Source organism: Ischnura elegans, chromosome 11 (assembly GCF_921293095.1).
Source record: "Ischnura elegans chromosome 11, ioIscEleg1.1, whole genome shotgun sequence".
NCBI classification, from domain to species: Eukaryota; Metazoa; Arthropoda; class Insecta; order Odonata; family Coenagrionidae; genus Ischnura; species Ischnura elegans.
Genome location: NC_060256.1, coordinates 88055087 through 88199265, shown reverse-complemented (window position 1 = coordinate 88199265; position 144179 = coordinate 88055087). Strand labels below are relative to the sequence as shown.

At 40.1% G+C, this 144179-nt stretch overlaps 1 protein-coding gene and 1 non-coding gene across 2 annotated transcripts; one reads left to right on the top strand and one right to left on the bottom strand.

Moving 5' to 3' along the window:
* Positions 1-33772: 33772 nt before the first annotated feature.
* LOC124167660 lies at positions 33773-112169 on the bottom strand. The gene is made up of 3 exons (XM_046545645.1): positions 111997-112169; positions 40306-40764; positions 33773-34250 (listed from the first exon to the last, which is right to left on the bottom strand). Exons 1-3 carry the CDS (start codon positions 112167-112169, stop codon positions 33773-33775), a joined length of 1110 nt encoding a protein of 369 aa, XP_046401601.1.
* Trnav-gac lies at positions 101905-101977 on the top strand. Its single transcript has one exon. It is a non-coding gene; the product is annotated as a tRNA-Val (tRNA).
* Positions 112170-144179: the final 32010 nt, after the last annotated feature.

Below are 144179 nucleotides of genomic sequence, written 5' to 3'. Positions count from 1 at the left end.
TTGTGGTGGTGGATTTATTAACTAAAATGAGCTGCATAATTCATGTGGCATTATACATTGCACATATCCCCTAAACATATCCCTATAATGATGTAGTAATGATTATATGGCGGGAGATTGGAATGCTGTTCAAATTTCCCTCGTTCCAGTACTATAGAAAATAATGAAACTCCATCTCCTAACTGCGGCGAAAGTGACGCAATTCAATTCATATGCAATACTTTTGAATTCGACGGTACGACTCCAACCCAGGATATCAACGCTACGTCATACATCCAACCGATTCAGGCGTGATTTAGTGGAAGTTCTACTCATTAAAATGAAATTTAATTGCACTTTTCCATAGTATTTAAATGCGTACGACGCATTTATCCGAACAGAGCCATCATCAGATACACGGCATTACAGTACATCACATTTATACATTTTAGAGGTAGGACATGACAAGTTTGAGGAAGGGGTGGGAAACACGCTTAGAGTGGGGAGAGAGTTATAAAACACACAACCAAGAAGATGCGGAAAAACAGTCGTAGGAAAGGACACTGGTTACAGATTTAGAAGAGCGTCACCGGAAAAAACAGGGGAAACAGGAAAGCCGAAGGGGAGAAGAATAGAATAGTTATAGGGTGGTGAAAAATAATTTCTCGAAATTTTAACCCTGGGTAGCTGATGGCAATGGGAAAGAAACCCTTGGGTCGGGTTTACAGGATACACTCCTGGAGCAGGGACTATAAGCGATTAGCTTTTCTCCTCTGCCACAAGAAGGGGAAGGACGGGAAGGAACAAGGAAAGGAGGCGCCGCCGCGATGAGAGCCCGACGACGCCTCCAGGGGTAGGACGGGGAAGAAGGGGAGGGGACGAGGAATCCTGCACCGTCACAAAGGCGGGCAGGTCCTACCATCAGCGAAACCAAGCATACGCAATTAATGTTCTAACGACCTTGGAGGATTATTCTAAGAGGAAGAATAATCCAACGATCAAATCGTTAGATGGTAGCTGATGGCAGTACGATCCAACATTACTGATGTTGTTTAGGTCGAGAACGCACCATTTTGAAACTACAGAAACTTTGAGCCAAGCGCTCCCATTGGCCGCGAGTTTCCCCTGTTGCCGGATGCTCTGGACAACTCATGACTTGGAATGCTTTGGCTGCCGGAGATTGCGATGTTTCAAAGGAATCCGGCAACAGGGCAAAATGGCGGCCAATTGGAACGCTCGATCAAGAGTCTCTGTTTTTAAAAAAATGTGTGTTTTCTACCTAAACATTATTAGTGAATTTGGTTCCTATTGACATCAGCTATACTGTGTTAAAATTTCGTGAAACAATTTTTCTCCACCCTGGTATGGTATGGTATTTGAAGGAGACGACCGACAGCTTAGGTCATTTGCGCCACGAGGGAAGGGTCGGGAAGGAAGGGTGGAGAGAAACCCGGCGTCGGCATTAGCCTGCTCTTAACAAAAGGCGCCAAGGGGACCACGGCTTAACGTCCCATCCGACGGACGGAGTGTTGCGCTTGAAATGTTCTCCCCACAACATTCAAGCAGGGGCCGTCTCTGAAAATTCTCTGCTACTGCCGGGATTTGAACCCGAGTCCACAGGATGGGAAGCCAACACTCTAACCACCACACCAACCCGATCCCCTTTCTCCACCCTGTATAGAGGTAAAAGTACATGTAATTTAATGTAGACGTTCAGGACATCAAAACGAACGCAAGAACTCACGAGCACTGTAAATAGCATTATCCTCACATTCGAATAGTTCATTTTCTCATTTTGAACATACGGTATTTAGCCATGTCCAGAGGTCCTGGTCTGATCCAAGTCTCTCGTCTCGTATTGAGTTTAGTGGTGGCTCTTAAGGTTACCGCGGTTTTCGGGAGTGATGGAGGCACTCTTTTAAGTGCAGCCCGCGTTCCCATAACAACAGCAGAATCCGTCCCTCGCAGCCAATAACAGCACCTCCTCCCTCGTTGCTCTTCCATTATAAGTAGGCTGAAACACTACCGCCGAGTGGGTGGGAGGGGGAAGTGTCCCATCCGTGTTTGTCGAGGCTTTCGGAGAAAACTAGCGACGAATGGTGGAGGGGGATGCTTCATCCCCCCACCATCCCTCATCCTTTTCCCTCATACTTTCCCACAGCAGCGGTCCCTCGTCCTCCGCTAATGGCCTCCCATTTCATTTATTCAGGCCTTTCAGTGCCTTCATCCGAGCGTCCGTCCTCGGCCACTCAGTGTCCGGCTGCGCTCAGGACACCAAAGATCCGTGTGAACACTTCTGGCACCCGTATAATGGTCGATTCAGATGGATCAGTTATTATCCGAATGCGTTTGCGACAACGCGACTTCGGTTGAAAAGGTGTCCTTTATTCCACGTATTCGGTGCATATTAGACCCCACGTACGTATCAAATCAATGGTTTGCGAGTTCACTTCGTAGAATGGTGACATAATAGATTCATTAATAAACGTTTTCGTATTTCACGCAGTATTTTTTTAAAAAAGTACCGTTTTCAAAAGGCAACGGAACCCGATAATGATCACAAAAGGTCGAAACTGGAAAAGTTCTCAATTAATACTGTGTGGAAGATAACAACGTTTATTTTTAAATCTGCCAACCTGCGTTCAAAGTATTGATATCCTGGGTAAGGTACGTACTTAGGAGTACCTTGGCTAATACCAGGGTCGTGGTATTGACACTAAGTGCTGAGGAAATATTTCGAGCGCTTTCGGATTATTTTGGATGCGATTGGTATACCTCAGGATTGCATTTATACATCTGCTAGGCACCGTGCAAACCACCACCAGGGTCTGTGACACGGATTGATACCACACCAGGCATGCAACACTCATCCAAGTCTTCATCTACATCTACATACCGCCGCCTGTAAGCCGCCGAAAAGACTTGAGGCAGAGGGTGTAAGGACACCAGCCATTTGCACATAAAAAGGCAATGCTCTAACGAAATGACGAATGACATTTATTAAAGTCCTTAATTTGGTCCTTAGTTCGTGGGAAAAAGGAATTCGCATATCCATCCATTCGGCAAAATATCTCTCTTAATGTATCGCTTCTGTTGGACCTGGAAATATAGTGGAGCCTTAATATTATGTTCTCCGTGTCGCTCTTTAAGATATCCATTTTCAGTTGTTCAAGCAATCTAAGCCTAGCGCGCTGCCCCCGAGTCTCCAGCGGCTCCCAGCCTAATTTGCTTTACATCTGGGTAACACTGTCTGTACGCCCGTAGCAGTTTTTGATGAAACGCGCTCTAAAAAAAAGAAGTGCTCTAACGAGGTTGGGACAAGCGTTTATTAAAGTCCTTTATTGTTCGGGGGAAAAACGAATTCCCATATCTATCCGTTCGGCAAAAAATCTCTCTTACTTTATCGCTTCTGTCGGACCTGGAAATATAGTGTGGCTCTAAGATTATGTTCTCTGTGTCGCTATTAAAGATATCCATTCTTAATTGTTCAAGCAATCTAAGCCTAGCGCGCAGCCTCCGAGTCTCCAACGGCTCCCAGCCTAATTCGCTTAACATCTGGGTAACACTGTCTGTACGCCCGTAGCGGTTTTTGACGAAACGCGCAGCCTTCCTTTGTATTTTATTCAGTTCGGATTAAGCCTTTCTGGACCGGATCCCATACGCTCGCTGCATATTCAAGGTGCGGTCGGACGAGTGCGAAATAGCACCTTTCTTTTACTTTCTCATCCGAAAATCTTCCCACAATTCGCTTGACGAATCCTAATCTCTTCAGGGCTATGCCGCAAATATTCTTTATATGTGTTCCCCACGTGAGGTTCGAGGTTATCGCAACTTCTAGGTACTTCACTTCGTCTGTTGCCTTTATGTTAATACCATCCACAGCATAAACATGGTTAAAATTGGACGGACTCTGCGAAAAACGCACCGACATGCATTTGCTCAGATTAAGTTCGAGTTCCCTCACTCTTTAATCAGACACGCGCTCGTTCACCGTAAACAGGCCAACTACTCACAATCAGTGCAACGACACAGGGTCAGTCCAGAAACTATGATAGTGCTAAGGACACGAACATTCTAACATGCAAATAGAACTGCTAATATACTGCATAAATATATTTTATGTGTAATTATAGCCTTCCTTCAGTTATTTCATTAGTTACTTAACTACGAGTTCCCAAAGATGTACATGTTCGAGTCCATTGACAATGAGTGATAACATGTGATATTATGGATATGCTTATCGTGATAAGGTTACAGTTTAATTCCATGCCAGTGACTTAGCCAGAAATTTAAAAACAGAGTACCAAGTAGAGGGTTTCAAACTAATTTTAACATTTTCATGATCGGAAAAACTTCATTTCAGAAAGAAATATTTTGTTAACTAATGGTTTTCCATTATTTTGTTTTATTCCCCTCCTCGATACGCCATTGTTCCATGCAATAACTAATCCTGGGCAATAATAATATAAATAAGTGTGTATTCATAGGGAATAATGTAAAATAGATTATTAGAGGACATACCTTGTGTAAAAGTCAGTAATCAAAACTTCAGAATATTCCAGGCGTTGAAAAATATGGAGAAACAAACGTATGAAAAACCTATGGATGTTGACCTCCATTCATATTGGGAAAAAAATCCACTCCAGAATAACTCCCGCACAAGTAGGAGAGCGAGATAAATCTGCGAAAACCTACAGAGAAAGAGTTAATCCAAACATGGATGTATACATACTCAGAAAAATTTCACAGAGCACTAGAGAAAAAATTAAAATCAACAGCCTAGTGTTCGTTGGTTGTTAAATGTTTCGTTGTAGCGCTTGGGGAAGTTTTATGTGTAGTGTCCTTCTGAAGGAGGCGAGTGAAGATGATGTACGTAGCGGTAAGTCAAGTTTGTTCACTCGCGGAACGCGGTCACAATGATTGGTTCATTGTATATATCTTTCCGGTGGTGAATTAATGTGAGTTTTTCATTTCCTCTCGTATATGAGCCGTGTGTGGTGTACAAAGTATTTGAAATTCGTAATTGAAGAACGCCCGTGTACTTATTGTAAAATTTGATAGAGGAGACTAATGGTATGCAGCAGGCGTCGTAAACTACGTTGGGAAATCTGCATTTACTTTAACATACCACCCCGCCTCAATAGGCGTGTGGCGGGGGGTGCTAGGTCCTCAGCCGTTAGCAAATAAAAAGGAAACGATCTTACAAAATTCCACCTAGCGTTTTTGAAAGACCTTTGTCGTTCGGGATAAAATTACATTACCTATCCTTTCAGCAAAATATCTCTCTAATTTTAAGTAAACCGGGACTAGCCACGGTGATAACTTTTTCGGGAGTCACCCGCAATGCGTACTTGTTCCATTACCCCATTGTGCGAAAAATCCACAGAGAAAAAAAGAATTCGCCTTGACCGGGATACGAACCCGGGTTCGAATGAACTGCTTGTGGCATCATATGCTCTGCAGTCCAGCAACACCTTGTCCGGTAGTGTCCACAAATATTCACAGGGAAGAATGACGCCTCGGTAGCTTAACTGGCTAAAGCACTCGGGCGGAAGTCGAATCCCGGTTAAGGCGAATGATTTTTTTCTCTGTGCATTTTTCACACCATATCTCTTGAAATTTATCGCTTCTGTGTGACCTGGAAATATATTTGGGCTCTAATATAATGTTCTCCGTGTCGCTCTTTAAGATTTCTATTCTCAATCGCTCAAGCAATCTAAGCTCCAACTCATCATAATTCGTTTTACATCTGTGTAAGGCTTTCGGTACGACCGTAGCAGTTTTTGAGGCAGATTTATGTGTGTTGGTGACGTCACCAGTAAGGTAACTCAATTACTATTTACTTCCTTTATTTATTCATTTCCTGCACGATTAAAAATAAAAAACAAAGTTAATTCCTGTGGGAGTTTTTGACGCATCGGGCGGTAATAATACCTTTGCAGCGGGACTGATTCGTCCTCTTAAGGTAATCTAACGAACGAGTCAACTTGATGCGTAAAATGACCCGAATTAGTCGTTTTCGCGCTCGTAGGTTCTCATCAATTTGCTTCCCGAGGATTTGCGCGGCGACCTTAAGACGCCAGGCCGGCAAACACACACACAACTGCTCCCGGAGGCAGAAGTGACCGTCGTCAATATCTCTCTCTCCACCCCCAAGGGGCTGCTAGCATCCCCCCCACTCACTTCGATCGAAAGGCAAACAACAGCCCCCACCCACTGCCATTTTCAGAACTGACGTTGACAGCCAGCCAGACAAGAGTGTTGACGAAGATGGAGCGGAGCTGAGCGCGCATGCGCATAGAAGTATATCCATGATGAACCCCGCTCACGCTAGGAGGGCCTTCCCAAGGCTGTTGTGGTGGGGGTGGAGGGTATATTCCTATCTCCACGTAAGGGGTGGCCGAAAGACTTGGATGGCCCTGGCTGAGCGAGTGGTTAGGAAACAAAGGTCTTGGAGGTACTTCGTCTCACTTCCCCTCGTGTTGCCTTCGTATTTTTCCCTATGAATGGTTTAATCCCATGCGGAAATGCGACCTCACATCTTGACCAGCTGACAGTTATCAGAGCAGTTAGATGCCTAGAAGTTCAGAATTTAGCCATTAAGGATTGGGAAGTTGACAATTACAAGTCCACATAATGATAATTGTGTTGAAAGCCGAAGCGAAGAGGATATTTCTCAAAAAGAGGAGTCTTCTTACTCAAGAAAATATTACGACATATATCTGGAGCATGCTTCCTTATGACGCGTCTGGTCCATCCAGTGCTAACAAATAAGAGCGCTTTTTATTGCGTAACGTACAACATGCTTCGACCGCTAGGTCATTCTCAAGTACTCTGGGATATTGTCCGTTTCTAGAGCAGTATTTTTTCTTCTTGGATGAGAGGAATAATTAAAGCTACAGAAACTGACAATATTCTAGTGTACATGAGAAAGACATAAAGTTCTAAACGCGTCGTACGGTACGCCATAAACATGTGGATAAGTCCTATCTCCTCTTCGTCAACCCAGGATATCCTTCCACTATATCTCGCTTGCCTCAGTTATTTTAAGAAATATGTCCATATCAAAGTAAAATAATATTAACATCTCCACACTAAATATTTATTGCTCACGACCGGCCATGGCTTACAATTAGACGTATGAACATGTTGATTGATTGAGTTACGTTTCTTGAAGAAATAAACAGCGAATACCAATAATGCTATGGAGAACTTTGAATTTGAGACTATGTATCTGAAGCTAATGGGAATAGTAGGCTTGCTAATGTTTCACACTTGATTCCATACAATAGTATGTTTCTATCATCACCCTTATCAAATAATGACATTGGGTATAATAATTTAGGAGGAGGAGATCCTTTCGAGGTGAGATTAATTCATTATATATTGTATTCTGTGCGAATTCATTGACATCATATTAAGTCAACAATCCTAAGATTGGTTTGACGTTGTCATCCATTCCTCTCCCCTATCAGTTGGCCTTTTAACGGTTACGTAATTATTCACTTTTACATCCTTTATAATCTGTCCTGTGTAACTAATTCTGGGCCGTACCTTGCCCTTCTGCCCTTCCACCTGTCCTTCTACGATTGCCTTCATTGGGCCATCACGTATCACGATGTGGCCAACTAGATTGTCCCGTATGCTCCTTAAAGTTTTTAACTTAAGAAATCTGATTTTAATGGACGCGGAGAGACAACAATCCTAGTGGCGGATTTGAAGATCATCTAGCATAAATAGTTTCGGAAACGTAAAGAAGAAAATTGGAGTACAATACTACTAGGAGTATTAATTTTAATGAAATGACAACGAGATTAGACAAAGCGAAAAAAATACGTTCAATAATCATAAAAGCAAACATTAATTCCATTCAAAGACCGCTGCCTGCAGAAGATGTTAATCGGAATATAAAAGGAGTCATGTGAAGTAGTAGTAAACATTTTTGTTTAAAGGCTGCATTGACATCTGAGGTCTTTTTGCAACACACCATAGTCATTTAAAGGTAGCAAAATTAAGCATAGTTGATTTTTCTGCAAGAATATGCATTTGTCAACAATATATAGACGGAATAAAACTTATCGATGTAGACCCAATCGTCTGTTGACAACAAAAGCCATTTCGTTTTCGTAAAGGGTCCCTCCGAAACAGTGGCGCAGCGAGGGGGATTTTGGGGGATAAACCCCCCCCAGAGCTCCGAGAAATATTTAAGTTTAATCCATTTTACTTAATTGGATTATGATTACTAATGGAATAGTGTTAAGATTAATCAAATATCCCTCAGAAACCCGTAAAACTCGCCATTTTGAACCATTAATCTTAAAACTTTTTCTAGAGGAGGGCCCCCGCTTACCCTGGCGGGTATGCAATATTCGGGTACCCCCATTCCCCTAAGTATTACCTAGTTGCGCTTAAAACCCCCCAGCCTTAATTCTTAACTGCGCCCCTCCTCCGAAACAGTACATCATTCTATCCAACCAGCATATAATATCTGTATCGATCGGCTGTTTTTTATGTCGACCAAATGGTCGAATTCCATGGTAGCACTATAGGTACTATTGGAGCTGTCCGTTCCATTCTCTCCAGTAATCTTCTCTCATCTCTTCGTGTTTCTCGATGTATATATTAATCCCATGAGGAAGTTCGACCTCACGCTTCGACCAGTTGACAATTACAGTTAAGCTGAATGCATTAGAAATAAAGATAAAAATGATGGCTTTATTTGGACGGATTGGTGTCAGAATTTTACCATTAAGGGTGCTAAAGATTAGGTTGTTGACAGTTACCAGTTACGTTGGTTGGGAATGAATGGCAACCAATAAATTTGTATCCATCGAGGAAAAGTTGCTTTCCTACAACTTGGTAGTAATAAAAATGTTCCCCTCCTTCAGTTTCAATTTTTTCATACAAATTAGAGTTGTTTCAGTTTGTTATTCAATAGAAATCATTTTGCCTCTTCTCTGCATAAATATGCTGATCTGCGATAAAACGAAGGAAAGTATTTAGCCTCAAAAAAACATATTTGATACTGACAATGAGATTTCCCTCCGAGTGAAATTTTTGTTATTCGTTGTTTTATGTCTACGCAGTTCCTTATTATTTATGAAAGTGATATTTTTTATATGATTTGGAACGCGAATTTTTAATTCTTATAATTTATTATATTGAGAAAGAGCATAGACATATATCGGTTTCATATAATTTGCTATCATTCGTGTAGCTAGGAAGTAGACTTCAACGACAAGCTTCTGAAATATATGAAAACGTAACAAAGTAATTATTAATAAATTAATTTTAGTATTTTATCGATGATTACTTAATTATTATATTTCAGGACTATTTACTCTATATATATAGGCATTTCACGAGACTAACTATCATTTGAGCGTAAGAAATTGGAACTACTCCAAATTCTATTCGAGAATCCAGACGGGTGAGACGAAACTATTGGCCAAATTCGGAAGTGGAGCTCCAAGGGTAATAAGCAATTACCTGCGAAAACCACGTCGACAAACCATTGGCATCATTGGGTATTTTCTGATTTCTCTAATTATTCTGTTGATATTAAGCTATCATAACGTCCTAAGTAATGCAATGTATGCATTTGTATTTATATATAATGCCTATTAACTGCCATTCTTTGCTAAAATTCATCTTTCACTGTGAGATGGTTTGCAAGTTTAATACGTTTGAGGTAACCATCGTGTTACACTTTTTATTTTCTACCCTGCTAAAAAAATAGCGTTTTTTTATCGGAGTTAACATTAATAGTCATTAGGACCTTTTGAGTAAACGTCGTGAGCTTATAGCGGATATTTCAGTTATAATTCATTGCTCCCCGAATCTTAATCGTTTTTCATTTTTCGTTGCCTCTAGGTATCGAAATACCTCCTCAATACCAAGAAAAATCTTCCCGAACGTTATCTACTTTTTGGTTCTGGCTCGAAGATTCATCCAATTGCAGTAATGTTATCATCGCAACACTGTTCTTGATACATCGCCACTATGGCAAGTTACGTCAGTGCCACGAATATTACAGAAGACGATCCTGAAGTAGATCTAAGTGCGTTTCAATCCACCGGGGTTTGTAAAATGTGAAATGTTAAAAAAAAGTTTTGAATGTGTTTACAAAAGTCGCCACTCGAGTCGCTGACGGACAAAGTGATCCGAGTTTCGCGGAGAAATAAGGTATAATTAGGGGTGTTAACTGAAATTTATGTGCGCGATAAATGCGATGTATCAAATTAATAAAATTTCAATGCCATTACTCGCAATTACAAAGATTAAACTGCAATATATTTGGTGCCTTCCATTCATCGATACACGTGGTCGATACAAGTCGACTTGCGTCGCGGTTTTCGTGTTCCGTTCTATGTTTGTCGCCGACTGTTGTGACGCAATTCAACAAACGATTGCTCTTAGGAATTTGAGAGTTATAACGAGTTTCCATGAGTCGACGCGTGAGTCGCATGAATGGAAAGCATCCATTGGAGAAAAGTGGATCGCATTGCACTCATCACCGCGCCGCGGACATATTTGAAAGCCGATTAAAATGTGAACGAAGTGGCGGCAGAAATCAGCCTTCTATGGCATGGAATTTGGCCTCATCTATGCAGTCCCAATTTTCAGGGCCTTCAGCTCTGACTTCGGTGATGATAGGCTAATGGAGATATACATTTTAAATATTATGCACCTGATAATCACTTCATCATTTTTTCGGCCGATTTTTGAATCGAAAATAAAAACAGTTTTTGAAAATGAAAGGCTTAAAATATTTGGGCATTGATTTTGAAAAAAAAAATAATTATATCGGCAACAAAAGCGAACGGATGAAAGAGTTTACGAGATTTACGCAAAAAAATAAAAAAAGGATCCATTATCAATTAACGGATGATATGCTTAATTTCACTCTTCGTGAATAATTTACGATTTTTAGAGATGCAAAAATTCGATGAACATTCCGTGGAAAAATCCGCGAGAACATGTTATAATAATGCGTTTATCAATTATTCACAATGCTAAACTTTTATTTTTTTAAATCCGATATAGGTTTATTGGTTCCAAATTATGCACATAAAGAGATTAAAAATATTAAGTTGCTGTCACACAAAATGGTTTCCAGAGCATTATTGGTGAGGCAAAAAATTAAACTGCTGAAGCTTTTGACTCAAATCTTCCGGCAAAGGTATAGTTTTATCGAATCGCCAATTTTAGTCGGATATTCACCAAAATTAGAATATACAAACTATTTAATATTCTAAACAATCCTAGGGGTGGGCGAAAGTGCTTCGAGTACAAATAAAAAATTATTAATTCATTACTCATCTTGGTGTCGGATGGGTAACTTAAACGTTGCAGGAGCCATCATAGATGAGAAAAGACGATCGAAAACAAACTGTTGCTAAGGTTTGGGTATAGACGGAGCATGATGTGTCTTGTAAAGGATGCAAAGTTTCCTCTCTACATTTTGTAAAATCCAAGTGAATTAATGACTTCATCCGAGTTTACGGTCGGAGGACCGGCTTCTTTCTTATTAATGTGTCGATTGACTCCGACAGACGGCATAGGCTAAATTATATGGGCGGGTCGGATTATGCCATGGTGGGTCGAGGCATAGTTTTTGTACTTAAAACATTAATTCGTCCCTCGAAATTATATCAAAATCCTGTGATACGAACTAATTTGTTCACCTGAGCAACAGTTTAGTTTTCGATCGTCTTTTCTCATCTATGATGGCTCCTGCAACTTATAAGTTATACTTACAACTTATAAGTTGCAGGAGCCATCATAGATGCAACTTATCCGACACCAAGATAAGTAATGAGTTAGTAAATTTTTATTTTCACGCGAAGCGCTTTCGCCCACCCCTAGGATTGTTTCGAATGTGAAATAAATTATGTATACTAATTTTGGTGAAGATCCGACGAACATTGGTGGTTCGATAAAACTATACCGTCACCAATCTTTCTGATTGGTACATTTGGTAGTATTTGTCCATCAAACACCTTGTTGTATAGTTTACGTTCTAATGTTTTTCTGTGATATACTAGTTCCATCCTATGTTCGCTAAACTGTCAACCAATTAGTGAAAGCCTTCAATACCGGTTCGACGATTTGGCACGAGGAACCGTGCGAAGCAATGATTTTTGGAAGCTGAAGTTTTCATCAGCTGATCGCGCCAACGCTACATAGTTTTCCTTGATTTCTTGAGAAGACAAGACTGCTCTATCGAAATGTAGCGCTTTTTTCTTTATAATTATTTTGAGGAGATAACTTGCGTTCTTGCGTCGCCTCTAAATTACCGCTCAAGGAATCATCAACGTTTACGTAAATACCCTGAAAGCCGCCTAAACACGTGTGTGGGAGTGTTAGCACATAAACCATCAAAAAAATCCTTTCTATTTGGAATATAGGGGAGAGTTGCCTAAATCGCACCGCTTCCCAAATCGCACCACCATCCTACAAACCAATGTATTAGATATAATTACAATCTAATGGCTGCATTTGGAACTTCCTGCGTCACAAAGCACACCTGTTTTCAATTGTGATCACCAGTTTAGGGACAAGTCAGGTGCGTATGTATTAAAAAAAAGAAGTGTCTCTTCTGCGATTTCTTTCGTCTTTTTACAAGAATATTTAAATTAAATAAGTTGTATTTGCATATTTTTAGCTGCAGATTATATTTTAAAAGTATATTGCGTTCCATTTAGTGCTATTAACAGTTCAATACTTCAGAAATGATTTCATATAAAATGGCGGTCGCTCCCAAATCGCACCACGTCTGTCTACACCTGTGCGATGTAAGTAGTCTTAAAAATGCTGCCGTGAAAAGACTATTCCAAAGAATCAACTATTCTAAAAAAGACTTGTAAATTTTGTTTCAATTATTGCATAATTTTTATCAAGAAAAAAACTACGTCTATCATTACAGTCAAATATATGACTTATTTAACTTTTTTCGTTCCTTATGTTACGGGTATTTTAATGCACATGTCTGCTCTGTAAGGGATCTAAAAATAACCTTAAATAACTTGCCTCTCTGCCTCTCATTGTCGTTGAAACATCATTTCCTACTTTTGGCCTCCAGTGGTGCGATTTGGGAAACCAGTTGCTTGAATCGCACCGTTTGCAGAGGTTTGAAATTGAATTTTTATACATGTGTTCAACTTGGAATTGACAATCCCCAAAAATTGTGAGAGAATTAGACATTCCTCCAGCAGCATTAAAATCTTATATTGCGTCACTTATTTTTAGTTAATTCGTTTTTTTCCTAAATTGGTGCGATTTTGGCAACCTTCCTCTATCCTCGTTGCAGAAAAATTTTCACGAAATTTTAAACCCAGGAAACGCATATACGAAGTCCAGGCCTAGCATTTATGAAATCCTTAGCTACTTGGGGAAGGAACGAATTCATATACCAGGTTGTGGTGTTTTTACACATTTGTAGTGCAGACCACAGCATGTGTGCCAACATCACTGATTTTTTCAAAACATACTTCCGTTATTTCACTAAGGCAGAGATTTTTAATTGATTAGCTGTTGATTATTAATCATTTATAATTAGATAGAAATTGTGTGGATATCCTTTTGCGCTGGTCCCCTGTGACTCACAATGAAGACTTGAAACGGTGACAACTTGTTCGGTTGACGCTGGGCGAAATTTTACCTAGATGAAGATGACTTAGAAGTGTCACTGGTGACATATGTGACCGAGTAAAGGGCGACTCGGGTTCGAATCCCGGATAATCTATATGATTTTTAATTGGAGTTCAACCTTGCCGAAAAAATACCTTGAATGTATCTTAAAATGAGACTTAAGTAAAGAACGAGTAGCTGGCACCCTCCCCAGTAAAGAGGCGTACCCATAATATGTATCATGTGACGAGGAAAATTGTAGCACCTATTTGCCCGGGTGGAAACATTAGGCACTCATCGAAATGAAATACAGTGCAGTAAAATATTTTTAACTTTACTGAAGAATAAAAAGTCACTGAGCTTCCTTTGAATAATTTTCTTGAGATCCAAGAGCACAGCAATAGTGTAGTAATCGCTAATTGTATGCTAGCCACGTGTCACAATACCGCGTTACCATTGAGACGTTTTAGGAATGTTGGAGCCAATGAAGTGACGTCCCCCGCCCTCTACTAATTCATATAGGAAGGAAAAGCGTTACAGTCAGTTGCACATATTTGGGACGGATTTAATGTTCTAGCATAAATAAAAATACTGTTGGAAATAACCAAAAACTGTAAATGTGAACCTATACTCTGAAGAGCCCATGTACTTTGAAAATAAGGAATTGTTAACCCAAAATTATTTTTTTGCATTTTCAAAAGTTAGGTATACCTCCCCTTACTTGGGACACCTTTGTTTTCTAATGCCTGTACCACGCTGAAACTAAAATACTGTAACTTGGGACACTGAGGCAGTTTTTTATTTATATGTTACAGTAACAAAACTTTCCCGCAAAAAAATAACTTAAGAAAAAATCTAATAGATCAACACTACTCTTTGAAGAAAATATAATTATGCAACAATGGATACCACTATGAGACACACACACACATTTACACTGTCTCACACTGTTTTGCGAAATGGTAGCCAATCAGAAAAAGTAAAAAAAGTTCCCTATCGTCCCAAGTTGGATCCCTGTCCAAAGTATAGGCCAAAAATTAATAAGTATATCCCTGTAGATCATTATGGTGAAGCAATAGCAATATCACTTGTTTTTACGAAGTGCTCCCCACTAAATTGTGAATGATTAATCTTTATTTTCGTATTGTGTATAGTGGGAAACTGGAAAATACTATGGCAATAATGTTCCATGACTGAAACGCTTTTTCCTCTCACGGTATCCTCGTCGGTATGTTACCAGAGATACTTATATGAATTTTGGATGAGGTTGATTGAATCAATCCAATTGAGCTGAAATCGATGCAATAGCAATTAAGCCATGGCAAACTGTTTAAGTAACAAAAGATATTCGGTAAATAATGAATTGAATGAAAGGTATCGCGCATGGGCTTTGTATTGTGGCGTATAATACTGCATTAATAATTCTTAAATATTTAATTTATAAAACGTCATTTGTTCCATAATACGGCGATAAATCGAAAAAAAAATATTGGTGATTATATTATGTCTCCGTCATTATATTTTTTTCAAATAAACATGAAAATTTTAGAAATCAAATTTACTTGTGAAAGGAATTAAGTGTAAATATAAATTATGCCAAAATTAAGAGATTAATAAACACGCCTTTTTACTGATTTGCATGCAAATGAGTGCGCTTAAGCACACAATAATTACCTTAAATCTTTTATTGAATCCTCCTGCACGAATCTCTTTGGTTGTTTTCCAATGGTTTTGTGAAAAGAGACTGTAACCATAGTTACTTTTTGAAATTGTAATTGGTAACTGATTACAAATTTAAAAAAGTATCTGATTCAATCTACCCTTTCATTATTTGAAATTTGGTTCTTTGTAGTAAAGCCTTCATTTTATTTTAACGTTGATTAGATGGACTTTTTTCAGTTATAAACCGTAACTATATTCTCGCTAGGGACTAGGTGAGCGGATTGGAGAGTCGATGAATGCGTCATCAGAATGGTTGTGTGTCATGCTTTACTTGAGACGTGAACTCACCTTCGCGACTCCACTTACATTGCACATTATCCAAGCATGGAAGATTCCTCAAAGGGAAACTTCTTAAAGTGCAAGGGACTCTTCAGGGATAAGGTAAGATGATCCAATTCACGATGCATTACATAGCGTATCAGTGAAACTTCTAGCAGGATATATTCCCGAAGATTTACAGCGTCCTATAAATTTATGAGCTCACATTTCTAACGTCAAATTATTACAAATATGCTGCTCAGTGGTTTGTTATCCTAATCAGTCTATTAGTCTATTTTAGGGCATTTTTAAATTTACGTATTCCAAAACTATGCTTTCCCTGAAAATTCTATCCTTTTTCGTGCAGGTTTTGTTAGATGCTGTCACTGTGTAGCCACATGCCCACGAGTCATTCTGTGAAAACTGTTTGATGAGTGCATTACCGAAATATTTTAAAAGATTACTTAAGGCGAAAATAGGAGAAAAACGCATAAATATCTTCAAAAATAGCAAGCAGAAATTTATCTGGGCGAAAATGTGTTAAGATTCATTTAATGTATTTTTTAACTGTGGACATAAGGCGGATTTAGTAATAGTGCACGCGGTAAACGTGCTACCAAGGTGGAAGAACGTCATGCAGCCGAGTAAAATTGAATAAATTGATGTGGAACAGGTTATGAAAAAGTAATGGCGTGATTGAAGCTTAGATTCTACAGAACGGACTAGGGCATCCTCTATGTACTCCCCTCGGGGGAATTGATGGTCGTGATTCGCGAGGAATAAAAAAAGTTGACGAACGCGGGTCGAAAATGGATCAAAAGCGGCCCGAGGGAAGGGGGGGGGGTGAGTGAGCGTGTGCGCCTGTTTGCATTTCGCGACTGCGCTGTTTTTCGCTCGCCATTATTCGGGCGCGCGCTTGCCGAGCGGAGGGTGAGGGGATGGGGGTGGTTGGATTGGATGCGAAACGGGAGGGAGGGGTGGCTCTGCCCCGAAGGGGGTTGGCCACTGATGAATCAATCCGTTTCGCTCAATTAGCATCCCTCATCCCATTCGCCTCCTACCCCCGTGGCCGCTAGGCGTCGCTAAGCTCATTCAGGGAGAACAGTGAAATACAGCCAGCGAGGAAAGTAGACCTGTCCTTCCCAGCAGTCATTATTATTCAAGTAACCTAACCCTTTGCTCAATTATTTGGGAAGCATACCCGGGGGGGGGGGCAGATACAGCAGTAAAGACAGAAAAAAGGAGAGAATTGCGCTGTCAAATGAGGTGTTCATGAAAAGGATGGAACTGATGAGAGGATCGTTATGTAAATGTAAAATGTAAAAGAAAGTGAAGAGTCTGATCTGGAGTGCAGCGCTTTACGGTGAGGGAATACCGTCTCTGAGGACGTTATAGAAGAGACTATAAGAGAATGGAGAAGATGATTTGGATTGAGAGGAAGAAGATGGGTGTATTTATAGACATAATTGTCGAGCATGGCAAACTTCTATCTTCTTCTTCTTCTGCAGAAGGAGGAGACGGATGATATAGATGGATCAAGAGACCCTGTTTAAAGGCCGTTTTACACGGTACACGGAATCGCGCAATCTGACGTATGTGCGAAGGCGCAATCAAAATTTCGTCGCGTAAAGCGGTGAACTGCTAGCCTCTGTTATAATTTCGTTCATGCATTCGCGCAATTCCACGCCATTTTAGAAATAAATTATAAATAAATGCAGCTCTAACCTGCGCAATTCCGTGCCCCGTGTAAAACGGCTTTTAGAGAAGGACGTAAAGTAGGCGAAGGAGGGGAAGGAAGAGAGATGATTTTTTTCCTGGAAAGGCATATTGGGTGAGCTTTTAGTTCATATTATTTCTAAGAAATAGACGCTCATGTATTATCATTTCAAAGTTTTAGTTATTTCATTTGCTTTTTGCAAATTGAAGTAAAAAATGTGACATTATTCTACATCTACATCTACATATTACCCCGCAAGCCGCCTAAAAGGCGTGTGGCAGGGGGTGTTAGCAAACCAGCCGTTTAGAGCTAAAGAGAAATGAAGTGCTCTAACGAGATTGGGACTAGCGTTTATTAAAGTCCTTTATGGTTCGGGGGGAAAACGAATTCCCATATTTATCCGTACGGCAAAACATCTCTCTTAATTTATCGCTTCTATCGGACCTGGAAATATAGTGTGGCTCTAATATTATGTTCTCTGTGTCGCTCTTAAAGATATCCATTCTCAATTGTTCAAACAATCTAACCCTAGCGCGCAGCCTCCGAGTCTTCAACGGCTCCCAACCTAATTCGCTTAACATCTGGGTAACACTCTCTGTCTAACATTATTAAGAATGGTATATTCAGTGAGATATTCAGGGTGTAGTAAAATGTAATGAAATTTTAATCCTGGATAGCTAATGCCATTGAGAACCAAAATTATTGTACAGAAACTTTGAGCCAAGCGCTACGATTGGCCCCGAGTTTTCCCTGCTGCCAGACACTTTGGACAACTCATGACTTCCAATGCTTAGCTTGCATTTGCCTTTATCGGTAGCAACCGGTAACAGGGCAAACTCGTGGCCAGTCACGCGCTTGGCATTAAGTTTCTGTAGTTTAAAAATGGTGCGTTTTTTACCCAAACACCATTTGTAATATTGATTACTAAAGGAATCAGCTATCAGGAGTTAAAATTTAGTGAGACAATTTTTCTCCACTCTGTATAGGACGAAATTAAGTATGAATTATTGTCAATTTAGGGATAATTCGTTGAACGGAGCGGAGATATTCCCTGGATTGGCAAAATCTTTCAAGTAAACCTGACTGAACCAGTCGAATACTTTGATAATTAATATGCATCGTTTAAGATTTGGCTCACATCGTACACTAGGTTTATTATGACCGTCTCTTTCACCTCCAACATTGAATCTCCTTTAACGTCTTTGGAATAAATAGAAATATTTGTCCTTATTCCATTTTTAAATTTTCTCCCTTGATTTTGCAAAAAATACCTTCAGTAATGTGAATTTATTTACATTGAAGTCATCTCCAACATTTTTATAAGTGATTAAGTTTCATTAATTTACGGACTGAGTCGCTTCCTTTTTACTATAATACAGGGAAAATTTATCTTCATCCTGCTTTCTTCTGGGTTGCCAAGTTTTTTGCTCCGCGAATTTTCTCATTTTATTCTCGCTAATTTTGTTACTGTGTGTTGCTCTTTTGCGACAGAGGAAAAAAAAATGAGGGCCGACAATTAGGAAAATTCAACCCTGATATTTTTAAACTAATGCTTTTACAAACTCGCGCGTTGCCTCGAAATTGCTTATGTTATGTCTTTTTAAAGATGATTTCATCATTAAAATTGCTCGATTAATTACATCAGGGATGTAATCAATTATTTGAGTTAACCGAATTCAGGGAAAATTACATTATTGGTAAATTTCAGCTTAATATCATTCAGCTTCAACAATTGTCAACTTTCATACTAAATGGTGAAATAGTTTTATAGTGCACAAAAGTTTCCGATGCACGAAAGTTCTTTTCCATCGTATTATTTGGGAAAATGTCATCATATCCTCAAAGTGTTGACTTATTACCAATATGGATTCTTGATATTGTAAAGCTCCATTCAATCAGTCACTTCTAAATTAATATCGCAGAACAGTATTAATCACGGATACATGACCATTCCATCAGGGCGCATTTGATGTATTTGGTGTTTCCAGTGGTGCACCCAAGCCGCCAGTTCACATAAACTTCGAATTTCTAGCGCATATGTTTGTGTTGATGGTATTTAGTGGGTTCGTGTAAAAAAAATTAAGATTATAAAAAAATTGCGTAAAACATATTCACGTTAATTAAATGCCGTTTCATAAAATTTTATAAACTTACATTTGATTGAAACAACACAAATTTTAATTTGTACACTATTTAATTCCAAAACTCTACAACCGACTTAGGTTTCAACATATAGTGTCAATTTCAAGGTGGAAAAATCTAATTTATACCAAATAAAGCAAGAAACAACTTTATGTGTTACATTTGATTATTGGTGATTGATTATTTCTTCCCAATATATTTCAATAATTCTGTGAATCCAAACGAATGATTATTTTTTATTTTGAGTTTTTTTTTGTTTTTAGAGGAATTCGCAAATGCTTTTACATACTAAACATAATTTGTCATATTTTTTCTTTGTCCACTCTTTCTCGAAGATTAAAAATCATTCACTTACCTAAGGCTAGAAGGAGGCTTAGACGTAGGACGTAGAAAAGTGATTTGCTGAGATAGTGTATATGTGGTTGTGATTCTTGGGTCGCAGTCCCAAATGTCTGGTCTCCAGCGCCCTCTTTGTTTATTTCCCGCCCTCCTCGCTCAAGAATGCAGCCTCCAATCACTCGCTTCATTTCCGCCAGAGAGCGTGATAATAATTCCGTGCGCCCAATTTCGTCGTCACATCCGCCGCACGCCCCTGATCAATGTCCCTCGCGGTTACACCTCCCCCGCCCCCCAAATCGAAGAGGCTCAAAAAAATACGCGGATAAAACAAAAACAAATGAAGCTTGAAGGTAAGAGAGAGAGAGAAAAAATGCGAATCGTCGCCCGCAGGGTTTTATTACGCGGCGACCGGCGTCCGAGCAGAGGAAATTTCCTGGCGAATTCGACCCTCCGCCGGACTAATTTTTTTTTGCGGAACCCTGCGTGCTTTGACGCAACAATGGATTAATCACTCAGGCCGTTGCCGTGTTGTCAAATTGGCCCGCGGGCTGTGTGACGCGACGGGGACCCCTCGCACTGAGGCCCCCCCCTGAGGGGCTTGCTGACGCTCGGCAGGGTTTTTGGCGGCACGTCGTCATAGTCATCACGTGCCCCTTTTGACTCTCGGCGACAAACAAGTGAATTGCGGGCCGCGGACACAAAAGGCGCTCTTCCCGTCGCTGCGTTAATTCTCGCCGGCATGAAGTAGTCATAAGCGAGGCCGAGCGCTGCTGTGCACGGCTGTACGACCGCCGCGCGTGTTTTCCCAGAAGGGTTGATGCCGGGCGCGATAGAAAATGAGAATCAGCCGGGAAATGTGAGGGAGGAATAAGAAAAAAAGAGCATCGTTTGGGAGCGATGGTGGCGCCACAGTATTTTTGTACTACTTCACTGGAACCATAGATGTTCGGGGATGAAAAGAACTCCCATACCTATACCTGTTCGGGGTAATACAAATTACCATGCCTATGCGTTAGGTAAAATATCTATTTTAATTTATCGTTTTTGTCGGACCAGTAAATGTAGGGAAGTTCTAATGTGATGTCCTCCGTGTCGATCTCAAAGATATGAGTTTTCAATTGCGCAAACAGGCATGCAAGCAATACTGGGAAAATGTTATTACCCCAAGTTTACACTTGCGATTCCTTGAATAAGTGCCGTCCAAATGATAAGGACATGTTGATTTTCGTTGGACATTTATTTCAAAGATTTAGATATGTATCGAAAAAAGCATTCATCGTGAACTTGTTATTTTTTAAGTAAATAGCTTTTAATCATTGTAGTAGAGCAATGCTATTTTGCAAAGGGAATAGAAAGGCCAGAAAGAAACTGTTATGCAAGCTTAACTTTGCTATTGGAATAGAAAAGACTATTAGATTTTTGTGTCATCGAATTTTAAAATACCATTTGATTTGTAGTATTTATTACGGTACTCCTCAGACTTAGGTCCTTTTAATATCGAGGGAATGACGTAATTAATAGATTTTTCTCCTCTTTGGGGCGATATAGAGTATAGATTCCGATTTCGAGGTATTTTTTAATGGTACCGCACCCTTCTGTCCTGTCGCCATGTACGTGCACATTATATTCCTACTAGTCATCTTTTTCTTTTTCTCCTGAAATTTTTTGTTTTGTAGCTGCGTTTGAACATTTAGTTTTTTATCGTCATGTAGATGAACCACTAGGCTTACAAATCCATTTATATTGTAAGTTCTTTTCGGGAAATGCTGCGTTGGAAACATTTGCAATGAAACAAAATAATTTTTGTATCATAAAAGAAAATTGTTTTCAACGCAAAATTTCCCGGAAGGAACTTACAATATGGATAAAAGAAGCTGCGGAAATCACCAAAGAAAAATCTATTTATAATAAGTTTATCGAGGATTTTTTATTCAGGATGTTTCAATTGTACAGAACCAGGAAAGGTACGTTACTGGAGATTTTTATTTCCTACTGGAGGTCTCATACCTATCGCCGTGACAACTCTGAACATAAAAAAGGAACCTGCCCACCTCTGATAAATTGATGTGATTGATTTTACAAAAGAAACTTTTTTGGTTTATTTCCGCTTCAGCATGAAAACCGTGTCTGTACTTTAGTCAACCCCCACCCTGCGTATCTCCCAGGATGCATCGGGATTGGTCGTGGGGAGGGGTACGGGAGAAGTGTGCAGCGCAGCGCGATCGTCCATTGTCCGAGAGCGTTGCAATTTCCCTCCACCCGCGGCGCCCCAGTCGCGAGCGTGGCTACGTGTGTACCTATGCATTCAGTGGACACACACTCTCACGGGGTGGAGGGCACTTGCGTTATATTCACCCCCACTCCCCCGACGCGCCCCTCTGACTTCCACACCCCCACCCCTACGTACGACGTTAAAGATTATTTTCCCCCTCCCCCAGGGTACGCCGGTACGTACTCTTAACCCCCACTTCGGGCTTGACCGCATTTACATTTCTGTGTCGGTCTCCAATAGCGAAAAAAAATCGATTCTTGTTAACCATTCTTGTTACGCCGGTTAGCCGTACCCGGATCGACCAGAACCCGGGATTTACGGGCTGCCTTTAATGCTTTCGAGGAAAGATTAATTCATTATATATTGTATTCAGTGCGACTTCATTGTCATCATGATAAGTCAACAATCCTAAGATTGGTTTGACGCAGCCTTCCATTCCTCTCCCAAATCAGTTGGCCTTTTCACAGCTACGAAATTATTCACTTTTACGTCCTTTATAACCTGACCTATCCATCCACGATTGCCTTCATCGGGCCATCATTTATCACGATGTGGCCAACTAAGTTGTCCCGTATGCTCCTTAAAGCTTTTAGTGGGTTTCTATTTTCTCCCTCTCTTTCTAGCACTCATTCTGGCTCTTCCTTTTTACTCACACAGTCGATCCTTTTCGTCTTCATGATTCTTCGGCAGCACCACATTGCAAATGCTTCCACTCTTGACTTCTCTGCTGCTGTCAACTTCCGAGTCTCGCTAGAGAAACATGCCCCATATGAATTCCGCAAGAAATGTACCGCCATGCATTTGCTCAGATTAAGTTCGAGTCCCCACTCTTGGCTCCATAAATGAACGTTGTTTAAGTCCGATGATAGAATTTCATAGTCAGAGTGATCACTAATTTCGCGATAGATGACAGCGTCGTCAGCAAATAAACGTATTTTACTGCTAATTCGGGAGCAGAGATCATTAATGTATATAATGAACAACAGGGGGCCGATTACGGTTCCTTGTGGAACACCTGATGTAACTTTTACATCATCAGAGCTAATTCCGTCAAGAACTACTTTTTGTTTACGATCACTGAGGAAGTCGCGTATCCAGTTTACAACTGTTTCGTTTAATCCGCATGACTGTAATTTGTATAAAAGTTTGTTGTGAGGTACAGTGTCGAAAGCTTTCTTGAAATCTGGAAATAATGCGTTAACTTGTCTTTTCGATTTACCAGATTTTATAGCGTAAACAGTTTCGCTGGTATTGAAAATGGCTTCTTCAGGTCGATGACCTTGTGATCGATGACGCACGGTGAATATCCCGTAAACGCTTCTGCTGAATCTTCACCACACCGCGAAATCCAATACAATTATTCCTTAACCCTCCGAAAGTCGCGTCATATATTAGAATGCTATTTGTCGCGCGGAGTCTCATAGACACCATTTTAAAATGGTTAAACAAAATGCATGAAAGTAGAAATAACTTTTTAGCTACAATAAATCATTCATTGAATACTTAACCAGTTGCGCTGCAATGACGAGTCTAGCTCGTCACGAACTTTGAACGCCTAACCGCGCAATGACGAGTGTATCTCGTCATCGGATTTTCTTAATTTTATCACCATTTTGAGGAAAACATAATTATTTTGAAAGCTTAAAAAATAGGTGATTATTAAGACATGTTTCCCTGAGCTCTGTGCCTCATGCATGCATTGGTAAACTCAGGCGATGTAAAACTCCTATCTACACGTATAGAAACTAGGTCCCTTTGACGTCACGTGGATAGGCATAGCATGGGCGCCAATCTGGCCTTTTTCAAATGCGGTTAAAATTGACCATTGGCGTTCGTCTAAACTGGGATTTCTAAAACCAAATAATTTGTACATTATGAATACACTAATGGTGGGTAACGAATCGCAACCAATGCCTTTCGTTTTCTTTGATGGAGGAAACTACCCTATTTTTTTGTCGTCTTCATGTTTCTGGCTTTTATTTATTGCTTATGATGCGTATTCGGTTAAAATATGATTTAAAATATTCACACAGAGTTGGAGTTATACCACCTGTCTACTTTAAGAGTCCAACATATGTCAAATTGACGGTTAATGCGTTTATATATTACTTGTATCGATACCGCTCGATTTATTCAGGAAATCACTACTCTCTATTGCGTCAGGCCATTTTGGTATTTTAGTTACAACTTTTATACATTTAACATTCCTTATTACCCTTCGAATGGAAATTAGCATCATATCTGCCACACAGACTGGCTTGTGGTAGGCTAGGGCAGAGGAAATAGGACCGACGTGACCGCTGTTCATTTTAATTTTTTTATTGTTAAATGATTTGTGAAAAATACTCAGTTGTACTGATAAATAAAGAGAAAGGTTATGGTGAATGAATTTATCAATGAATTTTAACGTAAAGTAAGACATATTTAACATAATTATTACTATTAAATATGAGGAATGATGGTCCTTCTAGGTAGTCATACGACTCCGGTCCTTCTAGTGTTAGCACAGAATTCTATCTTCTTGCGTATAGTGATAAAAGCTTACCTATAGATGGTGCTAAAGTCCAGACTGGGATTGCGTCCTGTACGGGTCGGTCGAAGGCTTACGAGGGTTGGACGGCGTGTCGGGTGGTGTATAGTGTAGTGTGGGGGGTGGAGGAGGGGGGTGTCGGGGTGGGTGGGTGGGAGGGGGATGGTGTCTAGCAACGTCCATCAATACGCTCCGTTCAAACAATGGGTATTAATAATGAGGCAGCCAGCCATCCCCGGCGGAATGGACGTCCGTGTGGTGCGGCACGGCACCCACTGCACCCTCCTCCCCCACCCGCACCCCTCCTCTCCCCCTGTCCACCCACCCCTGCTGCAAAGCGCGGGGCGACACATCGCTTCTATTGGCCAGCCGTGGTGGTGGCTGCACTCAATGAAAGATTCCGCTCGACTTCACCCACCAAACAGACGGCTGCTGCCTGAATGCTGGCTGCTGCGACCCCACACGGTTTTTCGAAAGGGCGTTTAGTGGTCCAGAGACCCCGAAAAATCCGACATTGACCAAAAAATGAACTTCTTTTACGAACGATTTGTCTAGGAAAGGAAAATATCCGCTACTCTAATTGAGGTGGTGCATGCTACTTTATTTTCCATACAGAGTTACGTACAGAAATAAGGTATATATAATAAACAAGATGTGCAAATTTAGTAGTGCATTTGATTTTCCACTCGATGTTAGTACAGAACGCAGACTCACTCGTATTCCTTGGCAACCAAGTTTTTATACATTTCTTTTGTCAATTTCTGTTACAAACTCCGATTAGAAAAAATCACTTGTACCCCCAATGGTGATGCTCCACCACCACTTCAATCATTGAGAGTAGACCTCAAAGTTAGCCACTAATCCAATGAAATACGTGAATTGTTGCCTTTCGTGTAAGGGTAAATAGAATGTAAACTACAATGAAAAAAATGCACTTAGTACCCCAAATATCAAAGCGGATGCATGACGCAAATTATGGGTCGTCGATAAGTTGATGATTCAATTTGAGGGTAAGAACCGGTTGCTGCGGACGTACAGAAGGCTTTGCCAAATGTTATAATGGAGTACTATTCAGACGTATCGTAGGAACTAAACAGTGGAAATCATTTCGCACGTATGCTTTTCACAAGAGCACTTGGATATCTTGTTCAGATTTTAATGATTCGTGATGCCAACTAGTAAAAACAGTCCGAAATCGTCACAAATACTTTATGTGAAAACAGGACACACTATGTTTCCCATGCCGGCGAGGCCAAATTTTTTGCCCAAAGTTATGTAATAATCCAGCGTGATATGTGAAAAATTTCCTAAATTTTTATGTAAAAAACTGCTTTATTGACGACAGATATAACTATTTGTTTTATTCACAAAAATTTATTAAAATTTGGTTAATTTGGAACCATGAGTATGATGCTGAACGAACATTATTTATTGAATAATTTTGTTGTTTAAATGATTTTAAATTACCAAGATTAGAGCAATCATTAAACAAGCATTGAAGAAAAGAGCCATTTTTGAAAAAGAAACCACAGTGGGTTACCGTATGATCTTGATAAATAATGATTCAACTGGTGCTGATTTTTTTATGCGGTTGGTGGGTAATTTTTTAAATATTCATTTTCTTTATTTGCTTTTCCTGACCTGCCACTCAATGAGCTTGTTCTGCTCGATTAAACCCACCAATTTGATGGACCGAATGCTTGCTCGGCCCTTAAACGTTGCGTTAGATTTTTCGAACGGGATCTGTCACTCGTCCGTCCTGCGTGGGCGATGGTCTAGTGGTCTAGAGCTGTAGTGAAGGCTGAGGTAGCCATTGAAGGGCCGAATGGTTTATTATTATATAATGTAAGATTGAAGGAAATCAAATTGGAAAGGAAAAATACTTTCCATTCCTTTGTACCCAAATCCTATAGTATCTCGGCGTTTAGATCAAAATTGCACAGACCTTTTATGCCTACGCTACGGTTTATTTGTGAACCATCTTCAGGGATTTAAATGAAGAACGAGTATACAATATTGTTGCATAACCAAAATTAAATGTTACAAACAATTTTTTTACCATAATATAATAAAAAAGGTAGACACAAGAGTAATAATAAGACAGCTGTAATAAAAGATCAGATACTGAGAATCGTAGTAAAATTTATTTCCATTAAATTAATCAAAATTGATGGTAATTAAGCTAGGTAATAACTAAGTTACTATCAATAAACAACCCTGTGCAAAAATAAGGTACGTCAAAATTCTTGTGTATTCCTCTTTTTGACTACATCATTGTAAAAAATATTGTTTGTAACCTTTAATTTTGTTTACGTATCAATATTGTACACTCGTTTTTCAATTAAAGCCCTGAAGATGGTTAACAAATAAACCAAAACGTCGCGTCGGCATAAAAGTTAAGCATCATTTTGACATAAACTCCAACATACTTATGATCATAAAAAATGGAGATGAAGACAAGGAAAAGGAAAACCCTAAATACGTAAATCACTTGTGTTTTTCTTTATCCTTTTCATGAGTTGATTGGGTGTTATAGAAATTTTGGAGTAATTATTACGGTAATCCACCGAGTAAAGTAGGTTTTTATGGATTGTTTACGAATTAGTCTGGTAGTCTTCCCTTCTTCATGAACTTCACTCTTTAATTCAACATACTCCCTTTCATGCTATCTAACATTCTTTGTCTCCTCCTACCTTTCCCTTGTTTACCTAAAATTCTACCCTCTAACACTGTTTTCAACATCCCCTCCCCGCTCAGTACTCGCTCAATCCATACCTCATGTCTCCTCCGCATCTTATCTAGAAGCTGCCTCCCCTCACCCACCGTGTCCAGCACTTCTCCAGCGTATGGAAGTTGGTAACTGAAAAAAAGTTCGACATAAAAATTCCCTCGGCACATTTTCGTGGCGTGAGGAATATATCTCAAAGATCATCCCCTTCTCTCACCCATAGATATCCCGGAGGGCCCTTGTGGGTTGACCCCGAGGGTCCGGACGGAACCCTAGTAATCCCCTAGTAGTTCTCCCGCTAACGGGATTAAGCAGTTTTCAACCTCTGGATGCTCCCTTCACGCCTCACCGGAATCCTTGCGGCCTTTTTGATACACGGGGGACACGGGGAGGAAGGAAAATCCGCGCGCCCTTGCGGTAGCATAACGAGACTTAACAAGATCGGGAGGGGATGCGCGCGGAATAAAGGAATCGGAGAAAGCGCGCCGTTGCCAAGGGATGAATGGGCTGAGGAGCTGGCCAAAGGAACAGACACTCCCTCCAACAATCCATCTCCGCAGATTCCGAAGGAAAGAGACGTGACATGTTCGCCCCTGCGTGAATCCTCGAGGAGAATACGTATACACACGCCCCTCGATTCTTTTTTTTGTTGAACCGGAGAAATATATTTTTTTTCTCCGCGGCCGCGCGAAACAGTCGAGATCTGCGATGCGGACGATGCTCACATGTTGGTCCGCTATCTGCGGTCTGTCTATCTGTCGGTATCCATTTCCTCCTCTCAAGAGTATAACTTTTTTTTTACTTTCTCAGATTTTTTTAAAACTAGGGTTTTACATCCTTCTTTGCCAAGATCTTTTTCGCCTCCTTATTTTTTTCGTTCGTAGAGATACGTATCCCGCAGGGGATGGTGTACGTAATCCTTAGCCTTCCTTTTTCTTTTATTTAAAACTCCTGAAGGGGCCGATCCATATTTTATTCAAGTGGGAGCCGCGATGCGGAGATTTCACTCGCTACGTTCCAAGGCTGCGGTCGGATTTTTTTTGGCATTGAGGATGCAGTGAATAGACCAGCAAATCTACAAAAAAAGATATCCGAAATTTCGACCAAATGGTTGGTTTCCGAACCAAATGTGGCGGCTTATCACTGAACTCTAAACAATGGAATGCTCATCCCCCCCTCCTCTCCTACTAAAGGAAAGGAATTGCGCATCTCGCCATCTTGTGAAGTATATCCATAAAAAATATGGAGTGTAGGTCGGCAGTTTGGTTGATAAAAAGGTCATTATTTTTTGCCGTCGTTTCTGACCGAGTAAGTCATGAGGAAGTCCGAAGAGGGGTACGAGAGAAGAGAAGCCTCATGAAAAACTTGATGAGAAGACGAAACAACCTTATTAGTCATAGCACGAATAGAAGGATCAACAACTTTGCTATTTCCACATAGTAATTTATTGAGACCGACCATGGGTTCGTTACAGAGTAACATTATCAAGGGGCCTTCAATAAAGCTGCCAGAGTAACATTATCAAGGTTTCACCTTCATAATATTACTCTGTAACAAAACCATGGTCGGTCTCAATAAATTATCATGTGGAAATAGCAAAGTTGTTGATCCTTCTATTCCTGCGATTATGGATTTCCACCAAGTTACGCCCGCTACTATTAATTATTTAATTTTATTAGTTATACCTTGAGACATGGTGGCCCAATGAAGGCAATCGTTGAGGGACTATTAGATGGCAAGAAAGGAGAAGGAAGATCTCGAATGAAATCTATGAACAGGTAGAGGAGGATGTGAAAGAAAAGAAATAAGTAGGTGTGAAAAAACTAGCTGATAGGAGAATTGAGTGGAGAGGTGCGACAAACAAATCTTATGATTATTGATGATGATAATGATAACAACATTTCGGAATTTAATGATTTTCGTCTCCACGGATTATTCATAGAAAGAATAATGTAAGGGCACAACTCCTAGGATTCATATCTTATTTGGCAAAACCGATATAATTTTATGGCGGATGATCGCAGGCTATCCCGGCGTATTGTATCGTGGAAGGTTACTCGAGATTTCACCGGGACAGATTCTCCAACACAGCTGATGTTTCGATGAACGAGACGTCCATCGTCATCTGTGCATCTCGTCGGGGCATCAGTAATTTCCTTACGACTCGTCATGGAAACGCCGGCCGTGATGGAGAACCTGACCCGGTGGAATTCCCGAGTAACCTTCCGCGATTTAAGTCGGATATTAATATCGTTAGAATTTTTTAAATGATTACATCATAATACTGCTACACATTATTTTGATGAATCCTCCAGCTCTTGCAGCAAGTGAAATAAAAAGTAATAATGAACGCAAGCACAATAATTGAACTTCGAATGAATAGGGTAGTTTCCTTCATCAAAGAAAACGAAAGGAATTGATTCCGATTCGTTACCCACCATTAGTGTATTCATAATATAAAAATTATTTGGTTTTAGATATCCCAGTTTAGACGAATGGCGACGGTCAATTTTAAACGCATTGGGCGCCTCAATCTATACGAGTAGATAGGAGTTTTACATCGTCTGAGATTACCAATGCATGCATGAGGCACAGAGTTCAGGGACACATCTCTTAATAATCAACTATTAAAACTGCCTATGGTTGGAAATTTCCTTCGTTTGATAAGGTATTGATAATCCTTATTTATGCCAAGCGCTACCTGCTAGCAGGGTACTCTGCTACCTTCTAGCATCCTGCATCGTATCAGCGCTCTAAGCCCCGCCCCAAGGTCACCTCACTTGCGGCAGCGGGAACCAGAACAACGTCGTTTTCCCAGCATTCATACTTAGCCGTCGCGTTTACGCGCGCTTGAAAAATTTCACTTTTCATTTAATCGCGAAAAATGGATATCGTTATTTAAAAATCTGAAAGCGTGAAATACGTACTCCAGGAGCAACCTTTCGATTTAGGCAATAGAAAAATAATAGGAAACCACCATATTCCCGAGTAACCTTCCGCGATTTAAGGTGGGTATTAATATCGTTAGAATTTGTTAAATGATTACATCATAATACTACTACACATTATTTTGATGAATCCTCCAACACTTGCAGCAAGTGAAATAAAAAGTAATAATGAACGCAAGCACAATAATTGAACTTCGAATGAATTCATCATAAATGTTAGCAAAGAGTAATGATTTGTTAATTACTCAAACTGACCACGTACACTCGATATTTTTAATGGATGTATAAGTCATGAGGTCGAGAAGGAATCCACTGCATCCTGAGAAGGACCTCGAGAATTGCGCTCCATTTAATGGCACGCGAAGCTACGCCACCTTGATTATTTTTTTGGCAGCTCATTTAATAAGGGCATAGTGGATGCAGGGAGAATAAGTTACATAGATCCCATGCGACAATTTCTCCACCTTAAATTTTGCTATTCTCACCTTTGACTTTTGCGCGTTTTAGTAGATATTTAAAATGCATGGTAGCATATTAGGTATTCGGCAAAACCTTCGGAATCAGGCTTCGACTGCTCCCGCCCACTCTGATTAGCAACCAGGATTCCATTTTAGAGTTCAGCGCAAAAGGAGCGCTATTATTCAATGAAAAATCGCAGAATAACCAGTAATTTACCCTTACGGAGTCCAGCGCAAGTGTAGAAGAGGCATTTGAGCGATATTATGAAGAAATTACGTGAGCAATAAGTTTCACTCATATTTAGTTGCTCTGAGGAATCCCATATAAGAATGGGGATGAAGACACAACATTTTGTTAGACATGCTGAAGAAGATATACCATTAGTTACCACTGTCCACTCATATAAAACTGATTAAAGTATGACCAATTGCTATAGCATTAAAATCTTGATTCTTCTGTTACTTAATTTGTTGATATCGTTAATTGATATGATATGAACCATCTAATGATAAGCTTTTCGTCGATTTGTACTTCTTTGTAGGCTTAAGGGTTTTACCCCGATCCCTATCGCAGCGAAAATTTCTCAGGGTAAAAATAATTCACAATGACCGAGATTCGCACCCTAATCTCCTGGAAACAGAGGAAGAAGATATTTTGGGATTACTAGTAGTAATCCTGCATTCCTCTTCCAGATCCTCCTTTGGTATGCAGTAGAAGAGAATGAGTGAAGAAGGGAATCCGTAATACGTACTTTTTTTCCAGTTATTGTTCATAAGTTATGAGTCGGTCATGAGCGGCCGACAGACGCAAACGAGATATTATGTGTGATCGATGAATGAACGGTGTCACTCCGACGTACGATACAATCTTTTTGGCCTTTCGCAACCGAATTCGGTTGACGATAATGCATATTCTTAGGCCCAGCGCACACGGTGTGACTATTTTACAACTACCGTTGCAAACCAGTTGCGCGCGCAACTGTTTTATGACCTCTACAATGTATTTGAGTGGGGAGGCGCACACGACGCGACTGGTTTTTGACGATCTCAAAACAGCCTGAAACCAGTCACATACAACCGTGGGCCCACGGTTGCAGTTGCGTTGCAGACTTCAGTTGCACGAAACCACGAGGTGTTTTGGTGGTATTTTGACGGCCGTATAGTTTCGATCTCAAAATGAATGATCAAGAAGTCGACATGAAGCTCGTTGGAGCAGTAGAGAAGCATGAAGTCCTGAACAAATACAAACTATCTAACGTCTTTGGTATTGATAATAGTTCACAGCGCCTTCTTCGCCTGACTCTGTGATAGTAAGCGCTGATGGTCAAGCCAAGGGCTAAAAAACAACACGTACCGCACTAAATAAACACTCCACTGATTGCACAAAAGACGAAACTGATTTACAACCAGCCCTTTGTCATTACGCCCGTGTGCGGACAGAAGTTTTGTTTCAGTTGCAAACTGGTTGCAAACGCAAGTGATTCCCAACTGTGGTTACAAAATAGTCGCTACGTGTGCGCTGGGCCTTAGTCGGTGTCGGTCGTTCGGGATCGAGAAAGGTTTCCAGCTGGCTCGCGAATGAAATTCAAAGCGTGCCTCTGCTTTTGGTGTTTTTTCCGGTAGTGGCATTCCATGACTAATCATGAAGTAATATTCAGAAGTCTTATAGGGACCTAACTATGATATTCATTTCGCACGTGAGCTTTTCATAGTCGGATGCCTCGTTCTGAGTATAATAATTCGTGTAGCCAGCTGGTAAAAACAGTCAGAATTCGTCAGAAATACTTTATGCCAAAAAAAGGACGCTAAATGTTTCCCATGGTGATGAGATCATATTTTTTATCCAGCGTTTGTTAATAAGTTAGTGAATTATGTGAATTATTTCCTTAACAAAGGGGTGAATGGGTGTTAATATGTCGTGGTGGCGAGTCGCGTCGTGATTAGGTTGGGGAGCACGTAAGAAATAAGTACAGATATATAGGGAGCGAACACAGTTTATTGCTGCTCAATGAAATAATTAGTATAGAGGGTGTGAACATACCAATCCAATCAAAGCGTAAGGCCTAACGGGGGGGTGTAGTGAAGGAGGGGGGTGGAAGTACTCACTCTGCGAGGGTGGTGGTGACCCAACTGGAGGTCTCCCGAGGAAGGGGATGGTGACCCGGCGATGAGGTCTCCCGAGGAAGGTAATGGTGACCCAGCGATGAGGTCTCCCGAGGAAGAGGATGGTGACCCGGCGATGAGGTCTCCCGAGGAAGGTAATGGTGCAGAGTCCGCGACCGGCAAGGGTGTATTGGCCGAAGGGAGCGCCTCGACGACCCAGCAAGGGGTTCTGCCGTGAGCGAGGAAAAGGCGTAGGCGGGAATGGCCCTGATGCGTCTTCGATGCTCGCTTAAATATTGTTTTTGCCGGGCATCAATGACGCAGGGAGTCGCCCGAAAACCGCTACTCGCGGTTCGTTGACCGGGGTATTCCCTAGGAGCAGGTGCACATGAGCGGGCGGGGAAAGACCAAAGGGGACAAAAGGCGAAGGCGACAAAGTGTCGGGGTATGTTCACCCAAATCCTTCAGGGGTGGACCCCGGCACGCGGGAAAGGCCCAAACGCAGAAGGCGTCGAACGGGATCGTGCCTCTGTGCCGGTCGCTGGGAAAGGGTGAAGGGAGGGGGTGAGCGCATGAGGGGGGTAGGTGGAGGTTCCCTCCCACATCACCCCCTTAGCAAATCAGGCAACGGGGGGGGGGGGGGGGGGGGGGGGGTATGACAATATAAGGAGCATTTAAGGGCACACATGAACGATAAATATTTTAAACAAATGTTTGCAATATAATAAGTGAGTTTACTAAGTGACATTAGAATTAAAATTTAAAAAAAAATTAAATCACAATTATACCACAGTATTTACAAACAAGAGAAATTAACACACTTTAAAACAAAAAAAATAATGTTCATAAGTTTTTGCGTATTGAGTAAGTTACTCTTTAATCACTGTTAGTTTTGGGTTTATTTTTTTAAATAAAAGTTCACTAAGCACAAAAACACTAATTGTTCACTGTTTAGCGGCAGCCCTCTTTCTCCTTTTGTTAAGTTCCCGCCGTCTCTTATTGTGTTGGCGGCGGGAAACCTTTCTTTTTTGGCCCTCCCTCACGCCTTCCATCTCTGCACCGCTCCAATCACTAGCACACAATTGGAGTGTGCACTCCATGGTGCAGTCGTTCGGAGATGGCGGCGGCTGGTGATGGTCGAAGCCATTTCCTGGCGTCGGCGGTCGCTCCGGGGTCGACGGGGGATCCAATACAGCGTCATCGTGGGATGGCTCCCACGTGTGCCATGATACGCAGCATGGAGTGGATTTCGTTAGCTCCATTTCCGGTAGGGCACCTGGTGTTGGGGGCCGCTCTGGGGTAGATGGGATAATCAGGCCGCAACCACAATCATTTGCCCCCCACACTGGCGGGGTAGGTCGCGGCGGTACCTCATCCTCGTCCTCCAGGTCCGATAAGGAGCTGCCAAATATCTCCATTAGCCTGGAAAGGCGTGGACGGGCAATTGGCTGTCGATCCATATCTAGAAAGAATATACAGTCTAAGTGCGTGGCCTTCGCCCAGGGAGAGGTCGAAGGTCATAGCGAGGGGTCTCCCTGGTTTCGGGCGGATGAGGAGAAGGGGTGGCGGATGATTTTTCCTCGGACTCAGGCATAGTTCTCGTTCCACTGAGTTCAGGAAAATAGGGAAGAGGTGGGGGAGTCTCGGAGTCTTCGAGGAATCTTGGAAGTGATGGCTGAGGGTCAGGGGGTAGGGGAAGAAGATTCCTGACGTGTGATATAAGACACCGTCCGTTTTGGACATTTTTAATATCGTAAGAGACCGGACTTCTAATTTTTATCACTTGGTATGGACCTATCCAGCGTGACGCCAACTTCCTACTGGTTCCATTAATAAAATTCATGTTTCGGAGGAGGACCATTTGTCCCACCATGAGTGATGGAAGAGTGAGTCCCTCATTGATCCTCTCTCGTTCACTCTCTAAATTTCTCCGACTGAGTTCTGCGGCCTGTTCGTGAGCCATCTGCAGCCTCCGCCGCAGTACGAGTTCATACGGAAGATCGTCGGCGTATGATATGCCGACAGGCTGGAGAACTGCTTCCCATGGCATATCCATTTCTCGTCCATAGAGTAAATATGAGGGGGTAAATCCCGTAATTCGATTTTTACTATTTCGGTAAACAAATAGGGCAAAATTTAAATGTTCGTCCCAATCTGTGTGATCCTGAGACACATAATGTGAAATAACGGAGGCAAAAGATTGATGCGCCCTTTCTAAGCGACCGTTGGCGGCTGGATTATAAGGAGAAGTACAGATTGCCTTAATGTTCAAAATTTTACATATATTTTTCATTAAATTGGAGGTGAAGTTTGCTCCGCGATCTGTCAGAAGAATTTTCGGCACTCCATGGCGGCAAATGACGGTTTCCACGAAGGCCCGTGCCACCGTCTCTGCCGATTGGTCAGGGATCGCGACTGCTTCCGGGTACCGCGTAAAATAATCTTGGCACGTTAAAATATACTTGTTTCCACGAGAGGACATCGGCATCGGCCCAACAATATCCAGCGCTATCTTCTCCATAGGAAGAGTTGCTTCCGTGACTGGCTGCACAGGTATTTTCTTTACTCCAGCCTTCCGTTTCTTACATGCCAAACAGTTTTTTACGTACTCACGCGTGTCGGAGTAGCATCCATCCCAAAAGAAATGACGTCTCACAATCTCTAGCGTTTTTTCCATTCCGAGATGACCCGCCAAAGGGTTGTCGTGGCAGCGTTTTAATACATATTTCCTCATTACCTTCGGTGCGGCGATCAGAAATCTTGCAGTCGGTGTATCAGGTTCGGCTTTATAGAGAATTCCATCGTCGTCATAGAATAAAGAGGGGTCGTGGTTTCTCGCCAATTCGTGATACGGTTGTAGGTCTGGACATGACGACTGAGCACGAAGTATCATTTCCCTGTCCCAGATTGGTTCGTGGGTGGCCGGCTCCTCGATGAGGTTTACTCCTGGAGTCATTCTTGAGAGAGCGTCTACGTGAGGCAGTTGTATCCCCGGTCTATGTTGGATATCGAATGTATATTCTGAGATCTCCATAATCCAACGCGCAAGACGGGGTTTCGGTTCCTTCAAGGTCAAAAGCCACCGGAGAGGGCGATGGTCGGAATACAGAGTGAAGGCACGCCCGAGAAGGTAAACGCGGAACTTTTTTATCATCTCGACGACTGCTAGACACTCTAGTTCCGTTGCCGAATACTTCTTTTCTTGATCACGTAATTGTCGGCTGGCACAGGCCACAGGGTGCTCTCCATCCTCAAATTCCTGGGAAAGAATTCCTCCCAATGCTCGCGTCGATGCATCCGTGCTGAGAATAAAAGCTCTGGAAAAATCAGGAAATCTCAGAAGCGGGTGAGTGGAGAGTGATCGGCGTAGACTCTCAAATGCCTTCTGCTGCTCTTCTCTCCAATTGAAATCATTTCCTTTTTTAATTAATTTGGTGAGATTGCTAGAGAGACTTGCAAAATTTGGTATAAACTTTCTATAATAACCAACCAATCCAAGGAAAGATTGCAATGTCTGTACGTTTGTAGGCACAGGAAAATTTCGGATGGCTTCTACTTTGCTTTCATCGGGCTGGATTCCGCCTGCAGATACCACATGCCCCAAAAAGTTGACTCGCTTATGGAAAAAATGGCACTTCTGAGGTTTGAGACGCAGATTTGCACTCCTGAGTCTGCCAAATACTTCTCGAAGACCGTTGATGTGCTCTTCTGGAGTTGAATCGTATCGGATAATGTCATCTAAATAACAGGCGCATCCCCTGTTAATTAGTCCTTTTAATACTTGAGTCATCAGGCGCATGAAGGTAGACGGAGCATTAGCAAGTCCGAAGCTCATGCGATTGCACTCATAATGGCCGGAAGGGGTGCTAAATGCGGTGTATTCTTTACTCTGGCTGTCCATTTCAACCTGCCAATACCCACTGCAGAGATCCATCGTAGAGAAAAATTTCGCTCCGCCCAGCTGGTCAAAAGTTTCTTCAATGTTTGGCAATGGAAAAACTTCCTTCTTCGTCACTCTATTTAGCGCACGGTAATCGATGCAGGGGCGGTATTTAACAGGAGCGCTTGGAGTGGAATTCCGTTTGACTAAAATAATTGGTGCCGCCCATGAGCTCGTAGAGGGCGATATGACGCCTTGAGCCAGCATACTATTAATTTCTTCCTCTAAGACAGGTCTGAGAGCGTGGGGGACGCGGTACGGTTGTTTCTTGATTGGCTGCGCGTCTCCGACGTCGATTACATGCTTCACTATATTTGTACATCCTAGGGGAATATTGCCATGAGTGAATATGTCCGAATATTCCAAAATGACACTTTTTAAAGGTTCAAGAACTTCTTCTGGTACATTTTCGAACTGAAATAGTGATAGTATTGAATCTTGCTTCGTTTCATTTGGCCATAATTCAGAGTCTTCTTGCATGTCGGCATTCACGGAGAGAACCAGATATTCGCCGTTTTCGCTACCAATTTCGTCGATTGAAATTTGTGTGCCACATGTCACGGTCTGCTCACAGTTAGAAATATTTCCAAGTAGAATATTTACTCCACCGTCATCAGCGACTTTAGCTAGGGATGGAATTACGAGAATATCTTCCTCCAATCCTTCCACTAATACCTCTTTCCCGGCTAATTCGTGATTCCAAGCCGTTGTTAGCATAAACGTATAGGGAGGAATTTTTAATCGTTTTTTAATGTTTGCCTTTTGAGAAATTACTGCATTTTCCATCATTGCACACGCATTGTCGGTTACGGCTGAATAGTTCTCTGCACTGTGATTTTCTTCGACGGACACGTTGGAGTTGACTGATCTCTTTTTACCTTTGCTAGATTCTTCCCCTATTTCCACATTTTCTTCCACACTAAAGATTGCGGTATCCCCTGTAAAATCGTCAGCTTCAAAGGTATTCCTGACTGGTGTCTTCAACGGTCCTTTTCTCTCAATAGCCAATCCTCCGTTTGCAGCAAGATCGTCCTGTACTTGCCTCTCGGCAATAAAGATAGCGGTTCGCCCTACTTTATCGTCAACACTCAAAACATTCCCAATAGAAGTCTCTGACGGTATGGCCCTGCCGTCGCCTATCTTTACATTCTTTCCAGGTATATCTTGCGCTTGCCTCTCAGCTGGGGGGATGACTATTTCTTCTAATTTATTGTCAGCACTTAACGTATTCACATGGTAAATCTCGGTTTGCACGGCCAAATCATCATGTTTTTCTCGTTCATCTTCTCGAGTTCCTGTACTATCTTCATGCAGTGACTCTTTTTGTTCATTTCTTGAAAACAGTTGATCTGATTTTTCTCCTGATTCAGTCTCCAAAATGTGATCTAAGCCCTCAGGCAATTCATCAAACTTAATTAAATCTTCGTATGATACTGAAGTACTCTGAGGTTTCAATGGCATTGGTAGTAGTGTGTTATTTTCTCGGAGGTCAAATTCCGGCGACTTAGAGGACATTAAATCCGTATTTACGGTGGGGGTCATATGCGAAATATGAGTGCTAGTGCCTTGCAGAGCCGAATCATCGAAGGAAATTAAATCTATTTCCCTTGACGAAACGGTCTTTTGACGGAGCGTGACTTCATGTCCTGAGGTTACTTTAATACTGCGACGGTCTAAGCATATCTGACTTCCATAGCGTGTCATGAAATCCAATCCAATGATTCCGTCGTAAGTAGTCTCGCCCAAATCTACAATCAAAGCGTCATGGGAATAACAGGTATTGTCAATCAAAAACGGAACGTAACTTTGCCCTGTGACTTTTAATGAGTGACCAGAGGCGCTCTTGATTGGGCGATGATAAGGTAAAACTTCAAGGGCATAGAATGGAAAAACTTTTTGATGCACAATCGTTACTGCTGCGCCTGTGTCTACTAAAAATTCGCAGGATCTTCCAAAAATATTGATTGTCAGAGTCATGCCCGCTGCAGGTAGAACTGCCAATATTAACTCATCCCCGACCCCGCGGCCGGGGTTGGTCCATTTCCCTGGGCGCTCAATGCCTGTTTAGAGGGGCAATCTAAGGGGCGGTGACCGGATTTCTTGCAGAGGCCGCAACAGACTAGAGCACACTCTCTTGATAAATGCGTGCTTTCTCCACAATTGAAGCAGCGTCGCGTTCTTGAGCGGCAATTCCGAGAGAAATGCCCTTCGCGCCCGCAGGAATAGCAACTGCGACTGAGATTTACTCTTTCTCCGGTCATAGTAGGCTCAACACGAGGACGAGGTGGTGCCGAAGTGCAGTAGGCTTGTGAATTGCCATCACTGCGGATGCGGTTTACTTGTAGGAGGTGGTGGGAGTGCAAATATCCAGAAGGGACTCCGTTGGAAGAGTTTCCATACATGGCGTTCACCGAAGCGTCACGTTGATGTAGAGGCGGATAATGGGAATCCAAGGGCTTCGCTGCATAATTTCGAACATTAAATTCTTCATTCAGGGCAAAATCTTCGGCTTCTAACATATTTTTAGGATTTCTCACTTGTACGAAACGACCTATCTCCTCACGTAAGCCTAGCATAAACTGCATAAGGAGCCTGTTTTCCAACATTGCCGTGGCTCCCTCTGATACAGGATTTGCAATTGATTCCCTTAGCTGCCTTGAAATTTTTCTTAGGCGTGTCGCGAAACTTGAAACGGACTCTAGAGGCTGCTGAACACAATTGGAAAACATTCGTTCTAAGGAGAGTGGCGAGATACGACATGCAAATCTTCGTTTGAGAAATGTGGAGAAATTTTCAAAGCTTTCAACTACATGAGGGTTGGCTGATACATATTCAGCGGCAGAACCACTCAAACGCAAGCGAGCAATGCAGAGCGTTTGCTGTTCAGTCCAAGCACTCAAATGACTAGTTATTTTCAATCCTTCTAAAAAGGTGTCTACGGAGATGCTATCGTCACCACTAAAATTGGGTATGAAATACACTTGACTGCCTAAGGCATTATTTGGAATAGGTAAACGTGTTGATGCAAGTGAATCCACATTGCTTTCGGTGGTAGGTGGATTAATTGAATTAATCATTGGCTCGAAGTCAATAAAGTTTGTTAAGGGTTGACGAACACTAGATGAATATGGGAAAAGAGCGGATGACGAGTCTTGGATAAACGGATTCATGATGAGAAACAATAGTAATTACAACGATTAATTTATACTTATACACTGGAATCCAGGAAGAGATGCACACCTCACATTGAGCAACAAAACTATTGTTATAAAAAGTTCGACTCCCATTCACAAAAAAAATTCACAAATTTCGTACTTTCATTCGTAATTCACACCTGACACCAAATGTCGTGGTGGCGAGTCGCGTCGTGATTAGGTTGGGGAGCACGTAAGAAATAAGTACAGATATATAGGGAGCGAACACAGTTTATTGCTGCTCAATGAAATAATTAGTATAGAGGGTGTGAACATACCAATCCAATCAAAGCGTAAGGCCTAACGGGGGGGTGTAGTGAAGGAGGGGGGTGGAAGTACTCACTCTGCGAGGGTGGTGGTGACCCAACTGGAGGTCTCCCGAGGAAGGGGATGGTGACCCGGCGATGAGGTCTCCCGAGGAAGGTAATGGTGACCCAGCGATGAGGTCTCCCGAGGAAGAGGATGGTGACCCGGCGATGAGGTCTCCCGAGGAAGGTAATGGTGCAGAGTCCGCGACCGGCAAGGGTGTATTGGCCGAAGGGAGCGCCTCGACGACCCAGCAAGGGGTTCTGCCGTGAGCGAGGAAAAGGCGTAGGCGGGAATGGCCCTGATGCGTCTTCGATGCTCGCTTAAATATTGTTTTTGCCGGGCATCAATGACGCAGGGAGTCGCCCGAAAACCGCTACTCGCGGTTCGTTGACCGGGGTATTCCCTAGGAGCAGGTGCACATGAGCGGGCGGGGAAAGACCAAAGGGGACAAAAGGCGAAGGCGACAAAGTGTCGGGGTATGTTCACCCAAATCCTTCAGGGGTGGACCCCGGCACGCGGGAAAGGCCCAAACGCAGAAGGCGTCGAACGGGATCGTGCCTCTGTGCCGGTCGCTGGGAAAGGGTGAAGGGAGGGGGTGAGCGCATGAGGGGGGTAGGTGGAGGTTCCCTCCCACAAATATACAATGGAAAAAAACCTTGAGTTCCTAAAATCTGAAAGCATGACGCAAATAATTGATCATTAAACTTGGCTGGTAATTAAAATTGGGCTAAGCACCTCTTGCTGCGATAAAGCGTTAAAGAGACGTTAATTCGATTAGGCTGCGAGCCGCTAGAGACTCGGATTCTACGCGCTACTATGATTGAAATTTTCCGAATAGATAGGTGAAATCTACACGCCTATTTTGGCGGCTCTTGGGGCAGTAAGTAGACGTTGAAGTCCTTTTTTGTTCCATTTTAGCGATATTTATCAATTTAAGCGATTCCCACATTCTATGTGAAGCCGTCAGTAGGTGATCAATTGAGATGGAGTTGCGCTAGCCAATCGAAGGGAAGAACGGTTCATCTTAGGCATTCTTTTCACCATCAATTAATAAGGTGAGTCTAAAGCTCATTCCAATCAACGCCATTTGCACAGGATTAACACGAATCCAGGCCCTGTTTTAGTCAAATATGGCTGTTTTTTTCTGGCACAATAGGGTGGTTTCCTATTATTTTTTTATTACCTAAATCGAAAGATTATTACTCCTGGAGTACGCATTTCACGCTCTTGGATTTTAGAATGACGATATATAGTTTTCGCGATCAAACGAAAAGTGAAAATTTTCAAGCGCGCGAAAACGCGACGGCTAAGTAGAAATGATGGGAAAAGTCCGTGTGACGTATTTCTGGTTCCCGCTGCCGCCCTGTGAGGTGACCTTGAGGCGAGGCTTGAGCACTGATACGACGCAGGCTGCTAGCAGGTAGCAGAGTACACTGCTTGCAGGTCCTCTTGGCTCTTGGCTTAAATGAGGATTATTAATACCCTATCAAACAAAGGGAACTTTCCGAAAATAGGCAATACTAATAGGTGATTATTAAGAGATGTTTCCCTGAGCTCTTTGCCTCATGCATGCATTGGTAATATTAGACGATGTTAAACTCCTGACTACTCGTATAGCATCTGGGCCCCTGTGACGTCACGTGGAATGGCATCGCATGGCCACCAATCTGGCCGTTTTCAAATGAGGTTAAAATTGACCATTGCCATTCGTTTAAACTGGGATTTCTAAAACGAAATAATTTTTATATTATGAAAAACCTAATGGCGGGTAACGAATAGCAATCAATGCCTTTCGTTTTCTTTGATGAAGGAAACTACCCTATTGTTATAATACTCTACCAACTTAAGCTTGTAGAATCAAGGTCATTCAGTGGTTTCTTCTATTGCTGATTTTCTTGAGTAATAATGGTTACTGCATCATGTTAGGTACTTAAGTCAATAACGTGTACTTTGTGAACAAGTTTCGGAGTTTTACTCATCTCTTACAGATTTTTTCATTTTTAATTTGAAATACAGTGGAAACTCGATGAGAAGCGTCTTAAGGGAAAGAGGGTAGCAATCGTGTTCTCAAGGTAATTTAGCCTATCAGTCGTGTTATCGAGGTTAATGGAATTAATAAATCCCTTAATAAAGTATTCTATTGTCTAGAGCAGTAGTTCCCAACTGGTGGTGCACGTACCTCTTGGGGGTACGCAATGAACCACTCGGGGATACACCGAAAAAAATCGTTAATGGCTGACGCCTGGAACTACGTGTCTCTTAGCCAGGATATATGTACACATATTGTATGGGGTATTTAAAACAAAGTTTCTTTATAGCTAAAAGTGTAACCTACCCGTAGTGAAATTCTGTAATAAAATGTGCACGTAACATTTTTTGTGGTACAATATTAGTTTTGTATATATAGAGGGGTGCGGGAGGCAAAAAAGGTTGGGAACCGCTTCTCTATAGTCATAAAAGTCGTGTTATCGAGGTTAACTTCTCAAAGCGGCTTGTTATAGGGGTTCTGAGTTACGTTTTTGAAATGGAAAAAATATGTGTCATTGAGGCTGTTTGCAAACCTAATAATAGTCGCGTCATAGAGGTTAATTTAACATTATGCGTTACGGGAGTTTCATGATAAGATTTGAAGATTGCTCTTGTAACTGAAGTTTTCGTGTTATTGCAGGTCGTGAAAGCGAGTTTCTACCGTACGATTACTTTTTTTCGCAATCGGAAGAAAAAAATCAGTTACCGTTTCGGTGACGGAAAAGACGGCCCACAGCGAAAAGGAAGTTTAAAGAGGTCGTGTGCTAATGAGGAAATGAGTTCCTTTACTGTAACGTATTTTTTCTTCAGAGGTAGTCTTTTCCTCTGCTTTCCACTGCTTGTTTATGTAAGATCGAAATCGTATGGCAGCGGTGGCGATGTCGGAACCTTCAACTGTTCGTCCAGTTTCTCCTTTTCTCACGGGGATAACGCGCAAATATCAACCGAAAGGGAAAGGACGGAATTAGCATGACCAGCCAAGGGTGACATAGGTGGAAAAGCGAAACACCGGACTCCCTCCCTTGCGGAGAGCAAACAAGTGAAGCGAGCAAATGAAGACGTATTCCTACGTCTATGGCTGACCTTCTATGCCCGAGTGGGACGCGCTCTTCAGCCTCAAGGGATAATGAAATGGATCGCGAAACGCCAGGGTCTCCGGGAAGGGTGCGGTTAGGATTCGAGGAAAGAATAGGAGGTCGTCTGTTGTCCATGTGTCGCTCCGTTGTTGTTGTTGTTGTACCGTGGGGACTGCTTAAGCGTGTAATTGGGGAACAATGTGGGTAATGGGCGAGCATCTCCAGTGTCGTTTGGATGTCGCCATGGTTCGCTCAATTGAGGGTGCCTTTCGGACCCTGAGTGCTTTCAAATATGCCGACGCGTCAGGGGTGGCAGAGTCTTCGGAAACAGCTGCAGGTACCTCTAGGTGGATTATCATGACAGTTTTTCAATAACAATAATATTAACTCCTCGCCAAAGTTAAAAATCAAACGTTAACTTCAGTTTACGAGCGTGATGCGCCCGCTACCAGCGGGCTTCCCCCGCTCTTCTCAATGCAGGTCTACAGAGGGATAGGCGCGTTTCTAATTTTAAAATGTAGAAAAAGGCAGGGTCTTATGTACAAATTTAATTGGAATGTTCATGTTCAAATTGAGGTCAGAGGTCCTCTTTAAACACTACGTAGGAAGTAATTACACTATCCTCTGTTAATACTTGTATGTTGAAAGCGCGTTATATTGTAAAAAATTTAATGTTGAAAGCGCGTCATATTGCAAAAAATATAATAATATGTATCTGAAACTAAATTGGTATCAATTAAATATCCTGAAATAAAGGTTCGCTCTGCACCATGGAGTAAGATGCGGATTCTTTTCACAACATTGGACGCAATTTATTGCCCAATTTGGAATTCAGAACAGGGTCTATTTTCTCGCGGCCAATCTCCAATCAGAAGTCAGTTATGTTGACTTCTAGTAGCCAAAACAAGAAGCTCTATGCGAAAAACATCCGGTTTGGCTGTAAAGCATTGATTTTGTTCCAAAATTTCGCTTGAAGTTTCTAAAATGTGGACGAAAGAAGTTTTCTCACTATTGATTGAAGCGTACAAACCACACGAATGCTTATTCCACGAATAATACAAAAAAGAGGATCTTCAAGTCGGCCTCTTAATGTGCTGTCACCCACCATGCATTTAAATGGGTTTACTTAAGTCGCCGCTCGTGTTGCTAGCGGACAAATTGATCCGGGTTACACGGGAAAGTAAGGTATAATTAGGGGTATTAACCGAAAGGGCATAGCCGGATAAGAAGGTGAAAAGTCCCCCCTCCCGGATCTTTCCCGTACTTGGGGTATGCGATTTGGGATCAAATAGGACAAACCTCCCCATATTTCCAGCCCGCTATGTGCCCACCAGGGCCGGCTAGATCGAAAATACGATTTGCACTCTTTTTTAAATATCTCGGTCAAAAATACATATTTTTTAATGCGGTTTTCGGCATTTGAAACCTTATTTAATGGCACATGTTTTCAATTTTTTTCAAGAACTTCGGGCGGGGAAAGAAGATATGGCGTCGATTTGAAAATTTCTAATGCAAGTTTTCATAAAATTTTCTTGAGAGGGCCAAAAAGAAAAAACGTTTTCTGGAAGTGATTTTTAATACCCTTCGACTGGCGTATTGGAAATACAACTTTTAGGTGGTGGAACATCGCGAAAAATGCGATTGAAAATATGCGATTTTGGCCATTTGGCTCTATGCTCTGACCCTCCATAACACCCATTTTTAGTTATTATAGTATTGTACCGATTAAGGTGCTCACCACAGAGACAGAATTGTATTGATACTGGTTCCAAAAACGCCTTCAGGGCCCTTGAAAACGCCCGAGTAAGCTAAAAAGAATTTCCCTGCTTCCAACCCCCTCCGTCATTCCTTTCAATGAGAATTTATTGAACTTCCTCAATGTCCTTATCAGATGTAAATTCATTGAAATTACCTCACCTATGCTAAGCTATGTGGATATCATTATAACTTTATGATAGCTGTTTGCTGAAATGAAAAAAAAATATGGGTTTCAACTTTTTCCCAGTCGGCATACAAATAAAAAAAATCTGGTGAACAGTAACTAGCCGAAAAGATGAATTTTCACCATACAATTTTATATTGACTCGAGGATGTAAATGAAAATCGCTCTTGAAAGGTTATTCGTCATCCTCTAAATATTCATTGATGCATGTTATTACGTTGTCCGTCAAAACAAATGCTAGTTAAAATCTTATTTAATATTACTTAATAAAATCAAGGTCTTGCGATTTAATCTTGGTACTGCCCGTAGGATAAATAATAAATTGTTGCTGCTATATGAGCGCAACACCCTATTCTTCTATTCCATTACCACAGTCACAGAAATATCTCAATATGCTGCCCCATACGATGCCAATCGCTGTAATTATATTCTAAATAAAAATTATAGTTCCTTATATTTTAATGATATTTTTCCTTAATAATAACAATACCTACCCGTCTTAATTTAGCCCCGAAATCACAATTTATTCAATTCTTTAGTCGTTAACTGAGCTCACATGCCTTTCAGCGTCGGCATCAGCACGCTTAACTCTAAATCATCTTCTAAATATGACACAACATCCCGAAGTCCTCTATCCAGAATCAAAATGTCACCTTTTTTCATGAAATTAATCTGGATATGCCGATTTCAAGATTGATTTTAGAGAATCGGCATCATTTTGATTGGCCAAAAAGGGTCCAGGCATAACAATCACAACGCATCAAGGGTAAAAATAGGGAATGGTTTACAAAGAGGAGCTAGTACTGTTCATGTTTCCGGTTTGGAGCTTAAAAAGAAAAACTATCAGCCCTTGAGTGACTGACCTAATATTCGAATATCTCGCCGACGTTAACACACTAAGTAACTGTGTTACTTGGTCCCATGACAAACCAGTAAAAGTTCGCGGACAATCAGTTCTCTAGAAAAAGGAAGTCACTAAGTTTCGCCGTCAAACTGCGGTTAGATAAATATTCGACTTTGTCCACAAATAGACGAATTTTAGAAACATGCAAGGAAATACTTATGCAGTAGATACGGAAAGTGGGAATTTCATAGGTAAAAACCGCTTATCATGTAGATAACCTTTACAGACCACATTTTTGAAAGAAATGATCAACCTCCACCCCCTTCAATCTAGCTTATACGGGAACAGGATGGAGGTAATTTGTAGCGGTATATCCACAAATGAAACAACACTTGCGTGTAGATACAACGCGGGGAAAACTCAAATCGAGCTCATTTTCTTAATCTGAATTCTTACATTCCGGCAGTTTTCGGAGGCCCTTAAGCCATTTTCGGCACCAGTATCAATACAATTCCCTCCCTGTGGTGAGCACTTTAATCGGTACAATACTATAATAACTAAAAATGGGTGTTATGGAGGGTCAGAGCATAGAGCCAAATGGCCAAAATCGCATATTTTCAATCGCATTTTTCGCGATGTTCCACCACCTAAAAGTTGTAATTCCAATACGCCAGTCGAAAGGTATTAAAAATCACTTCCAGAAAACGTTTTTTCTTTTTGGCCCTCTCAAGAAAATTTTATGAAAACTTGCAATAGAAATTTTCAAATCGACGCCATATCTTCTTTCCCCGCCCGAAGTTCTTGAAAAAAATTGAAAACATGTGCCATTAAATAAGGTTTCAAATGCCGAAAACCGCATTAAAAAATATGTATTTTTGACCGAGATATTTAAAAAAGAGTGCAAATCGTATTTTCGATCTAGCCGGCCCTGGTGGGCACATAGCGGGCTGGAAATATGGGGAGGTTTGTCCTATTTGATCCCAAATCGCATACCCCAAGTACGGGAAAGATCCGGGAGGGGGGACTTTTCACCTTCTTATCCGGCTATGCCCTTTATACACATGATGATGGTGCGATGAATCAAATTCGTTACTTTCCAATGCATCCTTGCATTTCCAAACACCATCCTGCAAAATTTTGGAAAAAAGTGGATCGCATTGCACTCGTCACCGCTCCACGGACATTTTTGAAAACCAATTAAAATGCGACCGAAGTGGCAACAGAAATCAGCCTTATGTGGGATGGAATTCGGCCTCCTGTAAGCAGTCTCCTTGGCTCATACAAAGTAAAATCATCGAAGTACAATGGCGTCCTCTAGCGGGACATTAGAACACTACTTCGGCCAATATTGGTGTAAATGTTGATACGTGTCATACTGTACGTAACGCCCAATATTTTAAACAATATTGCGCGCCGATTTATTGGCCAATAAATTGGGAAGTGTCACACGGGCTTAAGCAGTCCTGGGTAGTACGAGATGCCAGGACAGCGGGAGGGAGGGCCTCTCTTATATGACACGCCGACGTCGCACGGCACAATAGAGACGTCTCCCGTTGACCGCAGTGCATTCGGGCGGAAAAGGGGTTTTGTCGTGTTCGAAGGGTGTCGCTCCTCCACGGGGGGTTGAACAGAGAAAGCCCCCGCTCCAAGCCGTCCCTGTTCCCCTACGGATCAGTAGGCGGTCCGCCAAAGAGGCCGCTGAAGTCAATCGGGCGCGCGCTGGACCACGCGTCCAAACAGTTTGTGAAGAAAGGCACTTCGGGAGAGAAAACTGATCGTATCTCCATGTCACGTCGCGTCGATTGAATCGCATTGCGTGTACATCTTAATGCAACAACGAAAGCCGCCACAATAGGGTAGTTTCCTTCATCAAAGAAAACGAAAGGCAATGATTGCGATTCCTTACCCAACATTAGTGTATTCCTATTGTACAAATTATTTGGTTTTAGAAATACCGGTTTAGACGAATGGCAATGGTCAATTTTTATCCTCATTTGAAAAAGGCCAGATTGGCGCCCATGCGATTCCACTCCACGTGACGTCACAGGGTCATAGTTTCTATACGAGTATATGGGAGCTCTACATCGTCTGAGATTACTAATGCATGCATGAGGCACAGAGCTCAGGGAAACATGTCTTGATAATCACACATTAAAAATACCAAAGTTCGGAAAGTTTCCTTCGTTTGATAGGGGAATAATAATCCTTATTTAAGCCAAGCGCTACCAGCTCGCAAGGTGCTCAGCTACCTGCTGGCATCCTGTGTCGTATCAGCGCTCAAAGCCTCACCCCAAGGTCACCTCACTTGCGGCAGCGGGAACCAGAACGACGTCACACGGAGTTTTCCCAGCATTCATACTTAGCCGTCGTGTTTTCGCGCGCTTGAAAATTTTCACTTTTCATTTAATCGCGAAATATAGATATCGTCATTTCAAAATCTAAAAGCGTGAAATGCGTACTCCAGGAGTAATAATCTTTCGATTTAGGCAATAAAAAATAATAGGAAACCACCCTATTGTCCTATGTGGTTATAATAGTGGTGTTGTGCAGTGGCGCAGCGAGGGTGGGGTTTAGGGTTTAAAAAGCCCCCCAGAGCTCAGAGAAATTTTTAAGTTTAATCCATTTTACTTATTTGGATAGTATTACTTGTAGAATAGTTTTAAGATTAATCTAATATTCCCCAGAAAGCCGCAAAACTCGCCATTTTGAACCATTATTCTTACATTTTTTCTGGAGGAGGCCTCAGGCAACCACTTCTTTCCCTAGTGGGTATGCAATACTCCCACACCCGTAAGTACTACTTGCTCCTAAAATCCCCCCTAGCCTTAATACTAAGCTGCGCCCCTGGTGTTAGGGGCACTAGCCGTCAACATGAAGTTGAATGCATTTTATAGGAATTTAAGTGTGCTATGTTGTGATTTTGGCCTACGTAATTTTGATGCCGTGTTATTTTTGATACTTCTGATATTCCGCCGAAAATACAAATTCAGTTAATTTCAGCAACAAAGTTTCGGCCTCGGTAGCGGAGGGTAAATTATTCGTATGCTAATCCGAAGGTCACGGGTTCGATTCCCGCATAGGTAAGTTACCTCTCTCCAGAACATGGGTATTCGTACTTGAACAGTTGTTAGCTGTTGATATCCTCGATGCAAAGACTATTGCGAGGTCTATTTAGGGTGTGCGGAAATTAAAATTTAAATGAAAAATACTTGCCCCCATTTTTTTGGTAGCTCGGTTGATTGGATGATGGCTGAACCACTTGTACGAGCCGTATGTAAGGAATTTATGTGCTTAAGGAGAATAAACGGATGGTGTAACCGCATCCCTTAGATTAAATCGCGTCGCGGGTGCATCTGCATCTAATTGTGACACCGCAAGCTGCCTCAATAGGTGTATATGATTTGGGGTGTTAGCGCACTACCAGTCAAACTGAAATTAATGCATATCATAGATATTGAAGTGTTCTCTGTAATAAATGTGGCGTAGCGCGTAGGTAAATTCGTTTTCTTATGGCCTTTGATATTCCGCCGAAAAAACAATTTCTTGCCCCAAGTTGTTCGGTTGGGTAGTTTCCTCCATCAAAGAAAACGAAATGCATTGATTGCTATTCGTTACTCACCATTAGCGTTTTCATAATATACAATTTATTTGGTTTTAGAAATCCCAGTGTAGACGAATGGCAATGATGAATTTTAACCTCATTTGAAAAAGGCCAGATTGGCGCCCATGCGATGCCACTCCACGTGACGTCACAGGACCTAGTTTCTAAACGAGGAGATAGTAGTTTTACATCGTCTGAGATTACCAATACATGCATGAGTCACAGAGCTCAGGAAAACATCTCTTAATAATCACTTATTAAAATTGTCTAAGGTCGGAAAGTTTCCTTCGTTTGATAAGGTAGTAATTATCCATGTTTAAGCTAAGCGCTACCTGCTAGCAGGGTACTCTGCTACCTGCTAGCAGCCTGCGTCGTATCAGCGCTCAAGCGTCGCCTCAAGGTAACCGCACAGGCGGCAGCGGGAACCAGTAATACGTCACACGGACTTTTCCCATCATTCTCACTTAGCCGTCGCGTTTTCGCGCGCTTGAAATTTTTCACTTTTCTTTTAATCGCGAAAAATAGGTATCGTCATTCGAAAATCTAAGAGCGTGAAATGCGTACTCAAGGAGTAATAATCTTTCGATTTAGGCAATTAAAAAAATAGGAAACCACCCTATTGAACGCGTGCCTAACTACGCACCCGAACCGTTGATGAAGAAAGGCGTATTCTTCGGGAGAGAAAACTGTGGGTATCACCGCATCTCGTCGATTCCATGTATCTTCATCTGAATACCACTGTATCGACATCAAAATACTACATTCAAGCGGCCTCTGTATGCTTAATTGGCGGCCATGTAGCCTCTATTGGTCATAATTCCTTGATTCATTAGAGGCGTCTTTCTTTTTTGGTTTTCTTTCTGGATATTTCTTGGGTTTCATTTCCATGAATCAACCGAAGTATTTTCTTAATGCCTCTTTTCTGTTGTAACTATTTTATGCAGCAGTTTCTTACGGACATAATTAATTAATTGAATACGTTTGGCCGATCCCTAAAGTATTTCAGTATGTTATAAAATCATAGAACAGAAAGTGGTAGTAAAAACTTTTATCCGCCTCATAAAAGGTATTTCACTAACTTAGGAAGACACAGTATGGTGGATAATATCATATTATTTCACTAGTAAACGTACTAAAAATATTTTAGTCTTATTTTTTATGCAGACACCCTTGTATTTTTTTGCAATGATATTTGAATAAATTAACTGAAATATATTCTTATCTATAATTATGTGTCATTCAGAATGGACCTCAGGGAGAGAAATAAACATCCCAGTAATTGAAGGGAGGCGAAATGTGTTAATCCTTTTATTTAGGCTTTTATCTTGTAGAGTAAAATAAAATAATATACGAAAGTAATCCATTCAATTTTCTTTAGATATAATTCCAGTTTTTTCGTTATTAATTCTGTTCATCGATTGTATTTGAAGTCATTGTTGCTTGCAAACGAATTCAGTGTGCCTCGTAGTTAGTTAGGGCTGCTTTGTTGACATATTCCTCCTCGCGATACTCACTAGGGTTTGGGCAGTTTCGGATTTAACGCTGTATCTTCGAATGCACTTCATCTATGACCCAACGTCCGTGCTATCCGCCTACCTGCTTCACCTATAAGCGCACGAGTGTTCACGGGCTCAGAGGCGATAACGGTCCCAAAACACGGCTTTAGAGTCGGGCGGAATCAATATATCATCCTTGTCTGCCCGCGAAGAAGAACTCGCACGTTTGCGCTCCTATCAACTGATCGGCTTGTGCTCACATGATATACATCGTCACCCGCTTAGTGCAAACAGGAGACACCGCGTCGGAGAGCGCTGACGTCGCGTCGACCAGGGAACGCCAGGTGGCGGACTGAGGTACTTGCGGCGCTGCGGGCGGTAGGTACTCCATAGCCCTTTGATCATGCAAGCAGTAGATGCATTGGTTACGCAAAATATTGGTCTCAATAGCTAGCCTTTTCACGTTGAGTAAAGCTACGCACTCATCGGTGACCAAATCTTACAGCTTGATCTCTAGATTTGGCTGAGAAATATGTACCATTAATAAGATAAAATACACAGAAAATCGGTATTATTCAACATAAACGAATAACAAGTGCTATAAAAATGCTTAAAAAAAACAGAGCAATATATGCCTTGTATACGTAATAGCTAGGAAACCGCTGGTGCCACGTGTACACTAGTGACAAAATCTTGAGACTTGATATCTAGGTCCTGTGTCGAGATATCGTGTTCTGAGATGTCGAGTATCTCAGAGCTATGCCCATTGAAGACTAGTCTCAACCTTTGAGAGACTCCGAGACTCGAGTTTCGGCGATTTTCCTCATACAATTTGTCCCCTTAAGGTAAATTAGTGAAAATTACGCCACTATTAGTATTCTGAAACCTGATAAAAGTCTCAGAGGAACGATATCTTTTTGAAGTCTGAGACTTAGTCTCGAGAGTTGGGAAGTATGCGCGTCCACTGGCAACAATTGACGTCTCCGAGACTTATCGCACGCTGACTCCGACACAGGTCTCAATTTCATGTTCACTTGTGACTCAGTCTTCAGACCTTTTGTCTAAATGCACGGTATCTGTAGGCCGGGAACAGCTGCGTCGCACATGCAAGTCAGCTTGCATCATCTCCTATCAGCCACGGAAATTCCGCAGCGACGGAAATTTTGTGAAGAAAAAAAATAATTTGCTCTGACCGAGAATCTACCCAGATCTTTCGAATATGCGCCAGATTCTCTACCTCTTCCACGACCAACGAGGCGAATCTTTTTTCTATGCATTTTTGTCGGCTTGAACTGCGGCGCTATCCGCACAATCATTTCGCTGCCCCGTGGAAATGTAGCTGCATGAAACGTCTTCTCCTCTGAAGCCAGCATAACTCCACTGAGGAATTGTATAGCCCTTCGATCACGCAAGCAGTAGATGCATTAGTTACGCAAAATATTGGTTTCTGAGCCTTTTCACGTTGAGTAAAGCTATGTGCCCATAGGTGGCCAAATCTCAGAACTTGATCTCTAGATTTGTTTGAGAAATATGTACATACGGTGAGGCCCTGATATGATTATCTCCGTGTCGCTCTCAAAGATATATACATTTTAATGACTTACGCAATCTAAGCCTTGCGCGGACCTGTAGGGACCGAGTCTCTACAAGTCCCTGCCTAATTCGTTTAAAATCTGTGTCCATAGTGTGTACTTGCGTCGGATACTATAAAGGTATGTCGCTGGCTTGTCCGCGGCTAATTTTTGGTATTTGAAGTGCTATTTGGTGTTTGGTATTTGAAGCAACTGCCGCAATTTCGGGTGATCCGGTTTCGAATCCCGAACAAGGCAAATTCTCAGTGGAATTTTCGCACTTATACATCTAAATCTATCTACCTACCCGAAAACCACTTCAAAAGGTGTAAGGCGGTGGTTGTTAGGACACCATCCGCTAACAAAAAATTAAACACACGTGCGAAGGCCCGGCTAGCATTTAAGTCTTTTATTGTAAAATGGAAAAACGATTTCTCATACACATCGGTTCATAAAAATATCTCCCTGAATTTATTGCCTGTCGGTAGCTCTCCAAGATATAAAAATTTTTAATCACTAATTGCGCTTAGGATCCGAGTCTCAAGCGGGTCCCTGCCTAATTCATTTAAAATCTGTCTCCTTTATGTGTACTTGCGGCGGATACTATAAAGGTATGTCTCTGGCTTGTACGCGGCCAATTCTTTTAATGGCATTTCTCGTCAGAGCACCAAAAGTAGAAAAGTTGACTATATCAACGCTATTTCAGTAGGTGTCGCCTGACTCCATCCAAGTGATGACAAGCGCCTATTCATTCATATACGTACGACGAATGTTCTGCACAAATAGCAACCGTGTTACGTCATTGATCAGGGTTGATTTTGGGACTAAATTCCTCTCCGCGAGTAAATTATGCGATGACGCCTATTTGTTTGCGCACACGTGTTGGATTACGGACACCAGGTGGTAGTGGTGGTGGACCGAGGCACTTTCGGCGCTGCGGGCGTCAGATACTCTATCGCCAATTCAAAACAATCGCCGTCGTCCAAGCGCGCGATTTCGCTCCCTTTGGATCTTGCCGTAGCCTCCAAGATGCAAGTACATGCCGGAACACTAGCTCCCCCATTTTTAACTAGGCGGGCTACGCAAAGTGCGGGAAATGATATTCCTATAGCTGACTTAAATAAAGTTTAATATTTATAAATTGTCGCTTGACTCACTTTACCCGCCAATTCAATTTTATTAATAGCAGTCTTTATACACGAGGCAAATCATTAATATTATCAATGACGGAATTTACGTAATTATTACCAGAAAACAATTAAAAGTTAAGTATATATTACGGTATTCGTATGGCAGAATTCGAGTGATATAGAAATTACATAGTTGCACGGCTTACTGTATGGGCCATTTCTCATTCGTTTTAAACATCAATGCGTAATTGTATCTCAGGAAAAAATAGCCACGGAAATGGCAAATGAAAATATTTCGATCGACGTGTTTCTTAGAACGACGTACAAATATGGTAAAAACGCTTCATGAGCCATCAATCTATCATGAACCATAGCGATTATTTATTAACTATTGTATCAAAATTTACGGTGCTAACCAAATAGTATCAGCCGAAAGAACGTTATTTAAGAAAACTTTCATTGTACCCCTATACAGACTTATTCAAACATTTGTCCTTCTAACGTCAAACGGATTACAATCGTAATTCGGATATTCCGGCCTGTGTATCTCGGAGTCTACGAATCTCGCTGCCAGGCCAGTTGAAATGTCGTGTCCTCGAATTCTCCTCAGGAGAGGCTGTTGGATTCTATGCGGAGCATTATTTCGGGGGGGGGGGGTGCATAGTAGGGGTATCGTGCGGGGATCACGTGGGGATGCACGGGATGAGTGTCCCAAGTCCCTATTGGTACCCCTGATTTATTGTTCCCGTCCGAGTTTGAAGCAATATGAGAGATCAAGGGGATTATAACGCGGACAGGCCCCAAATCAGAGCCTTGTGGTACTCACCGTATTCCCTGGCCGAACGTCTGGCTAAGCAAACAGAGAGTTACGGTTAGTTAGGGAACTGGAATACTTTATGTCAATCGGGATGTGCTCCTTCTGAGCCATGCTTCTGTGCTATAATGATCTAGCTGCTCTACGTATCGAGTAAAATACACTCACTGAATAGATGTCCATGCTGAAAATTAGTAAATCATATTAGATGAAAGATTTCAGGCTTTCTCCACGTTGACTAGGATGTATTCTTTGAGGATGCTTGATATGAATTCTAGTGGAACGGCGGTCAATGTGGATTGTCAGACCCGGTGTAATACCCGAGAAGATTTCATCTAAAACATACCGGACCATATAAATGGACCTCAGTTTTATTTTAAACGGAAGAGGTACAACTCATATGTGTTGAAGGTAAAATATCTCGCCTTCGGTTTGATTTGATTGGGTACCGCACCAATATTAGGTTAGTATCTTCATAATACGTAATTGTCTTCATAAAGGTTAGAATTAACCATTACCTTATCATGTGTTCAGGATCGAGCGAAACAGCAATGAGAGAAAAAAACTTAGCTTTTTGATGTTAGAATGATGATTATAAGAGAACAGCCGACTTCCTTGATTGGTTTTATTTTATAGAGAGTTGATATAGGGTTAATCTGGTGGATGCGGAACAGAATGTAAATTAAAACGTAGTAGAAAATTTCCAAATGTTTACGTATCATATTTCCCAGCAAAAAAATAAACTTGTTTGTGAAAAATGCAAGTATTGATTCACAAATGACAAAACGACTTCGTTTACTTCCACGGATTTATTTGTTTGGTACAACATGTTTCAACCTCAAGAGGCCATCTTCAAGTACAAAAATATTTTAGCATGACGTGTAAATTTATACCCAGAAGGTACTTGAGAAGGTTGGAGGGGGGAAAGTGGGTGTCAGGAAGGGGGGAACTTTTTTTGTACTTGAAAATGTCCTCTTGAGGTTGAAACATGTTGCACCAAAAAAATAAATCCGTGGTAGAAAACGAAGTCGTTCTGTCATTTGTGAACTTCAACTTCCACAATGTTGAGTCGGACACTATTGAAAGTATCAAGTATTGATTTATACAATGGTATTATTTCTTCGATTTTCCTTAGGCGTTACTAATTTAAAACAATTCAACAATGACATCTTCAGAGTATAAAGATATAGCTACTGTTAACGTTGAAGTGCATCATAATCATTAGTCAACGAGCATTATACTGGTTTGACGCAGCTCTTCATTCCTCTCTCGTATCCGCTAGCCTTTTTATAGCGACGTATTTCTTATCTTTTGCATTCTTTATAACCTGTGGGATGTAACTCATTCAGGTCCGTCCCTTGCCCTTCTTACTTTCCTTTTTTTCCTTCTACGGTTGTTTTTATCAGGTCATGATGCCTCATGCGATAGCCAACTAAATCGCTCCGTCTTCTTCAGGTTTTTAGGACACTTTTACTTACTCTTGTCGGCACTTACTCATTGCTCGATAAATAGATTTTATCTTCATAATTCTTCGGTGACACCACATTTCCAGCACTTCCTTGTCTACATAAGGTGTGAAGTGTATACTCAATCGAAAAATTTCGCTCCTGAGTTTAATCTTGCTTGAGTCCATTCCAGAGATAGAGATAAAATTTTCCAAATTGATATACAGATTAATTCCAAGTAGGCTTCCGCGGAGATTATGATGATATCTGGTGATTTTCCGGGTACTGGAACGTTGGCGAAATATTGTCCTACAAAATGGATAAACGCGGAAGAATACCCGGAAAAATCACCAGATATACAGATTAATGTTGAAAAACAACTACTTTATTAATCCTGTAAATTTTAAGATGGTAGTGTCAAATTAGAACTATATCGAAACTTTATCTAGAGAGTGTTCACTCAGGAGATATTTTCCAGTTCCATGACACCTGTCATATGATATTGTATGAATAATTTCTCTCCCGCAATATTACGATTTCCTTGTACGAATGTATGTGCGATGATGATGATGATGTTTTGCGACTTCAGGCTGAATAGCGTTCGTCCATCCAGGTATCTTGCATTTGAGTAGATTTAGGTAGTAATTGAGTCATTACAAATTAATATTGCTAACTTTTATATCCCTCTTGAGAGGCGGCACATGTGTTTCCGTAAGTCCTCAGTACATTTTTGGCTTTAACGCCTATCATACTGGAGATAGGCTGCGTTTACTTAGTTACAGATTTTTACTGTCTTGAAACTTTTCTCCTTCGCTTGAAGACTGTTATTTAGGATAACAAAAAATATCCCATTCGATACTTCACTGATAAATTCTTCCATTTAAAAGCAAATTAAAATTTTCTGTTTTATACCTTTTCTTTTTTTCTAAATAACTACTACCTTCTAATCTAAGGCGAAATTCCTATTCGGAGGCTTTATCTTGAAGCACACGTCAGAACATCTAATATGAATAATAGTAGTAGATATTTAATTGATATAATATGATATTTTTTATTAAATAATAATATTTTTTCATTGACACAAAAAATATAAATTGTTCATGCATATAAAATAATAGGAATCCGTGGTTCACCGCTAATTCGTTAAGGGTTGGTCAGTAGATGATATCATTTAAATACATAAAATAAATGTACACAATTAATTTGTAGATAGATAAGTTTTTCAATGCCTGATTGGCATTTTTAGTGGCATAATTCTTGAGCATAAAAAAATGTATGAATTGGGAATCACACACGCACCTGAGCCTAAATCTGTGGAGGAAAACCTCCGATCACGCCACCATTCCACTCACGGAAGACATGCATCAATATCAACATGTATCAGATCAGATCAAACTCCCCATCAATTTTTCGTTCTTTATTCGTGTTATTTTTTTAATAATCCGACGGCCAATCAAAAAAAAAACATAAGCGGATGGTACGGAGGCATAACTGTCGCGGAATGATCTCGGAATGAAAGATATATAAAAAAAACTAGAGGAATATGAATGGATCGTGGGCGACCAAATACATGGAAAGGCGACGCGCAGTGAGGAGGATTCATTGGCCAATCGGAGCATTTCGGATCGGGAATGAAGGGAATCTGTGACGGGAGCCAATCAGGCGTGACCACACCGGTCCAGCGAGCGGTCCGCGTCCTTCCTCGTCGCGTCTGATTTATCGCCGCACCTGTTTCACGGCGCGGATTGGAAAGGGGACTTGCATTAGAGTTTGTGCACACAGCAAAAGGGAAAGAGTGAATGGGGGAGGTGTGTGTGGCTGTAAGGGTGATGCGAATATTCCTCCGTGATTTACCAGGGATCAGGGAAAAGTTTATTGTTGTCACATACTTTTTTCATCCGCCGTAATTGAATCGTTTTCAGTGAGGTAAAAAAAGGGATTAGCGTCACTTTTTACGGCATTAAAAAAACATCTCTTTTCCTTTCATAAATTATGTGTATAAATGTGTATGTAAATAAGTCTTCTAAAAATCTCAAGGAGAGGGCAGGGTAACCTAGTTGGCCACATTATGAGGTATTCTGAGGCATGATTCCTTAACCCTTAACCGGTGACGTGCGGTCTGAGAGACCGCTGCGTTTCTAAAATTATGAATATTTTCAAAATTGCTATTTCAAAATATCTATTATCCTCGTGAGCGTATTAATTTTGTATGAGAAGGACAAGAAAAAAAGTACTCATAAAATTTAACGTTCTTGTTTTTTATTTCTGAAAATTGGCAACTGAATTTTAGTAGCGGTCTGTGAGACCCCACGTAATTAAATTAGAAAAACCAATGAACGTAATGCTGGTGGAAATAATTCAAAAAGTTGCTAGAAACAATTCCTAGTGACTTTTCAAGAATAATAGTAATTAATAAATTTTGAGGAAAATATTTTAGTTGTATAACGTGGATAATTAAGTACTTAGTTAAAGAAAGTACGATAATAATAACAACTCAAGCGTTTTTGATATCAGTTTTTTGATCCTGTTTCAAATAAAAAATTTTACTGAAAAGGTTGGCTCGTATTGGGAATGCCTAATATTAAATATAAGTTTTAAAATAGTTGAGAAGTCAAACAAACATTAAACTAAGCAATAAAAATGACTTTGCAACGTTTTATGAATTTTTGTTTTATTGCGATCTCCCAGACCTCACGTCACCGGTAGTGTAACAAGAATTGCACGTCACTGGTTAAGCTTTAAGGACAATTTCTCTTTAGCTTTGTTTGTCGGGTGTAATTCGGCTTCGTAGGTATCAAAAATCTTTCGTCTCTTCCTGATTTTGTTTTCCTAGCTGTACCTTTGTCCTAGCCTCCATTATTTTTCTGCACATTAATATCTCAGTCTTCCAGTTGATCTTCAGCGGATAGGTTAAAGAGAAGTCTTCTAAAAACCTTAAGGATGATACGGGACAACTAAGTTGGCCATGTAAAAAGGCATGGTGGCCTGATGGTAAAACACCCATCGAAATACAGGTGGAAGGGAAGAAGGGTAATGGACATCACTGATGAGTTACATATGACAGGTTATGAAGGATCTTAAAGAGAAGAAATATGCCCCTACAAAAAGGCTTGTGCATAAGAGAAAGGGATGGAGAACTGTATCTCTTGAGAAGTCATCTTAAAATGTATGAGTAATGTGACTAATTGGGCATAATTAATTTTTCATAAAAAAAAAACAAAATTCAAGTAGATGAGACAGAGTACTGCGTTTGCTTATTTCCACGGATTTTTTAATGCTTTTTCAACTATTTCAACCTATTTCAACCTACACTTCTTCTCTTTCTGTACTTTATAATTGAATAATTCTTATCTAAATATATATTTTCCTTTGTTGACGTAATCTAGAAATAATTTACCGATTTTATTTGTGCGCTTATTGAGAGAGTGAATGGGTTTCGGTCGAGTATTACATTTTTTAATTAATTGCTCTGGAGGGGGAGAAATCGAGATTGGAAGCTTTCGAAATGCGTTGTTTAAAAAGAATGCTGAAGATAAGATAGATAGATAGTGTGAATAATCCGGAAATTCCAAGAACAGTTGGTGAGAAGTCTTACAACTTGGGTAAAAGATGAAACAGTTTACTCGGCCATGTAATGAGGCACGGTGGTATAGTGAGTATTATCGTTATAGGACATGTGGAAGGGAAGAACGTCAGAAGTAAGCCACGGATAAAGCGCACGAAGCAATTGATGAAGATATAAAGCAGAAAAATTATCATCATCATCATTAGTCAATAATCCTGAGATGTTTTTGACGCAGCTCTCCATTCTTCTCTCCTATCCGCTAACCTTTTCATAGCGACCAGTGTATTCTCTTTTACATCCTTCATAACATGTGATATGTAACTCATTCGGGGCCCTCCCTTGCCCTTCTTCCCTTCCACCTGTTCTTCTACGATTGTTTTCATCTGGCCATCATATCTCGTTATATGGCCAACTAAGTTGTCCCTTCATCTCCTTAAGGTTTTTGAAGAATTCTATTTTCTCCCATTTTTATCTCTAATTTTAGTTTTTGAAAGTAATACAAATGGTCCACTCAACGGTTTCGTCCATACCACAGCTGTCTTCTAGCTCGTTTTAGTCGTGGCGACTACAACTATAGGATGTAAGGTTTGGGCGAGCATTCTTCTTTTAAATTCGTTTTCACATCCCTGTGTGTTACCCCTGATGGCTCTCGGGCTGTTAATTAACCGATGGGAAGGCCATCTCATCATCACGATCCTCTTGCAGTGAATGATGACCCTCAAAATTAATTCTGGCATCAACGCACGATAAGCGCTCAATTTGATTAATCCCAAGGCATTTTAATGCTGAAAATATTTTTTTCTCGTCGAAATTACCCTTGAGAAATCAGTTGCAATTCCAATTCACTTCCAATTTTTTTTCATCGATTCGACAAAATTTTGATCATTAAAGGGGTTTATTGCTTAAGCTATTATTTTAAATTTTCTCCGTGTAAATAACGTAATTTTCTTGCAGTCTGAGTGAAAATGAATGAAATTTTATCGGATAATTTGATTATTTCCAATATTTGATAAAATCCATATAGATATTTCTTTTGGGGGAATACTGTCTGTGCCTGGTCTATTCTGCTAATAATTTCTCTCTTGTTTCTTCCATTCCTAGTTATTTTTCTTACTAAACAGCATATTTAATCACCTCTCCTAATTTTTGTTTCCCTACCAATTTTAATGTTCGTTTTTACTTCTTCTCTGCAGGTTATACTAATATCTTATTTATATTAGCGCTCAATTTAAGTTGATATCTACCTAATAAACTACTCATATATGGATCTCATGTAATCAACATATATTTCTATAACTATGCGACATCTTTGATAGATGAACATCTCATAACCAGGATGTCATCTAGGTATGTGCCCATAGCTGATGAAATATCTGGTTTCATAATTTTCATGCCGTGAACAGTAAAATAATTTTTTTAATGGCTATATTAAACTGAAATAAATAAGATTTTTATTTCCTGAAATGGTGTCTGTTTGGTCGAAAGCTTTTTGTAGAACTGAGAGGAAAATGGCGAAAGTAAATCTGATGCTTTGCCGGCGTATGCTGGTAGTGAAGGTTGCTCGGGTGCTCTACCGGGTAATATTCACCATAGTTGACGACGTTTCGGGTCACGAGTCGCACTTCATCCTCAGGGCTGAAACTTCATAATTTTTTCTTCACTTAACTTCTACAATTATTCTTCTTCATTGATCTGAATTGGTTTTCTCTTCACTGCCGAAGGAATTACATCCTGGGATATTTTCTGTTATCCTTATTCCAAAATCGGACTCCTGCATACCTGTACGAACTATACATCCCCCGCAAGAAAGTTACTGCTATTTCCAGCCGTCGTGATTCTGACCTTCAAACTCCTCAAGCCCACACCAATATACATTTCAAATCTTTTCATATAACAGCATCTAGATTCTGGAACTTTATACCGCTAAATATAAAGACATCACAATCACTTCAGTCGTTTTAAGAAAGGCTGTACTTCTATTTGAAGTCTAGGGCTTAAGATAGTCTCCTCAACTTATTGAAGTTATCATCTTAAACTTGTGATGTTATCAAAACTTTCTATATATGCGTGTGTTCATTATGATCTTTGTTAAAACTTATATTTTTGTGTTACTATTATTGATTATTTTAATTTTTATCCAAATATAAACTGCTTGCTAGCCTAGCAATAATCTCTATAGTGTCATATTTTGTTAAAATATTATTTGTTAAGAGTAGAAAATTTTATGTATTTTCTATTATTTTGATCATATATGTTTTACCTAGAGCATGATAAAAATGTTCATTCATTCAGCCCTGAGGATGGAGTACGACTCGTACCCCTGAAACGTCGGGAGCCATGTAGGAGATGACCCTGTGGAGCACCCAACCAGCCTTGACTACGAATGCCGAAAATAGTTTTCAAAGCATGAGGGCAAAAATTAAATATTTTAAGTTGCCTCCCTGGGTTTAAGTGCATATTTAAAGCACCGAATTTAGTTTTATGATGCGTTGGTACCCTTGGGTAAGGCTGCTTAATCTGCATTTTCGAATGTTTCTCTGCGTGCGTGTCCAAATGAGATAATTCGACGTTACTGCAAGTGCAGCGGAATTCTGTGCGTTCGCCGCTTGGTGTCCGGCGCATCGCATCGGCTTTTATCGATCCACTCGTGAAAATCTTTCGCTCGAATGCTTGCAGTTAATTAGATATTAATTAATAATGGAATGCACGGTCAGTGATTAAATTAGCACAATGATTCTGCGTTCCTTTTTTTCTCTTCCATTCTTTTTATAGGAAGCTTCTCTGCTCCCCTGTGGTGATAATTGATTCCAGCCTTGGATTTATGTGGTGTTATGTGATCGCAGGCCATTTTCCAAAGCTTCGCTGAATTAAATTCTCATATATTATTTCCTCCATTGTTAGTTTATTTACAAAATATGAAATTATGAACATTATTTCGGGAATGGCCTGAAATGCTTTGCATATTTGATCATGGTTTTTATTAATAGGAAATGTATCGGTTCACGTATGCATTACTTCCTGCTCTCAGCGAGTTCTATTGCATCCAGATGGTCTATCATGTTGTTTGCTGAATATCATCTCGACTTCATTTTTAAAAATATATTTTAATGCTTTAGTTTTTTTGTCCGTTTATTTTTTCATGTTATTTTTTAAAGGTATCTAAGATATTTAAGATATTGGTAAGATAATTTAAGAATTTTAAAGATTTTATAAGATTATTTTTGAGAGTTTGCTTAAGTAACTAAAAAGACATCCACATTTCGCTTTATTTATAATGCATCTTCAAGGCTCAAGGTCAGAATGAACTCAATTAATACTCAAATTTACAATTAAAAGAGATAATATATGTTTTTTATAAGGTGAATGCCTTATTATGAAGGGGAATTACTACCTTGGCGTGAAGTGTTGCTGTAACCCTCAAAATATCGCTTTTGGCTGCTTCTTGTTGAAGTTTCAGTGATAAGGGAATATGATGTATTCAGTATTATCCTTGGAAATAATGTGTGGACGCAGACATTAAAAACAATTTTTTGTTCGTAATAAATTTGTTGTCGATTAATTCTGAATAATTGTATATTCTAATCTTTGCCTATGTCCTAAGTAATTAGCCTTCATACATTAAGGGAAACGTCGGCATTTGAAATATGTTACTGATTTGACCAAGCCCTAAAGAGCTTTACAAAATTCATATCTTTGAATTATTGTCTGAGACTAATAAATTGAAACATAGAACCTTCGAATCACAACTAAATTCTAAGAACCATGGAAATTTTGAAGTATTTACTGAACACACTTGAAAATAATTATTTTTAATGTACAATAGAATAAAAAAACGATAAAATGTAAGAAATTGAATTATTGACGACATTATAGGTAGTTCAGGGGAAGGATGGAGTGAAAGGAAGTGGAACTAAGAGAAAGTTTTTGGTCGTTTTTGGGTAATAATGAGAATAGCAGAGGATTTGCATCGGTGTATTAGGATAGGTTTGGTAAATTTTTAATTCTAGCGATAATTATTGAAAGTGGTTTGGTGGTTGAGAGATGATTTGTTGACCGTCGAAAGATTAGGGATGGGCAATTAGGGAGTATATTATAATAATATTATTATTATACTGTACAAGTTGGCTATTTTCCAGGTGGTAACAGTTTATACAAAATTTTTAAAAAATATTGTAAATGAAAAACACATCACCAAAATGAAACTAGATAGTGAATATTTAAAATGCCATGATATTAATTTTCCAATACAAATCCTTTAAACCTCTTCTTGAAAATCCTTACGCAGGGAGTCTATTCCATATGGAGTATATGCGGCGTATTGACAGTATTTTAAACAAGAGGAAAGATGCATTTTTGAAGAATTCATTTTTGTGACTGTACGCAATGCAAATACATAATGTATAGATGGGTATGCGGAGCAAAGATACGAGGGATTTTGCCAAGCAGCAATGTATCGGTATCTATTGAAAACTCTACCGGGCTGTAGAGTCGTTTAAACATTAAAACACACAATTTGATTTTTTCAAGGCGATTTTCATCCTTGGTGAATATACGGTTATTTTTTTATATAGTTACCCGATTTTCGATGAATACTCATCATTATCAGGCATAAATTATTATCTATTTATCTTATTATTGTAACCTTGGTTACATAAGGAAGGAAGAGATGAATTTTGAAATGGACGCCAGAAAGCGGTAAAGGATGGTTTAAAAAGATGATAAAAAAAAGAAGGAAAGGATTTGTTAGGTCGTTGACTTGGTTAATAATAACTTTTAAAATTTCTAACTGCTCTCTAGAATCTAATTTTCCGCGACCGTTGCATGATTTTAAAATACTAATTTTAAATTTAATATTAATTTTAAAATCATCAGTTAGTGAATTTCTTAGGTGCACATAACGTTGCATCCGTACCTTTGACTACTTACAAGTTAATTAAAAAGTGTCATGCAATGTTTTGGACACGTTGGCGTGATCAAAGAAATTTTCCATTAACTTCCTTGTTTATCTTCGGTGGTGGCGGGGTAAACATCTGCCTTTCTAATCGAAGGTTTCGGGTTCGAGTTTCACCGGGGTAAGTTACATCTATCCAGGTAATGGGTACTTGCTTTTTAAAAGCTGTTAATCGTTGGGATTTTCGATGCAAAGCCCGTTGCGAGCCGTGTTCTGGATATGTGGAAAAATGACTGATTAGAATCTGAAAATGAATCACAGGAAGGGAGGAGAGATCTCTTGATGAATATGATTTCATTGGGACGACTAGCTAATGGCTGTGTGAGAGGAGCTACACGATATAGGTTGGGAGTCTCTCGATGTAGATTCGGATATGGTTATACCATCGTCATAAATGACGCATTTAGTTGAGAAAACACAGTTAATAGGACTATTATTATTATGTTCACGGTCATTTCCGTTACTTTAACAATGTCATCAATGTCATTCATTATCCTTTTTATATATTTTATTCTTTCATTTTTTTTGCATACATGGACTTTTAAGGTTTAGACCATTTATTGACCCTCCGTCCGTCACGTCACATTTAGGAACGCTATTTTTCGTGCGGCGCGTTTACAGACGCCATTTGGTATTGGTTAAAGAAAATACATGCCAGTAGATATAACTGTTTTAATTACAAGAAATCATTCATACAATAGTTAATTTCACGCATGGGCATCAACTATATGCGCAATAACGATGGGGATGTTCATATTAATAAAATACTTAATGCACTTTTTTACAACAATGATAGCAAGCAGAATTCATATGCTTTTTGATTACAATCGCAAATGTGTAGCAAAAAGTCGCGAAACCCAAATATAATGCTTTAAATAGTTGTTAATAATGTTTGTTAAAATTATTAAACGCATTCGAAAACTTTGCAACAAATATTTTACCTCAAGTTGTCGCGTGACGTCCACCAGACGCCAAAAGCAACAAAATATTCGTATTAATTCCAGAAATGTGACGAAACATAAAATCACATTGGTGACTAATTCAGAAGCATAAATTTGTAAGGTACAAGTAAGTAAAGTTTCCTAACTTTGAAAACACGATGTGGGCATAGATAGCTTGGATTGTCGTCTGATAAGCGTCACGCGACCAACGGGAGGGTTAAAAACATATCTGACTACGATTAGGATATTCACTTTCCTTATTTAAAGCTTATTATATGAAAATATGAGAGGCTCAATGAATGCAAAAATAAATGCAATACACCCAATACCCACTTTAGAAGTTTCCATGGTAATGGTTTGATCTCTGCATTTTTCTCGGATTTTCTTACGCGGATTTCTCGGGATTTCCCCATGTTTCTCACAAGTTGGGTTGTGGACAAATGTGCCAAGTCCTCAAGCCAACTGACGCGGAAAAAAACCGATAAAAATTCAGATATCATATATAACTATTTTTTTACTCATCGATCCTATAATCGTTTTGTGCAACATTCCGTGAAAATGGAAAATAAATTTCTTGGAAATCAAATACCTGGAGGGACTAAGTAGAGAAATTGCTCCAACGCAACGCGAACCTTCTTTAATTTTTTTGTCCTAAAACCTCCCCTCATGCACGCCTATTAAAGCCGCTTACGGGGTTGTAAGTAGGTTCGACACATAAATAAAATTACAGGATGAACTGTTGTAACATTAATTAAATACAAATTCAATATAATCGAGTCAGACTGGTCGTATGAATGCATTATTTTGATATACGAGTGCGTTCTGTACAAAACTTCTGTCACATCAGAGTAAAATTTCCTTCCATGCTCACATAAGTTCATGTCCTCATATAATGTATTGAAGCAATTTCAAACTGTATTTAAAAAGAGATTTTAACATTTAACAAAAAAGGCATTCAAAGTCACTTTTAACATTGATATATATTGTAACAGTCAGACAACTACTACTTTCACCTTTATTTATAACGTCATACAAAAACAACAAATCCTTATGTAATCTATTTACGCATAGTTTTTGGAACTCACTTATTACAATAAAAAAGAACCCCCAAGTATTTAATTCCTGTGTCTCTTATGATTTCCTGATCATTCAATGAGTGCTTGTACTTCAATATATTCTTTGTAATTGCAAAGGTGATCTCTGAGCACTTATAAATATTCAAATTAATCACTTATCAAATATTAAAATATTATTACAGAGAGGTCTTTTTATATCAAACCGTATGTGCTCCGTTAATACCCTATCGGCAGTGATAGACAGGGTTTCATTTAATCACCGGCCTCTGACAAAAAATACTGTCTCTATGTCAGTATTCACTATTTACCCATTATTTTGATTTTAAAGTTTCGGTTTTTCCATTTCGATGACCTGCTCGAGGAATATCGACTCCTCACATTTTTTATTCTTAAAATTCAATAAAGGTTTTAAAATCCGTTAAATCCTTAGCTTAACCAAGGAAACGTAGCATAAGAAGGCAAAAATGTCCAAAATAAAATCCAAGCAGCATGGAAAATGTTAAACGTTCTCTAAAACAGTCATCGTGTGTTAAGGCCTGGTTACACGGTACATTAACATGTGCAAGTTAATATACGTTTGCGTGAATTGATTTTGGTGGACCGGAACGGAACATGTACGAATGCATGAACCAAATTCGAACAGGTTTCATTTTCCGTTCATACATCCGCACAAGTTGCGTGGTTAAACGGTGCATTTTCGTGTTCATTCACGCGTTCATTCATTTAGACATTAACCCGTACGTGTTAATATATCGTGTAACCGGTCCTTAAGGAACTGAAAAGATAACGTGTATCACGAGTAAATAAAAATCTCGTGTTGAAAGTATTTAAGAATTATTATCAATGGGAATCGACAACAAAAAATGAAAATAGTGCGAAATGCACATAGTGATCGTACGTGGGTGAATGGAATAAAATTGATGTCTCCATGCTTCTGGATTTCACCGCGTGGATTTTCTTTTGCGACGACAGTTTCTCCGTTATTCCAACCGGCGTCTTCAGGTCGATGTCGGGATTCAATTTGTGGTGACTTATAAAGTGCATTCTTGGCGTAAATTTTTTCATGCTGGATGCTGATTCACCTCCTTTTTTCCCGTATGACCATCTTCCACGAGTTGTGGGGAGGGAAGCCGTCTTCTCTTTTCATGTTCTCAGGTGTCTTGAATATTTCGATAGCCTTCTTTATTAGCCTGGGATAATATCTATTTTCTTTTGCAACAACTTTTGCTTCGTCAAAAAGTATCTGGTGTCCGGGTTCACTCCAAGCATGCTCCGCAATGGCGGAGAGTTGAAAATGCTTATTTCTTGTGGCTCTTCTGTGTTCCTGGATGCGCACTTTCATTGATGTACACGTCTCTCCTATGTAGTCCTTGCAACATGAACATGGCACCTTATAGACACCTTCTTGAAATAAAATTGTTATGCGTAAGAGTGAGAGTTTATGCCTGCCATTATTCGGTAACAGACGTCATGACTGTTCCTACTGGTACCAAACTCTCTTGCCTGTTTTAATAAATGAAAGATTGTAGCACTTTTCCACAAAATTTTTACTGCGTACAACGAAAAAGTTTTTCTAGAAAAGTACTATAATATTTTATTTATTTAAATATGTCTAACTTCCCCAAATTGAAACCCGAATCTGTTGAATTTATTCTCTTGCCTGCGTTGCATTCATAAGTGTTGTATAATTTTGCTAGAAAACAAGTAAAAAAAATACTTAATGATTCACCTTTTTTATTGAAAACCGAATTACGCCGTTTCCTTAACATACTTATTCCCTGATATCGTGAAAGTGTGAAAATCCTCGCGGGTGTTACCTAGTCAATATTAAAATACGAAAGGTTTCCTTATTACCACCTAATGATAGCCTTGTAGTTTATAAAAAAACGAGGTTTGAATACATTTTCATCCCTGATCCTGAGGAATTAGCTTCTTTAATCGCCAGATATTTTTTCAATGCTTTCGATCACCGATTAGATGTGCGCATGTTTATACACCTACTGGCGATTTTTATTGATTTTTTTGTTTAATACCGCCTGAATTTTGTTTGCGGAACTGAGTAAACCTTGGGCGTTTTAATGCTTTGCATTTCCGAAAAAAATATATATATCGTCCACCTGTCACATTAAAAATTAGTGACAAATCACTGCAAGGGATTACGACGACCGAAATTAAACACCATCTTCTTCATATTTTTAAAAGCTGTTTGACTTGGTGATTTCAGTCGTTAATCGGAGATAAATGGGACGGAAAGGTGATAAATTTAAACATCGGATCGCGCCATATAGTCGTAAGTTAGCCGTTATCGGGAGATTAATTTTTCGGGAAATTAATTTTCTTATGCGATAAAAACGTACTTAAATAATTGAAAACCACAGGGGAATGGGAGGAAAAATGATAAAGGTTCCACTGAATATTTTTTTCATTTTGTAAATCAGCTTTTATTTTCGTTATTCATTTGTTTTTTTGGGAAATTGAGGGAAAACATTGTGTTGCTTTCCGCTTAATGACACCGTCCTGTTTATCGAGCGGTTTCCATTGTCCTTGGGATCACGGCTTTTCGTTGCTAAATCAGCCACAAATCCATCGCGTTTATATTTAAGGTATTCACGCTTTCACTTCGCCCCACGTAAAGCGACGGGTGTACTGGTGACCATATCTAGAGACTTGACCTTGATATTTATCTCAGAACTGTGTCCATTGGAGACTAATGTCAGCTCTTAGTAAGCACATGTACCCAGCATATATGTCACGTGACGTGGGAAATTTATACGTTAATGAGCCTGGGAGGAAAAGTTAGTCGCATATCAAAATGAAATATAGTATTAAAATATTTGTAACGTTACTCCTCAATGAAAGGTCAGTGAGATTCCCTTGAACGATTTTTTATAGGTACTTAAATGCCCAGAAATTGTGTAAAACTCGTTAATTTCGATATGCTAGTCACGTGACTCTATACCAAGTCCCCATCGAAATGCTTGAGGTAGGTATGTTTAAACCAAAGAAGTGACGTCTCCCAACCTATGTCGCACAACAACGAAACTGGTCATTATTACAGTTATTTATGTGATTCTATAAGGTTTTTTTAATCCATCATGAAGCAATTTCACTAAGTCGCACCTTTAACTGTCCATTTTACTTGTTTGTCCATTTGAGCCTAGTCTTAGTCTCCGAGAGTTATCCGAGACTCGAGTATCGGAGTTTTATCTCAAAAATGTGTCTACTGAAGGAAAAGTACTGTAAAATACGCCGCTATTATTATTCTGTGACCTCAGACCAGTCTCAGAAGAACTAACCCATTTCGAATTCTAAGGCTTTTTCTAGAGAGTTTGGATGTGTGCATGTCCACTGACAACAATTGAAGTCTCCTAGAGCGGTCGCACTCCCATTTCCACTCATCCTCGAGACTCAATATAGAGACTTTTAGTCTCGAGTGGACGCTAAGCTTCATGCTCTCGTGTCACGATATGATATTATGTATTTGTAATATTTGGGAATGCGTAACATTTGGGAATGTTCAAGAAGTCAATAAAAAAGACTCAGAGTAATAACGTGTCTGATGGATAACCGATAAAACGAAAGTTTTGCTTTGATGTCATCGCTTTTCGGTTCAGAAGAACGCCATGAATTGTTAGCCACTTCCGGCACCACTTAGTGGAACGATGGCACAAGTAAATAATAAATCACTTTATACGTTACACACTGAATATTTATTAACACCGACCATGGTTATGATACTCATATCATTATGAGGGGACAGGTTTTTTTGACAGTGAATTCTTAAAGTCATTTCTTGGACCCCCTCTGATTATCCGGTTTTTAAGGAATTGACTATTTTCAATGTTTGTACCTCAATTTGTAATGAAATTTTTATCAAAAAGGGAAAGCCCGTCAATATTTCTTCGCGAATATCTTGAGTAGTAAGCGACGCACGAATGAAAAAATAAAAAACACAGAGGGAAGAGTCCGTTAAATACCTTCAAAGGCGGTGCGTCGTCATGAAACGCCCCTTTCCGCGCGACCCACCTCGGCGAGGGTGGAAATGGAAAAGGGTATCGGTAGTTACCTTTCGCGGAAACAGTTTGTTTTTCTCTCTCTTTAGTATGCCAACTTAATCTCTTAACCCTACTCCAGTACCCGAAGCATATTTCTTATACGTGGAATGGTTCCAACAAATGTCCAATCCCTAGCATTTTCACTAGAGTAACGCGTTAAATGGTCAATTCTGTCCATCCATAATCCTTGTTAATGTCATCAGTGTTGGGTTTTTAAGGTCATTACTGACCAGGTTCTGTGCTTAAAATGACGATTTTCAAGAATAAAGTTTCAAAAACTTGAAACATTGACCTCGGTCACCGAGCCTCAGGGTCCCGCGGCGTGTAGCTCAGCCTTGACTCACGAACGAATAATCGCTCTCATTTCCTTCGTCGCAGACTTTTTGGCAATATTTTTGCTTAGTATTCTTAAGAAATCTCTACTTAAAACCGTGATGCGGATTTTCCAGGGTTATATATTTCGTAAACAAAAGATATTGTCTACTTTATGTCAAATTTCACGTGAAAAACGGGCCCGCCATTTTGCGTTGTAAAACCAGTGAAATGAGAACCAATCATGGAAAGTGTAGGCAAACCATTGTGTCAAAGGAATATTGTGTTTTTTATTCCATAAAAATCATGCCAACGCAACATTACCTGCTTAAATTCATAGGTTTATGAAGAAAAACATTATCTCGCGTGTTTTTAAAAAGATGGTCATATTTTGGCCACTGTATCTCAGTAACGGGTCGTATTGATGTAACATGGCACATAAATCTATATTTGGTAATCATTTATAAGTATTCACGCCAAGTTTGAAGTCTCTATCTCAAGAAACGTCATTTTGGACTTTTGTCCATCTTTTTCCGATTTCAGCCCACTGTGCGACGGATCGAAAAGAAGAAAATATGTGGTCTATTTATTTTTCAAACTCTATTCCAATATAAAATAATAGTAAAAATGGTGAAGGAGGCGATTGCTTGGCAAAGGGAGGGGGGCAATTTTGTCATGAACTACCCCAGTAGCCTAAATCAATCATCTTGCTGGTTTCACGTTTCTGCCGAGAGGGGTCTTTGTGCTCTCGCCGGCGTTTTTAATGGGGTCATTATGACGTCAGGTGAAATGCGTTCGTCGTATTGGGAGGGTGGGGGGGTCATAGTGCCATCAGCCTCGGTATAATTGCTATGGGAATTAAAGAACCTGGATAGCGTAGTGGTCTGCGCTTTGGCCCGGAAAGTCAAAGGTCTGTGGTTCGATACCCGGTACAGGTTTTTTTTTCTCATGGCAATTCTTGTATAAAGGGTTTCTATATTTACGCGACACCCTTGAAGCCATTGGATGTGTGGTAGGGATTGAGTACTATTTCATCTGCACCTACATACTACTCCGCAAGCCGCCATAATAAGCGTGCGCTGGGGATTTTAGGACACCATCCGTTTGTAAATACAAGGAAATGTTCGGACGAAGTTCCACCAAGTATTTATTGAAGTCAAGAAGGTTTATAATTTCAGGCGAATGGTTGCTGTGAATTTTTCTCAGGCTTCCCACCGCGTTAGGCACTACATTTTAGCACATGTTTTGATGAAACACTTTTTAGAATAGAATAGAATATAATAGAAAATGAAAATTATTATTCCAGGACAAGTTTGTCCCTTAGGAACATATATGGTTATAAATATAATAGAGTCAGACATATTACAAGAATAAGTAGATTTACATTATACATCGATGTCACAGCATGCGACTAAATATATGACTGAGTAGAACAAAAAAATACATATGTGTACATAATTGACAGCAAGACAAACGTATGAACTCATAAATACATCTGATTTTATTGAATGCGACTAAATATATGACAGGGTAGAACGAAAAAATACATATTTATATATAATTATCAGCACGAAAAACGAATGAACTCATAAATACATCTGATTTTATTGACTTGAGCATAAGCACAATAATCAGTTAACTTTAGCATTATTATTTTTATTCAGCCCTGAGGACGATGAAAAAATATTCCATCGAAATGTAGTGAGAAATGGAGTACTTAACCCGGAGGGAAGCCTGAGAACATTCACAGCCATTTAATAGGCTTATTTTTGTGTGGGGTAATACAAATAACCATGCCTATGCGTTAGGTAAAATATCTCTCTTCATTTATCGTTTCTGTCGGACCTGAAGATGTTGTGAGGTTCTAAAATGATTTTCTCCGAGTCACTCTAAAAGATATCTATTGTCAGTGGCTCAAGAAATCTAAGCTTAGCACGCAGCCTCCAAGTCTATAGTGGCTCCTAGCTTATTCGTTAAACATCTATGTTACTCTTTATGTACGCCTGTAGCAGTTTTGGCGAAACGAGCAGCTTTCCTTTGTGCTTTATTAAGTTCACAGATTATATCTTTCTGCACTGGATCCCATATGCTCTCTACATATTCAAGGAGTGTCACTAGTGCGAAATAGAACCTCTCTTTCACCTTTTTTTCCGAAAATCTTTCCACAACTTGCTTTACAAATCCCCCATGTGTTCGCAGGTTGCACTCGGCAAAATCCATTTATTTCCACAATGGCAGACTATAAGTCAACGCTCAATAGTAATCTGAAATACTGCACCACTACAGCATTGGCAGTAAGAGAAGTGGTTTCTTTATTCCTCTCCTGCACCTCTTCACTTTCCTCAGCTCTCGAATAAACTGAACTGTCCTTCATGGAGACCAACACATTCTATACGGCTGCGAAATTTCCGCCCACGAAATAACCTTTAGAAATATATAGTTAAAATTTTCCAAAACAAATTGCTCCGTAGGTATGGTATTTGGAGGAGGCGACCGACATCTGAGGTCATTTTAGTCATGAGGGAAGGGTAGGTAAGGAAGGGTGGAGAGAAACCCGGCGTTGGCGTTAGCCTGCTCTTAACGAAAGGCGCTATAGGGACCACGGCTTAACGTCCCATCCGACGGACGGAGTGTTGTCCTTGAAATGTCCTCCACACAACATCCAAGCAGGGATCGGGCAGCCTCTTGAAATTCTCTGCCACCGCCGGGATTTGATCCCGGCGTGGCAGAGAATTTCAAGAGGCTTCCCGGGTGGGAAGCCAACACTATAGCCACCACACCAACCAGAACCCCAAATCCCTCCGTATGTAGCTAAATCTTCCCAATTGAACCCGCATTTCCGTTGTCCTTTCTTCCCATCAGCAAACCTATTCGTAACCAAACTAGTCAATGAGGGGGATCGGGTTGGTGTGGTTGCTTGTGTGTTAGCTCCCCACCCAGTGGGCCCGGGTTCAAATCCCGGCAGCGGCAGAGAATTTTCAGAGACTGCCCATTCCCTGCTTGAATGTTGTGTGGAGGACATTTCAAGCGCAACACTCCGTCCGTCGGATGGGACGTTAAGCCGTGGTCCCCTTGGTGCCTTTCGTTAAGAGCAGGCTGACGCCGACGCCGGGTTTCTCTCCACCCTTCCTTACCAACCCTTCCCTCATGGCGCAAATGACCTCAACTGTCGGTCGCCTCCTCCAAATACCATACCATACTAGTCAATGATTATAATCATTGACTAGTATGATATGGTATTATAATTATAAGACCAGGCTCGGGCAACCAATAAAACATTACTTACAGACAGTTGGTACTTTGTACTTAGCAGTACTCTGCGTTGGCAGTTCCGTGGATCAACAGGCACTGTTGATATACGGAAGAGTAAGCCTGTCGGGGAACGGAAAACAGCAAGAAATTGAGATGCCATAAAGCAGTGGAGACATAATACTGTGAGGTATGAACAAAATTCATTATTCCTGTCGACTTGCCGAAAATGATAGAGTTAGGGCTAAAATTATCTGTTGACAAATATGTTCTTTTTATGCTTAGTTGTCTAGTTTACTCTCTATTCGTTATTCCTCTAATCTTATCAACGTGAATGCCCATTTGAATCTCTAGCTTCGAGGGAAATTGTTTATTCCTTTTCGTATCAGCCATGTTATAAAGGTACGAGGTAAATACTAAATATTCTAGACAAGTCTATTTGTATGATAATTTTTGAAACCACAAACATTTATGTTATAATTTCCCGCTCAGTTTACCGAAAAATACGTAGTTACTTCATAAATTTGAAATAATAGCCTTGCCAAAATAATATGGAACTGACAAATTAGTAAGCAATCATCCTCTGACAGCTATTTTGTGTAATCGCTGGTACGTTTAATGAACATGAAAATTATGGTTAAATTGAAAAATATTGCGGATTATTCATATATTATTCAATTTATATTATATTGATTGACATCAATGACTTTGTTGATGGAGAAAAAATAAGTTTTATCCCTGCATGGACAATTTATTTCGTTGAAATTTCTTCTTTATTTTATTCGAACACCTAAATTGCATATTGAGACTTCAGTCGTTGAAGCGTTTATCTGCATTCATGTGTAAAATATGCTTTCTTCTTCATCTTACACGTTGACATTAAGAAATGCATGGAAAACTGAAGTAATTAGGAATTCTGAATGAGCAATATGCAACTCAAAATCTGTATTTCCTTTTTTAACTTGAAGTTTAATTAGTCTGAATGTTTTCCTTTGAAAAATCATGATAAATAGTAGGAAATCATGAAATATATTTTTACTCTGAAGTTAGGCGTATCTAGTTCAATATTTCAATGTTCTTAGTCCAGATATATCGTCCAGGTGGAAACGCTAAGTGCTTACGCGATTTCCCAGGAATATCTAACATCCATAGGCAATATTCTTCGTCTTCATTACAAGTCAAAAATTGTGTGATTGGTTTGACGATGCTCTCCTTTCCGCTCCCGTATCTGCTAGCCTTTTCATAGTGGCGCATAATACATCCTTAATAATCAGTCCTATATAATACATTCTGACTTTCAGTTCCTAAGAATTATGTTCAATGATCGTCTCTTTGACCACTAAAATGCTCACGAAAATAAACACATTAATGTTATTAATAGTAATTCCAGTCCGATTTGGCACGGAATAACCCATAAATTTAGATTTTGATATCCCTTCCAGGCTGTCATTTTCTACCCATTTTTAGTCTCTTAATTATTGTCAAACTTATACAGCCATCTTGAATATTGCGGATTGAGAGAACGCTTAGGCTCGCCAGCCAGCGCATGCGATGCTACCACTCGGGCGATACGAGAGCCCTCTCTACGCTTTTGAGTCTGTCCGTTCAGGCATTAAAGTCTCTCCCGCGCTCGCAATATAAACGGCATTTGGAAAGGAACTCTTCGCTGAAAGAGAAGAGAGGTAGGAGGCCGCTTTAAAACATCGCCATTGACTACCATTGGAGTTCACTTGTCTGGAATCAAGGGTCCACTCGAGGGGCCGCCGGAGTGGCCACGGACGCGCGTCTGCCGAGGTCGGATCCCGCGGAGACATCAGTGGGTGACACTGGGTGGCCTCCACTCTAAATGCGGACGAAGAAGAAGAAAGACTCCCGTTCCATATGACCTGTCTGTCATCATCTGTCACCAACCCTCGCTTACTCCCGCCGCATCCTTGTGATGTGAGTCGTGGCCTCCGAGATGTACTGGCCGGAAGGAACACTACTTCCCCCCTTTCATTTTGACGGCCTACGCGAAGCGCAACGTTCGGGTATTAGGACTCAATTTTCATCTGAATACTTATATACTTTCATGTAGATTCTTAAAGGCGTAATGAACGAGCTGTTTACGTTTTATTGGTTGAAAAGGTTTGGATTGAAGTATTCAGATTCAAGTTATTAATACTTTTAATAAACAAATGATCTGTAATTTTCCGTAATACAATATAATATTTTTTCGTTACTTTATTCTTAGATAGGTAGACTTTTCATTCATTTATTTTAAATCTCATGTTACCTCCAGGCAATAGCCCACTTGTAGCAATGAGTATTAATAAATAAATAATCTAGAAAGCATCCAGTTTCTAGGTCAAATAAATTTCTAAACGGGGAAAATAAGAGTAATGATAAGGCGTATCGAATCACAAGTCGTCTACTCATTATTAAACTATTTTAGACGTGAATAAAAGTTATATTCAAAACTCCATGTGGGCATAATAATAGAAAAATATTGTATGATAGTGAATTAACTACTGATCTCACAATGTAATAAAAAGAATTTCAGGAAGCACTTGCAATGGTATTCTTATTTAGAGACATATTATTATTATTATAATTTTTATTATTACTTAACTCTATTATTATTATATTTATGAGAAATAAAGTTACAAGTCGACCAATCGGTCCGGCGTTAACATAGATTGGTTTTACTCATGTTAATACACTACGTTGCAATAAAAAAACAATTACATGGAGAGACACATAAATAGTTGTGCTATACGAACTTAAATCTATACAATGCAAGCATAAAGTAATGAGAAATACCATTACAATTAATATTATTATGCCTTCTCATGACTGTCTTCAGGTAACGCTGTAAGGATTTATGAACTACCAATGGTTGATCGTTCTATGCTCCGATGCAGGAAAGAATATTTCAAGCACTTCAATATTTCAGGAGCATTTCAATAACCTTCATATCTCATCACGCGCCTCATTTTATATGACTATCCGTTTTCATTTAATTTTAATAGAAAATGGTACTGCATACACATACAGCATGAGTGTCAATGTGAAGTGTATTTATAGAAATAAAAATTATAAAAGAAGCTTGAAAAAATAAGCAAATTTAATAAAAAGGAACAGTAACTAAGGAAAATAATAAACCGGAATTGTAGCCATATCCTTAGTAATTAGCAAGTTATTTGGTTATTTTGCATTAAAGGAGATGATGTCAATTTAACAAAGTTTTTAAATGGTAAAAAAAGTTCGTAAAATGTTCTCGGGATCGCCACCGGGTCAGAAACTGCATAACTGCCGAGTTTTTCATCATAAACCGCTTCATGGATAAAAACTATTTCTTGATATATGCTAATTATTATAAACAAATTTACAATACAAACCAAACATTAACATCCCAAATAACTTTATAGAAGAAAATTTTCATAGTACTCCTTCTACATGCACATAAATAGGCCTACTATTTTCAAAATGAAAATCGAAATTCGCATTTTCGGGTCTATGATCTGAGGATGAGGGACATGACTCGCTCGCGTAAATGGCGCAATATGGCGGGGTGGGGGTGTATTGGGGAGGGGGATCGAAACCTCTAAAGCCTCCTTTCGTGGCTTCGTGCCTGTGGAGAGATCAACGTTTTTATCCAGCATTCACCAATGTAATGGGCTGCCTCTGGTATTAGTCAATTTCAGTTGTATACTATCTTTGATCATATTCAACATTACTTTATAAATCTGGAACATCATGGAATTATGGTGTCTCTTGAAAGTCACGTGATTACTGGAACAATTATGCAATATATAGGAAGATTATATGAAACACTTTTATGTACTTGTATGTTTGAACTTGTATATATAAAAATGTATTTAAAACAAAATCGTAACCTCAAGTATTTAGGCAATAGGGTTGTTTCCTATTATTTTTTATTGCCTTAATCGAAAGATTATTACTCCTGGAGTATGCATTTCACGCTCTTAGATTTTTAAATGACTTTATCCATTTTTCGCCTTCAAACGAAAAGTGAAAATTTTCAAGCGCGCGGAAACGAGACGGCTAAGTAGGAATGATGGGAAAAGCCCGTGTGACGTTTTTCTGGTTCCAGCTATCGCCGTATAAGATGACCTTGGGGCGAGGCTTTGAGCGCTGATACGACGCAGGCTACTAGCAGGTAGCTGAGTACCCTGCTAGTAGGTAGCGCTTGGCTTAAATAAGGATTATTACTACCCTATCAAACAAAGGAAACTTTCCGTACTTAAGTAATTTTAATTAGTGAATATAAAGAGGTGTGTTCCTGAGCTCTGTGCCTCATGCATGCATTTGTAATCTCAGACGATGAAAAATTCCTACCCTTTCGTATAGAAACTAGGTCCCTGTGAAGTCACGTGCACTGCCATCGCATGGGCGCCAATCTGGCCTTTTTCAAATGAGGATAAAAATTGACCATTGCCATTCTAAACCGGTATTTCTAAAACCAAATAATTTGTATATTATGAATACACTAATGGTGGGTTTTAAATGACGATATCTATTTTTCGCGATTAAATGAAAAGTGAAAATTTTCAAGCGCGCGAAAACGCGACGGCTAAGTATGAATGCTGGGAAAACTCCGTGTGATGTTGTTCTGGCTCCCGCTGCCGCAAGTGAGGTGACCATGGGACGAGGCTTTGAGCGCTGATACGACGCAGGCTGATATCAGGTAGCTGAGTACCCTGCTAGTTGGTAGCGCTTGGCTTAAATAAGGATTATTAATACCTTATCAAACGAAGGAAACATTCCGACCTTAGACAATTTTAATAAGTGATTATTAAGAGATGTTCCCCTGAGCTCTGTGCCTCTTGCATGCATTGGTAATCTCAGACGATGTAAAACTCCTATCTACTCGTATAGAAACTAGGTCCCTGTGACATCACGTGGAGTGGCATCGCACGGGCGCCATTCTGGCCTTTTTCAAATGCGTTTAAAATTGACCATTGCCATTCGTCTAAACCGGTATTTCTAAAACCAAATAATTTGTAAATTATGAATACACTAATTGTTGGTAAGGAATCGCAATCAATGCCTTTTGTTTTCTTTGATGAAGGAAACTACCCTATTGTTACCACATCTGTTTAAAACACAATCGTAAACTCCACTCTTTAAAGTTTACCGACCTGGGTTTTAGCAGCTCAGAGTCACTTTCCAGGTGCATTATCTTGTGGCGGTTGTTGATATATAGGTATAATTTTAGAAGGGCGAGCCAAAGAGTTACTGCCACAGTCCTTTCGAAACAACGAAGCGATTAGTGGAAGAAATACTAAATTTTATTCTTTTACACGGTAGTTATGAAGTATAGCAAGGTATTAACCCTTAACCGGTGACGTGCGGTCTGAGAGACCGCTGCGTTTCTATAATTATGAATATTTTCAAAATTGATATTTAAAAATGTCTATTATCCTCGTGAGCGTCATCATTTGGTTAATAAGGACACAGAAACTTAAAATTTAACGTCTTATTATTTATTTATAAATTTGCAACTGAATTTGAGTAGCGGTCTGTGAGACCTCACGTCACTAAATTGGAAAAACCAATATTCGTAATGCTCGTGGAAATAATTCAAAAACATCTAAAAAACAAATCCTAGTGATTTTTCAGGAATAGTAATAATTAATAATTTGTAAGGAAGCATTTTTAGTTGCATAACGGGGATAATCAAGTACTTAGTTAAATAAAGTTCGATAATAATAACAAATCAAGCGTTTTAATATTAAATATAAGTTTTGCAATATTTGAGAAGTCAAACAAACATTAAACTAGGCATTAAAAATAACTTTGCAACGTTTTATGAATTTTTTTTATTGCGGTCTCCTAGACCGCACGTCACTGGTATTGGAACAAGGATTGCATGTCCAGGGTTAAGAGGAGGCGACTGACGGATAAGGCCATTTACACCACGAGGGGAAGGTAGGGAAGAAAGGGCCCCGCGACTTTCCGATCTGCTGGCGAGGACTCTACCCCACCAGTATCGCAGCCGTTTATACTTCGTAATTTGGTTTGGGTAGGTTAGAGTAGAGCTAATCTCTGACAGCTGCTTTTGCGCATAGATTTGATAATGCAACCGGGTTGTACCTCCATCCAGGGCCATTGACTCTCGTAGGCCCGCAGCTCAGCAGAGGCCCATTAAAATTAAGGCTTGCGTTAAGGTGGTTGACTAAACAGTGTCATTTAATAAAGTTTTCATTATCTATTTTTGGGAGATGGGAAGACAAATTTCTACAGCTATCTATTCGATAAAATATCTCTCTTACTTATTATATACCAAGCAATATAGTTTTGTAATTAAACTTAATTAGAGTCGGTTTTATAATGCCTGGTTAAAGCTTAACATTACATGGTACAGTCTTCCACTTACCTTGCAGTTCTGGATAGCGTTTGTATTTTATCAGGCTTCAAGTTAACCTGAAATTTCAGCCACCAATGGGTAAAGTGTAAGGCTGTATCACCTTATTATTACCTAGCGCAAACCAGGTATTATAAAATGGCCTCTAATTGTAAGTGAAAAAAACTTTCTTAAATGTAACATAGCTTCCTATATTCGATAAAAATTGATCGGGAAATATCTAAAGCTGTATTGAATGTAGCGAAGTTTTTTTGATTTATCATGCGTAACGTTGGAAATTTTCTTCACCTTCATGCATTATTTTAAATATGTTAGGCCTCTGTGATGAATATTTATGTGTCTCACACGTTATAAATTGCTAGGTGAGATATTTCCACACCCTTTTGAAGGTGTACAGTGCGGGCGAGAAATATTGGAAACGCGGTGTTACCGGAGGCAATCGAGAAAACGCTGAATGGAGCACGCGTGTTCGGAGGAATACAATGGGGATCGTCTTCAATTAACCAGGCCGCGCCGGGACTCATGTGCGCTAAAGGGAGAGGCTAAACGACAAACCTTTAGAACTCTAGGAACTGGTGGAAACCATTTGTAGCTAAGGAGAGGGGTGTCCCCTCCCCTAGGGTCACAACAACCCAGAAATCCTGGCCCGCAAAACCAGTCAGTGAGGGGAGGGGGTCGGTTGAATGAACTCCAGTGCGTGGAGGGGGTGAATACTATAAACACCCCCCCGATGCGAGCCCCCCCACTCCTTGACCGCATCATAATCCCCTATTATATGGCTCACGCCCCGGGGCTCACTGTACCCCATTCCACACCGCACTCCAAGACCCCATTTCACTCCCACCATTCAACTCCCCTCCCATTCAACTGCCCAATTCAATTGTTGTGGCCCGTTGAAGCGGAGGGGTAGTGGGGACCAATATTGTGCGTTCGGGAACAATGGGACCAGCGCGCAGCGATACGGCCTACATCTCTACTATTTATTTTAAAACTCGCTCATTTATTGATCCGCCATTTGTTTAATATGTATTTATGACGAGGGACGTCACCATCCAGGATGAATATCTAGACTCGCTTGAAGCTTGCGTGGCTCTGTGAAGCCTCGTTCGCAACGGCTTAACTTAGCGGAACTGGAATTAGTATCACCCAAAAGTGAAATATTCCACCAATCACTGACCACAACTCACAAGGGGTTTGTCCTAAATCGGGTCTCAGTCAAACTTTACGTTGCTATAGTCCATCGCGCGCTATCCTCGAATCACCCCATATGAGGTCATACAACCAAGAGTTTAAACATTAAATTAATATCCAGTAGTCCAGAATCACGTAGTCCTGTGATCACGCTGATGGATGGCTATTTCCCTGTCCCAAGATCGAGCCTCTTCTGCGATAATTTTTTTCAACTGTTCATTCTATTTTTCCTTTTACAAAACACTGAAATTCACCATTATTTCCATTATTTTCTCTGAAAATTTTATTTTTACCTATCTACCTATAATAGATTATATTAATTTCGCCGTATTCCTTACTAAGCCATTCCCAAAAACAATGATTTAGCGTGATTTCTTACTGGCTTTATAATTTTCGTTTTTTTCATGTTTAATTTCATCCTGTTTGTATCTTTACGCGAACTTAAAGAAGACACTGGTTGAGTTTATTTGAAAAATATGACTTCAATTAAGACACTTTATTTTAATGAATATCAGATCAGAAGAGTATTGTTGCACACAGTACATAAATATATTTGGTCGCCAAGCAACGAACACAACTGAAAGTTACAAATATATTAACACTCTCCCCGTAATTAAAGATGTATTACAACATTAGTCACAATAAATTACATTAGTAATCTTCATATCAACGGCACTGAGCAAAATTAACACAATATGTAATTAGTTAGGAAAATGTAATTAATTGAAGTACATAAATAAATTTTTCAGCATTTCGATCAACTGAATCACCTATGCTAACAATGAAATGACACCATTAAAAATTACATAAAAAAGAATTATTAAATCATACTTTAACTCTGCATACATTTTTATGTTTGATACGATTTTAACATTTGGTATGTGAGCTATCATTTCTTCAGTGGAGAGAAAATCTTTGTTAACATTACCATTTTATATTTGTTCTCTAACACAATGCTATTTCACATGTACATGCTTCATCCTATAATGAAGAATAGGATTTTCTGCGAACTTGAAGACACTCTAATTGTCCTCAAAATAGTAAATTTTCCCGTAGCTGAAATTATTTGGAAATAAGATTTTTTAAGATGAATTGCCTCCCTAGTAGCCTTAGAAATAGCAATATATTCTGCCTCACGAGACGATTGAGCAGTACATTTTTGTTTTCAACCACTCCATGAGACTGGTCCTCCTAAACAAGTGAAAACACATCCAGAATATGAATGCCTATCATTTAACAAAATATCTTTATAAGGAATAAGTCATATGAGTAGTTCCCCCAGAATCTACAAACCAATCCTTTTTACTGTTTCCAGTACAACCATTAGCACTTAAGCCTCATTCACATTACGATTGTTCCAGCGATTGTCGGAACTATCGTGCATTCACACGACGATTGTTAAAACCTGTGCTGCCCTCTAGTGCTCACATCTAAAGTGAACGGGAAATTGACGATTAGCAAAGCTGTTGAGGTATGCAGGGACAAGATATTACTGTGTTCAACGTGTATTTACCGAATAATTATTCTTCCGCCCAGATTCTTCCTTCCTAGGACAAATCCATGAAAAAATAGAGCTTCACGAGCTTTTCGTCTTTCAATTGTCGCTTCCGTTTCCGGTCTCTCAGCGCCTAACCATCGTAAAGTGGCAACGTTCGGAACTACGTGAACAATTGTCAGGACATGCATTCACACGGCTAGTTCGGCCAACTATCGTTGGGACGATCGCTCGGACAATCGTAATGTGAACGAGGCATTGCTGTCGGAGTCAAAATGATTTGCCGCTGTAGTTCGCAAATTTATTTTTTATGACAAATAACATTATAATTAGTAATGCCCTCCAATATCTTTTTTCGGTTTTGATTTTATGTTTCCCGCTGTTTAATTTTAAAAATCTACGCCAGATTACGCCATATTACACTATAACCAGCTCTTATGATTGCGACTATAGCCAATTTTTTTATATTTGCCAGTTAGGGATGAGTTTCTTCACTCATTCATTGATAAAATTCTTAGATTTGTTTGGATAGGTGAGGATAGAGCTCACCCCGAACCAATTCACGGGCATGCGAATTTCTTGTATTCAGGTTGGGGGCAGTCCTCATGCTTAGACCACATCGAACTTCGAGGATTTTGTTTCTGGGTGTCTTAAGGATTCACCGGAATATGATCCCGTGACTTCTCTATCAGCAGCCATGCGTTCTAACCACCAAGCTACCATATACCCCTAATTTTTCCCATAGATATATATAAAGAAAACAAACAATGCTTTCATAGTGGAGACGCCAATAGGGTGCTTTCCTATTATTTTTTTATTGACTAAATCGAATGTTTATTACTCCTGAAGTATGCATTTCACGCTTTTAGATTTTTAAATGATAATATATATTTTTCGCGATGACATGAAAAGTGAAAAATTTCAAGCGCGCGATAACGCGACGGCAAATTATGAATGATGGGAAAAGCCCGTGTGACGTCAGTCTGGTTCCCGCTGCCGCATTGTGAGGTGACCTTGGGGCGAGGCTTTGAGCGCTGATACGGCGCAGGCTGCTAGCAGGTAGCGCTAGGCTTAAATAAGGATTATCAATACGTACCTTATCAAACGAAGGAAACTTTCCGACCATAGGCAGTTTTAATAGGTGATTGTTAACAGATGTTTCCCTTAGCTCTGTGCCTCATGCATGCATTGGTAATCTCAGACGATGTAGAACTCCTATTTACTCGTATAGAAACTAGGTCTCTGTGACGTCACGTGGAGTGGTATCGCATAGGCGCCAATCTGGCCTCTTTCAAATGAGGATAAAATTGACCATTGCCATTCGTCTTTAACTGGGATTTCAAAAACCAAATAATTTGTATATTATGAATACACTAATGGTGGGTAAGGAATCGCAATCAATACATTTCGTTTTCACCCTGTTATCACCCTGGTATTAATCAGATACGCGCTCGTTCGCCGGACACAGGACACGCACTCAGGTCAACGACACGCGATCAGACTACAAAAACTCCAATAAATATCATGGCATTATTTTTAATGTAAGACCTTGTGATGGAGTAAAATCCAAAACCGATCTTTGAATTTTGTAATCAAGCATCGGAAAACACGCAACAAGTGCATCATCATTAATAGTAAATGATCCTAAGATTGCGAAATATGATTTGATGATTCCCCGGCGATTAATGTGGGTAATCTCTTCTCGGGATACCCACAGAGTTAATTTATCCATAATAGCTAAAGTTTCAAGCTCCGACTCGGAGCTCATTCTCAGGGTTGCTGAATGTTGTTTTTTTCCCTCGCCTCCTTACCTTTCAATAGTCTTTTTAATCTCACGATGCATTTCAAAAGCACATAAAAAACAACACTCAGTAGCCTTGAGGATAAGCCCCGAGTCGGAGCTTGAAGCGTTGGCTATTATGGATAATAATAATAATAATTTATTCTTCCATGCATACATATTTTTTACAGACTATTACATCCATTCAAGGAAGTAAGGTAGCCCAAAAGGCAATAAGCCTGTGTTTAGGCTAACTTCAATTTTCATAAATTGCGGAAATGATAACACATACAACCAAAATACACAATACCTTGAGAAAAAAAAACGTGCGTAATAATATAATAACAGAGCTGACCTTAAGATGAGATACAACATATAATGTACAACACATATGATGCCTAGGGTATTTTCTGCAATATACCGACCCTTTACCATAGCTTTTCGATGTCTTCAAAAGTCATTATCCATTTCTGTATCAACCTTTTGTATTTACCAAAACAATTTGTCTCTTTAATTGTATTTGGTAGTATATTATACAATTTTGGTCCCATATACAAAAAAACTCCTTTTATACATCGTTAAATTAGGCTTGTGCATAGGGATCGAGAAACCTCTGCGAGAATTAAACAGCACATAGCTCCCAAAAATTTTTGGGCTACATCCACTACGCAAAAAAAAATTTTTTAACACTTTATAACAATACATATATCTTAGCGGGAGTATGTTAAGTTCAATGAATAAAGGACGGGAATGTTCGTAACGCTTTTTAAGTAATAATAGTCTAACAATTTTTTTCTGCACGAAGTAGGCTGATTTTAAGGTGTTAAAATAAGCTCCACCCCAACAAGTAAGCCCATAATCCAACTTGGAGTGTACCAAAGCATGGTAAATCATTTTTCGGGCAAAGAGAGGGCATTTATTACGGATAAAATAAAATTTGGTGAGACTACGCTTTAAAACAGCACTTACATTTGCGATTTGCTTATCCCATTTCAGGCGATAATCTAATGTTACTCCCAGATACTTCACTTCTTTTGTCATTTTAATAACAGGGCAAGTACAAGAGTGCATTGAACAGTCTAAGGTGTGATACTGTAATTTGACATCAAGATTATAATAGTCACAAATATCATAAAACATACATTGTGTTTTTCTTTCGCTTAGTTCCAAGCCGTTATATTGAAACCAGTGTCGTAGACAGGATAAGTCATGCTGCATGGCATTAACAACTTCATCCCAAGTAGAATACACATAATTTAAGGCCACATCATCTGCGAAAGTTGTTATCTTACCATTTAATTCAAGGTTACATAAATCATTAATATAAGTTAAGGAGAGAATAGGGCCCAATACAGAACCCTGAGGTACACCAGTATTGATACTGCTAAAGGCACTAAACGAGTTTTTTACCTTTACACATTGTGAACGATTAGTTAAGTAGCTCCGAAACCAGTTAAGAGCTATACCTCTTACGCCAGCCATTTCTAATTTCTGTAACAGTATTTTGTGGTCTAATGAATCGAATGCTTTTTTGATGTCAATAAAAATAGTCCCATCTCGTTTCTTGGCATTAATACCTTCAAAAACATCAGTCATATAATTCATTAATGCGTGTTCAGTACTTTTACCACTTAAAAAACCAAACTGATTCACACTAAAGAATTTTACTTTATGGAGATAGCTAAGGAGTCTTTTTTTCATCAACTTCTCAACTATTTTAGATAGTATGGAAAGTAGTGAAATAGGCCTATAATTTTCAATACTGAGCCGTTCCCCTTTTTTAAATACTGGAATGACTACTGCCTTTTTCAATGGATTAGGAAATTCACCTTTCTCGAAGCTCAAATTGCAGATATGGGCAAAAACAGGTGCTATATTTGTGATTACACTTTTCAATGTGCAGCAGTCTATTTCATCTATCCCTGGAGTTTTTCCTAAAGGAAGGGCATTTACGATTGTAGTTATTTCATAAGCTGTCACTGGTTCAACGAAGAAAGAGTTCAACACGTTATTATTTGCACTAGGGTTTTTTAAGTGTATGTTATGACGAGTATCGTGGAATAATTGAGCAGAATCAAAAACACTCATAAAATATTTGTTAAATTCATGTGCTAGAGTAGAGGGATCATTTATTAATTCTCCATCAATATTTAGCTCCAGGTCCTGTTTGACAGCTTTGTCTTCTCCAGTTAATTCATTTAACAACTTCCATTTTTCTTTTTTATTTGAATTGAGTACTTGGAACTTGTTAACATAGTACTGATTTAAGGCTATCTTAGTTTCCTTTCGTAATTTATTTCTAAATTTAAGGAAATGTTTCCTCAAACTTCCATTGTTAGGGTGGCATTTAGTCTTAATGAATAGTAGTTCTTTTCTTTTAGCTTTTTTAACAAGTTCCTGGGTCATCCATGGTTTTAATATTGGTGAACGTTTAGCATCAGAATTCACTGAATACCTGGATAAGTTAATGCAACGCTGAAATGTATCAATAAACATGGAGCACGCTGTAGAAGTAACTTCTTCTGCCAATACAGATGCCCAGTTTGTATCCTTAATTAACCCTTTTAATTTACACTGATCAATGCGTAGGTTGTGATCGTTCTTTTGTTTGTCGGTACCCGAACTTATGATCAGATTTTTACGGCTAATTTTTATCGTTGTCAATGAATGGTCAGTTATGGCCATATGCATTACGTTACGGTCAGTTGGTCAATGGTCAGTTATGGCCGTATGCGTTACGATAAATTAACCCGGTGGGAATCCCGAGAAGAGTTTACCCACAATCCTAAGATTGGTTTGTCTAAGCTCTCCATCTCCCTCGCTCATCTGCCAGCCTTTTCATAGCGAAGCATTTCTTCTTTTTTCATCCTTTTTAACCTGTCCTATAGAACACATTCCTTTCCTTTGGGCTATAACATTGTCGCGGTGGAAAGGCTAGCACGATCTTATGACCCCTATAGCCGCAATGGCGGGATTTATTCTAAATTATTCCCGGTAGGTCCACCCATGCCAGATAGGCCGACGGGTAGGAGCCAGAAGAAAAGTAGTCCACGTGATGGTGTCACGTAAAAAACACTATTGGAATGGAAGTAGGAAACCTGAACAACTATCTCCTCCCCGAAAATATGTAGTACAACCAGAGGAGCCTTGGAAAGTCATGGAGCGGGACCCGTCCGCAAAGGGCGGGTGTCGTTCACGGCAGCAAGGTCGGCAAGGTCCTTTGGGTCGTCAACATGCGAAATCCTTGCAGAGACCTAACATCATCATCAGCAGCTGCAATCAAGAAAGAAGAAAAAAAGACCAAGGAGATTGGGAAGAAAAAGTCAGCGATAAATTAAGGGACGTAGAATGTGAGGACTATGATGAGGGCGGGGAAGTTAGAAAACATCAGAAGGGAAATGGATAAAGGGAGGATGGATACCTTAGGATTATGCGAAGTGAGGTGGAAGGATGGTAGGAACTGTTGGAGTGATGGGTGTAGGGTTATATATAGTGGTGGGGAGGAATGTCAGCGAGGGGTAGCTTTAGTATTAAACGGGAAGATGGGTAAGCGTGTGGGAGGCAAAGACCAGGTAAGCGATAGGATTCTGGTGGTAGAAATTGAGGCGCGGCCCAACAACCTTGTGGTGGTCCAAGTTTACATGCCCAGTAGTAATCATAGGGAGAAAGAAGTAGATGAGGTTTATGAACAGCTCGAGGAAATAATTAGAGACACAACGGGTAAGAAAAATCTGGTAGTGATGGGGGACTGGAACGCTTCAGTCGGGGAAGGGAGGGATGGAAACGAAATAGGAGAATTTGAATTAGGAATTCGGAACGACAGGGGTGAGAAAGCAGCAGAATTTTGCAGGAGAAACAAGTTTTTCATCACAAACACGTGGTTCAATCATCATAAAGGGCGACGGTACTCAAGGAAAAGTCCAGGGGATGTGGGGAGATATCAAATTGACTACATCATAGTAAGAAAGAGGTTTATGAATTGTGTGAACTACTCGCCCAGCTTCCCTGCAGTGGGTGCAGATTCAGACAGTAACCTAGTGCTCATGAAATGCAGCGTGAGATTCAAAAGGCTTATGGAAGTTAGGAAGGCGAAGAAATGGAATTTAGAAGCTCTGAAGGGGAGTATGAGGAGAGAATATCAGGAACTAGTGGAAAAAAGTAGCCGGAAAATTGGAAACACAGACCTTAGAGGAAGTGTGGAATAAAATTAAAACGGCAATAGGGTGGTTTCCTATTATTTTTTTATTGCCTTAATCGAAAGATTATTACTCCTGAAGTACGCATTTAACGCTTTTAGATTTCTAAATGACAATATCTATTTTTCGCGATTAAACGAAAAGTGAAAATTTTCAAGCGCGCGAAAACGCGACGACTAAGTATGAATGATGGGAAAAGCCCGTGTGACGTCAGTCTGGCTCCCGCTGCCGCATTGTGAGGTGACCTTGGGGCGAGGCTTTGAGCGCTGATACGACGCAAGCTGCTAGCAGGTAGCAGAGTACCCTGCTAGCAGGTAGCGCTTAGCTTCAATAAGGATTGTTAATACCTTATCAAACGAAGGAAACTTTCCTAACTTAGGTAATTTTAATGGGTGATTATTAAGAGATGTGTCCCTGAGCTCTGTGCCTCATGCATGCATTGGTAATCTCAGACGATGTAAAACTCGTATAGAGACTAGGTCCCTGTGACGTCACGTGGAGTGGAATCGCATGGGCGCCAATCTGGCCTTTTTCAAATGAGGATAAAATTGACCATTGCCATTCGTCTAAACCGGTATTTCTAAAACCAAGTAATTCGTATATTATGAATATACTAATGGTGGGTAACGAATTGCAATCAATACCTTTCGTTTTCTTTGATGAAGGAAACTACCCTATTGCGAATATAGGAGAGGAGTGCTCGAAGAAAGGGGAGGCTCCCAGATGACTTCTTTAGTACTCCATGGAAACCTACCTTAATCGGTAGAATACTATAATAACAATGTAACTCATTCATTTTCGTCGCTTGCCCTTTTTCTCGTCTCTCGTGAAGGGTGGCTGAACACCCGCAGTGCTGCAAACCGGGTGGAAAATTTGGAAGCACCGTATTCCATCCTTCATCCGCAACAGCATGGCTCTGCTCAGTGATATCCACACGTGGAACACGCGACACGGAGGAAACAAATTTCTGGTCCCAATCCATATGTCCTCGAGTATGGCGGGATCATTTATTTTCACCTTTGTCCGCTCATTTAACGCCCTCTAGGATGACCAGAGCCGCGGCTGGTCAAGGACGAAGATGATCCGACAGATGGCAAAAAAATACAACGTGGCCCGGCTACATAATGATATAAATTATCTACCATCATACTATTTTTTACGGCTGTCTGTATTCCTTCATTTCCGTATCTATAACCTTCTAGAGAGAGCCCTGATCCATAGGAAGAGGGGGCCGGGTGGCCTCATCTAGGCCAGGTAAAAGAAATAAATTAAATCAAAATTAAATCAAATTGTCCACCTATCCTTCTACAACTGTTTCCAACAGGTCATCATGCATTATAATGTGGCCAATTAAATTGTTCGGTTATTTTCTTAAGATTTAAAAAATACTTTTCATTTCTCCTACTCTTATGAAAGAACTCGAAGTTATGTACTTATTTACATACGATTAAATTCTCATAAATAATTAGACAAATCTGTGTAGTGCGATGCCTCGAGGCAAAAAAAGTGGAAAACTTGGCACCCTTGTGTACCAATCTCTGTAGTTGGGTGTATAAAGCAGACCTCCTCTTTCGCCGAGCGAAAAATAATGCCCGTTAGTCCTTCTTTCAAATATTTGATCTCGCTCTCAGGGCAGAGAGACCCAGTTGAACAGCACGGGGACACAATGCTTGTTCTCTCTTTCACGCGGGCAAACAAGGCGCAAGGCAAGCAAACTCACTCACTCACTCTCGCGGCCAAAGCTCGAACTCTTCTTCTCTATCCATCCATCCCCTCTACTATGCGGTGTTCGCCACCCCGACCGAGTTAACATTTACCGGACGCCAACAACTTATCGAAAGCGTAGCGAATCTTGTACACACACACTCTCCCACCCACACGAGTGCAGGGATACACAGAACGAAAAGCACTCGTTGGGAGAGGGCACCCATAAAACCCTCATTCCTCGACACGGGGCTTCAAGGGACACGCAAAACCACACAGTCACACACGAAAACATCACGCAAGCAAGGAAAAGGAGCGTTTGAACTGGACGCAACACGTTGCGAAGAACACACAGACGGGACGCGGGGCGGAGAGAAAACACTTGGCCAACAGAGGAGAGGATACACACAGAGAGAGGCCAAAAAAGTGAAAAAAAAGGAGAGCAAGTCAAGGGGTTTTAAGTGGGGTGTGCGGTGTACCCTTTAGGTGATAATTCGAAGGAAATCGACTCGCAAGAGTAATGAGTTTAGCAAGCAGATTGGATTCACTGATTTGATCCGGATCACGTCCGAATAATTATCTGCGGTCGGAATCGGAGTCCCTCAAGGAAGCGTATTAGGTCCACTCCATTTATTCATACAACCGTGGTCGCCTTGAACTGCGTGTTAGCACACCATTTCCATTTCACGTATTAGATGAAAAATGTCAATTTTAATGTTTTATTCTGCTTTTATGTGATGATGTTCAATCATTCAAGCAGAATGTGATGCATGTTCGCTGCTCAACGGTTGAAATAACTAAAACAACCTGTGCATTATACAAGTATATGCGGAATGATGAAATGGAAATAATTGCGGACATTTTGAAACATAATTGCCGTGCTTTTTTTTCATTTATTTCGGTCAAATGTCCATTTTTTAAAATTGCAATCCACAGCCATGAAAGGGTAACTGACGTTTGAACCTGGCGCAAAGTAAATGTAGCTTGTAGTTACCTGCGATAATTTTATTACTTGTCATAACACAGCAATAAAAAAGCTCAAAACAAATCAGCAAAGGATTGCTAGCGTTTGAAGTCCTATGCAACATGTTGTATAAAAATTGGATTCACTGATTTCATCCGGACCACGTCTGCAAAATTATCTGAGGTCAGAATCAGGAGTTCCATAGGGGGGCATTTTCGGTCCATTTTATTTTTTAAACTATGGAATGGCCGTTAGGAATATAATTAGATTTGTATCATAATATTCCACGCTTAACGACAACCCTTTATTGTTTAATTTTGTGTGATATGTATAACATATAAAATTATATATAGTACATAAGTAACATATAATAACCGTATATTATTGTATTAAACTTTCGGCATGAACATTTGCATTATTTTAATGGCATCACAAGTATATAAGAAAGAAACAAAAATAGAAATTTCCTCCCAAATATTGATATGTGTATTGTAAATACTTGTTTGCGCCATAATTGTGCTGAATGAGCGGAAATAGGTAATTGCGAAAAAAAGTAATAGTACGAGGTTAATCATTTCATTTTTTGCAAAAAGTGCAAGCCAAACCAAATCAGCAATCATTTCATTTCTTGCGAAAAGTGCAAATCTGCTAAGGAGTATTTGGGCATGATCCAACGTGCGTCCAGAAATAAGTGATGCGTTGCGCGCTGGTGAAAGGCTTCTGGGGTGGCCTTCAAATCGATTCCTCTCCAATCTTCAGCTCCTCAAGTAAATAAAAAGAAGAGAGAAAAAAAACCTCTCTCAAGTTATTCGCGTGCAAAGAATTTCGGGGATCTCATTCAGAAACTTCTCGGGACTTCTTTCCGACGACGGAATGGGGCAAATGGAGAGGGATTGCGCGTGAAAGTGTTCCTTTCTCTTTCGCAACTTCGGCTGCTGATCCTTCTCTTCGATGACTTTCAATCACTTCTCCCCTTCTCTCGTCACTTTGGATTTTGGAGGAGATCTACATCTACATCATACCCCGCAATCCAATCCTTTGGCGTGTAGCAGGGGGTGTTAGGACAACGGCCGTTGACAAATGAATAGGAAATGCTCCAACGATGTACCACCTAGCATCTATGTAAGCCCTTTAATGGGGAAAAACGAATTCTCATACCTATCCGTTCAATAAATTATTTCCCTATTTTATCATTATTGTCGGACTTGGAAATATTTCGGCAAAAAAATTAGTAATATTTAGTAGCACTCTCAGCTGTTTTTGACGAATAGCTTCGTATTTTTTAAACCTCATGCATAAATCAAAGATTAAAATCTCAGTTATTTTAATTCATTTGTCAGACCTGCGAATGTACTGTAATTCTAATGTGACTTTTGTACTGTTCTTTATTTCCCAAGCAATATAAACGTAGCACGCATTCTCCGCGTATCCAGTGGTTCCCATCCTTATTTTTGTGAAAGGTTTGTAACGCTCTCTGCTCGATTTTTGTAGACGAATCGCGCGGCTTTCTTTGAAGAAGTGTGACTAAGAAGTGTGACCAAGTGCAACCAAAATTTATAATTGACAGCATAGAACTAACGCAAAAGCTTTTCAGATGACAAAGAGTCAACTTTGACCGTTGGGCATGAAAAGCAACGAGACCTGATACAGTTGTTTCAATGCATTCACCTAGTGGAAATCCTAGTTCACCTCCTTCTTTTCGCTTAGTGTGTACTTTTGTGCATCTACGAAGGAATCATATTGTTCCGGGCTTGTCATTACTACTCGCTTTAACTACATTCTTCTAGCATATGTGGGGAAATAGGGGAGATCCACGGGTCTTAGTAGTGTCCGCGAATGAAGTCACGCGCGGCGCGCCTGGCGGCAAGGAGGCGGGGGCCTGTGGCGTACGCCGTTTAGGCAGCGTTTCGGCATGAATGAATCAACATGCGACAAAACCGTTGAAATATTAGCTGAAAGACCCCATGAATGTAAAATTTACCCTATAAAACTATTTATTTGGGTCGAAAAATTCAACGTTCAAAATAACTGCATTTAGGCCCTTCAGACGCCTTCAAGCGCCTCAGTCACGGATACCCGGCGTCGCACGAACTTGAAACTTTTTATGATTTTTTTCTTAACAATTCCAACATTTTTGAGACCACAAATTCTTTAGTCGAATAACTTTTGAAATATTAGCGCCGGATTAGTGTAATGGGTGTAGACTTGGATTTTTATGAACTAATTTATTGTAAAAGAACGTGAAAAAGCCTTTTTGGCTTCAGTTCAAGACTTTTGAAAAAAGGTACCGCCAGTTATTTTTTAGAAATGTCGTCAAAATATATTGCTGGCAACATGTTCCAATTTTTGTCCCATGTCATTAAATGTAACGCTGTGTTTGTCACACTTGTGAAATCGGAATGACAAAATGTGATTGGCGATCAATTCGCAGTCTGGAAAAAATTGATTCCCTCGGAGTAAAAGTAATGCTACATGATGAACTTAATTTAGGAAATTTTTACTCATATATTTGTGAATGGGTTTCCAATTTCCTCCAAGCAAACATGATTTCAATCCATTTTAGAACGGTAGCTGCGCTAATAGCATTTTATATTTTATTAATTATCATCCCCTGAATGGCTTTAAATCGCGTGGTCCTGGGTTCTCTAAATAGATAGGAATGCCAATTTTATCCTCATTAAACAGAGGAATTATGCTGGTTAGTTAGAATAAATAATTGGGAAGTTGTTTGGAAAAGTGATACATCGGGTCGGAAGCAGTTTAAGTCCAACGTATGAATTTGGTGAAAGGGCTATAGCTTAAATTTCAATTTTTCATCGATTCCTTTGAAAAATCTAAAGTTTGCGATAGCTCTCCAGGCCTTAAATTTTGGTACATCCATTTGAAAATTTCATGGCATAAACACTGAAATGTAAGGGGCCATTTGGAAAATTATGTTTCAACGTTAATTTTCATTTAGCCCTTGTGTCCCAAGATATGTCCAATTTCGCTGTTTCTTTTTCTTATTAAGGTTTTCACGAGGCTTCTCTTCTCTCCTACTTTTCGTAGAACGTCCTCATCACTAATTCGGTCGATATATTTGATCCTGATGATCAAAGAAGATATCGTATTGCCATAATTTTATCATCAGCGTGCTACACGCATTTCAATTGTTAGTTTCTATTATTATCTGATGATGATTGTATATAACAATTGAAACACGTTTAGCGCTCTGTTAATAAAATTTTGGGCAATAAGATATCTTCGTTGATCATTATTTATGTTGTTCCACAGCATCTGTCCAGAGAAAGTTGGCTTCAGTTGATCGTCATCATTTCTCTGTACCACCACGTTGCGAAAGCCTTAATTCTTGATTTCTCCGCTGCTCTCATTATCCATGCCTCACTTCCGTAGAGAGACATACACCAAATGCAAGTTTTGATAAATAGTTTCCTAACATCTCATAAATTGGTATTGAAAAGAAACGGAATCTTTTGAAATATAATTATTTCCTGCGCATGATATGCGCATGGCGGTAGGATATATACTACCCTGCGAGCCGCCTTAATAAGCGCATGGCGTGTTATGGCACCAGCCGCCAACCGAAGGCGATATAAAAATTAAAAATGTTCCGCCCTAGTGACATATGACCGATTTGCTCTCACCTTGTTAATTTAGCAATTATTAAATTCATTTGTTGCTGGAAGTAAAAACGGATTTATTACACCAATCCGTTCGCCAAAATGTTCCACTCATTTTATCGTTTCTGTCCAAATTAGAATCTTAGTGAGGGTCTAAGATGACGTTCTCCGTATCGCTGTGAATGATATCTGTTCTTCATTCACTAAGCATAGTTTACCATTCGCTTATCGTATTCAAGTCACGTGACTTATTACCACGTCACAATGGCGACGCTCGAGGTATGTTGTTACCAAAGTAGTGACGTCACCCTCCCTCTACTCCTATCTTTAGGGTGCTTAGTGAGGAGATAAGAGGTGGAGGTGGAGATAGAGGTAGAGGTCGCGGTACCTCGAGGTAACACAAATACATTGTGTGTTACGGGCGCGCGCATAGTGAACAGGTCGAGGTAGAGGTGTACCTCACGGTTCACCAGGAGGTCGCGCGGGACCGCTTTCAAAGACAAACGAGTTCGTCTTCCGGGCGGTGTGTCGCGAGGTATATCGGGAGGCTTCTCCGTGATTGGTGCGTTCAAGAAGAAGAACCATTTCATGTGATATCCTAATGTTTTCCTGAAATTTGTCTGGGTAATACTTAAATTGCAAATAGGTGATATTCTCCCAGATCTTGTTGCGCTTGATTTATGGGATGGGTACTGAATTCGCGATTACTTAACGACCAATCAGTCACCACTTTCATGCTGATGACATGTCGTCACCATCACCACTACTGTCGCTTAACATTGTAAAAATGTTAATGCTAACCAAATAATCATTATACTTGATCCCACACGTTGAAAGACTGGCTCGTTGTCGAGGCTATGGCTGCGAGCGTAAACCTCTTTACTATGCGATACTACCTCTACCTCCACCTCAATCTCCATGTCTACCTCTGTCTCCACCTCCACCTCTACCTCCTTACTATGCGAGTACCCTCACGCTACGCTGTTATCGCGTGGAAAGTTAACCAGGTGGCAGTGTTTTTAAATTTAAGACACAATTCTTCTTCTGCCGTATGCAGAGCATATGTTGTCGAAAGATAGCGGCCAAGTGGCGAAATAGGAATCTCCATGCTTGTGAGCGGAGACCAACTGCGGGCGGAGTGGCGGGCGTCTTTTGTTTTCTGCGGGTGGATAAAAGGGGTCGCCGGAATGGATCTCCGTCTGGGCACGCGTGCCAACGGATCCCCTCCCGCCGCCCGTGTCCTATCTGCAACGCCCCTCACGCGGCGGGCTCATTGCGGGCGTGGGATACTCACGTGCCACCCACTGCAGATATACACAGGGCCCAGAGACCTCTAGATTGCACTCTCGACACTACTCCGTCACCAAGGCGAGCCCTCGCATACGTCCACCACTGTTAAGCTGAGCGCCCCTTAGAGCTAAGGTCTTTCAACCCGTGGCTCCGGCCGCTAATTTCTTGAGGCCCCTAGAAGCCAAAGGAAATATTGTTTCGTTCGTTACAATGTAAAATATATATCGACACAATAGTCTAAAAATAAGCTATGTCCAAAACCGCATTGATTGATTAAACTTTTTAACCAATAAAGATTATTGTACTTTGAAATTTTGACTCTTGCATTAAAAAAAGGTGAAGACTCCTGCCTTAAGGCCGTTTTACACGGGGCACGGAATTGCGCAGGTTAGAGCTGCATTAATTTCTAAAATGGCGTGGAATTGCGCGAATGCATGAACGAAATTAGAACAGGGGTCATGTTGCCGTCTCGCATCCACGCATTCTCGCATGTGTTCTAGCAATTAACCGCCTTACACGACGCATTTTTAATTGCGCCTTCGCACGTACGTCAGATTGCGCAATTCCGTGTACCGTGTAAAACGGCCTTTAAGAGTCTTATGGGTAAAAAGGGCATAAATGTTTTTTTAAAGGTTTATTGATCTTATTAAGATCGTCGGGCATTCCAGAAGAGTTGATGTGCAGGGGAGGTCTGGATTGGACTGGGGGCCCTCGACTGAGGTTCATTGAGGGGCCCTTCTTTCCAGGATATTTGGGGGTCGTCCCCTTGAAACTTTTTGGAAATTGCTTGCCTGGAAATGGATTTCAATGCTATTGTGGCTCTTAAAAACTAGATAAAATTTAATTTAAAAATAGAAATTTCTTAAGAGTAAAAGTGCTGTAAAAAGTGATAATTTCACAGCTTCTTTAATTTAATAATGCAGTATGGTTCTTTTATCTAGTTACTGAATTTCTTCCTTTTAATTGAACCAAAAATATAAAAAAAACCTGTAAAATAATTTTTTTGTACAACCCTTTCAAGAAGTATTATGTTCTATTTGATCTTTTGACACCTTTATTTTTTATTTTTTTACATAATCTGTTTACACAGTTGTTGATAAAGCAACTAATTAAAACGTAGAATTTAATAATTGCAAAAATGAACCTTTGTTCAAGCAATCTTAGTACTTTTTTATTACACCTTTTCTCTCCTCTCCACGATAGACGAAAGGGGTCCCGTCCCAGTAAGCTCGGGGCTCTTGGCGATCGGCGACCAGCAAACCTGGCCAGACTGCCCCTCTAATAAGGTGTTATTACGGAGCCTGTAATAAATTAAATACAAAAATATATAGCGTGACAACTAAGAGGAGCGTCAGAAATAAAGTGAAACTCAGTTGTGGAGATATTACAAGTATTCTGCTTTCGATGACTTCCATTTCTCTTATTTTTCAATTGGGAATATGAAAATAATCGTTCGTATTTTATAAACGAAATTTATTTCAATAAATTTCTTTGCGTTATTTGTCAAGAAATTTGTTAAAATAACTCTTTAGTCGCATTTTTAAGATATGTTAAAGCAATTCAGGCGTGATATAGTATAGCGGAAGTTCGGCATATTGCAATAAATGGTAGTTGGACTTTCCACAATTAATTAATACTTACGACGCGTTTCGGCTCATAGAATCATCAAGTGTAGTAAGACGTCGTCCTGATGATGGCTGCCGAAGCGCGTCGGTCGCATCAAATAATTGTGGATAGTGCAACCACCTTTTATTATAACATGTGAACGATAAGTTACGACGAAAACAATCTTACCTCAATGAAAACATGGAATCATGTTTAATTTGATGGAATTTTCATTCGTGGTGATATAAATACGACGTAGCTTTGGCGAAATTTCTGTCACAGGAAATCTAACCTACACGATATTGTTTATAATACTAAAATTGATGGATTCGACCTAAGCAACGTAATTCTTTACTAACTTCAAAACCAATGATTAAATCGAAAATTGATTGATACTTACGTATGCTGTACGATGAATAGAGTAGTTTCCTTCATCAAAGAAAACGAACTGCATTGATTGCTATTCGTTACCCACCATTAGGGTTTTCATAATATACAATTATTTTGTTTTTGAAATCCCAGTTTAAACGAATGGCAATGGTTAATTTTAACCTCATTTGAAAAAGGCCAGATTGGCGCCCATGCGATTCCACTCCACGTAACGTCACAGGGACCTAGTTTCTATACGAGTAGATAGGAGTTTTACATCGTCTAGGATTACCAATGCATGAATGAGGCACAGAGCTCAAGGAAACATCTCTTAATAATCACCCATTAAAATTTCCGGAAGTTCGGAAAGTTTCCTTCGCTTGATAAGGTAATAATAATTCTTATTTAAGCCAAGCGCTACCTGCTAGTAGCCTGCATCGTATCAGCGCTCAAAGCCTCGCCCCAAGGTCACCTCACAAGGCGACAGCTGGAACCAGAAATACATCACACGGAGTTCTCCCAGCATTCCTACTTAGCCATCGCGTTTTCGCGCGCTTGAAAATTTTCACTTTTTATTTAATCGCGAAAAATAGATATCGTAATTCAAAAATCTAAGAGCGTGAAATACGTGCTCCAGGAGTAATAAACCTTTCGATTTAGGCATTGGAAAAATAAAAGGAAACCACCCTATTGAAGACTTTTACATATAAAACATTCTTTACATATCGCTAATAAATTCAATACCGCTTATTATTTATCTTGACGTTTCTATACGCGTGCCAGCTGCTCCGTCTTGGGTGAGGGAGGAAAAAAGGAGCGTGGTTGCCACCAACTCGGCAGAAATGCCAGTCGATGATTCATAAGCTGCCAGGGTACTGTGTGTCACGATTTTCAATATAGCAACTGCGCACTGTAACTATCAGCAACCCACTTTCAGAGATATAAACCTTACTTTGCCGTTATTACTTGACGATGAATTTCAAAGCACTGCATGAAACAAGTGACTTCGTATGCAGTCAAGCGCACGGGTGAAAATTAATATACCCCAAGTTTGAAGTTCGCTTTGAAAATATATGGCTTCGCTGGAATTCTAACACTGGTGTTAACCCTAGTTACACTGTAATAAATAGTCACATAAATTGTGATTAGGAATAATAATAGAAAGTAAGATCAGTGAAAGTAAAAGAATCTGTAATTGATACTTAGGTACTATTTGAGAATTATATGTCCCCCGGTAAAACATACTTTACTTAAACCGAGCAAGGTTTCTTCTTCGCTATTTAGATGATCCTTCTTATGCAATATGAACAACTGTATAGAGCTTATTTTCCCGGATAATGGATACAGTATAAGGATACGATCTCGTAGGTTTAACTCTAGTTACCCTTATGTGTTGATCATGCCTCCTGATCTAATATTGTTCATATTATCATCGAAACAAGACTTTTCTTAGGGCACCACTAAAGGAAAATACCATTATGTAGAACTATTTTTATTGTCTCCTTAGGGTGGTCTTTATTTTTTTAATTTTCGAATTTACTTTGGGACGCTCCCCAGATTTGACCCATTTGGCAATTCTAGTGTTGTTTTTCAAATACATAGAACTGTAATCATTAGAATAAAAGGCACTTCTGTCAGCAAAGCACGAACTACATATTAAATTTAGAGCGGCTGGCATGACCGGCCTAAGAAAGCATACTGTTAAGTAGAAGCAGCTTTACAATGCTAAATGAGTTGCAGGCTTTGTGTAACCGTCAGTAGGGTACCTGAAGACATTCCCTATTTCTCGTGATATGGGAATAGGGTAGTTTCCTTTATCAAAGAAAACGAAAGGCATTGGTTGCGATTCGTTACCCACCATTAGTGTATTCATAATATACAAATTATTTTCCCAGCATTCATACTTAGCCGTAGCGTTTTCGCGCGCTTGAAAATTTTCACTTTTCATTTAATAGCGAAAAATGGATATCGCAATTTAAAAATCTAAAAGCGTGCAACACGTACTCCAGGAGTTATAATCTTTCGATTTAGGCAATAAAAAAATGATAGGAAACCTCCCTATTGGTAAAGGTACGGGCATCTATGAGAGGTTTTCAATAAATATATGTGAAATGAAAACATTTCGTGGAGCATTGCCAAACATGTTATACATATCCATTTAATGTTAAAGTTGTCTTTAACCATAACCTATCATACGTGATGCACATTAAAATGTTTCCTTAAAAATTGATAAAAATAGCCGAAAATGCTACTAAGTTGTAGTATTTGAAGCGTTCCTGCATATATTTTATAAAGAATTTTTTTGTGGTTATGCAAATACGGTTTAACAGCTGACAAGAATAAAAGGAAAATGTTTTTATAACTAATCCTAATATTAGTTTCTGATCTCCACTCAATTCTGCTGTCAGCCAAACTTTTCACACCTACGTATTACTTCTCTTTCACATCCTTCTAATCTGATGCATTTATTAATAATAATATATTATATTATGTTCGAGGTCTTCCTTTTCCGTTCTTGCCTTCCACTTGTCCCTCGACGATTGTCTTCATTGAGCCATCACTTCCTAAGATGTGGCCTACAATGTTCTTTCGTTTTTTTAATCGAGGTTTTCATGAGGCTCATACACTTTGGAATTACCCGTTACAGACTCCATCGATTCATTAGGTCCTCATCAGTCTTCTGTAGCACCACATTTAAAAAGCCTCCACACACAATTTCTCCGTTCCCGTCATTGTCCATTCCTCACTTCCGTAGAGAAGGATGTACAATTTTTTTTAAATTATCAATAAGTATGCATGTAGAATACTGGTGATTAGTCACCCTCTTTCAAGCACCCAAGAGGATTTTTTCAAAGCACAGCGTGAATCAAGTAATTTTGTACGAAGTAACACGAACAGGTGTAAAGTTATTGCCACCAAGGATGGGATTCACCATATATTCGCCATATTATGTGTTTCCGTTATGTAGTGGTTATCACATCCGCCCGACACGCGGAAGGTCCCAGGTTCGATCCCTGGCGGAAACAGATTTTTTGCCGGCCTCGGTGGCAGTCTTGTAAATTCCTCCCTGCCAAACAAGAGGTCGCGGGTTCGAGTTAGCAAAGTTCGAGTTTCATTAGCAAAGAGTCAGCAGCTAACGATATAGTGAAGAAAACCGCAGCGAAATACCTTGACGACCTAGCAGACAGCGACAACCAACCCATAAAGGAAAAGATATTTTTTAAAGATACACTACACAACAGATTCCGTAGACCGGAAGATATATTTTTTAAATGACGAATGTGAGGGTGTAAAAACTAAAGCCAGGGATTAAAAGAAGTCGGAAGACTTCACACGGCCGCTTTCCCGTCTCTAGTTTGTGGTGTCCAGTGCTGTGATGCAACGAACTCAATCAAATTATTGTTAACGATTACATCTTTCTTACGTTTACTTGTAACCGATGGATTAAATAAATGTAATTAATCCCTTTATCAACGCTCGTACGAGGAATCGTCACATTTTAGTAATCAAAAGTGAAAATCTGTTTTTACACGCGCGCTGATCGAAAAGTAATTCCAGCTACATGAAACTCATCCATAGGTGAAACATTTTGGTACAACACATTTTTTTATGCCTAAGGTGCCCAAATCAAATATTTTAAACATTATTTTATGCAGTGGTATTAAATAATTATTAAATGATGGTTTACATGTAAGTACTTGCTGTTTGAGAAAACATTGGCAGGGATTACATCATGTATTGGGGCAAAATAAATAATATAATAATCAGTACTATAAATAATTATAAAATTCATTCTTTCAAAAAATAAAGGCATTATTGCAATATTTAAAAGCGCATTGGAAAGTTAGTTGTCCTACCGCGTACAAGGTCTATTTTAGGCCACGTAATGGTTTTTACATACCTACAATGCTCAGATGATCTAAAGATATTTCATTATACAAATGGAATTGTAATTGTAAACCTGGTGATTGGTTTTCCAAAGAGTAATATGCAATCGTAATTAATTCCAAAATGTACCATGTAACTGTAATTGAGGCCGATTACATTTTTGCAATACTTTTCCCATTTCACTCGTGGTGTAACTCTAGTGATTAGTTTTCCAAAGAGTAGTATGCAGTTGTAATTTATTGCAAAATTGACATTGTAATTGAGGCCGATGCCATTTGTAGTGGTACTCCGGGTTTGTACAAAGTAATAAGGAGTTGTAACTAATTGCAAATATGACATAGTAATTGGGACCGATTCCATTTGTAGTGGTACTCTAGGTTTTTACAAAGTAGTATGGAGTTGTAATTAATTTCAATATTGGCTTTGTAATTGAGGCCGATTACATTTTCTTCGATACTTTTACCCATTTCACTGGCGGTGTAGTCATGATTTGAGGGGGGTTGGCGCGTCGCTTGCCGCCCCCGGCGCAGGTGGAGAGGTGTGGGGGGTGGAGAAGGGGACTTGAAGCAGAGAGCGAATCTTTGGGGGGGGGGGGGGAGGAGGGGGGTACTACGTGAGGGTTGGAGACACAAAAACGTTCATCCCCTGTGTCAACAGACAGCTATGCGGAGACGAAAGTGGGTGGGGGCAAGCGGATTCATTGTTCGTAGGCCTGAGCAGATGGGGAGAAAGGAAAGGGTGCCGTGGGGGGTGGGGGGGGGGTGGGTTCTCCCTCTGAGCTCCCACCTTCCCCTTTGAAGGGATAGACTTACGCTGGTGGGGTGGATGGGGACTCCTGGAAAGCAATAGGGGAAGGACTCCTAGGGAAAGCGACGGAATAAGGTTTCCGATAATGGCCCTTCGCGATAGATGGATAGATATCGTGTGAATGTGTACGCCTTGCGCGGGATAAGTATAAGGGCGTAATTGTGCGGAAAACGATCTTCATCTCTTTCAGATAAGTGACTCGTTAGAGGATGATTTTTGATTGGCAAAGCTGCGCATTGGTAATAAAGGAGTGGGGTCAAATGCCGCATTTTAGTAGAATCTTTTGTGCATTAATGCGATTCGAATTTTTCATCTCGGGTTTGAAAGAAGTACTTGGAATTTTCCCTTATTATAAAATTATTACGACCTAGATCACAATGTTACTACATCATTTTCAAGGTTTTAACATCCTGGAAGATGATCTAGTTACATCCAAACCTAGGTTTTAATAATTTTTTTATCTTGGAAATTTACAAGTATTTATTTCGGCATGGAAAAAAATCCACTCCTCCATCAAGCTTGAATCTTCGGACTTGATAATTCATCAAATATTGAGATCGGAATTAATCAAGGAGCAAAACTCAGTAACAGAGAAAACTTATCGGCGATCTAAAAATTATTACATGTTGCGAGTTGGAAAGAACTCTCAGCGATAGAGATTGACTTATAGGCATTGCATAAAAGCGATGGAATAAGAATTACAGCCCACCCGATAGATGGATAGATTTCGTGTGAATGTAACGGATTTGGGCCGCAATAGGGTGGTTTCCTATTATTTTTTTATTGCCTAAATCGAAAGATTATTGGTCCTGGATTACGTATCACACGCTTTTAGATTTTTAATTGACGATATCTATTTTTCGCGATTAAATGAAAAGTGAAATTTTCAAGCGCGCGAAAACGCGACGGCTAAGTATGAATGCCGGGAAATCTCCGTGTGACGTCGTTCTGGTTCCCGCTGCCGCAAGTGAGGTGACCTTGGGGCGAGGCTATGAGCGCTGATACGACGCAGGATTCTAGCAGGTAGCAGAGTACCCTGCTAGCAGGTAGCGCTTGGCTTAAATAAGGATTATTATTCCCCTATCAAACGAAGGAAACTTTCCGAACTTAGGTAATTTTAATTTGTGATTACTAAGAGATGTTTCCCTGAGCTCTGTGCCTCATGCATGCATTGGTAATCTCAGACTATGTAAAACTCCTATCTACTCATATAGAAAGTAGGTCCCTGTGACGTCACGTGGAGTGGCATCGCATGGGCGCCAATCTGGCCTTTTTCAAATGAGGATAAAATTGACCATTGCCATTCGTCTAAACCGGTATTTCTAAAACCAAATAATTCGTATATTATGAATACACTAATGGTGGGTAACGAATCGTAATCAATGCCTTTCGTTTTCTTTGATGAAGGAAACTACCCTATTGCATATATGTGTAGATATTTAGTGAGTAAATACTCTCACTCGTTCGTTACTCATGCGGGGAGCTGACTTCCTCCAACATAATTAGAAGCTGATCACCATCGGTACATACTGACTGCTTAGAGAACCACATAATATAATGACGGGGTGAAACATGTCTGATGCACAATGCGTTGGAGAGGAAGAATTATGCCCTTCAGAAATAACCGGCAAAAAGCGTAGTGTTTCATGTATTATGATAGAAAATGCAGTGAAGGATTAAGAAGAGATGGAGGGAAGAGAAGCCGTATGAAAACTTGAATGAGACGACGAAACAACTTAATCGGTCATATGATGAGAAATTAGAACTTGATGAAAAAATTCTTGAGGGACAAGTAAATGGCAAAAAAGTATAACAGTTATAATATCTGAAGTAGTTAGGGAAGGATGTAACGGAGAGTAAGTGAATAATTCGCCGTGAAAAGATTAGCTAATAACAGAATTGAATGGGAAGTCGCGTAAAACCAGTCTTAGGATTGTTGACTAGTGATGATGATGAATAAATCTTCTAATGGGAATTTCGGATGGCGGCCGTTTTGAAAATAAATTAAATGTGCGTAGAATATTGGAAATACCTCAAACGTCACAGATTAAGTAGATATACTTTGTGCGATTACTTTTAATCGAACAAGAATGTTCCCTTCGGTTACGCCTGGGTAATTCTTAGGAGATGATTGCTTAGAAGGGTTTAATCGGAGATTATGTTCATTTAACTAACCTTTATCAGCCATCACACTATTCGTAATTAAGGATTAAGGTCAAATATTAGGATTAGTCTGCTGAATATTTTTTGTTGGGTCTTGTTGGTTGGATCTTGTTTGATTGATCTGTGGATTCTTTGGAACAATATGTTGATCTGGGACTATGATGACAGCAATAAAAATGGAACGAAAAATTCTTGCCGTTGGTGTGCGCTTCCTCAAAATAATAATACATTACAGTTTAAAGTATACCGGGACTAGCCGCGGTGATACCTTTTACGGGAGTCACCCGCAATGCACAATCATGCGAAAGATCCACAGAGAAAAAATCATTCGCCTTGACCGGGATCCCGGCCAAGGCGAATGATTTTTTCTCTGTGGATCTTTCGCACAATAATACATTATGCTTTACATATAGTGTAGCTCATTTTGTGTTACCTTGATAATCTATACTAACAAAGCTTAAGTGCGTGCATGAAAAAAAACAACTGAAGTAGTATTTATAATTCATTTACATCAATATTTTATAACAATATTTGTTCTACACTTTCTTTAGTGAGAAGCCAAGAATGTGCATTTTGCAAAAACTTTTTCAAAGACTTTGAAATACAGTATGACTGGGGTAACAAATTAAAAACCTTTGGCCCTACGTACAAAAAAATCTTTTAAACAAAGTCAAATTTGGTTGTGGTAAGGGCACACTTATTTTACGCAGGGTAAAGGGAGAAGGCAGGGACTGAAATATTTTTGAGTTGCAACATCTAGCATAGAAACATCGTAGGACCTTATAAATATATAAATGCCTCAACGGAAGCAAACGCAAATGAAGAAAAAGTGGGATGGACCTTTCAGATGATCTCTTTAATGCAACAAAAGAATAAGAAATCTTCATTCAAACTATGGACCAATCCGTGGTTCTATTAATTTTATACTTTTTATCAATGCCGCAAAGGTAGCGGACCACGTGAATATTCGACGAACGCCTGGTAGTATATGTGCTAGCACCGTTAGTTTTCCTCAGGCTTCGTGTTTCCGTCGCTGAATTGGTTAATTAACTGTTGAGGGCGTTCATTAGCTCAATTAGCTCAGTGGCGCGAGGGTGGCAGTGGATGTTCATGCACTGACGACGCACGCCTCTGTTGGAAGGGAGAAGATTTCACAGAGTCACAGAACGGGAACATTTCTACATGGAGGCGTCTCTCTTGCTGCTGGCTCCACTAGGTAGCAGTGGCGGATCCAGGATAGGGACAAGGGGTGGCAAAGTTTGGGGGCTATGCCTCGTTCAGATTACGATTGTTCCAGCGATCGTTGGGACTATCGTGCATTCACACAACGATGGTTAAAACCTGTGCTGCCCTCCAGTGCTGCAATTTAAAGTGAACGAGAAATAGGGTAGTTTCCTTCATCAAAGAATACGAAAGGCATCATTTTGCGATTCCTTACCCACCCTTAGTGTATTCATAATATACAAATTATTTGGTTTTAGAAATACCGGTTTAGACGAATGGCAATGGTCAATTTTAACCTCATTTGAAAAAGGCCAGATTGGCACCCATGCGATGTCACTCCACGTGACGTCACAGGGACCTAGTTTCCATACGAGTTGATAAGAGTTTTACATCGTCTGAGATTACCAATGCATGCATGAGGCACAGAGCTCAGGGAAACATCTCTCAATAATCACACATTAAAAATACCTAAGTTTGGAAAGTTTCCCTCGTTTGTTAAGGCATTAATAATCCTTATTTAAGCCAAGCGCTACCAGCTAGCAGGGTACTCCGCTACCTTCTAGCATCCTGCGTCGTATCAGCGCTCAAGCCTCGCCTCAAGGTCACCTCACAAGGCGGCAGGGGGAACCAGAAATACGTCACACGGACTTTTCCCATCATTCCTACTTAGCCGTCGCGCTTTCGCGCGCTTGAAAATTTTCACTTTTCATTTAATCATTAAAAAATCTAAAAGCGTGAAATACGTCCTCCAGGAGTAATAATCTTGCGATTTAGGCAATAAAAAATAATAGGAAACCACCCTATTGACGGTTAGCAAAGCTGTTGAGGTATGCAGGGTCAAAATATTACTTTGTTCAACGTGTATTTGACGTATAATTTTTCTTCCGCTCATATTCTTCCTTGCTTGGAAAAAAACATGAAAGAAAATAGAGCGAAGGGAGCTTTACGAACTTTTCGTCTTTCTCTTGTCGCTTCCTCATCCAGTCTCCCAGCGCCAAACCATCGTAAAGTGGCAACGTTCGGAACTACAGTAATTATTGTCAGAACATGCATTCTCACGGCTAGTTCGGCCAACTCTCGTTATTACGATCGCTCGGACAATCGTAATCTAAACGTGGGATTACTAAGCAGAAGTAGTGGGGGTTCGAACAAAATTACCATTCTATCTGGTGTAAAATGGATACCCAAGGGGGGGCTAGAGCCCCCCCAAATATCGTCTCTATATCTGCCACTGTATTGTAATGTAATTACCAAAAGCGTGCAAAATGGGCCCTAAGTTCAGAGCTAATTTGTATTTCAAATCGTTAAAGTAGGTAAATACATCGGAAAATATAGCTAAATACTTTTGTAGGAAGTGGCAACCAACAAAAATTTCGATTTTTTCTAGTGCGTGTTTCTACCCAACGGGGGCCTTAGATCCGCCATTGGTCCTAATGAGAAGCCGGTCCCCGTACATTAATTCGCACTCCAACTTTGGTCACTAGTGGCGCAAGAATGGGTAGGTCTCAATGTATTTGACGTTGAATTCCCTTCATAACTGCATTTGGATGTTGTTACCATGGTCCCGTGGTTACGGTTTTCTTCTCCCTTACCAAGTTTCCGCGATCAAGTCTCGTCTGCGGTACTTATTACTGTTTCTATTTAAGTCTTCTATCCACGATTAATTTCATGATTTTCGTTGAAAATTTTATTTCGGTGCAAGGAAATTCTTTTTGTGCACTTGCGGCATCTTGTCGTTTTCAGGTGAATAAAGTCACTGCTAAATTTTTTAGTGCTTCTTTTGTTTTAACTATTGGTTACGTAACTGAGCTTCATTGAATATAATTTGAGCTTAATATTTATCAATAAACGGTTCGTTATGAAGCGTATCTCTTGCGGGCTAATACGTATGTTAACTTGTGTCCTAGCGACTGGAGCGCCGCTATCTATTGCGACCGGCGGGAATCAATGGAATCGCGGGAGTGGAGAATCCTGTATACAGTATTAACACTTTTAAGGCCGGCCGCTAATTTTAAAGCCCTACCGAAAAATCCAGCCATTTTTACGAAATTCGTACATTTTTTAAAACATTAGCATCAAAAATATATTTATATCGATTTGTATTTCAATAAAAATGGACTTTGCTCTTCTTTAAGAATGAGTTTAACATAGAAAGCGAGAAAGCGAGAGCGAGAAAGAAAGCGAGAAAGCGAGAGCTTAACATGGAAAGGATATTGGAAACCGTATTGGAGGGTATAATGTTGGGCAAACGAGGGAGATGGAGGAAGGGAAAAGGTTTTTGAGATAAAATGAAAATGAGTGGGACTTATTGCGAAAAATAATATGATATTCCATGAAAGGAGTGGATACTTTCAGAATACTTCGTAAATTTTCCATGAAAACCTACCTTAATGGGTAGAATACTTGAATAAAGTAAGTGAGAGTTTTAAGCACCGATAGTAAACCGGCATTCAGGATCACTTCAAATATTAGTTCGATTCCCACGCGAAGACGTTTAACGCGATAATCTCGCGAGATGTGCAACAGGGGCCAAACTCTTATGCAACGCACATGTCAAACACTGTTGCCTCACTGCTGGTAGCTATTCCGGGACAATATTTGTGAAAGCATCGATACTTAAACGTCCCCTAATCCTGTTTGCTGAGTTCACACGGATCGCTTGCTTTGGTAACAATGCGCCCAGTGTGCGTGCGTGTTGCCACGGCAAATATAGACCAACAAATGAGTTTGCCGTATTTATTTGTACAAACAGCAACGCGTCGGGGTGAGAGCGTCATAATAAGTGCGGTTATCTCATAGTTAGCACAAGAAGCTTTGCTTTCGAGGACCGTGACGGGAATGAACGGAAGCAAAACTACTTGAGAAGTTAAAGAATGGACGAGAGAGCAAATACTCAGGACATCAATGAATGCTAAGCCCCGCGGAATGGCCGGAGACAGATTTATGAAACCGCTAAGGATTTCAAAATTATAAAACTTCCACAAAGTAATGAGGAAGTGGTGAGAATAGGGTGGTTCCCTTTTATTTTTTTACGATGATGGAACTTCTCCATCGTGACAACAACAATCACATTTGACAATGCATTGTTGTATCATCGCGTATGTCATTTCATTGCCACTGTTGTCATTGTTGTGTCATCACATTCGACAATGCATTGTTATATCACTGCGTGACAAGTTATTTATTGTCACCTTAGGTTTAATAGGTTTTCATTGAAACATGGAGATGCATGGAATCACAATTTAGATTAACAATTATGTCTCGTTTTTTGGAAATACTTATAAGTAAATGAAAAAATTAGACAGAAAAATTTACCGAAAATTAATAACGATATTTTGGAAAAAACGAATATTTAAGGAGAACCGAGAAACTTGAGGAGAACTTTCAACAAAATAAAGTTAGACTCGCCTTTGTAGCGGAAATACGGAGTAAATATTAGGAAAATCAACACGCAGGTCGATACATTTCTAATTGAGGGTAAAATTGTTACATTAATGTGTTGAATACCACAACATCTAACACTGGTCAAACACACTGGACAACGACAACCGGTCAGTCCAGAAACTAGGAGAATGGTGGGGGCACAAACATGCTACTATACAAATAAAACGATTAGTTATGGAACACGAAAAGTTAGCGTAGTAACCGATTCATGCATGCATTATAACATGCCAAGATATGCATGCTGATAGCTAGAATTGACAATTATATTAAGTTATTAGCTATACATGCAGATTCTATTTTACTTACTCCGAGTCAAGCCATCTTATAGCTCAACTATCGCAGTTATTATGGTCCCATATGGTGCGCAGAAAAAAACGGCATCTTTATTCCATCTGTTCTGTTGTCTATTTCTTTAATCTTATCCACGGGATCGTTTCTAACATAGTAATTAGGCTCTCCTAGATCATCTTTAAACATCAGGCAAAAAGCATTCTACTTGAAATTTTCGAGATAATTTTCCGAAGCATTAGACATAGGAATTATTTTTTTCCCCGAAATATAGATGAATTTAATAAATTCTAGATTTAATTTGTGAATTTCCTTTTTATTTGTAAACGGCTGGTGTCGTAACACTCCCCACCACACGTCTGTTTAGGCTGGTTGCGGAGTAGTAAGTAGATGTAGTATAGCCAACAACTTGGGGCTTGACTTCGTAGAAAAAAAAATAAATACATTTTCGAATGAACTTTTTTATGTCAGTATTCTTGTTACTTGATGTACGCGTGTCTTTCTTTAGCGGCATCGTCGTGGAACAGTGGTTAATATTACCGTTTCCCGAAAAGCGGCAAAACGCGCCGGTTAAATCGAGAAAATACTGCCAAAGAATTCGAAATTTATTTCAAAATGAAGATATATCCCTGTTCATTTTGCAATGTTCTTAAATAAATACTAGGCTTTATTTCGTTAAGGCCGTTTTACACGGTACGCGGAATTGCGCAATCTGACGTACGTGCGAAGGCGCAATCAAAATTGCGTCGTGTAAAGCGGTGAGTTGCTAGAACACATACGAGAATGCGTGGATGCGAGACGGCAAAATAGCCCCTGTTCCAATTTCTTTCATGCATTCGCGCAATTCCACGCTATTTTAGAAATTAATGCAGCTCTAACCTGCGCAATTCCGTGCCCCGAGTAAAACGGCCTTTAGAGCATTTCATTTTTGAGTGTAAAAGTGTAAAAGCACACGTGTATTGAGGCAGCTTGCGGGGCAATATGTAGATGTAGATATTATGCTATTCTTTCTACTTACGATTCAAAATGAAAGTGAGAAATATCAGGTCCAGCTGCCGCCGCAAGAGGGCGCATTGCCGAAGAGAGAGGACGTGGGCATGGCAGCATCTAGCGGCGGTAGCGTGTGACGAAGGCTGATAAGAGAAGGCCCAATCCCCATCCCATATATCTGCCTCCACCAAATACACCAGGGCGACCAAAAAAGAGAGGAGCGCATCCCTTCTCCGCGTACCCTGGCGAAGGCAAGGGGTTAGAGGTGGGAGAAGGGTCGGGTCCAGGAGGATCCCTGCCTGGGGCGTGTCGCGCAGAGATAGCGGGCGGTTGGCCAAAGGGCTGGGGCATGATGGGCAGGGAAGATGATGAGGAAAAGGATGGGAGGGGGAGGACAGGGCAGCCAACTGTCATTCCACCAAAAAAATAGAATGTCCGACCTAGTATTGCTATTCCGGTTTAATAAATATATATGCAATTACTATTGCTATATTTTCTTTATTAAAACGCTTCGAGCGATAACAAATAAGCAAACAAAGAGAATTCCCCTATCACCGATAAGAGTAATCATCCATTAGAATGAAAGGTAGGCGTTACTGAGAATTGAAGAGGATTGAATAAAATAAAATCCCACGAAAACGTCTGAAAATGACGAAAATTTTCCATTTTCGGGGTTTCTATGTTTTAAGAAATAGTGATTTATTAGTTTAAATTCCTAAATTTTAATATTCAATCCAACAAATTTTTTAAAACTTAGATTCTCTCTTAGGTTCTCTCTGGAGTGTTGGCAATGCTATTCTTAATTTCAAACGACGGATTATTTACAGTACTTTGTCCATTGAACACTAGTCTCAGCCTCTCAAAGTGGTCTCCGAGGCTCTAGTCACGGTTATTTATTTCGTCAATATCTCCACTGAAGGAAAATGGCTGAAAATTTTGCCGCTATTAATATTGTGAGAACTGAGACCACAGATTTCTTATTGTGAGACTTTGGCTTGAGAGTTGGGAAGTATGCGTGACAACAATTGTAGTCTCCGAGACTTACTTTACGTTGATTCCGACAGAGGTCTCACTCCCATTTCCACTTTACACTCGTAACTCGTTCTCGAGACTTTTAGTCTCCAATGGAAACGTAACATAAAGTTCTCGTGTAGCGATTCACTCACATTTGGGAATGTTCTAGCGGCCCATAAAAATCCCTCAGAGTAATAACGTGCCTTTTGTATCACTGGTCTCACGTAAGTTATGCTCTGATATACTTTATTTTCAGTTCAGTAGAACACAGTGTGAGTCTCATGGAGTGGTCACAGTTGTCTCCGAGAGTGGTGTCACCCCCTTCTCCACTTGTCACCCGAACCTCGGGACTCAATTTGAGACTTTTAGTCTCATGTTGACATTTTGATTGTGGTTCCACGACGTTAGGCCGGAAAACTTACATAGTGAATACTCACGTATTATGTTGTACTGTTTTGTGGAGGAAATTTTCCACTTTTTCAAATAGTGAGAAAACATCATGTAGGCAAGGTCCGGCTAAGACGCATATGTTAAGGGAAAGTGTAGAAAAAACTGTGCAAATATATTATCAACAGAACTTTCTTTGTTTCTTTCAGTATCAGTACTTTGTTTCGCAAAACTTGGACTCAGCTGTTAAAAGAATGAGAACTAAAACAATAACTTATCCTAAACGAATACCTATCCGTTTTGCCCCTGTCCGTCTTGTCCAAAGCCTCAATATTAGAAAGAGGTATAAAACTTTTGCATATATTTGGCGGTTAGTAGAAGACGACAGCTACAAATTTAACTTGAAGAAACTAGTCATTCACTTGACAATGAGTGCAAAAAACATATGTACTTACAAACCTTTGCGAAAATCGTAAGAAAAGAGCACCAATCGTTCTTATTCTCTTTAACGACAAACGCTTGCCTGTGTTGTTTTGTTTTAATTGTTATATCGTCGCCCGGCCGATCAGCTGACCCGGCCTAATCGTATCGTGACGTGATCAGTGATTTGTGAAAAAACAGTTTATTCTTCTTACCCGCACTATGTTTCTTGCCCGGGCATCCCCTATTTTTAATTTAATGAGAATACGGGGAGCTTGGTAGCGTAGTGGATAGTGCTTGACTGCTGATGTAAGGTTTCCTGGTTCGAACTGGGTAAAGTCTTCGGGTACCCCCAAAAAGAGTCGCTAGGAACTCGGAGGCTACACGATAGGCTTTTTATTTCTTAGGAAATTAAGAAAAGGTATTTTGCAGAGCGAAACGAAGATCATCATATTAGAACACAAAAATATTTAGAGTTCCGACAGAAACGATAAATTAAGACATATTTTTCTGAACGGGTAAGTATAGGAATTCGTTTTTCCTCCGAATTTAAGGGGGCGCCCTATCGTTTGAATTTCCCAATTTAATGGATCGTGAAAGCCGCAGCGCCGGGACGTGGATGCCGAAGCCGGAGCGCTTCGAGGGAGAGAAAGGGGTCGAAAAGGCAACTCCCCTCCCAACTTCGCCCGTGAAGACCCCGGGGAGAAACTTGATACTCATGATAAATTTGATACGGGTCATTGGAACAGGTGTCGCAGTCGGAGTTGATATGTGACACCTACTGCAAGCCAATTAGAAATAGTTTGAAGCCAAATTATTGGGGCCTTGTTCCTCTCTCATGCGCTGAAAAAATAGGCCTGTGAAGGCGAAGGTCCTTTTGAGTTTACACCTTATCCGAAATTGTTGGTGATGTTATCTTCATTATGTAAACAGGCATTTCGTCAAAATCACGTCGCCGACTTCGGTGGCGGCTAGGTCAAGTCCTCGCTGCCAAACAAGGAATCGCAGGATCGAGTCCCGCCTGGGTAGGTTTCCCCTATCCTGGTTTTGGTTGTTCGTGTAATTAATTGTTAAATTTGTTGAATACTCAATATAAAATGGCTCATTATGAGCTGTACTCAGTGGTTTGGGAATAAAAAAATAAAATTTCAGTATTGAATTGTGGTTTATAATGTTATTTTGACGGAATGTAGTCATTTTACGCTCGCAGTTTTCGAAACGGAAGGGAAAAACCGATGGCAAACGAAAAATGGAGAGGTTTCTCATTTGATACATATGGGTCCTTACGCGAAATGTATTCAATAATACAATTCAATAATGAATTATTTATAAAATATAACATAATATGTCAGCTAGCTTGCTTCAAAGTCACACTTGGATGCGAAAAACAATGGTTACTAAAGTTACAGCTAGAAGTATTTTTTATTAACACCTATGAAAAGAAGCAATGAAACCACACGATGGAAAAAAATTCTGTGGGATGCTATGATGCGCGAGGCTGTGTGGTTCAGAAGCCCTTGAGGGTCCACTTTAAATTTTTTCTTCCACTGATGTCCCCTCTGGGTATGAAGATTTCTTGCGTCTAGCTCTTTCATAACTAGGATGAAGCTGGTGGCCACAGATCTTGGCAGTCTTAGGAAAAATTTTGTACTCATAGAAATTTTTAAAAATTGCAATCAACAATCGGCGAAAGAGCTTCTTCTGTCATCAGTTTATTCTAAGTTGTGGGCATTTTCCTTAATTTCTGTAATATCAGTTTCCCTCGGGCGGGGGTGGTCGTGGTCATTTCCGTGATTATCTTCGCTGCCGCATCATTCCTTTGCGAGCGCAGTGTCATAGATGCGGCTAGCGATAGTTCAGCTGTTGATGCTTTCTCAAATCAGACAATTTTCTGCTCTTATTGTTAGACCTATCACTAGACCCCTTAAGGTCTTCCTTGGACCTTTCTTTGCTGCTTTACCCAGAAAAACCAGGAATTAGATAGCAATAGTGATATAAAATCGCCTTGGAGGAAAGTAAAGCCAATACGAATACGTTAAACAATAATAGGTCACAACATGAGCAAGGAGTCTCAAGATTATAATGCATGTCAGCATCCTTCTCCAACCAACGTCGACATTTTTTTCAAACCTGTCGCTGGTTCTCTTGCATTCGTCCCATTTCTGAAAATACGTACTTATTTCCTTCGTCTTCACTTCTTGCTCCAAGTTAAAACTTATTGAGAAGATATTGTACAGCAAATTGACGTTTGTAGGACAACGAATTTCCACTTCCATTTACTATGACGTCGTGTATTTCTTTTCGTGTTACTTTCATGCGATCATTTTCTTTCCGAAATATTAACAATTCGAATCACCGAAGAAGAAAATCGAAACTAGAATTCCCTGCATAATTCAACACACAAAATCAGTGAGATATTTATCTTGGAAAACATAGGAACCTTTTTATCATTGCGAGATATTTTCCAGCAGTGGTAGTTCCTCCTCAATGCTGAAATCTCCCGCTCTAGGGAAAATAAACCTTGATTCTTCGCTTCCGTAGCAAAAGCACTGAGATCCTTTGGCACTCACTGGTAAAATCTTACTAATTTGCTCGGTAAAATCGTGAAAGGAATGTATCCAATCAATTGGGAAGAAGCATTTGTGGAAATCCCCGTGTGAGCCACCTCGTAGAAATCACCCGTACCGAAGAGAATCTATCCTCAGAATGGCAAAAACACTTCATAGAACGAGGCGATAAAGCAATAAGCGGCATTTCTACCAATGAACAGCTATGCTTTGAGTACCTTACTTCTTAAACGCTCGGTAAAAATCGTAAGACTGAGGTAGAGTTTACGGACACAATAGGGATTAACGCGGTAATGCCCGCAGCCACTCTTGAGCCCTTTCCTATGTTTGAGCTGATGGGAGCTATGAAAGACATATGGGTAGGGTAATGGGTGAATATCAACTGAAAATAAGCACGAAGAAAACAAAGATATTAGTGTGCAGCAGAAGAGAAGAAGTCAAGACTAACATTAAAATAGGGAAGCAAAACCTGATAGAGGTGGATGAATTCGGTTATTTGGGACGCAAGATAACTAGTGACGGGAGAAGTAAGAAAGAAAAAATCAGCAGAATAGCTCAGGCGAAGAGTGCATTCCACCAAAAGAGAGACCTGCTTACAGCAGGAAACTTAAATATGGAAACTTACATTTGGAGTATGCTCCTATACGGAAGTGAGGCATGAACAATGACCGTAGCGGAGAAAGCAAGGATACAGGCCTTCGAAATGTGGTGCTACAGAAGAATGATGAAGATCAAATGGATCGACCGAGTTAGTAACGAGGAAGTCCTAAGAAGAGTAGGAGAGAAGAGAAGCCTCGTAAAAACCTTAATAAGAAGACGGAACAACCTTATAGGCCACATCTTGAGACATGATGGCCTGATGAAGACAATCGTCGGGGGACAAGTGGAAGGCAAGAACGGAAAAGGAAGACCTCGAACAAAATAAATGGAACAAGTAAAGAAGGATGTGAAAGAGAAGAAATACGTAGGTGTGAAAATATTAGCTGATAGGAGAACAGAGTGGAGAGCTGCGTCAAACCAATACTAGGATTGTTGACCAGTGATGATGATGATGATGAACGTTGTTTTCTATGAAAATTTATTTTATTTTGTATCATTTTAATTAGAAAACGGACTTTAGATTGAAACTCGAACGTAACTCAGCGGAAGCGTCTTTCTCTCGTGAGCGCGTTGAATGAGGAACGTTATTGGTGAGTTAAAGAGGATCTGAGAGACACATACCTTTTACTTGGTACTAGCGGCTTCCCCGGGGAGAGTGGAGTTTTGCGAAGGGGATGATGGAAAAGGGGGCTGTGTTTTCAGGAGGGTGAGTTCTGTCTCTCCCCAGTGCGTCGGATAGTACGAGCGTATAACCCACCACGCAGAAGAGTAAACAGCAGCAGTCGTGGAGTTACTTCGCCTCCCTTCCTCTCCTGCTATTCCCTCTCATTGTCCCGCCGTCCCATTTCGACGGTTTTTTTCTCTGGCCTGGGTTTTAGAGGGGGGTGGAGAGAGATGAAAGGAAGAAGGGGGTTTGGGGGGTGTTTTGCTCCCCCCCCAATGTGATATGAAGAGGCACGGGTGGCTGGGAGATTCTCTTCTAATCTTGTCTTCTTCTCTCTTTCCGCGTTTGTGGATCAGTGATGCGGCGTTGGACCCCCTCCCAAAGGACCGAAAAGGAAGTTACCTCCGAATCGGGGGCAGAAGAGAAGGAGAAAGGTTAAGTTTTCAACAGGATTTAGTTTGTGTAGGCTGTAACTACATTTTGTATTACATACGGCGCAAAAAAGGTCGGACGCTGATGTATACCGCTATATTGTTCTTATTAGTTCAGTCAATTTTATAATTTATTTAACTTGGGTGCTATAATGTGGTAGTATTATTACATTTCCGCTATTTTACCTGTATTACATACGGCGCAAAAAAGGTCGGACGCTGATGTATACCGCTATATTGTTCTTATTAGTTCAGTCAATTTTATAATTTATTTAACTTGGGTGCTATAATGTGGTAGTATTATTACATTTCCGCTATGTTACTGTACATTTAAAAATGGCTTGTGTGAACTCGTCTCGCTTAATATGCATTACAACGTAGATTCTTTAATCGAAGTGATCAGTAGACGATATCTGGCCGCCATGTTTTTGTAGGGTGTAGGGTTGGTTCGGGTACCCTACATCAAGTAGGTCCCGTTTAGTTCCAAAAACGGCCATATATAGGGCTCGATGTGGCGTATGTAGGGCGAGATCGGTTTATGTAGAGGCTGATGACGTATCCAGGGTCGGTTGACCCTACAGGGTCGACTAAGAATACGGCCCTAAAACCCTATCTCTATAGGGTCGTGTCATATATATCACTTTACTCATTGTTAATTCAAATACAACAATGAATCATTAGACATTGTTTTAACGTAAATGTGTATTTTCTGCGGTCGAAAGAGTGAAATAGAACACGCGAAAAAAACTGTGAAAACTTCGTCTTCTTCACCTCGTCACCGGCAATATATTTCATTGGTGCATTTTATTGTATTTTTTATAGATAGAACGACACCTTCGCAATACAAATAGTTTTTTTTTAAATTAAATTTTACTCATTCCTTGATTTTTTAAATGGCCGATAGGTAGATTTTTCAGTCTGCTTTGACATTCCCCATATTTCTGACCCATAGAAGACAACAGGTTTTGTGATGGATTTGTAGACCTGTAGGTTAATCTATCGTGAGATTATTTTGCTTTTCAAAAGCCCTCGTAAAGCCCAGTAACTTCTGTTAGCATTTTTTACTTCTAGTGTGGATATCAGCCGTCTATGGGTTTGCTTGGTCAGAACTACCCAAGTACTTAAATTTACTTGCACTTTCTAAAGTTAAATTTTCTACCTTTAAGATTTTCTGTCGACCAAAAGATATTTTGTTTTTTGTCCATTTAAATATGTCCAAATTATTACGGTTCTAATTTTTTGGCGCTGTAAATGTTCACTTTAGAGCCGCTCTGCTTCATATTGGCTTATCCAATCATATTTTTACGATCTTTAAGGGCACAATCACTCCGAAGGCGCTGGGTATATTGTATAATTTGCTTCGATTGTGCTTAGATTTCATCTGGACAGTGTAACGTTTTTAATTATCCACTACTAACTTAACGAATAATTTTATTACACTTCAAAAACAAGCTCTATATTTTGAAACTCGGGAGCAAAAAACAACATCAACAAGACGCCATGATTAGTGTAATACCATTTGTACCACCCGTACTACCACTCACTGAGCCACTGCCATGAACTGCACCAGTGGGGATCTTGAGTTCTGCCGTATCCCTTTTCTCCGGTCTCTTTCTTTCTCGTAGGCGCCTGCTTTTCCTCTGCGTCCTCTTCTTCTTTCTGCCGATCTTGAATTCTGCCGTATCTCTTCCTCCGCTCTCTCAATACACCGCTACTTTAATTTATCTCCCAATCTTTTATAACACGTCTATCTCTTCCTTCTCTCCATACACGACTCCCCGTTTTCTTTTTGCGTCCCTCACTACCATTCTTGCCTCCTCACTACCGTTGTTAATTTTAAATTACTTAATCAAACAACATGGTGGCTTGTTTACATTATGTTACAACAGGTAATAACAGTAAGAGCTCGCTTAGTGCATTTTCAGTCCAAATTCTTGGAGCTAGGCGGAAAAACAAGGGGAGTGGAGGTAATTCCAAATCTCTTCTCTAGGAAATATATATTCTCATATATATTTGATAGCTTCATTTACATCTTTGAGGTACCATGCAAGCCCCCACTGGGGTGTGTGGCACGGGGTGTTTCCACACCAGGCATTCAGCACTCATATCTTTGCCTTAGTCAGAAACGCGCTAATTTTTCAGATACTGCTATGCACTGAGTACAACGACACGCTTTCGGACTATAAAAAATAGGAGAATGATAATGATAGGATCATAAATATGATTAAAAATCGGGAGCGTTAGCTGAATAAAATGTGTTTCACCGAAGTCCCAAGAACTATGTAAATTATTAATTTTTATATGATTTGAAAATTTATTTTGCCTATAATATTCTCCGTCTGTCCTTACCCTTTCCTTCCATGATGCACATTGCGATGACTTTCCTCTTCTCAGTTTTTCTGGAGGTTTCCAATCGAATATTTGATTAGGCCATAAGATGCCATTCATCCTGTTAACATCTCCAAACCTTAGTAGTTTCTCCCTTTCTACCTCGTCTCTTTATATTTTTCCAAATCCATCATATTCATTATTGTCCCATTTCTAACTTTTTAGAGTCTACTCTTTCAGCAACTCCTTCAATTTTAATATTTCTTAGTCGTCACTAACCGAATTCTATTTCTTTCCTTAGTGCCCTAAACCTCTCTTCCATTTCTATCTAGTTTCTACCATTTTTTTTTACGCATTCTTACTTTCGTTTTTCTTCCATAAAACCGAATTTAGAAATTTTATGCTGGGTCTTCTCTTCATACTCCTGTTGTCGATCTATTGGTTTCTACTTCCACTTTGATCCTATGTCACTTTAAGTTACTTTGCTGTGGAGTCTCCTTCTACGCACATTTATAAAACTATTTTCATTAAAAAAACGCAGAAAAATACTATTTTGGGAGTATTTCTGTGAAACAAAAGGACCCCACTTCCTGAGAACTTGTGTCGTCTAAAAACCTTTCTTTTCCCTCACTGCTCATAAGTGTCTCGTAACTTTTTTCAGTGGAAAAACTATAATTATCATAAAAGCATTTCAATCCAACTCAATTATTCATCTGAAAAAATATAATCCAACAATTATATCCTCCCATCAAACAATTGCTTCCCGATATTTTTGCGACTCGCAATATCAAAGCTATAATTAAAAGTGAAAGGCTATATTTATCTTTAAATCAATTCAATCCAATCCAATTGTTTATCTGAAACAAAATATAATCTTACAACTATCTGTACTAATTGCTTTACCGGTAGTTTTTTTCCGGGTACCATTTCAAAATACTTCTTCTCCAGCGTCAAATATTTTTCCTATTTCCAATATTTCTATTTCGTGATTTTCAACGTAAGCACTTCGTGCAGTCCGAATAAAATTAAGCTCGAGGGATTAAATGCTATTTCATTTGAGCATCCCAACTCATTCAATCTGCTTACCCTCCTTATTTTATTCGTCCCCTTTTATATATTTTCCCTCGGGCAGTTGTAGGAACGCATCCCATGAAGGAAATCGGATTATTCACTCATCTTTAGATGTCTCAAGAGTCCGTTTCATGAGCTCCTTCCCCCTGACTAATGACGGCAGGCAGGCACAGTATTCTTGAGTGTAGACCTCCTTTTGTGGAACTCCCCCTCCTTTTCCTCGCTTTTTAATATTGATCGTTTCGCATATCGGGGAGGAAATATCATCGAAGACCTTTGTTAAATAGTGCAGCACTTCGAGAAGTAGTGGTATTACGATATAATCATTTTCGGCGAATGATCAGTAAGTACTTATTAATGGAGTGATATTTCTGAAGCATCTCTCCAAGCTGTCCCCTTACGTACTACGAGTATGTTTATCCATTTAGCGCAATAATTATGCGGGAATAAAAATAGCTAATATCGGTTTCAATGTTTACATTTAAGCGCATTTGGTATGATATTTTTGCCAATGCGTCCCTTATAAATGTCGATTTTTGTTGTACCTTTTTATTCACGCTACCCTAAGGTGGGTAGAACTGCAGACCATCAGTTTAAAAAAAAATCTTCAAAAATAATTGGCATAAACTCTCCGCCTGCCAAACTGAAGGACATGGTTTCTAGTCCATCCTGAATTGGTGGCTCATATCTAAAGCAAAAGTGTTTTTGTGGTCGTCCTACATTGTTGTTCGCTAAATTCTCTTTTGGTAGAGGCCCTTTTTAATAATAATAATAATAATTATAATTGCCTTTCTTTGCATATACAAACTTGGTCCTTCTAAGCTATATGGCTTGTCAGAAGGTTCCAGTTATTCAATACAACATGTGGCACATTGAGAGCATAGCATTTACATTACAAGTTTCAACTTTAAATTTAGGGGTTTTTAAACAAAACTATGATAATTTAATATATGTTGTACATTTCAGATTAAAATAAAGAAATTACAAGTTTACACTATCACTTATTAACCAATCTTTCACTTTTCTTTTAATGCCGGCCAAAGATTTGAGATTACATAAAGCCTTTGGCATACAATTAAAAGTATGAGGTACAACATACTTCAGCAACCATTTACCGTACATGTTATTATAAAGATAAGTTTTCAACAAAAGACTGTTGCGTTTTTCAATTGAATGATTTTAATTGTTAAGGCCTAGAATTCGCTGTTTTTGTGGCGGTGAAGTTAAATAGAAAGAGAATATTACTTTCTGGAAACATTTTAGTCGCTCACAGAAGGAAATTTTTCTCATTATTTAAAATTCGCATTACAGGTCATTATTTTTTATACCTTTTCGATGATTTTTCCATGCCGTCAAAGGACAGGTGGGGGGGAATTATAGGAAAGGAAGGCCCAGGAGGAGAGATATAGAGCAAGTAATGAAGAATGTGAAAGAGAAGTAATACTTGGGTGCAAAAAGATTAGCTGCAAGGATAATTGTGTGGAGGACGGCGTCAATCCAATCTTAGTATTTTTGACCTGTAAAAATGTTGAGAAATAATTTCCTATCCTGATCTAATAACTTGCCCAGTTTAGAGTAGGGGAATTTCATTTTTTTCTTGTAGTGCAAGGCCGTTGAACGTACATGAAGTGAGCAATTATTTTGCATAATGAATTTAACAAACTTCCACAAGGATACATTAAAACCCCAACGATAAGTTGAGAGAGATATTTTACCAAACGGATAGGTGTAGGGATTCGTTTTTTCCCCGGAACAATTAAAGATTTATTGAAATGTAGGTGAAACTTTGTGCGGGGGTATCCTTTTTATTTGTAAACGTCTGGTGTCTATCTACCCACCGCATATTGAGTCGGATTAATACGTAGATCAGGCCTGAAATTGACTACTTTCATTTACCTTTGGTAGATATTCAGTGGCGCCGACTCCATGGGGCCTGAGGGGGCCCGAGCCCCCCCAAAAATTCGTTACAGATGAGAGGAAAAAATGTGTAAGGCTTGTCGATTTTCCCCGGAGTGTCCAGATATCGAGATTCTAGTGATCAGGGTTCTAATGTTGATCACATGACTCTTCTAAAATGCTTAAAAACTTAAAATTCACTACTTATAAAATTTACTGGGGCAAGGTCCCCGGTTTGGGCCCCCCCAATATTTTTTGTAAGTGGGCACCCTTGTAGATATTTCAACATATGGACGTGGTTAAGTTCATTATACGAATCCATACCCATTTTATCAGTTGCGTAGCAGGGGTGGGGAATGAAGAGTACATGGGTTTTCGGTCCCCGCAATTTTTTTCTCTTGCAGCTACTGTCCGCGATGCACCCCTTAACGAAAAAAATAGCCCACTCTCTCTCAACTATCAACATTTTAGCTCCGAGATCAGGATCTATGATCCGTAGTGTACTCGAAGTCTGGTCATAATGAATAAAAAAAACGCCGTCAGAGCCCTGAGTTTCAATTTTTCAAAAAATCAGGCGAATTCCGGAAACATGCGCATTTGAATGCCTATATTTACTACGGCCGTTACGGCAAAAACCGACTCTGACTATATAGGACCATGGGCGTACCCAGCGAGGGGCAGGAGGGAGCAGCTCCTCCCCCCCCCCCCCCCCAGAAGCAAAAATTGCAAATGTCTTAAAGGAAAATAATATTTTTTCAAGCAAATAAATTTAAAAACTCATAAAGAGCTGTTACAGTTTCCTTAAAATGTTGATTTCATTCACCTTTTCCATGCTCAAATCTTACCTACAACTTGAACAACCATGGCATTCCCCCCCCCTTTTTTGATTTTTTTGATCCTGGGTACGCCCTTGTGTGAACGCGTGAATGAATACGAAAATGCACCCTGCAACCATCCAACTTGTGCAAATGTATGAACAGAAAATAGAAATTTTTCTAATTTGATTCATGCGTTCGCACCTGTTCCGCACAGGTCCACAAAAATCGTTCGAGCAAACAGGCATTAATTCGCACGGGTTAGTGTGCCATTTTACCAAACCTTAATGCTAGGCATCATTAAATGAAATTTTACATTATTTAGTGACACCAATGCTCTTCTGATACGAGTGAGTTGACTACAAACTATCAGTTAAGGCAACTTGCATATCGCCCAAAGTACCCCCCGGAGCAAATTTCAGGCCACGTGCTTGCATTGAATGCGCTTCCTGTTACTCTTCTGATGGCGACTGCACGTGGCGTTCAGTTGTTCTCGAACTGCGTCATGTATAATTAATGCCGCGCAGCGCCGCCGTTACTTGAGGGCGTGGGGCCGCGGCATCTCAAGAGATGGCAGCACTGCCGCCCTCTGAGTCGACAGCGAGTCTTTCCTCCTCCCCCAACGAATATAAATATTGGATCTTACGCCCTGAGAGGACGCGCTCTCTATGTCCGATTCCCAACCTTCCAGCTCTTATTCTGCAACATCATACTCCGTTCAGTTGATGGCATCCGCTCAATATGTGCCGTTGTTTACATCAGAGTCCTCTATATTGCACTGTTAACACTACTCTCTTGTGTAGTTATAGGTACGAAGCCTATGTATTAACATTGGCTACGAGTTATCATAAGGTAAAAGAGGTCACACTCGATCATTAATGGTGTTTGTATGGTGGCTGGAGTGTCGGCTACCCACCCTAATGGTCCGGGTTCGTGTTCCGGGGGTGACAGATAATTTTCAGAGGCTGTAATATCCCTGCTTGAGTGCTTTCTGGAGGCCACTTCAAAGGCAGCGTCCGTCGGATGGGACGTTAAGCCGTGGCTCCTTTGGCGCCTTTCGTTAAGAGCAGACTTATGCCGACGCCGAATTTTTCTCCACCATTCCTTCCATGCCCTTCTCTCATGGCTCATGACGCTGGCTGTCGGTCAGGCCTTCTAACGTAAGACAATTTAGCACATTAGCGTTGCCGTGTTCGTTTTGCAGGGAACGAGGGCTAATAGGTAGAAAACTACACGTTAAGTGATTTTTCAGACGTAATTGCTCAAGAAATCTAAGTGTAGCCTCTGAGTTTCTCGCGGCTTCCAGCCTCACTCCAGATTAATTTATGGTACGCTGTTAACGTGCATCACATTTATCATCATCATCATTTTAAGTCAACAATAATGGTATAGTTTTTAGGCACCTCTGCTATCTGCTAATATCTTTATAGTGACGCATTTATTCTCTTTCACATCCTTAATAATCTATCCTTCATCACATTGATAAAAAATTAAATGCCTAGAAATTGAAAGAAGAGTTCAACAGATTCAGGCTTCAATCAGGCAGGTTAGACATATTTAAATAAATAAAAGATCGTAGCACTTTTCCACAAGAATTTTTAATGTGTACAACACGTTTCGGCTCACTGAGCCATTCTTGAGGTCTTTTACCAGATGATGGCTCTGTGAGCCGAAACGCGTTGTACGCATTAAAAATTCTTGTGGAAAAGTGCTACGATCTTTTATTTATTTAAATTGAAAGAAGACGAAAGAAATTGATGGGATCGCATGTCATAAAATGGACAAGGAAAACGGTGAATTGGAGGATGATTGAGGCCGAAAATCTGAACGTATAAATGTGGCCTGGTTGGGACTCGAACCCAGAACCATCCGATGTCCGTTATTGTCCTCTGATTTCTGTCTTCTGCCAGATGCATCATAACCGTTATCATAGACCATTTTGTTTTATCCCCGTATCCGTTTTAATTTATATTTTGTCAATTTTTATCTATTTATGACTATTATAGTAAATGCATCATTTTAATCTAAACATGCGTATATTTAAAAAAAGCGTGTGTTCATTTAAGTTCTACTTGATTCTGTCTCCTTGGATATTTATGAAGTATCAACGCACAGCATTTAATTTTAAGTGTATTCACAGTGTTAACCAAACAAGAGAGGCATGCAGATACAATGTTTAGCCAAAAACTACCACTTATATGTAAAATATAACAAGAAAGTACGCGATGCTTTACGAAGCCATATAACCTTGTTATTCTTGTTATTAATAACCCTCGCAACGCTTATATAACGCATTCACTATATCCTGCAGCCCCTTGCTGACTGGCCAGTCACCACCTAATCATCCGCAAACCTCACAGATTTAAACACCATTCCTCCCACTACTATGTCGGCAGCACGCTATAGGAATACGCATAGGTATCGCCGCTGGTTATTAACCTGTACGCTGAGGAGATGGTAAGAGACGCGTGGGGCGAGTTGGAAGCTGGAGTGAAAGTGGAAGGAATGATGTTTAAATCAGTAAGGTTCGCGGATGATCAGGCGCTGATTAGCTGTAGTGGATGCGTTAGACGATCGGTGCGAGGAATATAGGATAAGGATTAATCGAAATAAGGCCAAGGTAATGCGGTTTTGTGAAGCATCGCGAGCGAGGAATGTGAGACTCAAGATAAAAGTCGGAGGGGAAAAACTTGAGTAGGTAGAGCAATTCAACTATTTGGGCAGCACATTAGAGGAAAACTGAAACAGTAGCAAGGACATCAGGAAGCGAATCGCACTAGCAAAGGAGGCGTTCATGAACAGGAAGGAGCTTCTGAGAGGATCGTTTTATAAGAGTTTAAAGAAAAGGTCAGTGAATAGTTTGATCTGGAGTGTGGCTCTCTACGGTGCGGAAACGTGGACACTGAGGAAGGAGGACGAGAGAAGATCGGAGGCATTCGAGATGCGGGTATGGAGAAGAATGGAGAGGTTGAGATGGACGGAGAGGAAAAGGAACGACGAAATGCTGGATATGGTTGGCGACGAGAGGCAGCTTTTAGATGAGATACGGAGGAGGCAGAAGGTATGGATGGGAGGAGTACATAGCGGGGATGGGATGTTGAAAACGGTGTTAGAGGGTAGAATGTTAGGGTAACGAGGGAGGGGAAGGAAAAGAATAAGATTTTTAGATAGATTGAAAGGGAGAAGGCCTTACAGTGAATTGAAAAGGCAGTGTTGGAAGGAAAGGGAGGCTCCCAGATCATTTCTTTATTACTCCATGGAAACCTATTGAAACCTATCCAGATGAGCGATTGAACTATTTAGGCGGCCAATCAGAGGAAAACGGATACTGTGTTATAGGAATCAGGAAAATAATTTGGTTAACAGAGGAGGAGCTCATTAACGGGAAGGAGCTTACGAGAGGATATTCATGTAAAAGTCTGAAGAAAACGCTAGTGAAGTATCTGATCTGGCGTGTAGCACTTTACGGCCCGGAAACCGCCAATTATGAAGGACGAGAGAAGACTGGAGGCGTTCCAGATGTGGGTGAGGAGAAGGGGAAGTGGACGGAGAGGAGGGGGAACAACGAAGTGCTGGACATGGTGGGTGACGAGAGGCAGCCTCTAGATGAGGCACGAGGGAGAAATAAGGTATTAACGGAGGGAGTTCTGGACGGGGATTGGATATTGAAAACAGTGTTAGAGGGTAGAATATTGGATTAACGAAGTGGAGGAAGGAAGAGAATAAGATTTTTTAGATAAAATGAAGGGGAGTAGGTGAAATTTAGAGGAAAATCAATGAAGGTTACCACAGTTCTTCTTAAATGCTCTATTGAAACCCACCTCAATCGGCAGAATACTTACATAATAAAATAATTGATCTTTCCTAAAAGGATGTAAGTACCTACTTGTTGTTATTAGCGGTAGGTAAGGAAACGGTGGCGGTTGGTGGAATCCAGGCAGTCTGCCTGTGTACGTGCTTTTCCCCTTTTCGTGTGCGAGTCTTCCCATGAGGCCAAGCGAGGCAGCGTCATCAATCAACGTCAGTGCGTATTTGCGGAGTGGGTGGGTGTGGGGGTGTGGAAGGGGTTGGAGTGGGGGTGTCTTTGGCTGGGGGTTGGGAAGGACTGCGATAAAGGGGACAGGCGACTATATCAGGATTATTTGGGGCCGAGGTGGAAAAGAGATGGCGCCACGCGGACAAAGGAACTCACTGTTGGCCTGGCTGGTCTTCTTGCAGGAGAATATTGAAAGTGTTTTTTAAACTCCTGGCTAGGGATTGGTTCGATAAGCAGTCAAAGCATCCATTTAAAGTTTTTTGTTATAATTTATGTTTTGCCAGAGACTCGGAGGCTGAGCGATAGGCTTAGATTGCTTGAACAATGAAGAATAGAATTAGAGAATCTTTCAGAGAGAAACGGAGAACATCATCTTACAGCCCCTCTATATTTCCAGGTCCGACGTCCAAGCTTTTTTCTTTTTTCGACAAATTCGTTTTTCGCCCATACCATAAAGAACCTTTCAAAATACTAGTCATAATTTTGTTTTAGCATTTTCTTTACACATGTAAACGGCAGTAGTCTTAAACACCCCCTGCCACACGCCGTTTTAGGCGACTTGCGGGGTAGTAAGTATATAAAGAAAGGTGGATGGCGATATTTGGTGGAACTGTGTAACAGAAGATATGATCGCAGATACACTAATATATCGTATGTTTAATTTTTCAATGGTCAGACACAGGTTTCGACAATATACAATACAGTAGCGTAACAAGGAATATGCTTTGGGGGTGAGTGATCCTGGGAAAAGACTCCCTCTGGCAACGAGGGGGTTCGGGCAATGTTTTGAAAAATGTCATGCCTGGACATTCGTTTTACGTCATTTTGGCGATTAAAAATTAACTTGAATGAGATGCAATTATAATGTGTCAAAAATTGATTATGGTTTTAAAGATTTTTTTATTTCTCTGAGGCTCATGGGGGGATCTATCCCCTCATCCCCCCATAGTTAAGGCACTGGTACAATATGTTATTCTCAAAGGTGAAAATACACAATTTTAAAAACTTATTTGTACCATTTTGGAATGTAGAGAGGGATATCTGTGCTATGAATGCAGTAATGTATGCTATGAATTGTGCAAATGATTTATATAAAGTCATATATTAGTTTATTATGACTTCCAAAAGCCGTATCGCTAACTCGTGTCTCGTAGCTTCTATCAGTGGTGGTAGGTCAAGTGAACAAGTAATCGAAATAGATAGATAACCAAAGATATTTTTGTAGTGATTTCACTCCTCAAAAATTACTCATAAATACAAAGATAAACAGTGAAATTGGGCACCCAAGATTATTCAATCTTTTTTTTTTGTTTGTCATTCAACAAAAATACGACACTACTCGGCGGTACATTAAAAAATAGTTTACCACAGAAGGAGCTCATCTGTGATTCGTCATCGAAACAAGGGTCCTTGTACAATAATATGATGAATAAAAAGTATTAGAACAATATACCAGTGATATTTAATTTTTTGGTAAACTGTACATTTTTTCGCCGAATAGCAAAAGAGAGGAGAGAAATACAGACATATAGCTGGGAAAACAAAAGGTTGAAGAGGTGAAAATGTATTGTTGCATGGGAAGCCGAATTACCAACGGCGGACGAAGCAAATGAGAAATAGTAGATCAGCGCATGGGAAGAGGGATTTTTATGGATAGAAGAATCTTTGTACAGCTGAGAATAAAAGCATGGAATTAAGGAACAATAGGGTGGTTTCCTATTATTTTTTTATGGCCTAAATCGAAAGATTATTACTCCTGGAGTACGTATTTCACGCTTTTAGATTTTTAAATGAGGATATCTATTTTTCGCGATTGAAGGAAAAGTGAACATTTTCAAGAGCGCGAAAACGCGACGGCTTAGTATGAATGCTGGGGAAAGCCCGTGTGACGTACTTCTGGTTCCAGCTGTCGCCGTGTGAGGTGACCTTGGGGCGAGGATATTGTGCACTGCTGCGATACTGACTGCTAGCATGTAGCGCTTGTCTTAAATAAGGATTATTAATACCTTATCAAACGAAAGAAACTTTCCGACCTTAGGGAGTTTTAATAGGTGGTTATATAGAAATGTTTCCCTGAGGCCTGTGCCTCATTCATGCATTGGTAATCTCAGACGATGTAAAACTCCTATCTACTCGTATAGAAACTAGGTCCCTGTGACGTCACGTGGAGTGGAATCGCATGGGTGCCAATCTGACCTTTTTCAAATGAGGTTAAAATTCACCATTGCCATTCGTCTAAACTGGAATTTCTATAATCAAATAATTTGTATATTATTAATACAATAATGGTGGGCAACGAATCACAAACTATGCCTTTCGTCTTCTTTGATGAAGGAAACTGCCCTATTCATTAAATGCTTCGTATGGAGCATTTTTCTTTAACTTATCTAAGGAAGTAAGGCTTGGACGTTGACAGCAGCAGAGAAGTCAAGAGTAGAAGCATTCGAAATGTGGTGTAACCGAAGAATGACGAAGATAAGATAGATCGACCGAGTTAGCAAAGAGAATTTGCTAAGAAGAGATGGAGAAAAGATAATGCTTCTAAAATCTTAAGAAGACGGGACAACTTACTTGGTCCCATCATGAGGCACGGTCTGATTAAGGAAACCGTTGTAGAAAAGGTGGAAGGGAAGAAGGGCAAGGAGCGAAGGGACTGCCCCGAACGATATACAGGGTTTCCCATTTATCTTGACCACCCGAAATAACTTTTTATCCAGATGCAAATTCAGAAATGTGTCAAGCAAATGTTCATTAGCCGTCAGGGGGACATTAATCAGCATGATTGCCTTCCTTGTAGCTTTGTTATTTACAAAGATATGAACAGGAGGAGTTATAGGAGAGGAAATAAATTGACGAATAAAAGATACAGGGTGCCATTTAAAAAGAACATATCGCATTTCATATCTATGTAAATAACAAAGCTACAAGGAAGGCAATCATGCTGATTAATGTCCCCCTGACGGCTAATGAACATTTGCTTGTTAGATTTTTGAATTTGCATCTGGACAAAAACTTATTTCGGGTGGTCAAGATAAATGGGATACCCTGTGGAATGTATAAGTGAAGAAATACGTCACTTTAATAAAGCTAGCGGATAGGAGAGAGGAATTGAGAGCTGCATTAAACTAATCTTAGTATTGTTGGCAAGTGATGATGTCTTGAGCAAGTATCTAATACAATTTGCAATTTATATTGAAATAGCCAACGAATTGTGATTTTATTATTTCCCGGAGATTTATTTTCGTGAAGTCTTTTCCTGATTTGTATCGCTTTTTAATCGTTTTTATCACCAACATTTCAATGGACGTCTCGTCCATCGTCATCCCGAGACGACTTTACGCAACCCAATGAATTGAGCTCTTGTTTATCAATCTTGCTGGAGTGACTATGTCCAAAGAAAAGTATTGCAAATGCCGATACAAGTTAAGAGCACGTGAGTAATTCTAGCTAGAATGTCAAGGATACTGACTGTATATTATCACACAATTTAGAGAAATATGATCCAACTAGATTACATGATAGTGACAAAGACTACGCCGAATAGAAGAAAGTAATCTGGTTAGATCTACTGCTTTATTTGGTAATGGATTTTTTCATGCATAAACATATGGAAAATTTTCTGTGGGACACTGGCTTTACGTAACACTTGTATTGCTCTGAAGCCGTTGTCTTGGATTCCAATCCAATTTGTGGTTACTTAACTTTCCCCAATTTACGGAAGTGGCGCCACGTTTTTCGTCTTTGGGTGAAATTTACGACCAACACAAGCTTTGGTGCGGATGGTACTCCTTAAGGCATACTATGGAGCTGCCTTACGGAAGAAATATGGCGGTCACGGTCCAAACTTATGACCTTATAATTTGTTCTCAAAATATTGTCAAAGTTACATTTTTAGGTTATAAATGGTTTTTGAGCACAGTGCGCTTACGATTAAAAGGCTCACATGGAAAACTTATCACCTTATTTTTGACTCGCGTGTTTTCCTGTTGTTTGCGTGAGCTTCCGAAATTTTCGACTTGATACATGATGTTTTGGTTGAATATAGTTCGAATTCAAAGTGTGGCTGGGCGAGTGCAGAATTGCAAGTCTCCTTCACTGTTTCGTCTGAAAATCTTCCCCTAACACTCTTGATGGCTTGATAGCTTATTCAGGGAAATGTCATAAATATTATTCATTGTGTTTTGAAGTTCTGAAGAATTGAATGTGAAGCAGAAGAATTATGTAGGCGTAAAAAGAATAGCCGATTGGAGGATTTGTGTGGATGGTTTCGTGTAAACAATCTTAGGATTGATTGCTGTTTATGATGATGATGATTGGTAGGAGTCTAAATGAAAAGATATGTTTTTCGTTCTAATTATCTTTCCCTCCCATCTTCCGGATTCATGCATTCGGATTTTGGGTCTAAGTGAACGAAAAATATCTTCAAAGCCAGGAATTGTAAAATTGGTTTCACACTGTCAAATTCATTTTAAATTCCATGCAAGAACTCGTTGAACAAGCTCTCTCTAATGGGTGTGACGTCATGTTAATCATCACGACTGCGGACATTATTTCTTGAATGTTTTTGAATCCCTTCGTTACCATCAAATTCGTCTTGTCACGAACGGTTCTAATTAATATTGAAACTCGAATAGTGTTGAACGATTTCGACCAATCAGGGCAAGTTTTCTAGCCTTCCCATTGTTGCCTTGGAGATGGAATTTTTATTGACATCATGGCCGCTTGAGAGAGAAACGCCTTTGAAGCTCTCATTAAATGTTACGAGGAACAAAGGTGGTCACGTGAAGTGAGCTCCCCAGACTACCATGAGAGGCAGAAGAGAAGTTTAGCACTATAAGAAATTGCTGCAGCTATGTTTCCTGTGAATAAAATTATGATTGTAATTGCCTCAGTCACGTTATTCCTTTGTCGATCATGTTGACTACCGTTATTCAAGTCAATTCAAGATTTCTATAACAGTGTGAAATTTGATTAAGGATATGTTAAGCAATCACTCATAATAGACTGTCTCGAATGATCTTGAATCAAAAATTAGAGTTCAAGACGACTTTTTCCACGTTCCCTCTTCAACGTAGCGCAAGTGGTGTGACAGATGCTTAAGCTGGACGTAGCCATTATGAATATAAGAAATCTTGCAAGAGCCACTGAGATTTATCAAGTGACACGACACGTTTTGACACTTTCACTCCCGTCTCATTTGTGTGAATATGACAATGACATGAAAGCGTTGAAACATTTACTGTCACTTTATAAAGTTCGGTGGAACATGCAAGACTTCTTTTGCTTAACACGGTTTTATGGTGACGAGGGATACTCTTACAGCAATTGAAATAAGAGGTTTTATGACTTTAACTTTAATAGATGTTAAGTAACTGTGGGCTTTGTTTGTATTTCAGCACCAATGCCTGCGGTTGAGGATTCTTCTGTCCCATGCAGATTTATGGGATGAATTTTTCGGCGATTCACCGCTTCTTCGGAAGTTCAATCTTGATTGGGAGGTTGGAGGACGTAGTAAATGCCGGATTTGTGGTGAGTTATATTCCTGTGTGAAATATGGTATCCTTTTGCTGGCATTACGGAAAAATGTCGTTCACATTTTATTTGTTTCTGAATTGGAGTAACTAACAGGCTTGTGAACCTTTCTATTCCCGCTGTGTAATTAAACTTGTCCGCCTAGGTGTCGCCACTAGAACGAATGTCCGCTAGAGGCAGCACGGGTAGTGCATGCGTATGGAACTCAACTGGAAAATGCGTATTATTTTATTTACTCTTTATAGGCCGTTTTACACGGTACACGGAATTGCGCAATCTGACGTACGTGCGAAGGCGCAATAAAAATTGCGTCGTGTAAAGCTGTGAACTGCTAGAACACATGCGAGAATGCGTGGATGCGAGACGGAAAAATAATATTCTAATTTCGTTCATGCATTCGCGCAATTTCACGCCATTTTAGAAATTAATTCAGCTCTAACCTGCGCAATTCCGTACCCCGTGTAAAACGGCCTTAAAAGATGGAAGGGATTGCGATGATTTAATGTTTACGGGTATCGAATGCCAAAATCTAGAAGCGGGTGAAAACTCATTAATTTATATTGTTATTAATTTATATTGTGTATACCGTAAGTTGGCGCACAGGCCCACGAAGTACCTGAGCCGCGAGCAAAGAAGGGGAGGAAAGAACCAACAAAAAAAAGCTGTTAGGGACAGGCACAGATAGCTGGCGGATCCATTCGCCCGTCCCTTTCCTCCCCCCGACGAAGGCAACTAGCACCTCGAATAGAACTGTTAACTTTTTTATTTTCTCATATAATATCTCAATCTAAATAGGATATTTGTAAAGTATTAAAAAATCTAAGAAGAATAATATAAAACACGAAGTGCTCCGATCATAAATAACAAAATGATCGAAAGTTAAAACAAAACATGCATTATAACGGCTAAAAAATAACTGTCGGTCCTTTCCACCCCTCCTTTGCTCGCGGATCAGGTCCTTCGCGGGCCCGTGCGCCAACTTACGGCATACACACTATAGTAATTTGATTGTGTAATTTTAATCGTGTCCCATCACATTTTCGTGATGCCTTTCCAATTACTGCTGGTACGTCTTCTTAAGTCTATCAAATAGCAATGAAATGACCGCCCTGCGATAAATGAAGGTGAATATGGGTTCACTTTTTTCCGTCCGTGGGTGGTAGTGTTTCTGGAACCAACCCATGGTGGGTCGTGTGGTTTCCTTAACCGTCTCCCAGGAACTCGGCACAAAACAAACGAATACCTGTTCTTTATCTTATCTACCGTGGCTTTCCTGTCGCCCACCGAAAGGCGAGAGATATCCCATTCTACCGCCACCCGCTTTCCTGGCGCTGCTGTCGCTTTCTCCCACTCCAGACTTCATTGTCACCCATTCCCCACGCTAATGGAGGTTGCCTTAAGGAACCAATTTTTTCATGTACGTACATTCATTTAAAAATCATCTTTCAACTCCAAATGAATAAAAATATGTGCTTGTAATATTCTTATCAACAAATTCTTAAGTCTTCTTGACCTTAATGTTATTGAGAGTCCCTCAAAAACGCTGGGAATCCTGGGGTTGGAGTCGTTCAGTCGCGAAGGTGTGTGCGGTCTATAGTCTAAGCAGTAATTATAAGCCCTACACAGAACTTTAACTGGAGGAAATTGGTAAGAATTGGAGGAGAGAAAGAAATCTCCCACCAAATGGGAAAAAATGTCCATCATTTACATCATTTTGGCACTTATGATTTAACTTTAAGCAGAGGCAAAGAGTATGAGGGTTCAGGGTGAACCCTTCAGGGATACAACGCACTGGGGCCGGGAACCAAGCCCGTGGCTTATACGCCCGATCACCCGGGGAGGGGCTGGAGAGGAAGGGAAAAGGAGAGAGGCGCCGCCGCGATAGGAATCTGACGACGCCTCTGGGAGAGGATAGGAGCGGAAGGAACGGTACGGGGAAAACACCACAACGCTATAGAAGCGAAGAGGGCCCTACTATAAGCGAAACCAGGTAAAGCCATTAATATTCTAATGATCTTGGAGGATCATTCTATGAGGAAGAATGATCAAACGATCAGATGGTTAGATTTTAAGCAGAGGCAGTTATTATTTATCAAAAATCAGACAAGATTTTTAAATAATTTTTTGATTTCTCCGAGACTTTGAACTTCATCCCCCCATAGTTACGCCACTGGTTACGAATACCTCTTCTTTATTGACTGTAAAGAACATGAGTGTAGACGAATGCTTGCTCATAGTTTAGTGCGAGTACTCGTTCTTGCGGGGAAGGTGAAGAGGAAAGCGTCAAAGAGACGGAATCCTTTGAGTTGGCGGTTAGATAAGAAGGCGGAGGGCAGGGGGGATTTGGGAGAAGGAGGGGGTTGTGTGGCGGTTGGGGAGGGAAGTTTGTGACGAGATAAAACTTACTTCTCTCTCCTCCCCTTTTCGGGTGAAAAGAGGGAGTAAAGGGGAGAGGGGGCAGGGGAGCAGTGTCTCTCAAAATGGCACTCCGTTTCCTCAGAAAAAAGACAGGGTGGCCGCCAGCGATGTACAGTAAAACCTCTCATATACGGACACTTACGGTCCTCCAAATTGTGTCTGTAAGTGAGAGGTGTACGTGTGTCGTAGGTGACCTAAATAAAACCTTATTAATACGCTCAATATTACCTCGCAAGTATTAAAGGAATGGAATTTAAGCCAGTCAAAATTTTTAATTTAGAAAACTCTTAACTTTTGAGAGATGCGTGAGAAAACCAATGGCGATTTTGTCCTTAAAAGGGTAAAATTTGTTTAAAAAGTGTTCGTAATCATAAGTGGGAGGGCACGTATACCAGAGTTTCTATTTTTATACAAATGCATATCCTTCAGCCGGAGAATTGAATACAGTCCGTGAACAGTGGTTTCACTTTTAAAGTATTCGAATTATCATAAAAGAATTCATCATTGGTAAATTTTAATGAAAATTAATTGTGAAAATGTCACATAGCAGCAAAAAATAGCTCCATGACATTTCAATTATGGTACGCCTGGACGATGTGCTGTGGGGGCACAACGAGGGAATCAGGGGGTGAAACCTCCCTCTGGGGAAAATACAAACATTTTATCTTCAGAAATCGCACTTTATGTTATTTTAAAACTTAAAATTACACAATTGAATGGTCTTCGGTAAGATATTTTGCTAAAAACATATCAGGGTATAAAATGCATTTTGAAAAAAAATGAGCTTTTCTAATAATCTAATCAATTCAATCAATAACTTACTCAAAGAACAATCACAACATTTTCTCAAAAGAAAAAGCTAATGGAATATAATTTATAGGCTGATAGTTTCCTACTAAAATTATTTAGTTTTGGAGGTGACACGTGCCTCCTGTGCCCCCTGAATGCGCCATTGATGGAACGTGAATTTTGGTCATTCTCTAACATTTTCTCAATTTTGTTTACATAAGTACGTGATTCTAATTTTACATTATTCTTCTTACTGACTGACCTCATCTTCTTAAATTCCATAATGATGCATTTAAGTCCTGAGGAGGAACATTCCATGTTCCAAACGTTGGCGAATGGAGTTATTGTACTGATACACTAACGCCTTGAGAAATTATCTAGATGATACCTTGATGTAATTATGTAATTTTAGAGGGTGGAAAAAAATTGTGTCGCGAAATTTTAACCCCGGATAGCTGATTCCATTGTAAACCAAAATTACGGATGATTTTTTCGGTCGAAAAAGCACAAATTTTTACTCTACGGAAACTTAAAGCAAATCACTCCGATTGGACGCGAGTTTGCCATGTTGCCGGATGGCCTTGACAACTCAGAACTTAGAATGCTTTGCCAGCCGGTGATCGCGATGTATCCAAGGCATATGGCAACAGGGCAAACTCTTGGCCAATCGGAGCGCTTGGGTCAACGTTTCTGTAGTTAGAAAATAGAGCGTTTTAGACCTAGGCATCATGGGTCACTACTTGCTAATTTTGATAAAACTATTTGTTAAAATTTAATTTTTATTTCTGCAAATTTCTTCATTTTTGCATAAAATGTTTTCCGCAAACCTGGAGAATATGGAATTCTCATGGAATATCGATGTCCTAGAAAAAAATCAGGAAGTTTGGCTGTTTCCAGAAGAAAATCGGGTTTTGTCACTACTTTACTTCACAGAGACCTGCGAAAACTACGCCAAGTCACGATGTACCTAAAATAAAGGAAAATAATTTTATCAGCATTTTGTTTTTCTCACAAATCTTATCCTCTTCAGAGGAATCTTCTCTTTCAACAAATTTGTACTAAAAGAGTTTTCTGCTTCAATTGTTGCTAACTTGATATTCTTCTTTTACTTATTTACTCAGTTTCCGCTAATGTTTGGAACTAGTAAGCAAAACTGTTTGTTTAGTGGCCCCTTGGCATTTATAATATTTATAATAGATAGTATCTATCTGGAGTATTAAATAGTGTCAACTTGAGATCATTTAAAGTAGACATCTTTTGGAGGCAGTAGTGAGGTTTCAATAATGGTCTGGTTTGTAAATATGACGCTGTATCTTTCCTCAAGTTTTAATATGTCATAGTACAACAGAATATGTATATGAGTTTATTGAACTTCAAATATACCGGGTAACTAGACAATATTCTACCCTATCAAGGTGTTGCACACGACTTTGAAATGACTCGAAATCCTTTGTGGTTCCTCATTTCTTTCTTCCCCATGGCTGCATTTAGCCAAAATATTTACGTTTAAGCCTGATAGCACTTTGAAGAACAAAGGAATTCACATGGAAAACCTTAAATGCCAGGGAATTTTTAGTTACTGCACAGTTGAAGCACTGTTTATGCTCAACACTTTAGATGCAAATGACACATAAGGAGTAGCATTTTTCGTGTTTTTCTCCCAACTATAACATTTAATGGAGCAGTTTCTGGAATTGGTGGCGTGGTCATAAAAATATTTATACACCAACTTCATAATTTCCACGCTTCTATATACACTCTATATTTACTGGTTCCGGCGCATTTGGCGCCATTTCCAAGAGTTTCCAAGAGGACTCTTGTTGCTATGAAACCGGTCCAGGCCTAGCGAATAAAGTAAGCGTGGAAAATTCAGGTAAGTTGGTGTATTATTCTTCCTTTGAACAATTATTTAACGTATTATTTTCCACTCTTTCACATTTACCAGCCTGGTTTCAACGCTTAAGGCGCCATTTTCAAAAGATTTAAAGTGATTCTTGCGATGGAGTCGGTCGAGGTCTAGTTAATAGTGTTTATGTACGTAGCCAGAGGGAGATAGAAGGAATTTTAGGGCTTGGGACCCCCAACGTCCCCCTAATTTTTTTCTCTTGTGGCGACTGCCTCCATTACATCTTCAAGCACAGGGACACCTATCCTCCGACGCAATATTTTTTTATATAGAGCCATTTCATATTTTCCGCCAATAAGCATCGATAAATATATCTTTAATATCTATGCTAACGAAATCGTAATCTGAACGAGGCATTATGCAACCCGCAGCGTAACAATAGAACCGTGCTGTCCGTTACTAGGACGATGAGTACTGACGGTGTATTTTTTGTTATGCGGGTAGCATTAATTTAGGCACTTTCCTGTTACCTTTCGTCTCTTATATCTTGATAACTATTGAGCGTTATCAACTGAAACAAAAACTACACCACATGAACATCCATTTTCTATTACCTATCAAATTTTGAACGAAATCTGGTGGTGACACTTGAGAGACTTTCCTTGCCTGCTCGAAGTTTTTGCATTAGTACTTATTTTAGGCGTATTTCCATGAAGTTAACTTGCCAACGATAGTATTTATTTGTATTCCTAGTCCGCCTCTAAATTATCTCTAATCTTTCCCTCACTCTGCTCCACCTCTTTCGCCAACTTTCGTCTTTCTCTTCCCTCAGGATCTCCTCCCAACTTTCCTCGTTCGCCGTTTCCCGCCATTCCTCCCCTGCCACTGACAACAAAAACAGAAGCTTCTAACCCCTCGTCCTACCCCTCTCTTTTTACATGTACACCGACTACTCACACACATACCTTTCTACTTCTTCCTCCATCCCGTCTCTCTCTCCCTCAACTCCATCAAACTCTTCGCCACTTCGCCGTAAAACCTTTTTTCCGACCCGCCGCGCGCGCTCTGGGAGGAAACAACGAGCAGCTAACTCCCAGAGAGCCCCCGAGACGCAAAATGAAGGCGCACGGACGACGTTCCCTTTTCCTTCCCATCATCCTCCTCCCATAGGATCGCGCGCCCCTCGTGAGATTGAGAGATGCGGCAACGTTGCATGCGGTTTACTGAGTTTTGTCAAAGAGACCGTGGAGTTTTGTCAAAGAGAAAACTATGAGCGTCCTCTGCCCTCCACTGTGAGATACGCTCCGCTGCTTCGAGTGTTTCTCAATGTTTAATACCAATTAATATATTTATAATTTAAATGAACGTTAACGAAGTATACATGCGGAAACTTGTATCGTCCCGCAATCTAGTTAATTTATTTTTTGTTTATATGGTATGTGAATGGAAGCACGGTTTTCCTTGAATGTGAACTTCTATTTAATTTGTCTCGGAAAGAGATTAGGCATCGTGTGCTGCACTTTTACAACCGTTTTCTTTGAATTAATTTAAGGTGGTACTGTTGTACATTTCCCCAACTTGGTGTCCCACTGTTTTCACTCAATTATACATGGGAATATGTAGTGACTTCCGTTTAAGAGTTTGTATAAGCACACATTGTTTGACTGTTTCAGGCAGACATTTTTCTTTTACTGCTAATCAATGTTGCCATTTTTCTAAAATTTCACGGGAGCTTCTGCAATGTAAAACTTATTTTATTGTTTTATCAAAGATTTAAACACCTCTTTGCTATCAATTTTAATTTGAATTCATACTTTTGTTCGCACTACAAGTTTTGTTCACAGTTCTAAAAACACGAGACCAAATGAAGGCATGAGGTAAGCTTGCTTGTTATCTTCCCCCTCCGCGCTTTGGTCCCTTGTTTGAGAGAAAGACATAGCAGCGTCGCATGCGGTCTACTGAGTTTTATCAAAGAGACCATGGAGTTTTGTCAAAAGGAGCTAATGCGTCCTCTAGATTCTCATTGAGCTACGCTCCGCTGTTTCGAGTGTTTTCAATGTTTAATGCCGCTTAATATATTTATAATTAATTTAAATTTAGGTTACGAAGGACAAATACGGAAACTCTTAACCTATCGCATTCTAGTCATCTCCTTTTTGCTCCTTGTGCCACTTAAACGTAGCCACCATTTTCCTTGAATCAGTGTTGGTATTTAATTTTTCTCAGAAAGAGATAAGGCAATTTCGGGCTCATTTTTCCGAGAGTTTTTAGTGCATTCGTGTGGCTTGGGGCTGTTCTTCCGATTCGCAACGTTCTGTCTCAGCGTCTCGCTTTAATTAAGCATTTATACGTGGACACAACGTATTTGGTGACTTTCGCCGGAAAGAACGTGTAAACTAGAAACTCGTGGGAGGAATTATTTCAATCGGGCATTTTGACTTTTAAGGGAAATTGGGGTAATCAACTTTCCTGCGTTTATTGGGAAGTCCTGCATTTGTAAAGTTATTTTATTATTATATGAAGGACACACTTTTTTCTATTAGTAATTATAACTTTCTTGCATATCCTTGTACTCTCTAGACCTTTGATACATGCAGTAAGGTAAGCGGCGTGTACGCTGCTCAAAACATTAGTAGAATTTTTTTTTGTGAAATTATGTTTGGTCATTCACCTCTGTTTGTTTCCAGTAGGAATTGGAATAGAGCAATGAAAATACATGGCTACTTTCACTTCAAAATTTCTTATTCTAAAGTTTGAAGCCATTTTTTTTGGTTCTGATATCTATGCTGAGAAAATTTTTATATTTTTAATTTTTCACCATGCGACTCTCTGTGGCAATAGTTTTGCTAGTATTCCAAGTGCAACCTTTAGTTCGACGAAATCCTACTCAGGAATCTTCCATCTTTGCGTAAAATTTCTTTTCCGCCTTATTGCTAGGTTGCTCGTTGTAAGGTGACTTGCCGAAGGGTTTTTGGGCTTCGGGTTGGTGTGATTGATAGAGTGCTGACTGCGCACTGTGGGCCGTGGGCTCTGCTTCAAATGCCGGTAGTGGCAGAGACTTTTCAGAAACTTCTAGATCCCTACTTGAGTGTTTCGCTTTGGTCAATTCAAGTACAAATCCGTCGGATGGTACGTAAGCCCCTACCCTATGGGCGTTTATGCAGTGGATGGTATTAACATAAAGGCTACAGACGAAGTGAAGTACCTGGGGGTTACGATAACCTCGAACCTCACGTGGGGAACACATATAAAGAATATTTGCGGCATAGCCCTGAAGAAATTAGGATTCGTCAAGCCTATTGTGGGAAGATTTTCGGATGAGAAAGTAAAAGAAAGGTGCTATTTCGCTCTCGTGCGACCGCACCTTGAATATGTAGCGAGCGTATGGGATACAGTGCAGAAAAACTTAATGCGCGAACAGAATAAAATACAAAGGAAGGCTGCGCGTTTCGTCAAAAACTGCTACGGCCGTACAGATAGTGTTACCAAGATGCTAAGCGAATTAGGCTGGGAGCCGCTGGAGACTCAGAGGCTGCGCGCTAGTCTTAGAGTGCTTGAACAATTGAGAATGGTTATCGTTAAGAGCGACACAGAGAACAATATTACGGCCACACTATATTTCCAGGTCCGATAGAAGCGATAAATTAAGAGAGATGTTTTGCCGAACGGATAGATATGGGAATTCGTTTTTCCCGAACCATAAAGGACTTTAATAAACGCTAGTCCCAACTTCGTTAGAGCACTTCATGTTTTATGTGTATATGGCTGGTGTCCTAACACCCCCTGCCACACGCCTTTTAGGCGGATTGCGGGGTATTATGTAGATGTATCCCTTGGCTCCTTTCGTTAAGAGCAGGCTAATGCCGGCGCCGGGCTTCTCTCCACCCATCCTTGCTTACACTTTCCTATGCGGCAATTGAACTTTAGCTGTCGGTCGCCTCCTCCGAATATCATATCACACCAGAAGGGCTCCACTCACCGCTCTGTGGAATTATTATCCCGTTTTTTTTGCCCATGCTCTGCGAGTGGAGGTTGCCCATGTCTAGGTTATCTTTTGGTGATGGGTGTGAGAAGAGACAGTAAGGGAGCGGTAATTGGTATTATTTCACGTCCCAGACTGCATCACATAAACTATTAGTAAAATCGCTTTCATATAAATGTTTTTGGAATTTACACATAAATATTAGCCTAAAAACGTATTTTGTAATGCAATGTTATGGCTGCAATCTTTATGGACCTTAAAGAGCTAACAAAAAATGAACCAGCTGGCTTGGTAGATCAATCGCTAGAACACCTAGCGCGAATCTACGAGATCTTACTCTCAATCGATCAAATGCTTTTTTTCTCTGTGAAATTTTTACACTGTAAGTAAACTTTCCGTCGACTCTACAACCGTATGTCGCTGAATACCCAGTGGTTTATTTCTAGAATAGCTACTTTTGGTTCTTAAACAATTCCATCGGCTTCAGTGCATATGCGTGGGATATCTCCACGATTTGCACAAGGTTAGTGCCTTTAGCATGTCGTCCTCTGTGATGGCGTAATCTCCTCCCTCCCCTGTCTGCCAATTTCAACCCTCAAAGATAGAAGGTTGCGATGGAACGAGACGAGACGGTGGAACTCTTTCTGGAGGAAAGGGAGGGGAGGGGGATGATGGGGCTGGCTCTGGTGCTAGGAGGCACATCATCCCAGAGGGGATATGGGGGTGGGAACCACCCCCTCACCCCTCCCCCCCCGTACAATATTCGCCCGTTTTCTGCTCCGCGGAGCGCAACAGCGCCGGATTGATGAAGTTGCCGCTCTTTCCTCCTCTCTCTCTCGCCTGCCTTACCGACCGCCCTTCTCTCAACTCCCCCATGGACCAACCCCCTTCCAGGGTACCAACCCCCCTTTCCCGCCCCTGGTAGAGTGTGGAAGGGTTCTTCTCCCCCAAAATCTCTTCTCTTTGTCTCCGCTTCCAAGCCCCCCTCCCAACTTCCCCCTCCCCACATTTTAAGGTCTCCGCCGCAAGGGACGATGGGAAGACAGGCGCCAGGGACGTGAGCGCTCCCCTTTCCACTCACCATTGCCTCTCGTTTGATGAAACGCTTCGTGTTTCCAACCGGGTTGGAGTTGGCTCCGTGCCGACGTTTCGACAATGTCATCATGAAGAATCTGAGTTTTTCCCAGTAAATTATTTGAATGAATTCTTCTCGGGTTTCCAACCGGATCAGGGTCTGCATGTTGTATTTAGAGGTTTCATTGGAAGACTTCCCAAAAATGATGGACATTAGTCCTGAAGATCTCGGAAAAGTCTCCAAACACAACGTCGGTATACAACATGCAGATCTTGACCCGGCTGGAAACCCAGGAAGAATGCATTCATGACTCAGTTTTCGTCATCATCATCATCATTAGTCAACAATCCTAAGATTGGTTTGACGCAGCTCTCCATTTCTCTCTCCTATCCGCTAATCTCTTCAGTTTTCGTCATCAGGGAATATGTATATACATCGGACTCTGCAAGTCGCCTCTATAGGCGTGTGGCGGGGGTGTTACGACAACATCCGTAAAAAATAAAAAGGAAATGTTCTTACAAAGTTCCGCCTAGCATTTATTCAAGTCCTTTAA

Bases quoted from the DNA above. Each gene is read 5' to 3' on its own strand.
- LOC124167660 (XM_046545645.1), bottom strand. From the start codon at position 112,169: ATGACAGTTGGCTGCCCTGTCCTCCCCCTCCCATCCTTTTCCTCATCA. The intron at 40,765-111,996 runs GTACGCGGAGAA...CCACCCCTGAAG, and splicing joins AACCCCTTGCCTTCGCCAGG to GATTTGGGTGAACATACCCC. The intron at 34,251-40,305 runs GTGAGTACTTCC...ACGCCTTTCCAG, and splicing joins GTCACCACCACCCTCGCAGA to GCTAATGGAGATATTTGGCA.